The sequence below is a fragment of the Lepisma saccharinum genome, chromosome 9 (assembly GCF_977018435.1).
Source record: "Lepisma saccharinum chromosome 9, izLepSacc3.1, whole genome shotgun sequence".
NCBI lineage: Eukaryota > Metazoa > Arthropoda > Insecta > Zygentoma > Lepismatidae > Lepisma > Lepisma saccharinum.
Genome location: NC_139237.1, coordinates 62,919,767 through 63,063,945, shown reverse-complemented (window position 1 = coordinate 63,063,945; position 144,179 = coordinate 62,919,767). Strand labels below are relative to the sequence as shown.

General features: G+C 38.1%; 2 protein-coding genes across 4 annotated transcripts; both read left to right on the top strand.

The window, feature by feature from the left end:
* Positions 1-50,006: 50,006 nt before the first annotated feature.
* Positions 50,007-76,920, top strand: Polr3C (RNA polymerase III subunit C). The gene is made up of 9 exons (XM_083129078.1): positions 50,007-50,234; positions 57,788-57,912; positions 59,419-59,552; positions 62,876-63,149; positions 65,800-66,011; positions 67,663-67,816; positions 71,283-71,475; positions 73,559-73,726; positions 76,726-76,920. Exons 1-9 carry the CDS (start codon positions 50,088-50,090, stop codon positions 76,870-76,872), a joined length of 1,554 nt encoding a protein of 517 aa, XP_082985204.1. The 5' UTR covers positions 50,007-50,087; the 3' UTR covers positions 76,873-76,920.
* Positions 76,921-91,395: 14,475 nt separating this feature from the next.
* Positions 91,396-131,726, top strand: LOC145992079 (tRNA (uracil-5-)-methyltransferase homolog A-like). 3 transcript variants are annotated; one of them, XM_083128294.1, is made up of 10 exons: positions 91,396-91,551; positions 103,168-103,298; positions 105,416-105,589; positions 107,867-108,034; positions 111,703-111,895; positions 114,737-114,861; positions 120,071-120,318; positions 122,627-122,864; positions 125,986-126,178; positions 129,241-131,726. In XM_083128294.1, the coding sequence occupies exons 2-10, from the start codon at positions 103,227-103,229 to the stop codon at positions 130,485-130,487; spliced, it is 2,658 nt and encodes an 885-aa protein (XP_082984420.1). In that variant the 5' UTR covers positions 91,396-91,551; positions 103,168-103,226; the 3' UTR covers positions 130,488-131,726. The 3 variants fall into 3 exon arrangements, with proteins under 3 accessions (XP_082984420.1, XP_082984422.1, XP_082984421.1); XM_083128296.1 differs by lacking the exon at positions 91,396-91,551 and adding an exon at positions 92,040-92,058; XM_083128295.1 differs by lacking the exon at positions 91,396-91,551 and adding an exon at positions 95,626-95,644.
* The last annotated feature ends 12,453 nt before the right edge of the window (positions 131,727-144,179 follow it).

The following is a 144,179-nucleotide window of genomic DNA, read 5'->3' as shown; positions in this document are numbered from 1 at the left end:
GGGTGTAAAAAGCCCTTTAGGAAACATAAAAGTGCAAGGTTTGTAAAGAGGCCTGCACAAGACAAACACAACACATTAAAAAGTCAGAATACACTAAAAGCTTCCTAACAGACAATGGAAGAGACCAGCTCCTCTCAAAACTCTAAAAATATTTGATAAAACAGCGATAATGAGAATGAATCATTGTTAGATTTACGAAAGGACACTCACAGAACTCGAACCCGGAACCTTCGGTAGCGAGATCATGAATACACTCGCTCACTTGGTCACAGACATGTTTTTTTTTTTATTGATTTGCTTTATTTTGCTTCGCTTTTTGTACTACTTTTGGCTAATTTGCTAAGATGGGGATGAGTGATGATACGATGAAATTGATGAATGGACACTCGCACACATCCATGCCCAGGCCAGGATTCGAACCCGAGACCCCTGGCGTCGTACCGCGATGTGCACAGAGATGGACTATGCATATTGTAAACATTGTTTTCCTATTCGGTGATAAATGCATGCATGCATTTCACACCAACATTAGATTATGCCTACAATACAGTTCCTTGGACACAATCAGTGATAAGCCGCTGTGGTCCATTCGAACGCCAACGTTAGTGGCAGAGTGGCATGGTGCTGCGATGCCAGAGGTTCAGTGTTCAAATCCTGGAGAGCTCACGGACGTGAGTGTTTGAAGTGATGTAATTAATTAAAGGAATGCAATGAAAAAATTGAAGACAGATATGAATAGAACTCATGGCTGCATATTATAGAGGGTCTAATGAGTCCAACCCCCACCTCCCGGCTTGGTTTAGTAAATATTTTTTTGCTGTAATTACGTAATCAAGCCAACAATTGAACATATCACTATATTACTTGGAAAGTTTTCAAAACAGATATTTATTATTTAGAGGTGGACTGCAGAGAAAATGTGTGCTCATATACTCGTATTCTTCCAATCATGCTATTTTCTTCACAAGCTCAGAATTTTAATTGTAATTGGCAACAATTAACCGTCTAGGATATAGTTTCAAAAAATAAATATGCACAAGAAACAGTATATTGATTTACTTCAAACTGCTCAATAATAATATTTAGTGACACGTATACAAATAATAAACAACAGACGAATTAATATGCACTATGAAGACCAAAATATGCATGTAAATATGCATTAAAATAGGCAATATAAATTTTAAAAACAAGCCCTTAAATTTGTGTATTTGGTCTACGTATGCTTCATGACCGCAACAATACCCTCCCACCACCCGGGGGCCACGCCACTGCCCACTGCACGTAATTTCATGAATTGAAGCAATTCTCGCCTACAGACCCATATTTACAGCGTAGTTCGGTAATATAGTAACTCAACATGCATAATGAAAAATATTGCATTTATGTAATTAGTACTTTTATGCATCAAGACTGTTTAACAGAATTATCTTGCGCTAGTTATTAACAGCTAAAAAAAAATAAAAAAGGAAATATACAGGGGAATCCCCTGAAGAAGCCCGCCTCCACCCGTATACATTCAGAGGTATGCACTTGGTTTCTTGAATATAAACCAAGGAGTCATTGTTCTCAGAATTAAGGTTCTTTTAGATATAATAGTTTAGAAGAAAAATAAAATATAAATACATTACATTGTGTGCCACCCACACGGTGGTTGGACATATGCTGGCATCCAGAATAGATATATGAAATTAGGTGTTTATTATGTTCTATTAAGTGTTTTGTTTTATTGTATTAATTATGTTGAACGTTGTTATATCTGTGCTGGTTGCTATTTTACGATTTAATGTTGTTATATTGTAGGAGAAAGTTATTTAAAGCAGAGTTTGAAATGAAGAATGTTAACTGGGGGATGTTCGGTCGAGTCCTGAGGTTAGCTGGGGGTTGTTGACAAGAATAACGTCTCACGGAGTTATATCTTTATGTACAACATTTATTTACACTTATCTACCCTTCGACGTATCTACATCTTTCCATAACAAATCCAATATGAACTGCTCCCGGTTGCCTTTTGCCCCATAACACAGAGAACCACTTCTCAGGACTTCACTCTACGAGCCCACTATTTACTATAGCGCTAACCCGCCTCCACAGTTTATCACGCAGAGGTCCCTACGCCGTGCTCGTATTAAGTGCAGTACATCTTATTAGAGCTACGAGCGCACTATTTGCCATGGCGCTAACACACCCACGCAGTTTATCACGCAGAAGTCCCTAAACTACGGAGCTCACTCTGTGTGTAATTTCTATACATCCATAAAAACGGCCTCAATCCATCGGGCCTTGCATGGAAGTATCTGCGAGCCTGGGATTCTGAGATATGACAGACCTTAACAAGTTGGAACCGGTATTTATACCTCCGACAAACGCCCCGCCCCCAAACCGCCGGAGCAAGGCCCTATTGTTACCTTTCAAACAGGGAAGCCGTTGAGAGATCCCAACCGTTGGCTTCCCCGACTACCGGGCAAAAAGCAACCTAGGCCAGAGCATTTACAAAGAAATAAATTCTTGCATATACACTTTCCAATTTCCAGCTGTGTTCGTAAAAACCACACAGCAGGGTGCTCCTATGGTTTAACATGGTGGCTATGAGACAGCCAGGGGATGCTTTGTGATTTTTTTTCTAGCTGGGGGATATCATCCCCCTTCACTTGAGCACTGACTTAAAGATAGATTTTTGCCCGACCCTGTGGCCGAGTGGTTAGCCCATCGCGCTGCGACGCCAAGGGTCCCGGGTTCGAATCCCGGTCGGGCTTGGTTGTTTGTGAATGTCCATTCATCAATTTCATCATTTCATCACTCACCCCCATCTTCGCAAATTAGCCAAGAGGCACAAAACGCGAAGTAAAATAAACTAAATCCATCAATCAATCAATTAAAGATAGATTTAAAGCTGTGTCGTTAGAAGTGTAAATGAGAACAGAATATAATTGAGAATACTATATATTTATCTAGCTCAGATTAATTTACAGGTGTTTCATTAGAAAGTAATATAATATAAATGACGATACATTATAAAATATATTATGAAGATGTAGATTAAATGTAAGTGTCTTTAGATGTAAAATGGATTTTTAAAGAAAGTTTGTGATAGGAGTCGATTGTCGATGTATGTTACGTATGGATACAGATTTGAAATAGGATGTATGAATAGATGTAAGTGTATGAATAGGTGTAAGATAGGTTAGGTACGTGCCAGAACTTTAGGGACTTATCAAGTTTTTTTCCAGTATTAATCCTGTATTGACTAAATAATTGCGTGTATTACCACAGATCTGTGGTATTCCGTAAAGAAAACTCTACAACGTCACAAGCTATGTTTGTCCCTGGATACGTCACTCACTAAAGCAGAATTATGATGGAACTAAGATGGACTCACCCGATGCATTTAGACAGTGTTTAAAATGACACGAAATCTACCAAAATTATGGATACCAATGGTCACTGGCGTATTTAAGATGGACGATTAGATTCGATCCACTTTTCCCCTTTCAACAATTATTAAACAATTATGATTAATTTTATTGAATACACATTGTTTCCTAAAACCTGGAAAAAAATATATTTACTTATAATTTGAACTGAGGGCACACTTGCCATATAAACATCTAACTCCTGATGCAATAGCGGCAAGAAATATTAGCACCATCGAAATGCAATCTTAAATACGCCACTGCCAACAATAAAATACAATTCCAGTACTTACCAAACGCCGTTCCGCAGAGTTCCGTCCTAAAATTAAAAAGAAAATAGACTTGTAATTCAAACATTGCAGAGACAGACATCACTAGCACGTAAACAAGTCTCGCATCTACTTCTAAAATCCACGTATAGGAAACAGAAGAAAATACACTACAGTCAACAACTAAATAAAATACCACTTCCGCATTGAACATTTAGATTAATTCTCTTTACTTGGGTAGAGCTGAGGTGTAGTTCTTCCCTTCCCCAAATCGGTTAGGAAGTGAGCACAAGTTAGGGCATTCAATCCCGTAACTTTGTTGAGTTGAGTCAAAGTCTTCTTTGATATACAATGGACTACCAACAAGTCATTAACACTAGATTTTAATTGCTGTTGTATTGATTTAGTTTATTTTACTTCACTTTACTGCCCCTTTCGGCAGTTAGTTTACTTACAAGGGTGGGAAAGAAAGTAGTGTCAACACAGTAGTCACGTTGCATATGATCAAGAAAGAAGGGGGTTGCTGTTTCCAGTACATCAAGAGGGAGGGCATAACTATTCGACGCAGTAATTGTCGCTACTGCAGTGCGTGCAAACGGACGAATACGGAGTTGTGAAGTGGACCGCTCTAAAACGATGATTTCGAACAGTGGGCAGCGTGCATGGATTAAGATTGAGATGGCGTGTGGCAGAAACGCGACGGAATGTCATGCGGGTCCATGGTGCGTTACTGCATGGATGGTCGGGCGTTTTTCTTTATTATTATTTAATTTTATTATCCACATGGAGGAAACGTGGGTTTGATCCTACGAGCCGGGACTGAAACTCCAGTCCAATGAATGGCGCCACACATTGTTCTCCAGACCAAAAAACTGCGCCAAGAACCTGGAAATGTGAGAGTGATTCTGATAGTGACGTATGATGTCGAGGGTGCAAATTCTATCATTCTACGGGCTAGACTGTAAATGCCGAGTACTCCACAGGTTGTTGGATCATCATCTTTCTGCTCTGCGGAGTAAAAGGCGGCATTTCCAAACACGTCCTCCCATTGTCCTTCATGATAATGCCCGCCGTCACAAAGCTGCTAGTGTGAGGGAATTACACGGTGGGGTTGGGGGTACTCCAATATCCTCCATATTCCCTCGACATGAGCACCTGCGACTTCGATCTGTTTCTATACAGTCAAAGAACCACAGAGAGGACAGCGTTTCCCAACCAGAGACCTGCACGCAATAGGGCGTTCCTTCGTGGAAGTGAATAAAACCGACACTACTGCTGGTGTGCAGCATCTTCCAGCACTGTCGCACAGAGTCATAAATATTACTGGAGATCACATTGAGAGAATGTGAATGTCTGCGAGTTCTGCAATAAATGGTTTCTCGCGTATGGATGTATTGCCAATACTTTGTTTCCAATCCTTAGACGCTTAGAAGGAGATTGCAATTCAATTATTTTAAATTTTAGTAACCTTACGTTAATGAAGATGAAAACAAATACCTATTCATTTCAAGGAAACAATTTGCGCAACGTAACACCCATTACAATAATTTTATATTTTTAAACAAAATTTCAATTATGAAAGAACATCATGAAGATTCTTGCTCCGTCAGTATTTAGAGGTCTTCATTTTCATGAACCATGTACAGGCTCGTGAGCCTCCCCGATGGTGAAGTGTCAATATCGTCGCCTTGAAATTAAGGAGCCTCGGATTCGATATGCGGTGGAGGCGTATAATGGATCGGATCCCACTTTAAAATGCCCCGATCAGCGTATCTGTGCATCAAGTAGACTTAAACAAACTTAAGCGCAAAGACTCGCATCTGTCGTCACTGTTTTACTTGATCAATTTAGTTAAGAAGATTAGGATTACCAAAAAATGTTGACTAATGTAAACAGATCTGTTTTCCTAGCTGTTGATTCTGATTTTTTTTAGATTACCGTGGATGTTTTACAGTTTTTAACTCGTACACGAAAATGCCCGCAGTCGAAGGAAATTCAACTGATCGCTGATTCGCGGTTTCCCAACCGCCAGTTGGAGTTGCGTTTAGTATAAATGCTAGCGGACAGACACAGTATGATGAACACTTATATCACACGTTTTAGCAGAAAGTTCTCGACTCTAAGGAAAAAACTGCTTTAGCACGCACTTCTGCCGAACCCAATTCCTTGAAGTAAGAATACACTATAAAAATAATACATCTGCCTTGTGAATATATTATTTTACCCTTGGTGCCTGTACTCTGGTATTAGGTTTCGCACTCACGGAACACACACCATTGCACAAGAATCGAACATAAGGACTCTGTTGAATCCTCTCACAACTGTTCTTTGTGGCGTAGTATTAAACGATAAGTGAATAATTTTACACCGCCCTTGCTACGAAAACGGTGAACTCAAACTGTTTCAGGCTAGCAATGTTCGAGAATGACTACGACAATGAAGTGTCATTGTGTATATTGAGACGTTAACATAATTTATTTATTTTTTACCAAGACGCAACTCAGCTGTGTCAACGCGATGGACAAAAAAAAAGGCGGAAAGAAAATGCCTAATGCTTTTCAAGAAACGATAACTCCGGCTGTAAGGTAAAGGTAAAGTTCCCCGTGCATATGGCACCGTGCCAGGAAGACACATTTAGGAGATGGGGGAGTACGGATGTTGCTCCCAGGTACCCATTGATATGAGGCAGGGTTAGCCCCAGAGCAGCTTTATGCGGGGACAAAGTCGGAAAATTTCCGGCCACAGATCACCCACCCCAGGTCGGAAATTTATGGGACTTAGACAGTCAGGTTCAAAATGTATTGCCCCATTTTATGATGAACCTTAAAGTGGCAAGTTTTATTAAAACTTCTTGGGCGCAAGAAAAAAACAGAACACGACTGTTAACTTGCGCGCCGCAGTTTCTTAACTGTACAACGTTGCACTCCTGCCGTTGGGTGGCTGTTCACCACCCAAGGAAAGGCTCTGCGTGGTCCCGCCCGTTAAATGTCCAGAAATTTTAAATAAATTCAATTCTGGTTGAACTGTTCACACGTTAAGGTCTAACGATTTTGGGACGTTTTTGTCAAGAAAGGCTAACGAATGCCATTTAGCGTAGTCTCCACTCTTTGTTAACGAGTGCGGTCACGGATGCGCTAACGTAAAACGACTTGAATCAACTCACAAGGCAGGCACCTACCGAGTTCGTTCACGGCTGTAGATTTTGAAGATGGACACTATCAGCTGTTGCGGAGGAAGGTTTTGAAGAAATAAGAATTGCAAGTCCACTTCGTTTCAGTCGTATTTCGAGTAAGTACGTCATGTTTAGTACGTTATTAATATTATTGCGTATGAACATTAAGGGCAATTGGAACAAATCTGGGGGAGAGTCAAATACGTATGTATTGTGAATTGTTGCTACGATGTACCTAAAGAATTGAATACTTCGTGCCATTTTCCTTTTAATTGTTGATTACATTGTAAGAATTAGAGCTGATATTTTTGCAACATTCCTTAAGCTAGGCAATCGCGAAATAAAATACTACTGCAAAATATGTTTTGGTACACGTGGGAAAAAATGTTACGCATGATTTATACAGTACGTGAACTGATGATAGAAAGCTTTTGAAGGAAATTCCGAAACTATGTTTTAAGTTGTATTAATTACAAGTCGAGTGTACTAAATTACGTACTCCCTCGAATTTCCAGGAAAAAATCCCCATTAACTGTTGTTAAGACGATTTCAGAATTTTTGGGGCACAGAAACGTATATTTACAGAGTTACGGACATTAGAATGTAAAACTATTTTTTTTCACGACGGGAATGTAATATTATCTTCTTTTTTATTGTAATCACAAAATATAACCTAGCCGCCTAAGCACCAGTAAAAGTGAAAGTACTCCATTTGGTTACCCAGACACTGGTGAGAGAAAAACTTTTTTGTGAGAAAGACGATATTCTTATTTTTAGTTCGACTGCTAGTGAATATTTCAAACATTTGGAGTATACATTGCAGGTTCTTCGAAAGGCAAATATGTCCATTAAGTTTGCAAAGTGCAAGTTTTTTCCAGGAAGAAATTCTGTTTCTTGGACATGTAATATCTGGTACAGAAATTAAAGTGGATCATTCTAAGGATGCAGCATTGTTACAATTTCCAGTCCAAAACAATAAGAAATCACTGAGAAAATTCATTGGGTTGGCAAACTGGAGAAGCCGATTTATTCCTAACTACTCGCATATAGTCACACCATTATACAGCCTGTTACGTAAGGGTACTATTTATGAATGGACTCCGATATATCAAGAAGCTTTCGTTAAGTTAAATAATGCATTAGTTGCTGCCCCAGCCCTGCGACAGTCGGATTTCTGTTTGGAATTTTCTATATCCGTCGATGCTAGTCAGAAAGAATTAGAGAGTGTACTGTGGCAGGAAGCAAGTAATGGAACACGCGTCATTCAATAAGCCAGTCGTACACTTCGTGGTACAGAGGCGACTTACAGTACTCGTGAACTAGATTGTTTAGCTATTCTTTTTGCAGTAGAAAAAATTTCGATATACCTTAAGGGAAGGCACTTCCACATATACTCTGATCATAAGTCACTTTCCTGGTTGGAAACTGTAATGTTTCCTCCTTCCCTTATTTCATTATTTTATTATCGGGGTGTAAGTAAGAAAAGGTACTAGCGAGAGGTTTAGTAACAAGGCTCAGACCATTCTATGTTCGGAGAGACGCCTCCGTCCTCCAGGTACATACCTGCGCTGTCTTCCTCGATGTACACACACCAAAACCAAATCCAATACTGATCTCGAAATTCCCTTCCGATCTTCTCAGATCGGTTCGGTTGCTTCGCTATACAAATTCCAATACCTGTCGATTCATATCCGTCTGTCAGGCTGGTACCTTTCCACGGACGAGGCAAGTAATGGAATTTGTAAGGTCTGCATTCCAAACCGACGAGAACATCCTGTCTCCGTAATGTTTCGTTTCAAGTACACCTTCTAATATTTTACCTACAAGTCAACAGTAAAGTCATTGAATCCTCGTTTAACGAGATGGGCATTGAAATTACAGTCCTACGATTTTTCCTTTCATCACGTGTCAGGTTCCTCTAATGTTATAGCAGACACTTTGAGCAGGTTCCCAGTGAGTGAATATAATAAAATATCTGGAGAATATCTGTATATAAATCAAGTGATGCTAGATTTAAAGCAGGAGGAAGTCTCAAATATGAGGTGCTCTGCAGAAAGGTCAGATGAGACCTGCAATCGTATTTTAAATTCACTTAAGGGTGACTCCTTGCATAGAATTTCAAGCAAAAATTTTCAGCATGAAGATATTCTGTTCTACAAAGCAAAGCCTGAGGAAATATGTAAAATTTTTGTTCCTGAGGAATTTATTCCCTTAGTGCTGCATAAAGTCCATGATTTGAAAGGTCACTTTGGTTATGATAAAGTTTTAGCACAGTGTCAGAAAGTTTACTATTGGCCACGCATGAGAAGAAGTATTCGTTGTTTTGTAAGAGATTGCTTGGAATGTGCAAAATCTAAATCAATATGCCAGCCAATATTTCGGGACGAATACCATATATTATCTACTCAGCCTCACAAATTTCTATCAGTAGATCTTATTGGAAAACTTCCCAAATCTAAATGTTACGAATATTTGTTAACTATTGTGGATATTATGTCGAAATACATTATGATTTATCCTCTGAGAAAGGCCACTACCAGAGAGATCGTTAATCGTTTTGAGGATGGTTATTTCAAGCATTATCCTTTGTGCAAAATCCTTGTCCGATTGTTGTAGCCAGTGTACTTCCAAAGAATGGAAGTTGTATCTGATTTCAAAAAGAATAATTCATTTAACAACAACGTCTTACAATCCCAAAGCTAATCCCATAGAGGTATAGTAAGGAAACTGTAAGATTACTAAGATTGTTTTGTCATCGTGTTGATATCACATGGTCACTTAAGATCGATAAGGTTATAAAATTAGTAAATAACTCCTGTTCGAGCATTACCGATTTTACACCTAATGAATTATTTTTGCACAAGGAAATCCGAGACTCCATAACATCTTAACTCAATTGGCGTGAGGAAATGCGAGAGTTGCCACGGAAGGAAAAATTATATTTGGCAGAGATAAATTCAAAGAGGAAGAAGAATAAATCAAAAATAAGGAATGCTCCCAATGCAGTTAAACTGAAACCAGGACAATTAGTGTTGGCAAGGAATCGACAAAAGAGTTCTAAACTGGATAAACAAATTCATAAGTTATTTCAATTATACAGGGTGGTGCAAAATTCCATTTACAACGCGGAGGAGGTGAATCGCCAAGTGAAATGAAGACGAAAATGTAAATGGAATTTTTTTGAATGACGCACCGTGTCAGAGCTAGAGGATGCCAAAATCGTGTGAAAATGGACTTCACACCTCCATATGCCGACAAATTGTACTCATAAAGAAGATGCGGCACGATATCCTCAAAGAAAACACACCTGGGCTAGCGAATGATGCACAAATCGCGTGTCGAAAATGAATGCGGCAGGGATTCCCCACAAGAAGTGAGGGATTCCCGGGAATATGTCCGACATGGAACGCAGGTATCGAATGGGGGTACAAAGGGAAATGACGGAGGTCACAGCACATGAAGAACATTTCGCCAGAAAGTGTCCGAAAAGCAGGCTGCAGAAGGGGATTCCCCAAAGAAGAGGGGACACAGACAACATGTGCAAGAGGTGTACTATGATGACACACACGTACACAAGTAGTATCCAAGGCTGTATGTATAAATGACATACGTACGTACATGTGAGAGAACGACCAGCACGTACTGATATCGGCTCCAAATACGTACTACGACGGAAGATGTAGTAGTACATAAAGCTCCGCTAGAGGCGCTCAGCGGGATGATACCTGTCACGGCCCGCTATCGCTGGTATACTACGTACGTACAAACAACGCGACTAGCGACCTGCCTGTCAGTTACGCGTGTTGTCGCAAGGTGTTCATCCTGAGGCCTCTGGTGAAATTGAGCACATTGCTAAAGTGACCGTTAGGAAGTACGTAGTGCGTACCATCTGTGTTGTCTGTACGGGGTGGACACCTGTGTGGAGTGTTCAGTGCTGTAGTCGTGAACGGTCACAAGTTAGTTTCGTACGTATTCATGTGCTCCTTTGTGAGCCTGACAATGGCGACATACACCACCAACGAGCTTGCCGATATGCATCTCGTTTACGGTGAGACACACCAAAACAGCCATCAGGCAAGGCGTGTGTATCGCGAACGATTTCCAAATCGGCGCCTACCATCACATGTCCTGTTTCAACAGGTTTACGTGAAACTGGATCTGTACGACCTAAGCCCCGCGACAGGTTAAGTTTGCAGCAACGTTTCACATATATAGACCCAAACGTAGGAGCAGAATATAGTTCCGCTGCAATACTGCCGATTTTCTCACTGTCTGTGATGTGAATAGCTCGGCGGTTGAGGCAAGACTGGCACGGGAGATGCTGAGCGCCGTTTTCGCGTGTATTAATACATAAAACCTGCTGCAAACTTAACACATTGGGGTCTCACGACGGGCATAGCCCGCAGTGCACTTAAAGTCAATGTGGACGAACGACGGGCATAGCCCGTCCTGGGGTATGCAATCGCTTTGCCGATTGAACGACGAGCTCTGCTCGTACTTCGTCTCATGCGCGTGTTCATTCAAGCCCCTCTGTTGAAATTCCGACCACTAGGTGACTCATGTGGTATTTTTATCTCGCACCTGCAACTGTTTGTTGTCGGGTTGATGTACTGTGCATTGTTTAGAATGGCGTTGTTAGATCCAGACTGCATAGAGGATTCCGCCTCAGAGTTTGAAGTTAGCAACGATTTTGATGATGCAGATGAATTTGAAGATTTGGAAGGTAGGTTATATTCGTAATAATTATTGTCGACAATATAAACAGTGTTGCAAACTCTAGTATTTTATGAATGAAGTGAGAAGAGGTAATTTTTTTGGTCTATTCATCTTGCCTCTTCCTTGATTCTCCTACATGCACTGATGTATTTTTAGTTTTTCCATTTATTATTTTGTATAGTGTATGTGAAATGACAATGTATTTTATTTATTTAGTTTATTTATTTATTTATTTAATTTTTACAGATGACGCAGAACCAACTGATACATCGTCTGGTCCTATCCTGCAGCCACTTTATCATACAAAAGATAATTACTTGTAATTTGTAATTATTTTTTGTTATGTGCACATAAGAAGTATTCTTATGCAAGATTCAAAAGATATATTGATAGTTTATGTAGTTAATTATTGAAATTTCCAGATTACAAACTTAAAATATCTCTATATTAACATTTGTTACAATGTTGTACTTTTTTCTTCTTCACAAAACATTGCTGAAAAAAATATTAAAAAACGTCTGAAAATGAAAATAAAATTTAAGAAATTTTTGTTCATTGAAAAAAGGAAGTTTTGTAGATTTAAGAAATATGTGGTTTAATAAAAACAAATGAAAAATATTTTTTCTATGATTTTTTGAAAAACAACCAAAAACCGCAGACCAGAGGTAACAATGCTGTATTATGAGGCCAGACCCGAATGTGTTAACTTGTCGCGGGGGTGTGGGATCGTGGCAGACCGCGCAGTGTGCGCAGTGTCCAATTTGAGAAGGAAGTGTTGGACAGGATACGAGAGACGCCGGGCACCAGCACCCGTGCCATTGCCCATGTGCGACACACGCACCATACCAATGTGTTACGTGTGCTGCACGATGAGGGTATGCAACCATACAAAGTGCAGAGGGTGCAACACCTGCAGCCGACGGACTTTCCCCTACGCCTTGATTTTTGTCAGTGGTATTTGCAACAAACCCTTGCAAACCCCAATTTTCCAAATGCAGTGTTGTGGACCGACGAGGCACTATTCACCAGAGAAGGCGTCTTCAATACCCATAATAGTCACGTGTGGGATGTGCAAAACCCGCATGCAATCATTGAGCGTCATTTTCAGCGACGGTTCGCAGTGAATGTGTGGTGTGGCATTGTCGAGGAGAAATTGATAGGTCCGTACGTGTTGCACAATATTTTGTCCGGTGGGAACTATTGTGATTTCCAAAGGGAAGTTCTACCTGAACTGTTGGAAAATGTACCCCTTGCAATTAGGCAAGATGTATGGTATCAACATACACGATTCATTGATTTCAAAAAAGCATATGATTCGGTCAAAAGAGATAAATTATATAATATATTGGTAGAGTTTGGAATACCTAAGAAGCTTGTTAGTATGATAAAAATATGCACCAGTGAAACAGAAAGTAAAATTCGTGTGGGTATTAATATGTCTGACAAATTTACAATTCATGATGGGTTAAAACAAGGAGATGCATTATCTCCATTGCTCTTTAATTTTGCCTTAGAATATGCTGTTAGGAAGGTAAAAGAAACTAAAGAAGGACTAAAATTAAATGGTGTGACTCAGTTGTTAGCATATGCAGATGATGTAGACTTACTGGGGGATGATGTGAATACAATTAAGAATAATGCTAAAATATTTTTCAAAACTGCTAAAGAGATAGGTTTGGAAGTTAACAAGGAGAAAACTAAATATATGCTTACAGGCCGAAACCAAGTGTTAGGTAATAATCAAAATCTAATAATTGATAACAACTCGTTTGAACCAGTTTCCAAATTCAAATACTTAGGAGTAATATTAACAAATGAAAATTATATTAAAGAGGAAATAAAAAGTAGGCTTAATTCAGGAAATGCATGTTACTTCTCTCTTCATAAACTTTTGTCTTCTCGTTTAATATCTAAGAAACTAAAAGTTAAAATATACAAAACAGTAATTTTGCCTGTAGTATTATATGCATGTGAAACTTGGTCCCTTACATTGAAAGAGGAACAGAAATTGAGAGTATTTGAAAATAAGATCCTTAGGAAAATCTTTGGACCTAAAAGGGATGAGGAAACAGGTGAGTGGAGAAAGTTACATAATTTAGAAGTACATAATTTGTATTCATGTCCAGATATTATTAGAATAATTAAATCAAGAAGACTTAGGTGGGCAGGCCATGTGGCACGAATGGGAGAGGAAAGAGGAGTTTACAGGATTCTTGTTGGGAAACCTGATGGTAAAAGACCTGTAGGAAGGCCAAGACGAAGATGGAGGGACAACGTTGAGATGGACATAAGGGAAATCGGTAAGGATGGAAAAGAGTATATAGAACTTGCTCAAGATAGGGAAAGATGGAAGGCCTGTGTTGCTGCAGCCATGAACCTTCGGGTTTAAGAAGGCTAGAGAGTTAGTTAGTTAGTATGTATGGTATCAACATGACGCTGCCCCTGCACACTTTGACCGCCGAGCCAAAGCTGTACTCAACAATACATACGGTGATAGATGGATTGGTAGGCGTGGACCTGTTCTGTGACCACCTCGGTCAACCGTCCTCACAATGCTAGATTTCTTCTTGTGGGGCGAAACCCCGGTGGAAAGTGTGGAGGACCTCGTTGCTCGAGTTACCGTCGCTGCTGGGATGATCACTGACATGCCCAACGTATTTGAGCATACCAGAGCGTTCCTGCTACACCGATGCCGTCTGTGTGTACATGTGGCTGACGGACATTTGCAACAACGTCTTTGATATGTATCGTATGTCATTTCCACAGCCAATAAAGAATACTACTTGTGTACGTGTGTGTCATCATAGTACACCTCTTGCACATGTTGTCTGTGTCCCCTATTCTCTGGGGAATTCCCTTCTGCAGCCTGCTTTTCGGACACTTTCTGGTGAAATGTTCTTCATGTGCTGTGACCTCCGTCATTTCCCTTTGTACCCCCATTCGATACCTGCGTTCCATGTCGGACATATTCCCGGGAATCCCTCACTTCTTGTGGGGAATCCCTGCCGCATTCATTTTCGACACGCGATTTGTGCATCATTCGCTAGCCCAGGTGTGTTTTCTTTGGGGATATCGTGCCGCATCTTCTTTATGAGTACAATTTGTCGGCATATGGAGGTGTGAAGTCCATTTTCACACGATTTTGGCATCCTCTTGCTCTGACATTGTGCGTCATTCAAAAAAATTCCATTTACATTTTCGTCTTCATTTCACTTGGCGATTCACCTTCTCCGCGTTGTAAATGGAATTTTGCACTACCCTGTATATTGGACCATTTATGGTAAAAGAAGTTAAAGGAAATTTCGCATCTTTGTACACTTTACACGGTGAAAATTATGGAAAGGTAAATTGCTCTAATTTGAAAATGTTCAACTGTTCCGAGAAGAAGAAAAATCAGTTATTGAGAAACAATTGTGACGAAGTTAATTGAAGTTAATAATTGCATTGTTCTTTTTAAGCAATAATTTATTTCATTGCGATTGTAGAATAATATGTGGAGGTCAGTCATTATAGTTGTGAAATATGCTACTTTGAGGAGAATGTTTATTAGTAAACTTGTCGCATATTGTTGTATGTCTAAATATTATGCAGGAATCAGACATGTTCAACCAAATGAATGTTAATGAAAATATATATAGGGATCGTAAATGATAATTGGAGGCAAGTTGTTTATTGAATGTGTAATGTTTCAATAATCAATGCACTGAAGAGTTTTGTAATGACTCAGCATTTTCTATATTATTTATATTAAGTAGTTTAGCCAACAAGGAGATTGGGTTCCGCAAGGCTACTACTAAGTATTGTTTCACTTATGTGTGAATTATATATGCCTCATAATTTGACCCATAATGTTATGTCTTGAGAAAACTCCTTGTGAACTGCACATTTTAGATAACATACAGGGTGATCATAAAATGTTTGATCCCTCGAGTAGTTTTCTATAGAGAGTGGGGGGACTATGTGACTGTCTTCTACATTCACAAATAACTAATATTTACTTTATTTCTATTGTGTTCAAGTTTATAAAATTAACAGGGTACAGTTCCACGATACAGGTTCCAGGTACACGATTTCCTTTGAAGAAAACCGCTACTAGTCGGGTTGGAATCGGCCTGGCAACTGGCCTGTCGACACATGCCGACATGACGTACCCACTTGCTCGGCCTTTGGGCGCGGCCTAGCAACTGGCATAGTAGGGACGCGCCTTAAGGAACAAGGCCGTGCATAACGGTAGAAATGAGCGAAACGCAAACGCCCCTTACATGTAGCCCCAATTCTCTCGCGCGCGTTCCTTCCCTTGGTTGTAGCAGTACTGCCCGTCCCTGTTGTGATAGTTGCTGGGAACACAGCAGACTCACGTTACCTCATCCATGGCTCCTATTGGCTGCGGTTCCTGGATCGGATGCCGGAGCAACACGTAACGGGTTTGTTTGAACTTAATGTGACGTCACACAAATATAATCCATTGTGTTATGTAACTCTTCGCAAGGGAGTTCCTGAACCTTGCGCACGAGTGAACTCCAGCGTTATTATTTATTCCCTGCGCTACGTTTTCTACAACCGCAGTGTGACATCCCAATGTAAAACGTACTCGCGGACATTTTAAGAAGGCAACTTTTAATCGGTCAAAGAATTGTAAATAAATTCAATCCTCGACTGGGAGAGAAAATCAGCAAACGTAAATGAGTTCTAGACAGTGTAGAACCTTTACATATTTAAAGCATTTCAATTCGGTCCAGGAACCCTTTTTCCGGATCAATTTAAATACTGTCCAGGAACGTTTTTTCCAGACGAATTTTAATTCGGTTCAGGAATCTCTTTTCCGGAAGAATGTAAATTCTGTCCAGAAACCTTTTTCTCCCATCAATTTAAGTACGGACCAGGAACCTTTTTTCAGGAACAATTAAAATACTGTCCAGGAAAATTTTTGCAAGGATACAATTATTAATACGCAACTTGGATCGAATTTAAATTGTGCGAGGGAAAAGGTTCCGGTCCAATAGAACCAGTGTTCGGAAAGTTACTTTTAGAAAGGTAACTAGTTACAGTTACTTGCTTAAGAAAAGTAACAGTTACAGTTACTCATTTTAAAAAGTAACTCACAACGGAAGTTATCTAAGTGCCCCTCCGATTTCCACAGGGGTCAGATCCTCACTTCAATTTTCCTCATCTTGACATTTGAGGGGGGTTGCCCCCTAGAACAGTTTTTTAGCCGAAACAAAAATTCACGTATTTCTTCCTTTGGGCCCTGCCAAGTTTCATGGAAATCGGAGTGGGACACTTAGATAACTTCCCTTGTCAGTACAATTATTATTCTTAACCTTTTCTTTCTTGTAGTCTTGATCTGAAATTTTCACTGCTGGAATTTTCCAAAATTAGTACTAATAATACGTTTGTAAAGATGCTCTTCAGGCACCAAGACATAATTGAAATATTCCTGAACATTAATAATCAGAAATGCAACCGCGAATCTTTAAATGTAATCTATAATTTTTAATAAGTTTTTTTTATTGTTTCCTCATTTCAACATTTGTAGGATGTAAATATCACAAACCACGGCATAAGAAAAAAACGCCGAAACACAATCCTGCCTTTCGCGTCAAATTATCTGTCTACGGTTACCTGTACTTCAAAAGTTGTAAGTTATTTTTACAGTTACTTTCTGCTGAAAATTTTCTTGCAACCAAATTACACAAATCGATCATTATTGATTGTAATAACATATTTTGTGAAGACTAACATGTCTTTTACTTACGTCACTGGTACATAATAAAAGTATTCGTATATTTATATTTATTACAAAATAAATTGGTCTGTGCTTTGCGCGACGCCATGAAGGCGTATAGAGGGTGTGGAGTTAGAGACGCACAATTTCTTGATCATGGCCGAAGGTGGGGGTGATGTGATGAGCACCACGTTCCTGACATCCTGGAGCCGCTTCAACAGGTGGAAAAAATCTCGATTCTCCCCCACCCAGGATCGAACCCGGGGTCTCTCGCATGGTAGCCAGGCACTGAAACGATTTTTTTCTTTTTTTAAGGAATAGCCCTATGCGGTAGTATCCCCCGTTATTAACATTTTATCAGTTTTCACGTATGTCAATATTCTGTTTTGTTTTCTGTATTCTCATTGGAACGAACACAAACATCCATGTCCAAAACAAACTAGAATCCGGGGACTCCTGACATATAGTGCGTTGGTTGTGGTAATCACTCCTCCACGGAGGTTGATCTGAGCTACTGCGACTTAAATATTTGTATTTATCATCATTAGAAAAATTAGAAAATTAGCACCGAGATTGATCGCACTGCCATCTATGTTTCTCATCCGTCTGGGGAACCAGTTTCTTGGGTCGTTTTCCACACTACGTTATTCAAGGCGCTGTACCGAAAGTCACCGCGTTGCGGATATTCATCAAAAATCGTAAGCCTAACGTGGCTACGTTTCATTCGGCATATCAGTGAAGTGCAGTGATATGTAGTTCAGTATCACAGGAACATTACAGTGCTGATATCATTCAGTGAAGAACTAGTGACGTGTTATTGTAACACCGGCTTCCAACTTCATATACACAGTTTACTGAGGCAGGAGTGTGTAATTACGTGTTATGTGTACATATTTATTATAATACAACGTTATAGTTTTTAATAAGTGCCTGCATTTTCTTTACACCTCAAGAAGATCGCGGTGAACCTAGCTCTATGGTGATACAATCCATTCCAGAGAGACAATCAGGGTCCTACCGGGCAGCAAACGCATTCACATTCATTAAGATAAAATAAAAACTGAAGACATATTGGACGCCCTCTCAATTCAGAGCATATCTCCATTCATGGGAACAAATGAACTCAAAACCAGTCTTACATGTAAATATAACAATATTTTCTTCGCAAAGAGTGGTAACGTCATCGCCTTATAATCAAGGGGTACAGAAATTCGATAACCTGTGGAGACACAAAGTGGTTCGGATATCACTTTCAACTTTTAAACTACAAGTCCAGTCCGTGCATAAAGTAGACTTAAAAAGAAATTCAATCAATCAATCTTTTCGCAAAATGTGGTAAGAACTCCAGGATCTTCTTCATCACTGATCAGCACTGCCGTACACAGGGGAAGGGGGGGGGGCTGATGGAGCTACAACCCCTTCCGAAATTTGAGAAAATCAAAATTTTCTAATGAAAGCAGTAAAGATCAAGTGTAAAACCAAATTGGTAAATCCACACCCGCCTTAAAATGTCCCCCCTTTACCATGTTTGTCTTTGGTTAAAAATTGGTAAATACAACAAAATGTTTTACACTGAGGTTAGCCAGTGGTGATGTGTCCAGTTATCTTTTTTTAAGATATAAACCTGTATGTGTATCTGAAGCCACGGTTTTATTATCTGTTATAAAACTTTCTCTCTTGACATTCCCTTATCCTTCTTTACTTCACTACTTCCTACTTCTTTGCTGCCTATCTCACCTGTTCGCATGCCACGTCTTTCTTATTTACTGACTACCCACTACAAATCAAGTGGGGCAACCCCTCCATCTAAAGGGGATGGGTACATGGGTGTCGGAGGGGGTCGAGCCTGTCTCTCGGCCCCCTTTGGAAAATGGCATCGAAGAAAGCTTTTTATTAGTTAACAGCAGAAAAAAAATCAAGTTAGTATTTGAGCAGAATAATCAAAGTAAAAACTGCATTAGATCGTAAACATTAAGCGTAAAATACAGGCACTAGATTATACTTTCATATTATACCAACTTAATTCCAAGAATAAATGGTTCTACAGCTTTCAAAATTTCAAAAATTAGAGTTTTATGCGAGATGTCAAACAGCCAACTATGTGACTAAAATTTCCCCTAACTTTTAAAGTTCTTTCTACCATCACTGAATGATAGCTCCCCGACTGAGCTATAGCAACATTTAATATATTCAAGAAAGGTTAACCTCAGAAGTAGAAAAATACAGGATGCCCGGTAACCATGGCGCCTGAAAATTTTTACCTGGCGCCTGAATTCTCATTTTTGTTTAATATTTCGAGTACGCTTATGTAAATTCCCATTAACTCTTTATAAAATAACGAGTATAGTGTGGTTTTTTCAGGTAGGTGTGTTTTCTGTATCACATCTATCATTAAATCGGAATAATGAACATGCCATGAGAAGATTTTTTTCACTATTTCTAGCCGAATTGTAAAATCTTCTTCGATATGGTAAAGTTGGCCACATATTAGAATGTATTGCATATTTTTATTCATGGTGTCACCAGTTGAGCGTTCCTTAGGAATGCAACTCTGGGAAAAGAATTAATTACTTTTAATCCAATCTTGTATTAATTGATAAATTAAATATTTTAAGGTCATATTTCAAATATGTAGCTTTATTTTAGTTGATTGATTTATTGATTGATTGATTGATTGAATTAAAAGTTTTGGGTGCGTCGGCACTTTAGGCCATTTTGCACCCTTCAATGCATACGGGGAAATTTCCCCTTACCTAAAATTCTGACTTGAGTAAAATCAAAAGGTGTAAAATGACCCTTGGGAGAAATTAAAAGTGCAAGGTTGTAAAGGGACCTGCACAAGACAAACACAACACATTAAAAAGTCAGAATACACTAAAAGCTTACACACAGATGGCAGAAGAGACCAGCTCTTCTCAAAAAGGTACATACACGTGATTCATGGCTTTCTTATATTTGCCGAAAGACACCAGTTGTCTGCTGAGAAAAGGGGCTGGCATCTGAACGAGTTTTCGGTTCTTCTACTCCTGATTAACCTGATTGCTCTCCAGCAAGGCGCATGAGTTTCCTGCATGTGACAGCAGCTGCTACGATTAGCCAATCAGACAAGATTATCATTTCAACGTTCCCGAAATGTTATACACTATCTGGCCATTCGTCACCGGACACCCCATCAGGTGGCATAATGGTGTGGTCGTGCTTCTCCTGGTATGGTCTTGGTCCTCTTGTGTTAGTGCGTGGAAACATGAATGCAGATGCATACCAAACGATCCTGGACGATTCTGCGCTACCGACATTGTGGGCACAATTCGGTAGTGGTCCTTATCTGTTTCAGCACGACAATGCCCCATGTCATACGGCAGGTGTGATCAACACGTGGTTCGAGGATATGGGTGTGCAAAAATTTGATTGGCCCGCCCAAAGTCCTGATATCAACCCGATTGAGCATCTTTGGGACGAGTTGGAGCGCCGGTTGAGAGCCAGGCCACACCGCCCAAAAAACACTAAAGAGTTGTTCGCCGCTTTGCAAGAGCAATGGAGCAGGATTCCCTTCGAAACCTATCGCAATTTGGTGGACAGTCTTCCTCAGAGGGTTGCGGCTGTACTTGCTGCGAAAGGTGGCCCCACACGATACTGACGGACGCCTGAAACCGGATTAAAGTACTCGTTCCAGGTGTCCGGTGACGAATGGCCAGATAGTGTATGATTCGTGGACAGAAATTAGAGTGGCACGTGCATAGCTATTGGCAAACTACACATACATATGAGGCGTTGTGGATATCAGGGCCGAACTCGCAAAATACAAATTACTGTTTTACTGATACAACAGTAAAACAACAACAAAAACAAGACCTTTGCGAGTATTTCAAGTTGTCCGTTATCCAGATTATTAAGTCAGCACTGCGGAATAACGCCACCTCCCCTCCCTTGGCCCAGTGTTCCTAAAAAATAAAAAAATAACGGCAAAGGCAGGAGAAGATGGCAGAATGAGGTCTGACTACCAAAAAAGCATGTGCAAACCCTCCCCCTCTCCGCCCTTTCGAAAATCCTTGTTACGCTACTGGTTCTTAGTGTTTTTATCCGTTAATAAAACTGTCCGTTGTTAAGATGCAATTTCTCTATATAGCCCATGTATTTCTGTAGGAAAATTTAAAATTGACAGTTATGTAGAGGTGTCCGTTAGGGGAGGTTTCACTGCATTATTACATATACTGCCATTACTAATTTGTTTCTTCAGATAAATTATTAATTCTACTGTTAATTTGTTAACTATTGTACAAACGCCACTGCAATAAAAGTCTATATATGATCGAAGTGTCACTTAAACCAACGTTAAATCAAGCTATCACCAGGCCGAATTAATTATTAGAATAGGGTTTGCGTAACAAGAGGAGTGAGGGAAAGATTTTATCTGTGGAAATAGGCCTCTTGCTATTATTTCTTTTGTTGTTAACGTTACTTGTGTTTTCTCGATCTTCACTTCGAAAAGGCCTCCCCGATTACCTATTCGTAACATTGTCATCTTGTAATCAAAGGGCCCCGGATTCGATACCCCAAAGAGGCACATAGTGGTTTGGATTCCAATTAAAACTGTACGTCCAGTCCCGATTAGCCTATAGTTGCATAAAAGTTGACCTCAAAAAATCAAAATTCAGTCTCGTCCAGAGCATGTGTGGCTATCGTGCGGAAGATCTAGGTTTGCATATAGTGCAGGTTGAAAGTTTTCACATTAATGTCCCTAAGCGGCTCTCGGTGTTCACTCAATCTCTGTTCAAATGGTATCTGGAGTCATCGAGTTTGAAGACAGCTTGCCACGTCACTGAAGCCGACCTGCGTGGTGGAGTGGTTAGTACAGCGTACTACGACACCATGCGCGTCCCGGCCTAGGTATGGTTGTTCTTCGCTTGAGTGTCCCTTCATGAATTTCATCATATTATTACTGATCATCAACGTCGCGATTAGCCAAAGTTGCAGAAGAGCGATGATAAATAACAAAAATCAACCAATCAAGTCACGTCACTATGAATGAGATATTGCATGGAACCCAACCCTAAAACCCTCAGTGGCTCATCAGGAAACCAGGCAGTGCACGGAGAAGAGTTTTCCTGTATCAGGACTTCTGCGTATGTTTGTAATTATTATCTACTTTGTCCCCGGAATCTGTGGAGCAATGCCACGCATAGCGACAGAGAAGGGGAGAAATCGAATGGGCACAGCCCAGCAATACATGCGGCTGCGAAGGCTGGTAATTGCAGTTGCTTTCCCCGTCCACGCGATCCCATTTACTCTCACGTGTTCATTGGTGTACCCGTCTCGCGTCACTACTTGCGCAGAGACTTGTTTTCGTTCTCTTGCTCCAGAGATACCCGGGACAAAGTATAACTTAATTCATCTTTATCTTTGTGATATAAAGGTAGAAAAGCAACGTAAAATAACAATAAATTTACAAGATGGATAATACACCGGAGACAGATTTCTTACACAGGACCATTTCTTACAAAATATATTATTCTTAGTGATTCTTTGAATCCTTAAATATTTGAATTCAGCCTTTTTTTTAGATGCGAGCCCGGAGGGCGGGGGGGGGGGTTATAATTACATGAGCACACTCACGAATTTTTAATATAAGCAGATGGAATTTACTGTTGAATCTTGTTATGAGTTGGACAATTAAAATAAATAATTCGTTTAATTTTTAATACCGTATATCGCGTTGCTTTCTGTTACTTTTGGCTATTCGCGAAGCTGAGGATGAGTGATGACATGGGGAAATTCATGAAGGAGCACTCAAGAACACCATGACCAGGCCGGAATTCTAATCCGGAACCCCTGGCGTCATATCACGCCACTTTAACCACTCCACCACTGAGATAAGCATTCGGTAAATAAATAATTATAATGACTTACCATTCTCTTAAAAATGTAGTCAAGGATGGGCTTCTAGCCCTTGTAAACTCGTCTCCCAATCGGTGTGGCCATGCGTGGTTATTCCACTATTGTATCAGATGTATTTTCGAAACGTTGGATAGCTACACGTAGAGATACGAACGTAAGTTCTGAAAGTAATACAGAAGAGTACCAGGAGCATCGGGAAGGATAGGTGATCGACCCGGTCGGTCGACTCCCCTGAGAATTTGTATTATTAATTTTTAATTACAAGAAAACAATAAACTTATTACGTTAGTAGGCAATGACAGAAATAAAGTATACTTGCTTAGCATTCTAACAGAACATTCAAAACAAGAAAAGATAGATAAAATAATTGAGTGCAAAATTCACGAACTAGGTCAAAACACCACGTTTTGGTATTCCGCTAAATCCAAAGAAATAATGGTTCTATGAGTTTCCAAAATTCAACAAATCAGATTCTTATGCGAGAGATCGCTGAACATAAAGTTTAGTATAACTAAAAGTCGGTTGGCCGCGGTGGCTCAGTCGGTAACGCGTCTGACTACCATGCTCAAGGTCCCGGGTTCGATCCCCGGCCGGTTCAAATCCGGGAACTTTTCTAACGATGGAAGCGGCCTCGGCGCCCACCCAGCGTCGAATAACATGGGTACCTGGGGGAAACCCTGGGGGGTAAAGGCGGTCAGGGGCGTGATGCTGATCACATCACCCCCACTCACGACCGGATCAAGAAAGTGTGGGGCGTTACCCCCACACCCCCTATACGCCTTCATGGCGTGGTGCTAAGCACAGGGGAGCACTTTACTTTACTTTTCTTTTATAACTAAAAGTCACCCTTAACTGTGAAAGTTTTTCTTGAGCAAAATGTGTAAAAGTAAATAATAGCATAACTATCTATTTCAATATTGTGTTTTATTAACTGTGTGAAGTGTAAAAACAATGAAGAAAAGCGCTTAACCCACTGAATACTCAGTAATCTGGTGCATGCAGAGAAGTGTTTCCCAAACATTAGTACTTGTTTGACACAAATTATTATTTAGAGTCATTGTAATAACTTTTGTAGCTACTATTAATTTTCAAAATAATATTCAATTATACCTCCCCTACAAAACTTTCTGGCGGCATAGCCTAAATGAGAAATTTTCAGAATCAGAAGTTGTGGAGAATAAGCACACAGGGAATGAGAAAGAAAAGGAGAAAGTGATAGAGAAACAGAGGTACAAAGAGAGTGGGAAATAAACAAGGAAAGAAAAAATAATTGAGAAAGAGAAAGGAAGGTACAAAGAAAGAAATTTGAGAATCGTAAGTAGAAAGAAGAAAAGAATAAGAAAAACCAAATCAGAGCACACCTGAAAATATTAAATTGCGTGCGTCCTTTAGTGGGGTGACCATAATATTTTGACCCCAAAACGGGACGTCTGAAGGAAACCACTTTACTCCCTCCTGAAATATCGGCAATCGTAAAACTAATTTCATTATTATTATTAGTTAAACTAGAAAATATATTAGCATTCACCAATTCATTGGAGATTGTCTTTTGATTTTCTGTCGAGACTCAGGAATTTAAATTCTTCTCGCAGGTCCGCATTGAAACTACATGTACGCTACTTCGTCATACTTTTTCATTGCTCTAGAAATAACGGAACTCGCACAAAACAATAAAAACCGAGACGCGAGCTAAATTAAACAGTAAACTGCTGCCTGCTCGAAACTTCTCGATGAAATTGTAGCATTTGGATTGTTATGCGCAATTCGCCAAAAGTGGCAGAAAAAGCGACGCTAAATATAAAAGATAACAAACTGTAATTAGCCAAAAGTGGCAGAAAAGAGACACTAAATATAAAAAATAACAAATTTGTATGAATAACTTGAAACAGTGTTTCCTTGACACTAGTTTAAAATATGCCATCGACTTCTTTTAGCATGAAATGTCTCAAATTTAGTTCTAATTTTCAAGCTAACTTCTAGATTTTTATAAAACGTGACATGTTAAGGATTTTTAAAATATGGACGGGACGACCGGGTCAAGTCCCCTAAACGGGACTCTCCCGGTCAAAACAGGACGTATGGTCACCCTATCCTTTAGTCCACCGGAACGAAGAAGGGTTGACCGAAATGATATCCCTGTGCTAGGTGAACGAGGCCAAATGAAGCAAATCTGGTTTCAATAAAATCACAACACCCTTCCGTCTTCCGCGCTCAATCATTTGCAGCTGTTCGCAACGTTACGACACCATGAAAGTAAACAACGACGCCAGAACGTCTAGAGGCGCTGAGGGGTGGGGAGGGGTTCGATGTTGAAATAAAGCTTGGTTCAAAAGTAATGTTTTGTCTTGCGTGATAAGGTAAAGTTGACAGACAAAACTGACACAAAACACTCAACTACAGTAGTCATGCTTTCTCAGTCTTTTCTTAAGTCGTCCTAGAAACACCATTGATGAAGCACTATTGATAAGTATATTTTCAATGTGTGCGGTAAGATTGAAAAAAAAAATATGCACATCACTCACGGTGGTCTTGATAGTGGATTATACAGTGCCTCTCACGGTCGAGTCTTCCGCGGAGCGGCAGCAATTACACCGGGCATCGGGAGCGCGTCCGCCGGCAAACTGGATGCTACATTCGCGTAAATGGAACGGCTAGCTATGTAATAAAATAAGCTCGAACAATTACACGGACAGTTACAATTAAAATGAGGGTAAAATTTTCGTATCCGCAAAACGTATTTCTTCAATTTTTACAGGAGAAAGTACTTACCGAACTGACTTTCCGTACACTTTTGAAAGGTCGTGGAAGTGTTTTTTTCCCATCGGTTAATTTATTTCGCCGGTAAATCATGTATTTTCGAAGATTAATGTCTCTCCAATGCACGAAAGCTGTTGCCTCCATGTCCTTCCACTGCGTGAATCAAATGTTGCGTGCGTTTGATGATGTAACCCCCGGTCAGCGTTTCCATATCACACAGTTGTTTTCCAAGAACATGACAATTTTGAAGATGACAACTTTAACTATGTTTGCCTAACCTAACTGAACCTAACCTAACCTTGCTGTGCATGGTTCGTGGGGTTTTTGAACCTGGAAAAAAATACAAAATGAGTAACAGGAAAGTAGGTATTTTTCTATGAAGAAGGTTGCAACACTGCATAACCACTGATCATGGTCAACGCTAGTCAAGATTTCTCCGCCATATCGCGTGTAACGCAAGCGAAAGCGAACAAACAAAAATTGCTCGATATGTCCAAAATTGAGATTATTTGCGTGGAAAAAACGAAATGGCACCTTCAACAATCCTTAGGAATGCAGAATACGTAAGTACCAATGTGAAAAAGAAGAAAATAAGGGAATTTGAGACGTTTGAAATTACTCTTCCGAAATTACTTCAAATTCTCTCCTGATGTTTTCTTTCAATTCTTCTAATGTATGGCTTCAGGTTTAAAAGTTTGATAGCTCGGAATGCAGACGTCATGCAAATGTCTGTTTCTTGTGCAAGGATTTTTGATCGTATTTCAACGTCGTGGCGTGGTGCTATGCACAGAGGAACACTTTTTCTTCTTTAGTCTCTCATCATTAAGCACACATAGTTTCACCCTTCACTTCCTATCAAGAACAGACCCTGATTACCTAAATTTGTTCACAAGTATCTGAACACTGTGAAACAAGAACATCTGGGAATTTTGCTCCAAAAAGTATTTTAACATCCCTACAAGAATTCGTAATGACGTAAGGGTCGTACATAAAAATTCGTTGTTTAAAATTGGACGTATAGCGCGGTATTATTAGACTGCAGAAAAGCACCAGTAATAGGTAAAATAAAACAAAACAATCTAAAACACTTGTTAACTTCTTAACACTTCACAAACACGTGCAAACTGGGCACCAGCTATCTGAATACTGAAGCACTTCCGCGTGCGGTGCCAAGGTCAGCGTAAAGCTGTGGGTCTAAATGCCGGCAGACGCTCTCCCACCGCCAGGCGTGTTAGCTGCAGCTTCACGGAAGACCCGACAGAGAAAGGTACTTAAGACGTGTAGGTCAAAATTTACTACTCCACAAACACATGTAACTTCTTCGTTTCGTCACTTTTAACATTCGTACTTACCTATCGGCTTCGCGGAACATTCTTGAAAGTGAATTCACGTTTTTTTGATGAAAGTAATTTCAATTTTTCACATTACGAATACTTCTTTATTTGCGTTGTTTCGTTTGCGTAGAAAACAGCATGGCGTGTACCCCTTTCGTAGATCATCGCGCGTCGTGCTTGTGTTTTGTCGATGCAGTGTTTCCAACCTTCGTAACCCAAAAAATACTCAAGTGGATTTTTTAAGCTTCTTCGCATTATTTTACGTACAAAATTTTACCTAGGGTTGCCTAACCTAACCTTGCCGGAGATGGTTTTGGGAGCTATCCGTCAATGGTTTGTGGGGCTTCCCATTTTTCAAGTACCCAATTACAAAATCCAGTGGATCTTCCACACCCAGTATGAATTTCACCACGCACCCACGACAAGTCATCTTTTCGGAAAACAATGGCGTGGTTGGAAACCCTGCAATCGACAAAACACAAGCACGACGCGCTATATTCTACGGAGGTGTGCGCGCCAAAGGCTATTGTGCGTCGGAGAATTACTTTTCAACAAAAATAATGAATTTCCGCTATGATACATTCCCACATGACAGAAAACACCTTCCAGATGTTAGACAATGCTACAGGAACTTATTACCGTAAGTACTTTCTTCTGTAAAAATGAAGAAATCTATTTGTGGAATAGTAAATTAGTACCGACGTGTAAATTCCCACAGTCTACAGCAGGAAACGAAAGATTGGTGTAATTATTTACGTGTGAATATGGGCATCTACTGCAAATTATTAACGCTAGTTACCACAGAAATTTAATAACAAGGAAGTGCCATTAAAAGGATATTACATCCCACCTAACATGAACTTCCACAACAGCAGCAGACGAGACATTGCCTACCGTTCCACAAATATATTATACAGGGTGTCATTTTAATGGCGCCCACGGACCACAGATTCGTGTAGAGGACATCAAAACAAACAACTTTTCTCAGTAACATTTTTCTCGTTGGTGCATCAATTCGACGCTACAGCCGTTCAAAAAAGACCGTTTTGCCGCCTGGATGCTGGCAACCCAACACAACATTTGATCGTATCTGTGACGTCATTTCCTGCGGCGAAACAGCGCACGGTAGGGTTGCAAGGAACACACAAATTTTGTGAAAAATGACAAACTACCAACCACATTATTAGCTGTAAAACGAAACGAGAAACGCGTCCAGTAAACCGAACATTATAGCCTACCAGCCAGAAGATCAGCAGTCATCTCAGGGGAAGGGGAAAGTGAACCAACGATATGAGAAATGGTAAAAACGTATTCAAAATGAAGAGTCAATATCGGATTTTGTCTCAGCCTACATGTCAAATATCAACAACAATAACTTTTATTGTACTTACAACTTACATGCGGCTGTTTACGCCCAGCTACATGTCAATTATATTTGCAAATCTCGTTGCAAGGTTGATATCTACAGGTTGTGTCCAGATGCCTTGTGGTACTTTGTGCTGATAACGGAAGTATCTGAGGTTCACGTTGTTACATTACGGCTAAAACGCTTACAACCACATAATGATGATCAGTAGCGAATATACTGCCCTGTTCAGAGTTGCAAACTATTACATGTGTATCCGCTGCGTAGATAAATACAGTCGTCGTAGAGTTTGTTTTACTGCTATTTACATCCCTGTATTTTCAACCATTTTTGTCACTTGCCTCATAATGCCCTGTATATACATTATATTATGTGTTGCTTACCTTTGGAATTTTGAGTTCTTTCATTTCTATTTTGTCATCTGTTCAGTGTGTCACAGACAACTAGTATCAGAAGGACGAAGTGGATAGACTAAATTGTAGATGCCAACTTGGTAACTAGATTTGCAAATATTTGACATACAAGCTGATACAAAATTCGATATGATCACTTCCACTTGAATTCTATTTTCTTTCTACCATTTCTTATCGTTTGTTTACTTCCTGTTAGGTTACAGAACGTGTTTTCTCGTTTTGTTTTACGATACATAATGTGGCTGATTGTAGTTATGTCATTTTTCACAGAATATGTGTGATCCTGGCAGCCCTGTAACGCATCGCTTCACGACGGGATATGACGTCACAAATGCAATCAAATGTTGTGTGTGGTTGCCAGCATTCAGGCGGCAAAACGGGCTTTTTTGAACGGCTGTAGCGCCGAAACGACGCTCCAACGAGAAAAATGTTACTGAAAAAAGTTGTTTGTTTTGATGTCCTCTATACGTTTCCGTGGTCCGTGGGCGCCATTAAAATGACACCCTGTATAATAAAGTAGGTCTAAATCAAACACGAACTGAAAACTTATGAAACCAAAATAGAAGTGAAATTATCGTTGGGAGTGTTAGATTTATTGGTGTTTATAAATTAGCGTCGTTAGGTTAGGACTGTTAGGTTTGATGCTGATAGCAATTTTCGACGTTATTGTTCAGTTAGGAGTGCTAAGTTTGATGGCGAGATCTTTTGCACGTGTTTTATTTTTTAGCTACTTGAGTGTGCATAAAACCGGTTTTTACTTATAAAAAGTGTCGAAAGTACTCGGAGATGGCAAGTTTTTACTTATGCGATTCATATTTTGGGATCAAATATCTAGTCTTTTGTGTCTTCCGCGCTTTGGAACCAATTTTGTATTACGTAAAACATCGAAATCTGTGAGTTAAAAAAATTAACTTATTAAATTATACATACGCGTAATTATAGACGGTGTACAGTGGTTCAACTGCCCAAAAATACTTTCTACATCAAAACTAATAATTGATTGATTGTTGATTCACGATAGATTTACTAGATATTTTAAATAAAGAAAAGCGATGTCTATCCTAATTATGGAGAACAATGGTCAGTTGCGTATTTAAGATGGACAATTAAAATTCGAATCCATACACCATTCCAGCTGAAATGTTTTCGTTTTTTTAAAAAAAAAATATATATATTATTCTTAATATTACTTGGCTGCATCGTTCCCAAGAACTTGGAATGACATAGTTTGATAAGCACGTAGTAGATTTTCTAACTGCATGTCAGTATTCCTAAGGCACAAACTGCGATTGTACGCAAGCATTATATAAAAAGGTAAAGTGTTCCCCTGTGAATAGCACCACGCCATGAAGGCGTATAGGGGGTGTGGGGGTAACGCCCCACACTTTCTTGATCCGGTCGTGAGTGGGGGTGATGTGATCAGCATCACGCCCCTGACCGCCTTTACCCCCCAGGGTTTCCCCCAGGTACCCATGTTATTCGACGCTGGGTAGGCGCCGGAGCCGCTTCCACCGTTATATAGACCAGTAAAACGAAAAAAAAAAACTATCAACCCTTAGATTAAAATACGCCACTTACAATGACAATATACAATTTCAGTACTTACCGAACGTCTCTACGTAGATTTTCATCCTGCAATGAGAAAGAGAATATGCTTTCATTCTCAACACTCATGTTTCAACATGATACAAATAAGTCCTGCGTCTATTTTTCACACGCACAATTCAATAAACTTCAGGATATTTCGGTGTGTCAGTACAGGAAAATGGAAAAGAGCCACTGTAGTCAACAAGACAATAAAACCCCAACTTTTGTACATACTATTTGACAGGTTAGGGACGTTGTTCCTACCCGAAACATAGCAGGTTCTCTCTCGCCAGCTTGTAGCCAGTGTATGGCAGACAGTGTTTACAAACCGAATCCTTATAAAAGAGCTACGATGAACCTTAAATCGAGCTAGAAACCACGTTCAAGGAGCTAGGTCTTCAAAAGCGGAATGAACTGCTTCTTCGCGTAATTTTTGATGTGTGTGGGGGGAGGGGTTTATTACCGCTAGCTATAAAGTAATGACGATGTATTCTTAGTTATCAACGTCTAGATCGGGCGGTACGTACCACCCCCTCAATATTCCACCGATGGTCTTATGAAATGGAAAATAAATAAAGGATTCTTATGCATCAATATTAAATCATCTTTACAATAGCCGCGCTGCTAGAAAAAGAGTGGCGGGGGTCAAGGGGCAATACAGCCAATATACCTCCATCACGTGTAAAATTCAAATTCAGTGCAAAAGCTCATTGAATTGTTACTTCCTCCTTGATCTGTAGGGACATGAGCCAGTGATGGTGCCATAGGGGGCAGAGGGTAAGCGCCCCCAATTCACAGCTTAATTGTGAACACTTCCATTTAAATCATCGATGTGTTTTAAAACAAATAACAAAAGTATGGTAATTTGTAAATTACATTAGGCGCCTCATCGCAAGTTACTCAAGAAGTAGAAAAGGGACGTAAAATAAGCAAAGCAGTTGTGTAGCTGCCGCCCCCGCAACCCCCGCAATGTGGAGGGGGGGCGAGATGTAAGGGCCCCGCAATGTGCTTCTGAAATTTTATATAACAGCAGAAATTCCATAGTTAGTGTCACAAAAAAAAGTCGATTTGCGAAACAGAAATCTGGTTCCTAGTAACATCATTTGATTTGATTTGCTTTATTTTACTTCCATTTTTGTGCCACTTTTGGCTAATTTGCAAAGATGGGAATGAGGGATGATATGATGAAACTGATGAATGGACACTTACAAACATCCATGCCCAGGCTGGGATTCGAACCCGGGGCCCCTGGCGTCGTAGCACTCTGTACTAACCACCCCCACCATAGAGGTCGGCGGGTATCTTTGGAAACGAGGCTTGTGCTTCTACCTCGTGAAAGAACGCATTGTTAACCACATTTTTTGGCTGGCTTCGGAATGGGGAACCAACCCCTTTTACTTGGAAATGCAGTCGAAGGTGGAGGACGATGGTTTCGTGTTATCGCTCGTCTTCAGCGATGAAGCCACATTTCATATTATTGGCAAGGTGAATAGTCACAATGTCCATACGTGGGGACGAGCAGCCACATGCAGTGATAAAGTACTACCGCGACACCCCGAAAGTTAACGTTTATTGAGCGCCGAAGCTACTGTGACTGGCAACATCTACCAGAACATGTTGGAAAACTGGTTCTTTCCACAGTTGGACGTTGGTTACTACGACTACATTCTGCAAATGGACGGACCGCCCCCCTCATCCTTATTTTCACTAGAATGTACGAGTTCGCCTCAATCGTGTTCTTGAACAGTGCTGCATTGACCGTGTTACACATAACCTCCCTGTTCACCGGATCTGACACATGGGATTTCTTCCTTTGATTACCATTAGGCACGTCCCTCCAGCGTCTTCGCAGTCGAATAGCACGTGCTCTGCAGGCTATAACACCAGACATGCTTCGTCGGTTATGGTAGGAATATGATCATCGTGTGGATGTTTGCCACGTGGCCACGAGTGCACGCATTAACGCAAATCAAACCAAGAAAGTCAAATTACTCGTGTAACGTATTAAATAGCTGTTTCATTCACATACAATGCCATTCTTTAATGAATACACTCACCCTCAAACATGGGCGTATATATAGCTCACGTAAGGGGGAGGGGGTTCAACTCTTGGTTCCATTAGGGTTCCTATATTGCATAAGTGAAAATCCGGGACACTACTGACCGGTAGCTTGTTAGGGAGTGGGGGGAATTGGACCCGATAAAGTTGTATATGTACAACATAATTGTCATTTACATCACGCGTTGTGTGGGAACTTTATTTGAAAACTGCGGACTGAACATATAGGCACCCAGTGGTGCAGGAACGATGGGGTACATTGTACCCCCAAATTTTTGAAGGGGGTACTGTACTCCCTAAGTCCGTAAATCCAATTTTACCCCCTGTACCACCCTTAGATAATTTGACAGACCCAAGGCGCTACTATTAAAACAACCTATTTTCAATTCGCTCAATAAAATAAAGTGTATATTGTTTATGACTTATAAACATTATCTTCCTTACAACAGAAATTCAAACCATTTAAAACTTATTCTACTACATTGTGTTTGTTACTAGTTAGTTCATTGACCTGCGTTCTTGGAAACCTCTTCAAGGAGATGAAAATTGTTTAAAATGTGTATGGAATAATAAAATTTACTCTAAGAAAATCACGCTGCAATGAATGCTCTTTGCGTAAGGGGGGTACACTTTTCTAAAGAAGTGGTCGCGTCGATTCGAATATAAGATACAAATCTTCATCAAAAGAGTATATGACTGGCCTCCTCTCTTTTGAATTTTTTAAATGGAATTTTCCGAAACGAACTACTTACACAAACGAGACGAGACACGACAGACCAACTTGGGGGTACAATGTACTGCTGTACCTCACCCATAATTTCCATAACTTTGTTAGAGGGTGTTCGGAAAACTATGCTTAAACCTATATATTAAGAGATTTTTTTAAAAATAAAGATGGTACTAACACAAGAAAAATCTGTGTTTCCTCTCATATTTTGAGACGAGACTGAAATAAATGTCTGCAAAATCAAAGCGAGACGATCTCATTCGAAACTCTGATATCATATTTGAAGGAATTGCTTAAAATAAATTTAAACTATTATGTGTCTTATCCAGACATACCAAGCGTATATCTTATTGATATTTCAAATAAGTCATATATTTTGTTCATTGTAATTGCAAAGTTAAACCATTAGTGACAATTGCGAGCCTGTCATTAATCTATTCAGGATAAAATTCCGTATTTCGACGGTTCGCAGCGTCGAAACAAGATGTAAAGCAGAAAAATGTTATTTAGAAAAGTTTCTGCTTTATGATACATATATGTTGTGAAACTTTGAGTGGTGAGACACAATGTACGTGTTGCTTATACTTAAGACTTCGTTGGTCAGGATGAGATATCTCGCCTCGTAATTAATGGGTCCCACATGCACAGTCCTTTGGATTCCAATTTAAACTGTAGATACAGCACCGCTTATCCTATCTGAGCATGAAGTGAATCTAGAATAAGTTTTAATAACTTCTGAGTGGAAACTGAAACAAAAATAAGCACAAACAAGAAAAGAGGGACCTCATCACACAGGAGACGAGATGATGCTGTGACAATTCTCGACTCGTCGCATCACGATATCATTCATAGGTGAAATGAAATGTTTCCTAGACATTAAAACGGTACAATTTGTGATTTTATCAGAGGGGACTTATTTTTACCTATGTATTAGGTATACTTAAAATTGGACATTAATTGCTTAAAATCGAATTTTGATATCGAATGCAACACAAACACAACTCCATTTTAAGTTAAACCCTAAAGTCAAACTGTAATAAAATTACATTAGTCAGATGAATTGGTTTGAGTTAGTGTTTTAAGTCCACTTTATGCACAGTAAGGCTAATCGGGACTGGACCTACAGTTTTAAAGTGGAATCCGAACCACTTGTGCCTCCACCGGGTATCGAACCCGGGACCCCTTGATTACAAGGCGACGACGCTACCACTGCGCCATCGGGGAGGCCCTTAGTCAGATGAATGCACGAGATAAATTAGACTCTCTGGTTTGCCAGATGGCTTGTCAAGGGCACTGTGATACTTAGACTTGATCCAATTTCTTGCAGATTTTTCTGCATGAAAGCAATGTGCTGGGGGTCTAAGGAAAGGAGAAGTAGGAAGTTCTAAATTATTTCTCTAATCAGTTAGGGTAAGGTTTATTTCGCATTGAGCTGTAGATATTGGTAGATTTTGGACTGGATTCACAATGTCTTTGAGTGAGGTGGGAATGTTGGATTGATTGATTTGGTTTATGTTACTTCGAATTTCTGTCACTTTTGGCTAATCGCGAAGGTGAGGATGAGTGATCATGTGATGAAATTGATGGACACTCACAAATAGCCCGTGAGGTGGGAATGTGTTTTGGACTTTCTTTGTATACGATAATCTTTAACTGTGACGCGCACAAGCTTTTGCTTACATTAAAGTTCACCTTTTCATATAAACGAGGAATTGACATGTCACCCTAAAACACACGCATGCATCTACATTTAATACTACTACATACGAAAAGAAACCTTGGCCGGCTCTTCATATTGTCCACCAAAGATTGAATAGAAGAAAAAACTTTCGAGCGTATGGTTTCCCTTGGTTGCTCTGAGATCTGAAGGATTTCGGTTTTGTATATGTGCTGAATGATATTACTTTCAGTGCTTGAAGAGCGTCATTAGGTATTAGAGTCATTAGAATGGACTGAACTGAAGTGGAACTCTGTATGATATATTCAATAATGTGGTTTCTATATCGAGTGGGTGAGATTATTCCTGGTTGGGATGGCTCAAGATTGAGGAGTGAGGAATCCTCCTCACCCCCTTTAATCTCGCCCTGCATTAAAATGAATAGATGTATCTTTATTCCAATTTTCACATTTCGAACTCCTGATTTTCAGTTCCGTTAAATTCAAAATGTGCCCAGAACAAGGTCCAGAGCTTTATACGTATCGGAATTGTTATCTGGTCTTAAAATCTGATTCTAAATTAACCATAAATTCTAAGAAAATCAAAGGAATTATTTATGCAAATTTTGCATTGAGAATAGGAAATTCGTGCTGTTCTAAAATGGAATATTTCCCATACCTTCACATTATAACTAGGTATACCTGTGAAGTAGTATGTATGTGTGTGGGGGGGGCTGAATTCTGTACCCCCCCAAATGAAAAACGTTCCTACGCTACTGTAGGCACCCAAGCAGTAAGCACTGACTCTTTATAGTAAGCAGGTTAGTATACAATGGAAGAGAATCGTAACTAAAATTCAGCACTGCTAGCAGACCGCGGTGCCATCGTGAAGTCAAAGATGTTTGCAATACCGTCTGTATCTCGTTAACTCTTGTACGTATTATGGAGAGGTAGTGGTTCAATGTAGAGTTAGATTGTTTTGTAAAATGAGCATTTTGAAATTACGTCCACACATTTAAATATAAAAAAGTTCAGGAAAGTATAGTCTTCTTTCCCACCCGATTCCAGAACATTTGTGCATCCCGAAGAAACTATTCGGAACACCGGGACAAATGACACCAGTGACACCAGTCACTGGCACTGCTACACTACAGCCACGTTACTCAAACCTGCAACAAAAAACTTGGTTAGTTTTCCAACAATTTGGCACCACTTTCACATCTCTACCTTGCATATAGCGGATATGAATAAAGTTTGTAATCAGGGAAAGACTTCTGGGACACCCGGTATAATTTTTAAAGAAAGCTATTTCTCAAGGTTGAAATAAATTTTGTCGTTTTTCGAGTAACATTTAGTAAAGACTGAGGCATGATTGATTTCTTCTCAATCTTGACGAAAAGCAATCACCCTCATGAACCCCTCATGGCGAGATTGCATCTTCTTCAAATTGTAGGAGTGTATGGAATAACATTGTTTTTGCATTTCTGAAGAAACTTCTGAAGTTTCCCCCCATCCCGGCCAATAGCTTGTGTTCCTTCACAGCCGGTAGTAAGTTACAACTTCGCATTTAATTTTCCTCAGACACACTAGAATTTCTGTTCCCGTTCGTGGCAATATGGGGAACCGTGTAAAATTCTCAATAATAATGTTCGCAAGATTGTTCTGATCTCATCTGAGTCGGTGATGCTTTACTTTCAATTTAAAAGACATCCTATGAGATAGCTATCTTTGAGTCTCCCCACTCCTATGTTATAGAACAATTCAAGAGTGGCGACCGTATTAGTTTCAATTATTACTTTTAGAAAAATTGTGCAAGAATATTTTGAATCTTATATTTGGACAGATTCATAGCATTTCAATTTTCCTCTCATTAATGGAATGGCATCTGATTAAGTAAGATAAAATAAAAGGAACGAAACCAACTAATTGAATTAACAACCAAATGCCTTTTCCAAAAGAATGATATTGCAAATAATGGAGGACAGTATTAAACAATATATATCTCGTGATATAAGGCACATTAACATAACTGTACAAATCTTATCACTGAATCAAATAGCGCACTCAAAATTTGTAATCACAAGGTCTTCTTTATGATTTTATCTGAGTCTACTTATAACAACATTTTAAACCATCTTGAAATGATAAAACTCATGTATTCAAGTTTTTCAACATTACATAAATCATATGAAACAAATGCTACTCGTATTGTCATGTATATATCAAATTAATGAGATATATTTATATATCGTACTTTAACTTCCAGGCATTAATGTTCCTTATTTTACATTGATTTGATGTCCATTATTTCAGTTTATATTTTATTCCTTAGGCAAAGTCCAAACAGTAAAAATATTATTGCTGAAGGTTAGCACTCGTCAATAAAATAACTTTAAATGTGCACCAGAATGTTTTCAAGTATTCGTATGGATGGCAATAGATTAATACTTAACCTGTTCTGTTCGAAGATGGTGCTTTGCTGGCCTAGTTTAGCAAATGTGAAAGTCCATTCTTTTCGGGTGGTAGAGCATCGTTCTTTATGATTGCACTTTAGTTTCTCTAACAATACTTTGGCGAATCTTTCAGTGCAACTGACACATCTTTACGCTGTTATTTTCTTGGATATTGGTCAAAAAGAAAAAGCGCATTTTCTCATGGTTCTTAATGTCATGTTCATTTCTATAAAGAGACTCCAGATCAATGTTGACAAATCTTATCATTGCTTATTCAATTTCCAAGTATGAGAAAAATAGTGGTGCACATACATATTTGAGCACTTACATATTGAAGACAGGAAGAACGTAACTGGCCATACAATTCAATTGAAATTGATTTGAATGCATATAAATGAAAATGAAAATATAAATGAAACAGACGTAAATAAGAATTGGGAGCACATACGTAATGCAATAGAATCAGCAGCTAAAGAAAGTATAGGATACCATAAACCGAGAAAAAGTAAGCCATGGTTTGATAATGAATGTCATAATCTAATAGAAATAAGAAATCAGGCTAGACTTAGGTGGTTAAATAACTCTGATGATACAAATCTAAACAATTATAATAGAATAAAGCGAGAAGTTAACCGCACGTTTAGAAGTAAAAAAAGAGATTACTTGAAAACCAAAATTAACGAAATTGAAACAAACAGCAAAAATAAAAATATCAGAGATTTATATAAAGGTGTAAATGAATTTAGAAAGGGGTGGCAACCTAAAGTAAACTTGATAAAAGATAAAGACGGTGATTTTCTAGCTGACCCAAGTGATATTCTAAATAGATGGAAGAACTACTTTAATGACCTTTTAAATGTCCATGTAGGAGATAAATCAGAAGTGAATGAAGTACACACAGCAGAACCTTTAGTTCCAGAACCCAACTTGACTGAAGTTAAAGATGCTATTAAAAGGCTAAAGAATAACAAAGCACGTGGCATTGATTTAATACCAGCTGAGTTAATTAAATATGGTGGAAATTCATTAATGTATCAAATTCATAAATTAATCTGTTTAATATGGAATAAAGAAGAAATCCCTCAACAGTGGAAAGAATCCATAATTGTTCCTGTGTTTAAAAAAGGTGATAAAATGAACTGCAATAATTACCGTGGAATTTCTCTACTCTCAACAACATATAAAATATTATCTAACATTCTTTTAACAAGACTAACCCCATATGCTAATGAAATTATAGGTGATTATCAATGTGGATTTAAACGTAACAGATCAACTACAGATCAAATTTTTCACATCAGACAGACACTTGAAAAAAAGTGGGAATATAATCAAAATGTCCATCAGCTATTCATTGATTTCAAAAAAGCATATGATTCAGTCAAAAGAGATAAACTATATAATATATTAGTTGAGTTTGGAATACCTAAGAAGCTTGTTAGTATGATAAAAGTATGCACCAGTGAAACAGAAAGTAAAATTCGTGTGGGTATTAATATGTCTGACAAATTTACAATTCATGATGGGTTAAAACAAGGAGATGCATTATCTCCATTGCTCTTTAATTTTGCCTTAGAATATGCTGTTAGGAAGGTAAAAGAAACTAAAGAAGGACTAAAATTAAATGGTGTGACTCAGTTGTTAGCATATGCAGATGATGTAGACTTACTGGGGGATGATGTGAATACAATTAAGAATAATGCTAAAATATTTTTCAAAACTGCTAAAGAGATAGGTTTGGAAGTTAACAAAGAGAAAACTAAATATATGCTTACAGGCCGAAACCAAGTGTTAGGTAATAATCAAAATCTAATTATTGATAACAACTCGTTTGAACCAGTTTCCAAATTCAAATACTTAGGAGTAATATTAACAAATGAAAATTATATTAAAGAGGAAATAAAAAGTAGGCTTAATTCAGGAAATGCATGTTACTTCTCTCTTCATAAACTTTTGTCTTCTCGTTTAATATCTAAGAAACTGAAAGTTAAAATATACAAAACAGTAATTTTGCCTGTAGTATTATATGCATGTGAAACTTGGTCCCTTACATTGAAAGAGGAACATAAATTGAGAGTATTTGAAAATAAGATCCTTAGGAAAATATTTGGACCTAAAAGGGATGAGGAGACAGGTGAGTGGAGAAGGTTACATAATTTAGAACTACATAATTTGTATTCATGTCCAGATATTATTAGAATAATTAAATCAAGAAGACTTAGGTGGGCAGGCCATGTGGCACGAATGGGAGAGGAACGAGGAGTTTACAGGATTCTTGTTGGGAAACCTGATGGTAAGAGACCTGTAGGAAGGCCAAGACGAAGATGGAGGGACAACGTTGAGATGGACCTAAGGGAAATCGGTAGGGATGGAAAAGAGTATATAGAACTTGCTCAAAATAGGGAAGCATGGAAGGCCTGTGTTGCTGCAGCCATGAACCTTCGGGTTTAAGAAGGCTAGAGAGTTAGTTAGTTAGTTAGTTGAATGCATATTTTAAAGCCAAATTTATACCATAAACAAATAACAGTTAATGAGATAGGACAATATTACAATTTTAGGAATTTTCGTAGGTTACGTGAAATTTCTCATACCACCAGTCTGTTTTATATTCTGTGATTAAATTGTGGTTGCACCTATACTATGAATACCTTCCTTATTTTGCTGAAATTAACATTTTTTTCTAATATAAAACATTTTGTACGTGTCAAAATTGTTACTTCGTCATCCAAAACAATATACACGATACTAAAACTGATTAAATTTTATATTTAAGGCAGGAACATAAGATAAGTTATTCAATGTTTTAATATCACGCACTTTTCGAAAAATCGACATACCTGCCATGTATACTAATAAGTTTTGTAATTAAAACTTTAAAAATAGAATTACTATTTAACTGTAACTTATATAGCATTGAAATTTTGGATAAGTGACTAAGATAAAAGTATTAATATTTTGAGTAATGAGCCCACTATGAAATATGATTTAGAAGTTAAAAAACAGCTAATATGGCAGCAAGATGTGTTAACTGTCACATCAATTTGGCGAGGTCTCTGCATGAACATCAGCGTTTAGCAAGCGCGGGAAGGGCACATGAATCCAAACACGGTTTTAAGAAATAAATGTTGTGTACAAAAGTAAAATAATAATTATAATATTTCTGTACGTACATAATTTTTGGAAAATAATAGAAACATGAGGTTCTGGGAATGCGTGGAAAGTTTAATTGAAGTAAATGACTAATTTATTCGCGAGTTCGAAATAAATTCTGAAGAATTTTAATGTTTGCAAACACTCCAGTTCTTCCTATTACAATTTTGGTTTGATTGGATGATATTTTATTCCACGACAAAAGTATCTACGGCAGCCACGGTTTTCTAACCGTGACACTGAAGAAATTGATTTACAATCATCGACTCCTTCTTGTAATTTAAGATACCTTGGTGGTAACATATCGAAAAGATAAAAATGTTGGATCTCTTTCTATGTATAAAATGTACGGTAAGATTTCAGCATTCAGCTGACAGAGGACTGAATAATTATTTGTATACTTAAAATGAGTAATACAAAGACATTAACTTACCTTGGCAATGAATATGGTTCCTACCATCACTGCATTCTTCATTACGAGCGAATGTGTGTAGACAGACCCAGATTTAGGACTAGCCCTATCAATAATGTCTTCATTAGGAAGAGTTTTGGTGAAAGTTATATTCCCGACTCCATTTTGCCTCAAATTGTATAAACCTAGAACGCTTGATACGAGAAAAGCAAAGCATTTTCAAGCTAAAATCTAATGTTATTTTCTCCCCTTCATTTTTGATCTCTGCATATTTTGAAAAAAGTTTCGACGCCCCTTTCGTTATGATAAAGTATGCGAAAAGCATTAAAAACATTAAAATTTGCCAGTGAACATATAGAGGTTAAAAAATGAAGTATGCTATGAAACTAAACATGTAGTATAATCTACCATTGGATACTCTTAGACATGTTAAGATGAAAAGAAAGTGGTTTAACACAAGGCGCTTTACTTTCACCAATAAACTTTATAATGTTATAGTATCGAGTAAGTAGAAAAATAAAAAATAAAAGGAACGTAAAATAGAATCAACAGAAACTAGACCCGAATTTAACAGATTATTTATGCTTATTAACCCAAGGTGGGTTTCATGTAACGTCAGGATGCGCAGAGCTGCCATGTTTGCGGCCAATTTTACCACAATGCAACACTCTTTTCTTAAAATTATTACTACATTTTATGCAGTCGATTTATTGAAATGCATAGTTATTTTATTTTGTTATTAACTTTAACACACCTCGCAAGAAACAAGCATTCAAACTTAGAAACAAACTTTAGCCATAGTGTTAATTTTGTGTCACCTCTCGCATAAAATTCTAATTTTTGGAATTTTGGAAACTGTGAAACAATTTGTTCTTGGTTTTAATGGTAGAATACAAAAACATGAACTGGTCCGTGTATTTTACTTATTTTCTTATGTAAGGCATTTTACATGTAGTTATTCTATTCTAATAATAACTGAATTTCATTTCCGTTATTAACAATAAAATTAACAAGCTTTATGATTTTTTGCAACTTGAAATGAACGATGCCAATTTCCAGGAAAGGGCGACGGACCTATTTAACCCCCTTCCTCTCTTTCGACGCCTATGCGTGGAAGCTCTTATATCATCTAGGAGTGAAAGGAACGTGTCAAGTAAGACTCTTATGGCGTGAGAAAAATCACCTTTGTAGAAGGGACCTTGTTATTCACAAGACATACTTATCTTTAAATGTATTATACAAATTATAAAAAATAAGCTTCCCCCGAAAGTTTGCTTCCTATAGACACTTGGCTATTAATCCATCTGGGCCTGAGTGTGTGTTTTTGAATATCGTATGTCGAAACCGCGAACGCGTAAACCGACTAGTATCACACTGGCATCTGAAGTATCAATTCCACACAACTTCATTTCACATAATCCACTTGCTAAATAAGCATCGATTTCACCAATATCTCATATGTCACTAAGCGACAAATTTCTACAATAGAAGAATTTTGAAATTTTTAAACAATCAAGTTAGTATTATTAAAAATTGTTTAAAATTCTGTCACAAATGTACTTACTCAGATTGTGAAGAACCAATGGCATACTGAGCATTTTATTTAGTTGGAGCCTAATATACCTCGCAAGAAAAATTGGTAGAATTTCCAATAACAAATTAATAATTGGAAGAGAGGCAGTATAGATAATGCCTTGGAAGTGATATATTTCAGCTGATGTGAACCGATGTTGCGGGGTTTTTCGAGGGCTCGTAACTTTGTCCATCACAAAGGGTATTAGGAAAATTTTGCAACCTGCACTGTAGCCGGCGGTATGACCTTTTGGTGTTAGTCCCCTACCCGCCTAAAAGGGAAAACGTTCCTGCTCCACTGCTAAAATGTATCTTGTTTTCACACGCTCGCACAGAATTGTAGATGAATGTTTGAAAAGGGAACACACTTTTATAAATTAGGTCCGTAAGAGTCTAACAACACGATGAGGTGTGTATATGTATATATATATGGACCGAGAGGAAAGTTTTGTTCTGATTGAATATAAAATATAAACAAGATCATGAGGGACCTTCGTGGCTCACCTCCTTAATAGCTGTTCACCCCGTACATTGCACAGTGCCATGAAAACACATTCTGATCTCTGACAGAGTGAAGATCACTACCACACTCCAACCGCATCCCTTCGGTACTGGTGTAAGACTTGGTGAGTACCAGAGTCGCTTATGCAGGAACATCGATGGAAAGTTTCGCGAGATGACCACGCAAGAAATTGAACCAGGGCCCCCTGCTTGCCTGAAGCCCTAACGGTTGGAACACCTCTGTCTTGGTCCTTAATGTATGGGAAATAAACCCGAAGAGGAAATAAACCCCTTGAAGATTGTTCTTACTTTTAAGTGATAGCAGAAAAATCAGGAACTTTGATTTTGCAAAATGGATGTGAACCTTTGATCTATCACCGCACAAACATATGTTGCTCATGCGCTTGAATGAAAAAGATTTCCTGCACAGATTAGTATAGTATATCCGTATAATACTATAGTTATTTTTGTTCTCTTGGCGGGAGTAAATGTTAGTGTCAACCGTTAATTTTTGTTATGTGGTTGCATACATATAGGTTAGAAAATGTCATTCTTCGAGGATTCGTAGCTTCGAAATTAGCAAAAGGTGATAAGAGTATATTAATATCATACATAAACATACAGAAGTCAACCAACGATTGTGTAGCATCAACATGGGCGTCCGGAAGGGGGAGGCAAGGGGGGCCGTGGCCCCCCCTGGAATATTAAAGTCAACCAAAAATTATGTATTTCACACATATAATTTCATTTTAGCCACAATAATGTGTGTTAATTATTGCATGAACACCATAAATTCAAATTTAAGCAATGTTTTTTTAGGGAACAACACTATATTTGGGGAAAATGTGACTTGTTTGCCCCCCCTGGAAAAAAATATCTTCCTTGCCCCTCCCTGGAAAAAATCCTGCGGACGTCCATGAGCATCAATATGTGTGAAACGAAATATGTCTCCAGTACTTTATCTACTTTCTACACACCCTACCCCATAAAATGTGTGTGTGTGTGTGTGTGTGTGTGTGTGTGTGTGATTGTGTGTGTGTGTGTTTACAGCATTACGGCACATGTTTACAAAAAATTCTAGATACACCTATGAATCTGGTTCCCCCTCAAAGAAATTCTGGGTACGGGCCTGGCTCAAGTAGTGACTCGAGAGACCTCGACCAATGACCGCGTGAGAGGAGAAGTGAGTGAGTGCAAGAAGAGAAAAATGCTGTTGCAGCTACCAGCCTTTTGCAGCAGCGCGCACTGTTTTGCTCCCCCTCTCCACGCTCGCCTTCTCCTTTTCTCTACCGTCATGCACCACCTTGCTTCACAGATTCTCAGCGGTTGCTGGTGGGTCCGAATTTGGAGAAAAGCTAGTAGGAAAGAAAGTGGAGTAATATAGAAAATTTGACCAATAGTTGCATACTTATTAGAAAATGAGGTTTATTTTAAATTGGTCTATTGCCCCACGCTTTTCAACTAACCCTTCACTTAAGTGGGTCATCCATTTACAAAGAAAACGAGAGGGAAATGCTCTCTTGCCGTTGGCGAGACGCTGCGATTTGCCAAAATCTGGAGTCAAACAGTTGCACACTTGCAGCTGGAAAATCAAGGTCACCCATTTCTCGTTGCGTTTTCTTGGCTTCGCCCATCCATTGCATTTGGTCAATTTCTCGCGGCAAGACCTGGCTCCTATCCTTACACAACACAGAGTCGCTTGTTTCATTGTTATTTTAGATAGCGCCGATTTTAAGAAGAAAAGAAATTATAGGCTCTGTCCGAAAGGTACGAAGTACGTACTTGAAGCATGGTTTTGGCGGAAGTGACGTCACCTAGTACAGTTCGAAAGCGCCAAGTACAGGAGTATGCAAGTGCATATCTAGCAGTGCAGATGGAAGCTGACTCGGTCACGTAATTTCCACACTCGTTGTTCGTTTGTTTAAAATCGCGGAGGTAGAAAGTCAGCAACACAGGTTAAATATACGTTATGGGTCAGCAAGTTGTTGGTTAAAGTGCTTCTAATGTGTGGAAGTGTATGTGTACGAACATTTGAAAATGCAACGTGATTTCTGTGGTAAAAACAAGTGTTTATAACGTGGGGAAAACAACGAGTACTCAGCTTTATCTACTGATCGTATTTGGCGCTGCAGTCGAAGTGCAATTCGAAAGACTTTCACTTCCAGTCCACGACTTCAAGACCGCACTCCAAGACCATACTCGGAGGATGCTCGCTTCAAGTACGGTCTTGCATCTTTGGGACACGGCCTTAGATTCTGTTTTCTTGCAATGAGAATTGTACATACAGCCATACGAACTTGCTGAATGAGTTTAAAACTGAACAACAGAGAAAATTACAGAAACTGTTCACACAACGACGAAGCTTGCAATGACGTATCTAGAAATATATTTCGAGGGGAATTAATTTATCTTTCATGCATTTCATGAAATCAACATAATTCCACCTCTATGTTCCATCACTAGTGTAACTTGGGCCTAACTTTGGGAAAGGGGGGGGGAGGACAGAACATGAACATTAGGTTCCAAAAGGGTTTTAAAAATTTCTTCTACCATTGTACATTTTAATAAACATGAAAATGTGGGGGAGGGGTGTCCTCCCTCGAGCCTTGCCCCGTGATCTACAGGGATTTATATATTTCCATTACCGTGATATGATAACCCTAATTAGTAATTACATAAATATGCGAATAGAAATGGGGAAATGAAGAAACAAGAACCTCTCCTATAGAATCATGTCGCCCCTGTTGATGTAAGAACGTAAAAATATGCATATAGCATTATTTACTTATTTTTATAATTTTGATTTAGAATGTATATTCTTAGCACACATCCTCAATACAAGCTTGGGAACAAATAATTATTAATAATAATAACTGAAATTCGGTATTACAGTATTTATAAAAATAACCATCTATAATGATTACACCAATTAAATACAGGAGGAGTGTAGCGCAGAAAACTCGAGCTTCAGCAGACACAGAAAATTTGTGGTGGTTTCCCATTCATCAGCTCTGTACGAAAGGTTCAAAAATAGGTTTGAAATACGGTCTTGTAGGAAGTGACGTCACGTAGTGCAGTTCGAAAACTCCAATTAAAAGAACATTCGAGTCTTTAGCGTGCAGGACCCGAGAATGCATAGGCTACTTCGTACTTCCCTTGTGTGCTTCTTATTCATTTGTTTGAAATCATGCAAGTCTAAAGTCGGCCAGTTGTAGTTCTAGGGTGACCAGACATACTCTTTTTAAGAGTATTATACTCTTTTAGAGGTTCATATACTCTATACTCTTTTCAATTTGCAAAAATCTCCAAATATACTCTTTTCCTTGCTATTTAATTTCATTCATTATTTTACGCGTAAAAATGCCTTAAAATCCACAGAACGGAAAACGTCAAGATGTCAACAAACTGAAGTATTTACTCGTTGACTCAAGAATTTCCTATGAACAATTTCAAAAATCATTTTCATATTCCATCAACAAGCAAAACATATTTCAAATTCATCGGAATTTAATGATAATTATTAGGGCTGAGCCGATACCACTTTGAACCGATACCGATGCCGATACTCTTACCGATTCCCACCGATACAGATACTGATACTTGAAAATTGCAATAATTAAATTTGTTCAAAATATTGATCAATATTGGTGTGTAAATATTCTCCTCCAATTATATGCATCAACATTCCAAGAAATTTGCTTTAGAATATTCAAGAATTGCATCATAATATTAAAATAGATATTATGTAGTCACAAAATATAGTTTTTTGTACAAAATTAGTGTAAAATAAAAAGGAAGTTTTAATTTTGCATAATTTCCAGGATAATTAGACTGTCAAGAAATCGCGTGGGATTTTTGCGGACCCCGTGAAAGACCAAAATGCATGCGCACCTTCAACCTATAGACTATACTCTTTTTGGTCAACAAATATCTGGTCACCCTATGTAGTTCCATTGTGTGAAAATGATGGAAATGTATACTAGTGTCCAAAATTAAAGCAACAAACAGAAATCCTTTCCTCGTGTGATTTTTTTTGTTCATAAATTTGCCTAGTTTAACCTGTTGCTATCGTGATTTTTTTTGTTGATAAATCCTGGCAGGGGTGCCCACAAGGAGGTTTTATGGAGCAGTTTGCGCCATCAAGATTTGGGGGGATTTTTTTCCCTTCAAATAATATAAAATTCAACATTTATACCTTTTCCAAAATATATGTAAAAATTTTACACCTTAAATGCACCATATTTAATCTATTAGATGAAGAAATGGAAGTGTTTAGGGCATTATCGAAGGGGGGGGCGGTATCGAACATCGAACTCCTATATATTATAACTTGACAAGTTTAAAAACAAGACGCTGCAATCCATTGTTTGCGCACCTCACATCACACTTCCCCACTCCATTGTCTGCGGCGACGTTCGTTCGCAGTGTTGCAACCTGGAGGGAGGGGAATCGTCTGAGAATTTTCAACGAAATTTGAATGTGAAAGGCATGAATTAGTATCCCCTCGCCTACGCTACCTATTGATTACGCTAAATTCTAAATACATTTTGATATTTTCCCTTTAAACCTTAAATGAATTAAGTTATATTAGGGATATTTCTTACCAGCATAAGAAATGTATGAAATAAAACGATAGAAAAATGAAAAATATATAAACGATAGAACTGAGCTCACCTTCTAAATGTTTTCCAGTTCTCCTTCCTCAGTTTCACTCTCCCACTCATCCGAGTCTGTGTCTACCGATGAATCTGTGTCCGTGCCTGAATCGGCTTCACCAAGTCTAATTATCAGTTCATCTACACGCTCGTCCTTAAGTCCATCTCTTTCAAAGTAAGAATCTTGCAGCCAAGAGTAAAGAGCATGAACATTTCAATGCTTTAGAAAAGAACACAGGCAAAGCGTTTTATCAGATTGCCTTCTCGTAGTGATTGTTGTACTACGATAAACAAACGAACCACCACCACCCCACTAGTTTTTTTTTTTTTCTAAAAAAAAAAACCTGGCCACTGCTCGATGTCGCATTCAGAAAATTCAGAAAGTAATTCGCCCTGTAGTTTCTCTTCGTTATGAACCTTAACGCACGTGCGTAATACTACAGTTTACGATCGGCGCACCGCACGCATTTTCAAAGGCCAGATTAAATAAAATGAACCACTGATATAATAGGAGCCTGCATGCACCGTCACGCTAAACAGTGAAAATTGTTTGTCATATTTGTTTTAGCTTAACTTTGCTGAGTTGGCACCACTGGTACTCTCAACGCCAGACCAGTGAGTAGAAGAGTGGTGGGGAGGATGACGTAATAGGAACTGCTCCGCAGCGATCTGCGCATATCGGGACTTAACTTGTCAGGCTATAGGCCTTAATTGACACGTGGGTTCTGATGGGGATTGTGAATAAAACTTTGGGGGGACAGTATCCAACTCTAGGTCTTAGATTATGACGACTACTTTAGTTAGAGGGGGATTGGGCATTAAATTGAAGGGGATATCCAATTCTTGTGTATTACTATTGTCTTAGACTGTTGCGGAAATTCCGGTGTGGAGACTGAGAATTTTTTGGAGGAGGCAATATCTACTCTTCAATATTAACAGTAAGTCTAAAATTGACATGGAAATTTTGGTTGTAGGATTGAGTATGAAATTTAAAGGGGGAGATAGAAAGCTCTTGATAAAGTGTTAAATCTTAGATTGTCAAGGGATTTCTGTAGTTGAGAGAGAGTTCGAACATTACATTTTGGAGACTGTATTTAGCGAAAGGCATCCACACGTTTTCGACACCGAATGTGCCAAAGAAAAAGCTGGAAAAGGAAAAGACTAAATATCTCGGGATCTTAAGAAAGTATTGACACCCCCATTAAATTAATATTCTTCAAAGCCTGCAAAGAAATGGATGTAAAAATTTTCTTGCTCGCGCTGCGATGTGTGTTTGGAGCTTTAATGAGATGAATATGAAATTTTTATACTAATGCTCCATTACAAGACAAGCGATATTCTCGATTGATTGATTGCTTTGGTGTTTTAAGCCCACTTTATGGACTCTAAGGCTAATCGGGATTGAACCTACAGTATAAAGTGGGATCCATGCGATATTCTCGATTATGATGAACGATTTTAGGGGTGGTCTTGAGTCATGGCACCCCTGTTTAGGGAGGAGGGGCAGATCAATTATAATGTTCAGTAAAGCTAAGGGAAAAGTTACTTTCGATAGACACGCTGTCGTAATTAAATATTTTGTGCGGATTACGATATGGTTTAAGGGCGCGAGTGATATGATTTGGGGGAAACACATGACATGATTTTGGGGGGATGCGCCATTGGCCTTCGAGGGGATGTGCACCCCTGAATCCTGGCACATTAAGGTTAGGTTAGTTTATTTTCTATCTTAAACCAGTTGTCTATGACATCAAAAATATTACTATTACCTGATCGTATTATGTGTTCAAATGGACAAACGTGAAAGAATTTCCGTTTGTTGCTTTAATTTTGGACATTAGTGAAGATATAAGAACCTTTTTAAAATGATATGTGATTTCCATCGTGATGGTTAGGTTGTGGAGGATCCCGAAAAGTCGGATCCCGGATCCCGATTGGCGTATTTGGTGCTACGGTCGAAGTACAATTCGAAATATATACGCTTCCAATTAAGTCTTCAAGACTGGACTGCGAAACCGCCTTCGAAACGTGTACGCTTCAAGTACGGTCTTCCGGTCTATTCGGCAAGCCGGAAGTTAATAATGACGTCAAGCACATCCATCGCTAAAAAGAAGAAGGAGAAGAACATCGTTCGTATGTGCATAGTCTGTGGTCACTGTGGTTGTGGTAGTGTAGCAAGCAGTATAGTAATCTGTGCTAGATCACCTGTTGCATTGCGTTGGAAATGGTTTAAATTTTGTTTATACATTCTAAGAATGTCGTCCCAGTTTGGGAAATTATGCTCACTAATACTTCAGGAGTACTTCGGGGAGATCGTACAAAAAGTGGGATACAATCTTTTTAAGTGGGGACCTAAACCATTGAACTTAATTGCATCGAATACAGGATTACCTTTGGGAAAAGTAAGGAATACTGCGTTCCTCAACCGATTTGTTCATTTTGCATAAAGCTTAGTGTCCGTAATTAAGTAGATTTTCCATAAAAATGAATGTCCGTAATTATTTTAAATGTTACCATATAATGTATGACGGAATTCAACAGTGACAGTGGCTTCCCCGGCTCAAGTTCCTATTGTTTAATTGTAAGTTTATCATTGTGTACAGGAATTTTTTACATGGTTCGATTTCTATCAGTTAACACATGCTTCAGAGTATTTGGCTCAAGTTCCTTTTGTTTTATTGCGATTTCATCATGCTACGGATGCAATTTTTACATGGTTGGATTTCGATTTGCGTCTATTAACACATACTGCGGAGTTTTAGCGATTACTTAAAATTTTCGGTAATAATTTGCTATCCTTCGGACACCTATAACTTCTTCGTTTTGTCAATTTTTGACATTCGTACTTACCTATCTGCTCCGCGGAACATTCCTTAAGGTGTATTGACTTTTTTTTCATCAAAGTAATTGCAATTTTTCACATTACGAGTACTTCTTTCTCATAGTTTTTTCACTTGCCTGAGAGACAATATGGCGCATACACCTTCTTGCTTGTGTTTTGTCGATTTTCATTCGTTATGCAGTGTTTCAACCTTCGGAACCCAAGAAATACCTGCGAAGAAATTATTTTCGTTTGAAATTTTTGAGTCCAAATTTCCTGCGGATTCCGGGCTCCCCTCCGAACCGCTAACATGGCCCCGCCTCCACTCCGGCTCCCCAGCTTTCTCTATAGAGTCCCTGTTAAAGGCATGTTAGAAATTGGCTGGAGTTACCTTTCCCCAAATGAGCCTCAAACTTTTAAATTTGAAGAAATCTGTTTCCAGGATACGTTATATTAGGCATATACCCACAGGCCATTCCTTCTAACAAGTAGCTTACATTCATTGCCACATTTTCGACATTCCTTTCCTTCCTTCACGATCCCGTTATCAATTAAATTAAAAAATCCCCTGGATCTTCCACACGCGGTACGAATTTCACCACGCATCCACAACACGTCATGTTTCTAACTTTCGTTGCAAACACAGACAATTCGAAACACTGGATACCCAATGAACATGAACAAAACACAATCACGACACGTGATGATGTACGAAGGTGTACGCGCCAAAGGCTATTGTCTGTCGGAGAATTAATTTCCACTATGAAACATTCCCACATCACACAAAACACCTTCCACGAACACGCACGCTTACCCCAAAAAACCATGCACGGCAAGGTTAGGTTCGGTTGCGTTAGGCAAACATAGTTAAAATTGTCATATTCTAGCAAAAAACAGTGTGGTTGGAAACACTGACAGGGAGTTACGTCATCAAACATTCGCAACATTTGGTTCACGTAATGCAAGGAAATGAATGGAACGACAATTGTGCGTCTGAGAGCTTTTCTGTTCAAAAATACATGATTTCCCGGTGAAATAGATTCCACAATGAATGAAAATACCTCCAGGAACTAAGAATGCTACAGAAACTCATTCCCGTAAGTAGTTTCTTGTGTAAAAATGAAGAAATCCGTTGGGACCGTATCGAAGTTTTACCATTCCCTCTAGTCTACGATACTTACTATCACTTGTCAACGGAGAATACCTTGTCCATGGGAAGTGTGCATGCTTGCGTAAGTTAATTTTAAGGTGTGTTTTGCTTCTTCAGAGGCAAAAGAAAGGGAGTTGGCATCTGTTAGGGCCAAACGGTACAACAAAAACAATAACAATAGTTTGGAAAAATATGCTTGGTCTGTATACTCTACTTACCGAAACCTGAGTAGCCACTACATAGAGCAGGAAGTGGTAAACCTCATAATCGGCCAATTACCTTATAGAGTGAAGCAATTGTGTATGGCCCACGCTCCCGTAACTGTTGATTTGCTTGCAGATTTTGTTAAGAGATACGATCAAGCTTAAGAGCAGGATGCTTGGCGAACTGCGTGGTGGAACGAGAATCCTACTCACAGAACAACCGAGATATTCCAGGCAACTCTGTAAACAGAAACCCAAGGGTTCGTATGGTCCAGAGGCAGAATAATTACCGTGAAAATCGCTCTGCAGGTCCATATAGAAATGGCAATCATTATCGTCAAAATAGACAGAGACGTGAGTATGCTGCTGCCAGATACGAACCTTGTGAGAGACCACGAACTGAGAACCGTTTATCTTCACCAGAGCACAGTGAACCTTTGAGGGAAGGTCGTAGCTCTCCACGATTGCAACGGGCGAGCAGTGGCTTACACACCGACGCTTCAGTGTCATACCCTAGTAACGAGCAGCAACAGAGCATCGAGCTGACCAGCAATTTTTGCTGGGAGAATGGAGCAAATCTCGACCAGGTGCGGGATTTTACCCCACGCCTGGCATAGAAACGTCCCCTTCTGATGTCTGACAGTTTCGGATAGAACCGGGGGCCTGCAGAAAATATTACCCAGTCTGTAAATAATGATCTGAAACTGGTGTTTGTTATCATCATGAAGAGAGTGAGTTTGTTTACAATTTGTGTCAGGCTAGTCAGTCTAAAAACTTAGGACCGCCTGAGTTCAAGGCACGTGTAGCAAATGTTGATATGACTTGTATAGTGGACACTGTAGCTGAAATATCTGTTCTGAGTCTAGATATTTGGAAGAAAATAAAGCAAAATTTGTCAGGGGCCATGTTACAAGCTACTACAGAGGTGCGACTTATTGATTTCGCTGGAAAAAGTCCAACTCGAGTCGTGGGAAAACACAGAATCGTGCTGGAAATTGCTGAGAGCACCATACCTTTAGAAACTTTTGTTGTGAAGGATTTGCCTTCAGACTTATTATTGGGTTATTCATTCCTGCAGAAATATGATGCAGAGATCAATCTCAAGCATAAAAAGTTGTATTTAATGGTGGATGGAGAGCCAATTGAGCAAAAGCTAGATGATGATGATTCCGTTGATAAGCAGATGAGCATCCGGAGGATTGAAGCTAGCTACGATAAATGGGCTACACCACTAGAGGATATAAGAGAGAAGATTGACTCCAGTGAATTATTGGCTAAGAACAAAGAGCCGAATTATTTGAGGTATTTATTGCACATAGTAAGGTGTTTTCAGAGAGGCCTGGCATGGAAAAGGGCTTAGTTTGTGACATTCATCTGTCAAGTGACGTTCCAGTGAGTCAAAGACTTTATCCAGTTGAGTTGCAGAAATTCTTACGTTTTCTTCACGTGTATTGCCAGTGTGTGTTGCAACACCCTTAGGGAAAGCGGTGTTGGGGTGCAAGTTTACCCATTGCGGCTAACTAATTTCCAGCGGCGTGCATTCAGGATAGGTGCGTACCCACAACACAGTAAGAAAAAATAAACATTTTTTCGTCTTCCCCAAACATGAAAATTCAACAATTATCGCTCCGAAAGCAGTTCCACTGCAAGAAATTCCGATTTCCGCACGAACACGCTGCTGCCTTCCTGAATGATCCCGATTGTGACTTCGGCACCCACCCGATTTGCGTTCCTGCCGATTTCCGCAGAAAGATGCTGTTTCTTCTGCTTGGTACACTAGAAATTCGGAAGGTAACCCCATTGGCTCATATCAGCCCCGACCACGTGTTTGGGTCTGCCAAAGTGTCTCGGCCAAAGGCCAGCATCAAGCCCAGGAAGGTTATGGGGAGAGGAGAGTCTCTCAGGTTCTCCTCTGGTCGCTGTCAACTCATCAACTAACTACCTCGGCTTGAGCTTGCTGCTTATATACACTCGGATCAGCACTATTGCGGCGCCGCGACGAACTACCAGCTCTCCACACAACCATATGATACTAGTCAACAAGGGTCAGATTACCATATCATGTGCACCAAGGATTGACCTTACATACAAACTCAATACGGATATCAAGTCATTAAGGTTCATTATATCCAGCAAAACATATTACAATGGAACCTTAAGATAAAGGCAAAAATCTTTAAGCACATTCACTTAACCTACCAATTAAATAATTTACAAAGAAACACCACAAGGTTCAGTTTGCATTATTACTTAATGAGCATATAACCCTAACAGCCAAATAGTAACCTAGCATCACACCGGGCACGTTTCAGTGTACCTGATATTGTTCAAAATGCTCTTCAACATTGCCTCATTGGTTAATAACAATTACAAATTGTTTTTGTACGTGCAGTTCTATCCAACGTTGTACTAAATTTCCAGCCTGAATCCGAAGATGGTGAGAAACACTGACAGAGTAAGGTTGTACAAGTGCAGTTTTAAGGGAAAGATATGCTGTGCAGAGGCAAAACTGAAGCAAAAGTGCCATGCCTTGCAGTTGAAGGAGGATGACCTGGTGCTGCTAAGAAGTCATCCTCCAAGTTAGCTGTTAACCGAACCATTTCCAAGTTGTTTTATTTGTGGACAGGACCGTTCATAGATACCCAAGTGAAATTCAACACGGCAGTGTTATTGGATACAAAAACTCCCAAGGAAGTGTGCAAGGTGAATCTCCTAGACTGTGAGTGCTTCCACGAGTCGTCGTCGATTTTGTTTCTCATTGGAGAGGGCGATTGACATGTCCTTCCCGGACCTATGAACGGACTGTTGAAGTACACCATCCGGCCTGATAGATATTAATCTTGTAGCTGGAAGTTACGGGATTAATGGAAGTGCATGAGAGAAAAATTGTGCTGTTACTATGATTTTTTTGTGAGTTTCGTTATGATGAACAAATGCTTCGTTCTTATGACACTATCAGCACACTTGAAAAAAGTTTTCAATTGCAAATGCACGATGTTCATTCGACCAACGCTCCATACTGACTGCCAAGGTAATTTAATACGGTGGACAGAAAATGCTTTGAACTGCACTACACAATGATATAAACAGCATCTCGCTAGGAAGCTGTGCCCCACAATAGTGCAAGATTCAAAATGGGTCATTGTTTCTGCTGCACCCAGTACATTGTTGTTTTTTTTTGCCACTTTCAGGTAATTGCAGAGATGAGGATGAGTTATGATATGATGAAATTGAGGAAGGGACTCTCACAAAGAACACTCATGCCCAGAGAAGGATTTGAACATGGGACCCTAGCATCGTAACATGCTGTGCTAACTAACCACTCTGCCACAGAGGTCAGCATGGAGAAAGGTTGACATTTGAATGCCTTCCAGAATACTTACTCCCCACACCCGACATTAGAATACAGAAGAAACATGATGGACTGACCAAAAAAGCTGCAAAGGCTGTGATTACCTAAAAATCTCTAGAAAATGCTAGACTAATGCCCTCTGTGGACCACTAGTTGAATGAGTATGACTGCTTGTACAAGAGTACGCAAGATTTGTGAACAAAGTATGCTTCTCCATGAACAATAATAATGAATGTGCATAAATTTTCATCTTCCCTAAATATTCCCTGTACCCCTCCTTCCCTAGTCATTTGGTATGCAGGACAAATGCCTTCTCTTTCGTCATAGCTAATTTCAATCTCCCATCTCCAACTTTAGAGTAGAGACTAAAGAAATAACCAGTGCATTGTCATATTTGGCACCATTTTCAAAATTCATTTGGGAGATGAAGGTTCTTAGGTTTGCTAATGGGGGTCATTTAAATGTATACAAATGCTACACTACGGTCATATCAGTGCAAACCTTCAGGATGTTTGTTGGTGTCTTCAAGGCAAGACTACCCCAAAGTAGTGTAGGGGACTGTTGTTGCTTCTGATTCATTAATAAGTACAGATTTACATCAAATTCAGGTTTTTATTCACCATTTTAACACTGAAATGCCATTTTATATACAGCTTTTGATCCTGAAATATGCCCAGTTTTTGTACCAAAATCTTCATCTTTCATTCACCTTAAATATGGGGCTCTACTTATAGGATACGGCCTTGACCAGCCTGTCTGTTATAAAGTAGTTTAAAAAAATCTAACTCAAAAAAAGATACAAACCACAATGTGTGTCTACTACCTATCGGAATAGAAACCCATTCATTACAAGGCCATCAAGCAGGTGGGCTTAAGCTCAACTAAATTGTAGAGAATAGAGAATGTCAATAGGTAGTGCTGACAGCAGTTCTGGTTTTTGTTTTGTTTTGTTACAAAGCGTGGATTCCCTGGATGAATGAAACTTCTCAGTGCCAGAAGTAAATATTTTATTGGTTGTAATTCGTGTTCTAACCAAGAAACGAAATCCTGTTTGCAACAATCGTCATGTACAGCGTGTTCCCTATCATCTGAAGAGTAAATACATATGCTAACTTCAGTAACTTTTGTAACCTGTAGCTTAGGTAGCCATATTTTTTTTAAATGCATGTCATCTTGTACCTTAGAACACAAAACATCGTGTACCATGTTCAAATCAGCATGAATTTCTGTCACCTTCATTCCCTTTTACACGAAGTATTTTATCACTGCACAGTGCTCAGTATTCTTCATTTTGCACTACACTAACATGTGCTCTGCTTTTCCTGCCTCTCGACACAATATTGTGGCCATCTTTCTGTGATTCTTAAAATTTTTCAAACATCCCTCATATTCCAACCTACATTTCTGTGTTCCAAGGTACAAAAGGATATGTTCCATGATACATGACCATGTTGTGCCATGGAACAGTTTACATATCATTACATTTTATTCATTTTGTCCTTAGTAGGACTGTAAAACAGCAAAATTCAAACAGGGATTTGTAAGGAAATCGTCGATAGAATTTGCCAGTATTTTTTCATGTAAAAAGTGTTCCATGATACAACAGTCTCCCCTTTTTTTCCCTTCACATGAAGCACTCACTTTCTTGTATTGGTGATTTCAATCCTGCATATGATCATGAAAAGTTCCTAAGAACAGAAGCCATTTGAACACATATTGAGTTCTTCTGTACCTCTTGCTGAAATCTGTAATTTCCTAACTAACCTCCTGTACACCTTGAAGAAAGATACATCCTACATACAGATATTGGAGCTTTGTTTCTAAGAATTATATTTTATTCCATTAATTAGCTGGGAAATGAAATTTGCACAGCAGGGATGAACATAGTAATGGTTCCGAATGTTTAATGATTGTTTTTTTTTTAAGTTTCATAGAAAAATGGAGTACTACTGCTGCTGCTGCTGACATGAGGCTTGAAGGGGTGTTGTTGTTCTTGTGCATTTAGGGAAATTATTGTAATGCTAAGAATCCTAAACCTGACCTGCCTAACCTAGCCACTAAAGCATTTAGAGACATTGAGCCCTAAACCTTACTTACTTAACCTAACTACAAAACCCCTTTGCAATACACATGTGACCTAGATGGCAGCAGCAGTCCATAACAAAAATGACAGTAAACAAATTACTTGTTGCAATAGAAGAATCATATAGCAGTCTACGTAAGTGAAAGACCATGCAGTAAGTAATCGCTAAAACTCTGAAGTACGTGATAACAGACATAAACAGAAATCGAGCCACAAGAAAAATGCCTGTGTACCATGATAAAATGGGAATTAAACAACTGGAACGTGAGTCATGAACATTGCTAATATGTAAAGTGCAAATGTTATAATTATTTTATGGCTGATTTATCTTTATCTTCTTTTTCAGACAAAGCAGGCATTATGTGTTCTTATCCAGTATGGGTTAGTTTCCTTTGGCCCTGGAAAAGTTCCTGAAATTCCAGAATATGATTTGCTGTCACAAAAAGTCATTTTGTTCCTCCGATATCCAAGGTGAGAAAATGTGGGTGACATTCAATGCACAAATTAGATATACAATTTTGCAGCTTTAGGTCTTACTCTGTGTATGCACCACAGTTTAGAATTATAATAAAAAATAACCCATGGCTCGACAGCCCTTGAAAGGGCCTATCTCCCAGCTGCCAATCTCCCTCTCACAATCCTACCGAGAGAGCTTGAGTTCTTCAATTGGTAATGGGGTCACGTGGTATCAGCACCTTGAACCCTCAGTTGTTATAGGAGATTTCCCAGACCTGGTTACGCTACTCACTCGTAGCTCCCCGATTTCCTCATGATGGTGGGTTGCCACAGGCCAATAATCCAGGCGAACTTGAACCCATGCTGTCCCGCAGTCGGCGCCCAAAACACAGAACCTTAGACCGCACAGCCACACTGGAGGACAGAGTTTAGAATTAGTGGTCAACTTTTGATTTGCTACCAAAGTTTTTACACCAACATTAGCAGTCGAAATAGGCAATCATGGCCACTTCAGAATTATGTATAATTATTGTAATACCCTGTGACCTATTTCTGCCAGCATGTGAATCTGGTCACTGGAACAAATGAGTCATTTAGGGAAATATTCAGGCTCTAGTGGTGATGCACTCTGAGCTCATGTACATAGTAGTGGGTAGTGCTCCTGCCTTCGATGTAAAAGGTCCTAGATTGGATTGCAATTGAGTGCTTCAGGACTTTTACTTAGATTCAGTAGTAGTAACTTCAGTCATGAAAGCCAAAATATGGTGATGATGGTGTGTGATATGTTGACCAGGAGTCACCCAATTAGATGCCACTGGACAGGCCTTTAGCTCTCAAATGGCTGTTGCTCCAATAAATGTAGTTTAGTATTTGATAATTGAAGGGCTCATGTGTAAAACATGGTAAGTGACATTTTGGTCATTTCTGAGTTCATTAAGAGGTATTTAGAAGCTGTACTGTAGATAAATTGTTTTCTTGTTGTTTTTACCAATTTCAAAAGGTTTAACTTCACTGAGTCCAATACAAATTGTATGACATGGCAATTTCACTCCAAAATTGAAGGATGCCATATTTTTCTTTGTAACTCAAAAATGACCAAAATGTCACTTACCATGTTTTCCACCCGAGCCATTCAATTATAATTTTAAATAAATAGTAATTGAATTTTGAGGATTTGAAACTTTAACTGGAAAAATATTGTAGGAAAGGGCCTTTTTTATTATTATTATTTTCTTTTTAGTGTTGGTCTCCTATAATATGTTAGTTTGCTTAGTAGTTTGTGTAAGTTTAGTTGGCAGTTTTGCAAATAAGCAAAGAGTTGGAACATAGTAATTAAATTAACCTTCACATGCATAGTTATGACTTTTCTCCACACTGTCACCTAATTATAAATTTCAAGGAATATTTTTGTTGCTATTTTTCTGTAAAAACATTGTACAAGACAATTCATTCACTAGCTAGCCTCTTTATTCACTTCGTCTCCCCCCATCATTCAATTATACATTTATTTTTAAATTTTAGGTATTTATATCTAATCAAGCAGCTATACGGAGATGAAGCTGAAATGCTTGTGGAAGAATTACTTCGACATGGACAGGATACTCTTTCTCGAGTGATGGTAAGAGCAGCAAAAAGACTCAACGAAGCCATGGAAGGTATGTAATAAGATATTGTACACAGAGTATACCTTCCTTATTCAATTTGTATTCACACCTTAAGATTACAGTGTGCTGTGAAACAAATTCGAATCAAGTACATTTGTGTATACAGGCACTAGATAGCACAACAAATGTAAATGTGATATTCTTTAAAGTCTGTGCGTACGTAACAGATCCCTTGTGGTATCCTATTGGACAAGTAACAAATAGATTTTGTCAGAGCTGGGTCATTCCACGTCAAATCATCCAGGCCATGTCACCCACCATCTCCGATTTTGATTAAATTCGGTATACTTATAGAACTTTTGATGCTAATTACAAAAATGACAACTTTTTTGAGATTGGTCAAGGAGTTCAGAAATTACGCGATTTTAAAAATCTCCCTGTACACCACATGCGGCTCCATTTTGAATGACACGCATTAGGCTATAACTTATAGTATCTTCTCTCAGGTTTGCCGTAGAAACTTCAAGTTTGATTTCTTTTGCTCAGGATAGTGTAAGCTTTCACTTAAATAAGGTTTCTGATCAGTGTATCAATAATCATGTATTTTATGTATAGTTTCATGTATTGTTTTAGAAAATAAATTACTAACTTCAAGAGCGAATTTCGTGCAATGCCCCCCTTCAATTTCACCCAAATTTTATATACAGGTAGCAGAGAGTGGGTACTAATGCTTCATGGAAAAATTGGGATGGGCGGTTCAGAGACAGGGTGATAAAAAAATCATTTGCATTAAAAGTTAATCTTATTAAAAATACTTATGTATTTAGCACAAAGTCTGAAGTACAATATGTTTTGAGGTATAATATTCAAAATTTCTGTTCACTATGTGTGAAGGTAAGCATAGGCGTAACCTGGTGGGGGCAAAGGGAATCATTTTCCCTATCCAAAATTTATAGATTAATTAAAACCTACAAATAATAATTGTAGTGGAACTCCGATTTCAAGTTCCTCGATTTTACATTTCCCTGCATTTTACATTCAATATTGGTGGTCCCAACATAGCAAATTTTCCTCGGTTTTACATTTTCTCACTTTGCATGGATTCCAAAATCAAGTTCTCTATCTTTAGTTTAGTTCTGCACTTTGGAAGGAAAGGATCGTGTACTTGTCATCATGCCGAAATTTAGTGTGCTATTAAGTGGTAAGTTACATGGTTACGTGCATGAATTTGGTGAAAGCACATTTTTGACAGATGGTACTATTCTTCTCTGCAAGATATGTGAAAAAACATTCAACCATGAGAAAAAATACTTTATATCTCAGCATGTGTCAACAGCAAAACATAAATCTGCAGCTGCTAAAATGATCGGACAGAAGAAGACGATATCCCTAATTTCAACAGTGGGCACTTCATCCAACAGGCAATCTCAGTTTTCTCTTGAACTGTGCAAAGCTTTCATGGAAGCAGGAATACCTTTCTGGAAAGTGGAAAACAAGTCACTGAGGAAATTCCTGGAGAAATACACTAAAGAAACAGTGCCGTCGGAATCTACGCTGCGGAAAACATATTTAAGCGTCTGCTACGAAGAAACTCTGCAAAGAATTTGTGCTGAAGTTGGTGGAAAGAAGATCTGGATTTAAACAGATGAAAATACTGACGCTGCATAGCCAACGTCGTCATAGGAACTATGGAACCAACATGCGGAGAATCCTCGTCATTTCTTCTCACTACAGAACAACTAGAGAGAGCCAGTGGTTCGTCAATAGCTCAGTTATTCTCAAATTCCCTACTTCTGCTCTGGCCAGATGGTGTACATCATGATGACGTGTTACTTTTTATCAGTGATGCAGCTCCCTATATGAAGATGGCTGCCATAGTATTGAAAATTCTCTTCCCGAACATGCTTCATATCACATGTATAGCCCACGCAATGCACAGAATCGCCGATGAAGTTAGAGTGTTGCACCCAGAAGTGGACAGGTTGATTTCGAACACAAAGAAGATATTTCTGAAATCTCCCTCTCGAACCCGAACTTTTCAGGAAGTTGCACCTGAGCTTAGTGTACCTCCGCAACCAGTCTTGACGAGATGGGGAACCTGGATATCAGCAGCTATATATTATGCTAACAACCTTGGAAAAATCAGTGAGGTGATCAATGCTCTTCCAGAAAATGAAGCGGCTTCAATTCGTGAAGTGAAGAAAACTCCTGTGCTATTCAGAACTGAAGAATGAACTGTCTTTTATTTTTGCACATTATGGTGCATTGCCAGAGACAATTACAAAGCTAGAAAAAAGAGGTGAAACTCTTGTAGCATCCATGAAAATCTTCGAGGGATCTATGCAGGAGATGATGGAAGTGTCAGGAGAAAAGGGGTCAGCTGTTGTGGAAAAGTGCAAATGGGTAGTGAGTGCAAATGATGACTTGAAACAATTGAAAACAATTTGTGATACTCTAAAAGGTGAAAATGCTGTTATCGAAATGAGTCCAGCTACATTTGCTTGTTTTATGTATGCTTCATTAACATTTTGCCAGAAATTATAGATAAAAGTAAGTGACTTTCAAATGTGCCTTTTTCAGTTTATTTTGCCTTTTTTTCCATTTTTAGTGCCTATTTTCCACATTATAAATGCCTTTTTGCCTGCCCATTTTAACTAAAATAAATGCCTGAACTTCCGGGCTCTATTCATTACATAGCTAGCAGCTCCAGTTACGCAGATATTGATTGAATCCTGTTTCCCGGCAGACGTGATCTTACTTTCCACCGTGCTAACCACCATTCCGTGGGCAACTTGACTGAAAAAGGCACTGTATAAAGTTCAAATTTCAAGAACATTTATTACATGTTAGGTTGTGAAAAGGGGTACATTGGATAAACAAAATGCAGTTAAACATGTTGTGGAACATTTTAGATGCATAAGTAATATAAAAAAAAATCTGGTTTTGTAACACATGTTGTAGAAACTAACCATGAAGCCTCATTGCCACCAAGAGTAAAATTGGAAGAGTTTTCAAAGAAGGAATATACATTAGTACATTAAAAATAACTTTAACAATAATATGTTTTGAAATCTGTTATTATCCATGGATTTCCCACAATTTCAAAGATGCAAAACATCACAAAATAACTTTCTATCTACAAGGTGCAACGTACTGAAATAGATCAGGTAGCAACAATATGGTTTCCTTAGATTTCCACTAGTGTATTTCAATTGTACATTCCCAAGGAATGATTTTGAACACGGTCTCTTGTGATTCTTTCAGTTCCTAATGATGCAAACAATTTTGTGTTGTGTACATATCAAAATTACAGTGGATATGTAAATGATCAACAGATGTCATAATTGTACAACAGTGTTTTTCATTCCTTATAGGCCAGAACAAGTCTGTTTCGGTAACAGTGTTGCGTGACAAATTCAATAATTTGGTCACGAATCAGTTCATCCAGCGATGCCCCTCTCCAACTGAACAAGGGACGCCAACAATTCCTGTTCTGAAGGTAAAAGAGGGGGAACTGTACTTGCCACCTGACCTCGAGATAAAGGACTTGGCAGTGAAGGTGCAATCAAGGACCGAAGATCTTGGAACACAACCAGATGATGGCATTTACTGGCGAATTAATTTTGATAGGTTCCACCAGGAATTTAGGTAAGTAACTAGTTTGAATTAGGGATAGAAACTATTGCCAACTCCATTGAAGTGTTGTCATAAAATTTACTGATTAGATATATAAATTGTAAATGTTGCCTGAAAAACATGAATGATTTAATGAATGTGTGCAGCCAGAAGGCTGCAATTGTTTTTGCTTTGAAAAAGTAGCTGTGTATTCAGACATTTACATTAGATGGTGTAGTGTATTTGGATGGTGCAAAACATCCCAGTGGAATATCCAGAATAGCAATGGTAGCAATTTTAGTGCGGACCTGAAGATTGTCATGAAGCAGGCAGATGCCACATATCAATACAGAAGGTTGATCCGTCTATGTGTGTCTGATTTTGACGTCTCACCTACTTTAGGAAAAAGCACGGGACCACCAGCGGTTGCCCTCGATGTGAGCACCATGGGTCCTGGATATAGCCCTGCACCGTAACTTCCATTGGGAGGCTCCGTTGAAGTACAGGAACGGGAATCTTGAGCTACTCCTCCTGGCAGGCTTTCCAGAGGCAGTGGTGACACGACGAGATGCAAGTGCTCTTTTCAATAGGCCAAACCCGCAAAAATCCATGTGACTGGCATCAGGTGACTTCACTGGTATGTCCTGGATGCTGGTGTCTGTTGTCATTTGTTGCAGAAATCTCTGTGTAGAATGAGATGTATGTGATGAGGCTTTATCCATATGCACAAGGACCTGATTTATTGCATTTCCATACAAACGGGGGCAGATTGTCTGTATAAATTGGTGTGAGGATATGTTGCTGATAAAATGCAGAGTTGATTTTGCAGTTTTTAGGCACCTGCCGAATCGTTAACTTGCCTTCATAGCAGTATCCCGCGACAACTAGAAATCCCTTCGCGAAAGTTGCTTTGCACTGACAGATGACGTCAGGATGGGTTTTTGCATCTTGTGGGGTGTACGTTACGGCTCGAATTTTTCCACAATCTGATAGATAAATCCATGCTTCATCGAGTGTGGCAACAAACTTCCACTTTTCCCCCGGGTAAAGATGGCGTTCGTAGAGGTGCCTGCAGTGAGTCTTTCTCTCCCTCCGATGGGCCTCAGTGAGGAAGTGTCCACAACTTTTAATTACCATCCGGAGCTTTAATTTGTCATGTAGGTTGCGGTTCACAGTTGACTGTGCCACGTGCACTCGTCTTGCCATCACACGTTGCGAAGGAGGGTTTTCCTGTAGGGACATTCGGCACAACTTCCAAGCTACAGGTGGAGTCACCACAGTACACTGTCGCTTTCTACTCCCCTTTGTGGGAACGTTGTGATGTTTATGTCAATTAATTATGTTCTTGATGGTTGTAAACCCCAATGCACATCCATTTTCCTCGCACTGTTTTTGAATCTGTGTCATGGAAAAATAGGCATGGAAAAGTGCTACGACGTAGCCTTCCCAAAACTGGTTCACCTTGGGAGTCATGATGCACACACCACACACACGCAAACTTGGCACGATACTAGAGGTCTTTGGCTTTCTCCTGCTGTTTGAATCATTCAGATCGGTCGATTCTGTGAGCAGGGGTGAAGATTTAAAATCGGACACATATAGACGGATCAACCTTCTGTATACCCCTTGTTATTTGAATGTCCCATTGAAATTTTCTGATTAGATATAAAATTGCAAATGTTGCCTGAAAAACGTGAATGGTTTAATTGTTAATACAGTGGAACCTTGATTTTATGTTTTTCAGGGGATCAAGTTGAAAAAACTTAAAATGGGGAAAATGTAAAATCAAGGAAAATTTTATAACATTTTGCTATGTTGGGACCATGAAGATCATATAATGTGGGAGAATGTAATATACAATAATGTAAAATCAGGCTTCCTCTGTACATGGTTATATGACAGGAGACATGGAATCAACTAGAGGAATGTCTGTCCCAGAAAACCATGACATTTTTTTATTTATTTATTTTTTATGGTAAGTTCTGAATTTTGTGGCATTATTTTCCTTGTATAAGGTTTTGAATTGAATTGATGTTTTAGGTCCACTGTATGGACAGATAGGCTAATTGGGACTGGGCCTACAGTTTAAAGTGGGATCTGAACCACTATGCAATGTGCCTCCACCAGGTATGGAATCTTGGACCCCTTGATTACACTGCCATCGAGGAGGCCTCTGATATAAGTTTTTAACATTCCCAACTGTTCATCATCCATGTTGGGAAATGTTGATAGTGTTTTAAATGTTTTTAGCTTTTTGCTCTTACACTGTTTCTGATGAAATTTAGTGTATCCTTTTTTAATATGCCCTTTGTATTCTGTACAGGTCCCTTTTCTGAAGGGACCTTTTACAACCTATTTTTAACTTAAAAGTAACGCCAGGCCTTCAGGTGATGTAAAAACCATTTTTTAATTTATTTTTTTATTATTTTTCAGAATATCAATGTTCTTCTTGAAGGTTCGAATAAACACTTTTTGTACATGCAAAATAATCTAACACACTTATTTTTAGTTGCTTTTATTTGATTTTATCTGTGACGTTTTGTTCTGGTTTCCCAGAACTTTTTCAAGCCACACATACAACAACACAACCTCACATGGCTGCTGCTGTTATTATTATTATTATTATTACAAATATGCATTTATAACAACTGTCGGAACTCTTCCATTATAAAATTTATTTCAGAGATCAGATCATGGTGTCTGCCATAACGAGAAGGATAGATGAAAATGGAGGCGAGCTAATGAAGCATCTGCTGAAGTTAATGTACCACCGCACGGAAGCTTGGGCAGGATCCTCCAATCCTATACCTTTCACTGAAATAAAGGAGTCTATTAGGAAGCAAGGGACACACCCAAATCTAATGCAGTATTTAGACCAATATTTGAAAATTCTAGGTGAGTGTTAAAAGGTGCAAGATTTATAAATGCAGGGACTTTCGGGACATGAGGTGGATATTTATTTCCATTCTACCGAAATTGACTTGAAGATTTAAAAATGCATCTAATGTATTCTAGAGCGTGTGTTTCTTTTCATGTGGTAGGTGAAAGGGATGCTCCGTGTTGATTGTTAAGCTAGACAACAGCTATTGAAAATAATACAGTGGAACCCTGATTTTACTTTCCCACATACATTCAGTTTTTATGTTCCTAACATAGCAAAATGTTACAAAAGTTTCCTCAACTACATTTTCTCGTATTTTTAAGTTTTTTCAGCTTGGACCCCTGAAAACTGTAAACTCGAGATTCCACTATATATACAAAGAGGTGACTTACGCAAAAGACAAACAAATGTCAACCTCACTTCCACATAGTAACTTAAATGATGCAGGCCAATGAGGCTCTGTTGTTTGAACTCGCAGGCAGTATAATCCTCTGTAGGACTGTGTGTTGTTCCATGTTTTGTCCTCATGTGAGCATAAGATTACAGCCTCAGCTTTTTTACCTAGGTAAGGAATTTTTACTCCTCAGAGACACGTGTTGATTTTAGTTATGGTAAGGGATGTGACCCCATGTAAGTTGATGGGGGCAAATAGCCTAAGAGCTGATTTAGCCAAACTTTTCATTTCAATTTCAATCAATAACGTAAACAAATATGTTTAAGACTCCCCTGTATTTCTTATGTAGAAAGTGCTTCCCCTTTAACTTAACATTTTTACTATTCAGAGGCATTTTGCCATTTCTAGTCTGATGGTATTCAACCTTTCTCCTTTCCTCCAATTTGATTTAGTTTATTTAATGTTGCATGTTACAGTTTTTAAGTCCACTTTTGCACAGATAGGCTAATTGGGACTGGACCTACAGTTTAAAGTGGGATCCAAATGTAAGTAATGTGTTATGTGCCTTAACTGGGTATCAAACCAGTCTCTCCTTGATTACAAGATGACAATGTTACCACTACATCATCAGTAAGGCCCATTATATAACATAACACTTATGCCACTTCTGGATAATGATGACAATCCCTTCCTATAATGTTCTTTGTGCAGTTATATTAAACAAACATTCACACAAACAGCCATAATACCACTTTTAGCGAATGCTTCAAGGTGGCGGTCATCCATCCTGCTCCAACCCACCACATCTCCGTACGAATATGCTAGGACAGAGCTTATAGTTGAACCATGAGGTTCTTGCAGCACACATTCTGCCCTAGTATACTCTATGATAGTTGTCCACCTATTACATACCCAAGCACACATACAATAACTGAAATTTGTTCTGGCCTGCCCATAAAACTGGCAGTATAATGTAGTGCCATAGTTACTTAGCACAATATAGAATTTTAAGTCATTTTTTAACTTTTTTCCCATGCTTCCATTGATATTCCAAAATTGAATCAAGAAGCAAAAAGAGCACCTGTGTATAAAGATTAAAATGTCAGATTATTTATGTTCAGTTTCAACAGAACATAATAATTAAGTTTAATTATATATTACTAGACTACTCCAGATATTTTGTTCTTTTTATGTACATTTTACATGTTATGGAAAAAGGTAGTAAATGTTTTTGTTTTTTTAATGTGTTTTAATATTTGGTGTTGTTTCAGAGGATGACTCAACGAAGTTTGTGAATAAAGTCGGTGATAGTGGCGGAGGACAATTTAGTGTTAACGTCAAGAATGCATTTCTACAATTGACTTGGGCCACAGTTGAAAATGTTGTGTTGGAACGATTTGGTTCTAAAGCAGCAAGAATATTTAGGTTGGTTCCAGTTACGAAAATTTTTGTATTCAACATCCCTAAAGATTTGAATGATTTGCAAAAGTGAAACATTTAACAGTGTCTTAGTAAACTTAACATTTTAATCTTGCTGCAAAAGCCATTCAATTGTCTTTCGATGAATTTCTATTGGGGTTCTAGACAACATGGTTACCTCTCATAATTACACAGGAAACTTTACCCCTCACCCACATCGAGTTCTGCATCATTGGATTTGTTTGTATCAGTCCATCTATCTTTTAGGGGGTGGTTCCAAACTATTTGCTCACAACACAAAATGACCAATTACGTGAGGATGATTGACGATAAAACTGAGCTCACCATCCTGTTTCTCGTCAAATTGTAGCCAATTTTGATGTGTTACATGACCACCTTTACATTTAGGAAAATGCCATTGGCTCCAAGATGGCAGCGATCTTGGTAACATGACCTGGATAGTTTTATACCTCACCCACATAATGTTTTTCAACATTGTATTTGTTTGTATCGGCTCGTCTATCTTTTAAAGATGTGGTTCCAAACTATTGGCCCACCCACCATGTATGTAAATCTTCAAAATATATGTTGTAGTATGAAAATCCATGCAGTTAGTTTTCTGTAATAGTCATGACTATAATCATTGCCACACACTGTTGGCAGTTATAATAAATTAAGAAAGGTTTTGGTAATGTGCAATATCAGAGTTTTAATTCAAGTCTCCATTAGCATGTTTCATACATTACCATAAATTTTATACATAAGCCATAGAAAGCCCACACAACTTTTTTTTCATAATATGTTAGAACATATTACAAGGTGCATGTCAAAAAAAAAAAGGCCAATAATTTTTTATTCGGGGTTGGCAACACTGATGAAGTTGAGCATGCCCTAGTATTGTGTGCTTGCAACAGAGATAGAATCGTCAGAGTGGGGTTGCGTTCGTGCGATTAGCAGTAAGGTGAAATGGCTCCCGTAATACAAAATCCCGCCAAATGTGAAGTGAGATCTGTCATACGATTTCTGAACACCAAAGGACAGAATGCAGCTGACATCCATTGGGAATTGTGTGCCATTTATGGACCGACAGTGATGAGTGATGGGAAGGTCAGGCAATGGTGCAGAGAGTTTCGGGAAGGGTGTTCAAATGTCCATGACGATGGGTGTAGCGGAAGACCTAGTGTTCAGACAGACGTTCTGGTGGAATGCGTTAATGAGAAAGTGCATTCCAATCAAGTGGTTAACAATATCTGAACTCGCCAAAGAGATTCCAGAAGTGTCTGCAAAAACAGTGATAGAATTGTGACTGACAACCTATGGTATCACAAACTGTGTGGGAGGTGGGTACCAAAAATGCTGACAGACGCTCACAAAGAGCAAAGAAGGACAGCTGCACATGATTTTTTGGCCTGCTGGGGGAGAGTGTGGGATGACCTCTTTTCGCACATAGTGACGGGGATTGAAACGTGGATATCCTACGCCACTGGGGAGTCGAAGCAGCAGTCAATGCAATGGCGGCACTCTGGTTCTCCTAAAATGAAGAAAATCAAACCAACACCATCAGTTCACAAAGTCATGGCAACAGTGTTTTGGAACCAAAAGGGTGTGATTTTTGTGGAATTCTTGGAACCAGGACGAAGAATTACAGCAGATGTGTATTGCAAAACACTGAATAATCTGCGACGTGCGATCCAAAATCGGCGGAGAGGAATGCTACGTCCTGGAATTTTTCTGATCATGACAACGCCCACCCAAACACAGCTGCTCGTACTGTTGAGACAATTCAAAGATTTCGATGGGAACTATTCAATCATCCCCCTTACAGCCGTGACCTTGCCCTCAGCGATTTTTTCTTTTTCGTCACCTGAAGTGACGTTTCAACAACAGTGACGGGCTCAAGACATCAGTTCTGGACTGGCTACACTCTTAGGTGGCAAATTTTTATGCAGAGGATATACGGAAGCTTGTGCCACGCTATCAGAAATGTCTGGAGGTTAATGGTGACTAAGTTGAAAAATAGCCAAGGTATGTACTTGTTTATCCATCACAATAAATTTTTTCTATCATTTTCTTGTTTTTAAAAAAAATATCGGCCTTCGTTTTTTTACATGCACCTCGTACTTAGAGGATTAGTGAAACACAAATGCAGATAAGCTCAAAGGACCACCTTTGGCTAAAATATTAATTTATGCAATTTAATTCTTTTTGCAACAATGTGAAAAACACGTAAGTCGTTTTTTATTTGAATCTGCACACTTTGATTGGCTTACAGAAAAAAAAATTCATGGAGCTACAAAGGTTGCATGCTGAAAAATAATTATTTCATTAATGTATTACATTCCTACAACAAGGAGTCCTGAAAACTATGTGGTAGGTGTCTGCACTTGGCTGTTTCGTTTGTGCTTGGGGAGCTTGACACATTTCTTACATACTTCAACGCTTGAAATCAAGGTGCGTGGTCACGTGTTCGATTCTCTTTCGCTTTTCGTGAAAATATGTCTCACCTCAAAGTGATTGTGGACATTTTATAAGTAATTGAGTTGTACTCCTCACATGAAAATTTTTTGTGATTTGACTTCAATATTATATTCTGATACTAATTACTTGTCAAATTTGTGGTTAGTGCCACTAACCACCGTGCACATGAGACTGTGTAATCTTGTCAACATGTCTTCGAGGACTCTGTCCAAAGATCGTCTAAAAGGGGACTATGGGTGTGACCGCAAGAGCAAAATGTGGTGTCATAGGCTGTTCTTCCACTTCCTAGATCTCTTGTATGGTGAATGCTTTTATAATTGACAAGGAGATGGACATGAACACCTGACAAGCAAGGACTTTTGTAAAAGAGTGTACAAGGGACTATTGTCAAATGTTATTGTAAATAATGTCATTGAAGACAGTTTGAGAGAAGAGAAAGTGTGTTGCAATTAGTAATAACAAACCAAAAGTAGATAAACAAATAAGATTGGAGGGAAATGCGCACCAACCACTGCAGGGAACTCCAAGATGATATGTAATATGCAGTACACGTGTCAGCAACACCGATCAGAACAATTTGGACATTCAGAGCCTACAATGTTCCATTCTGTCTTAGGAAGAGCAAAAATTGCTTTCAGATGTTTAACTCAAAATAATGTTTCACAAAACAAACAATAAAGCAAATATAAAGAGTATAATTTAAGATGAAATATTTTTTTATAAATTATATTCCATTCTTCACAAAAAAAAAAAAATGTGTGTATTAAGTGGGTGGTGGTTAGCATAGGTAACATCATTGTAATTGTTAATAACTATGAAAATAATAAAAATTAAGAAAAAGTCCAAAAGCAACATTTAATTATCTCCGCAGTATCTTTCATGTAATCGATGTTGCAAATTAATATCTCGAAAAAAATGTTTCTGCCCCTTAAAGAGTTAATACCTAAATGATTCATAATTTGCATTTCAGCTTGCTTTCTCTTTCTGTTGATAGGTGTGTGAAAATTAAGAAGCACCTGGAACAGGACCAGATTCAAGAGTTGGGCATGATACCAGCAAAGGAAGCCAAGCTTTTAACTTACAATCTACTGCAAGAGAACTTCTTACAACTTCAGGAACTGAGGAAATCTCTTTCTAACACAGGACCAAATAAATCATTTTTCCTTTTTCACATAGAGCTGAATCAGGTAAGATTATTATTTCATCTAGAGATGGACCAATATGAAATTTTTGCCAATTCTGATAACAAATATTCTACCAATATTATAAAATTGCAAATGTTCCTTGAAGAATATGAATGGTTAATTTGCTTCCTTAATTAATACACGTAACCAGGTTACTGACAGGACTTTTTGCCTTTGAAGAAGAAGTGACATATGTAGATACAATGAATTTATTTTACACAACTAGCATATGAATATATGTTGATAAACAAAAAAATGGCATAATTTTGCAACAACTTGCAGACTATTTATAGATATGTCAGATCATTAAAAATGTCAGTAATTTTACCAGTATATCTATATTGGCTGATGCATATTAATTGTAATAACACTCAGAAAATTGTATTTTGTTTTGCTAAGGAGAATTAACGACTCAAAATATTTTTAAAAAATTGCCTCTTAACCTTTTGAGGACTGTGCTTTCCAGGTGCATGCTTTTCAAACATTCCAAATCTACAAAAAAATCATAGCAGGAGAACTAATTGTTGTAGAGAACAGCTCAAGTGTGTTTTATCCATATTCCGTCCCAATAATGAGAGTTAAAAAAAAAAGAAATGAAATTTTACAAAATCAATATTCAACAGATTACTATACCTATCAAAGTGAATTCAAAATATAGTATGTAGTTCTATTATATATTTTTTTTCCCAAAAAGTATTTGACTACTTTTAACGCAACGTTGAATGGTTGTTGAAACTAATGTTACATTAAAAGTAGTAAAATACTTTTTGGGGGAAAAATAAAAAGAATGTAGAATGCAGTGGAGAAATTCTGTTGTAGCATCAGCTCTGTGGAATCAAATTGCTTGAAATAAAACCACAAGAGACCACTTTTCGACAACATGTTGCTCCTGTCCCAACATATTGAAGAAATAGCTTGTAAACAAGCTTTGGGGGGGGGGGGGGGAAGAGAATGCAAAATTTCGGAAAATGGGTGTGGGTTCGTAATTGCCACTAATCAAAAATAATGGTCTCATTTTATAAAATGAACATTGACAACAGTCCACTATAATTTCACCAACTACCCTTTTACACTGGCAGTGTAAAAAACATCTTTTTGTAATTGGAAAAAATGAGTCTCCACATGCTGACATTGTTGTGAAAATTCAGTTATAGAATCAACCGTATTGAAATTTGCAGGTAACCAGCATGTAAAACCACTCTTCAACAACATCCCCTGCATTTTGGAAAAACAAGTTCATAAAAATGTGAAAATTTCTGGTCTTTTATTCTAATTTCAATACTTTTGTTTTTACTGCTGACACCCTTATTATTGAAGGAGTTGGGTGCAATTTTGGTGGCTTGTTGTTACATGTTTGTACTATGAGACAAGATGATTATTTTTGAATACTTGGAATTAGGAGGCTGTGTTAAAGGCTACCATGTGGATTGCACCTGGACCAGCAAATTCTCTGTGGAGTATTCACCAGGTCACCAATGTTGTAACCATGATAGCTGCAACAAATTTTTAAGCTGAAATTCGTGCTGTAACTAAATACAAGACTGATCTGGTATTACTTGAATTGGTGTTTTAAGTCCACTTTATGCACAGTAAGGCTAATCAGGATTGGACCTACAGTTTAAAGTGGGATCCGAACCACTATGTACCCCCACCAGGCATCGAACCCGGGACTCCTTGATTACAAGGTGACGACGCTACCATTGTGCTATCGGGGAGGCCCTGATCTGGTATTACTTTTGAGCAAATCTGTGCTAATGTGGATTTATTAGGATTATGAACAATTGTGTAACTCTTGTCAAATAAATTGTAGTCATGGCTTCAATAAGAAAATATTGATTTTTATATTGAATACTTAGAATGTTCAATGTACAGGCATTTGTATCATAAAAATTACATAGGACCAAAGGAGGCTGCAGAAGGGCTGGCGGGGGTCAGAAGTTGACATGCTTGCATTAGAGTAACTAACCACTTACACTCTGCCTGTAACCCATAACAATTTTTCAGTTGGAGGTTTCAATTCCTCTGTGTGGTATGTTTCTAATTGAATTGGGATGTTGTGAAAAGTGAATGGTGCTTTGAATTGTAGGTTGTTCGAATGGTCCTGGAAATGTGTTATAAGGCACTTTACAATATCATGACACGGATGGATCACGAAAGAACCGAGAATCGTCGCATGATAGAAAAGCAGCAGAGGATAGATTCCATTATGCACAACATGAAGGAGCAAGGGGCATCAGAGGAGCAGTTAACAGAGGTAAATTTGTTATATTTGAAGTGTAAATCATTGTCAAATGTACCTGTTAAAATAAACATGGCAGACATAAACAACAATAACTTTCCCAAATACTGTGGTGAGCAAAATGTATAACCGGTAGACTTTTAATTGACAAAGTACTTTCAACAAATGTAAAGAGTTCAAGTTTGTACACCAAATATCAAACACTTGTATCTGAAAGAATCCACAAACTACTTTCTCTCCTAATAATAACATTATAATAGTTATTCATAAACAGCTTCCTTAGAAACATACCAAACTGGGTAACAGTTATGTGATTCATCAGTACTGGTGCTAAATAACATAATGTTACAATAAAATATTAGTTTTATTCTCATCTACAAAAAAGTCCTGGTACAGCATACCCCCAGAAAAAAAGCACTGCTTACGATAAAATATTATGCATTTTAGAATTTAAAATATGATCGTGGAAATGCATATACATATTTACAGTAACAAAGAAGGGTAAAAATTCATTGATCTCCATATGGACGTTGCATTGGTCAGAACTAAATAGAAGCTGTTGTTATTCTATCAGGAGTCTTTAACAGTTACACCTCTCTGAGCATGTCTTATGTAGAATGAGAAGACACCAACATACAAATCTGAATGTATCTATCAGAAAGAGAGTTGAAGAGCATTATACAAAAGTAGGTAAATAAAAGCATCAAATGAAATTAGTTAAATGCACATAGTATCAAAGCTGATCGCGTTATATATTATCCTTTTTATTTTGTATTCAAACCATACTGGAGGAGTGTGTTGAGTGTTCTTTCCTTTTTTGCTAGTGGAGAAGGCGAAGCATGAGTTCTCCTCTGCCAGTTACACCTAGTAATTTTTCTCTTTTCAGTGTATTGAAACAGCCTAGGAACCTTTTTGAATGGTTAATTCACCCTTTTTGGCATTTTATGGTATCAGTAATCTCGAGTGAAATATTAAAGTGATTTATAAAAGCTGAATTTTAAACCATGTACCTTAGTGGTGCGTTTTATCATCACTCAACATTTCAACCAATAAACATGTCTTCTTCAGAATGTAGTAGAAAAGTTGTAGGTAAAATCACATTGTGTTAAAAGTCTAAAATGTTCTAGTTAAAGAGGACAAAACTAGAGCATGATGTGTCACCATTATTTGGAGTGATATAAAATTTATTTTTTACAAATTAGTGATTGAATGTGGTATTGTGAATGATTTGGATGAACTTTTGTTGTCTGTTTGTGACCTTATCCCTTTATTATAGCACTTTGATGCTCAGAATCACATGGAAGTAAAACAATAATTTGTTCTAATAAGTAACGAAACCACATGGACAATTTTTTACTTTTTTACTTCAAGTGTCTAGAATAGTAGTAAAATGATATAATTGTGTAATCCAGTAGTTTCCAAACTTTTTCGTATCACGAGCACCCTTAGTGTTTCAAGATTTTTCCATGGTTCCCAAGCCAGAATGTAGGCCTATCTAACACTTTCAACACTCAGTTAGTGTGGTTAGATTCCTTGTCTTAAGTTACAAAATAAACACACATTTCATATTCAGAAACATTTTATGTGTAAAAAGTACTAAATAAGCACATATTTGGAACAATCATATCATTGATTGAATTTCACCCAGCGTCGAATAACATGGGTACCTGGGGGAAACCCTGGGGGGTAAAGGCGGTCAGGGCCGTGATGCTGATCACATCACCCCCAGTCACGACCGCATCAAGAAAGTGTGGGGCGTTACCCCCACACCCCATATACGCCTTCATGGCATGGTGCTAAGCACAGGGAAGCACTTTACCCTTTCTCTTTTTTTTTTATTTTTTTTTATTAGTGGGACAGGTGAATCTGATGTTCACTGCATACCTTCTCAAATCTTGGTATCAAAGAGGACACAGCCACCCTCATTTCCTGTTCCATATTGATTTTTGCACTGTACTTGCTTTTTATCACAGCAACCGCCGAAAATCCAGCTTCGCGTTATGTGTGAATGCTTGATATGAACACATAACTGATGGTTTAAGTGTCCGGAACATCGGTATGGAGACCATCTTTTTCGTAGCACAGCCAAACTCTGTGCCACATTGTGGCACACTTCGCAATCAAGTGTGAATTTTCCAGGCAGTGACGTTCCCCTCAATAACATTCTGAAGGGCCTCCAAGAAGTCCCAGAGGTGGTTAATCAATAACACAGGTATGTGTTCATATCAAAGAATCCAATCATTAGCATCGAAGTGTCGAAAATAAAGGGTGGTATGCCCACTTTGTGACCACCCTGTAATATGACGCCGCAAATGAAATTCAGATTCACAGATATTCATGTTTTACTGATATCCAAAACTGAGTTAGTTCAATGCTGCCAAACTTGATCTTGAGCATATTATCACAAGACAGCACAATAAGATTTTCTCCTTCTGCAGAAGTAAATTCAGATGGAGTTCTTTCCGTGAATGGGTCCATGCAAACTTCTTCAACGTATTTCTCAAATCAATTGATTAGCTGTGAAAGATGCTCTTCAGAAAGAGATTTTATGTTGCTAGAAAAATCATTTGATTTCTGTGAAAATATTGGAACATTTCACGATGCCCCTGCAAGAGAGCCAGTTGCACACTTTGGAAACTACTGGTGTAATCTCTACATGTAGCAGCAAGTTTTTGTAGAAAAGAAGAAAATCTATAAAATATCAACAACAGTGAGCCTCTCCATTACCTTGCAATCAAAGGGTCCTGGGTTTGGTTTCCAGTAGAGGCACATTGCCGATTGGTTCTGATTGCACTTTAAACTGTAGACCCAGTTCCAATAAAGTAGCCTTCAAACAAACTTTGACTGAAATTTACAAGTAAATTGGTTAGTTTATTTATATATCCCACCTAAATGCAGTAGTGTTAAAATTATTTTATACCAGTTCTTATTCCACATGTAAGTTTATGAAAAATTTTGTAAGAATGGTGTACAGAATAATATAAAAATGAATTACTGTAATTTTATGATTGCAGATTGAAGAAATGTTAACACCTCCTGAGCGAGCACTTTTGGAAAAGGTTCGCGAGATGAGTGATAAACTGAACCATTCAGAAATTCAATTGGATGAGACAATATTTCTTCTCCAGTTATTTTTATATTATCAGCAGGATAAATTGTGAAATGAACTTTTTGTGTGTGTGTGTTATAATAAAATAAGTGAAACTGTACGGAAATGTTAGTTTTAATAATGTATTCATAATTGTATGTTTCTTCAGGAATCCTCGGTCAAAAAATTCTCTCACAATAGTCATAATTTTGTGTTATGTAATATTGATATATGGTGATTTAGATTTGGTAACATACTAAGAAAATCAACGGAGAAAAACATGCTGCACAAAAAATGCATTGCCCTCTATTATACGACTTGAATAACAGACACATGAACATTTGAAGGGAACACAAACAAACATAATCTCCACATTATGATTTAGACATTATTATTACTAAATGGTTGGTTAATGTAAGCCTAATAACTGCAGGTACCTGGGTTAATCACACTGACAGCCTTGATATTTACTCCTGCCACCCTTTCAAAAGCAATGTCTCCTCATACTTAGTTGGTTGTGTACATAGAAATTGAAGCCAAAAATGTAGTCTTGACAATTTCTCCAGCCAGCCCTGATAATAGGGTGATGTTTCCAGAGTAGAAAACAATTTTCTCATAATACATGTTACAAAGGTACTATGACTTTTTTGTTCACATGATCCAATGTGACTTGAGACTACAAAGGAAAGTGCTCCATATTACAATGGAAAGTGGTAGAAAAAGCTGTTCATGATCAGTGTAACTTTTCATATTGTGGGCTAGAAATAATTATATAATTTTGAAGTGCCAAAGTAAACAATTTTTTATTAGGAGTTCAAATCAAGCTGATAGCTGTGTATATCAGTAGAGCAAATCTAAAAATTCTCTGTTTCTACCAAGCTTCCCTGCTAGCATGTCCTCGCACTGGTCCCTGGATAGCTTTGGACTTGTTCACAAGTTGTAGCATGGAGAGATGACAAAAGAAAGACACAGATCAATATTGCAAGAACAGGGAAGAGGGCCTCAAAGGTTTGCCTGGTAGGTGAGTTGTAAGTATGGACACGTAATCCCAACATAAACCAGGTTAGTTTCCTGTCGATCTTGGCCATTTTGGAGGTGATGGGATCAGCACCATGCTCTGGCTGCCTTTACCCTCAGGCTTGGTCGAGCAGGAATTCCATTACTTGGATCTGTGTGTACTCTATATCTTTTACATCTATCTTTCCCAGGGTGCATGCTAGAGTTCAAAACTGAACTTCAACTTTTACGGGTCATTTGGTAACTATTGCATAATATTTAGGCACCAAACCAAAAACATATTTCAATATCAAGAAATGCAGTGACATTGCTCAACATAACTTTTCAAAAATCTACACATTCACACATCAAGTTTTGGCATTATTGATGTGGATTGGTACACAGGAATTCGAAAGAAACGCCCTCCCTGACGGTTATGCAACCCGGAATTTTATATCTAGTTTCGCCTCGTAGAGTAGTTCCCGAGAGGAGCAGTGTTTCCAAACCTATAACTGCAGTGTTTCCAACCCTGTATTGGTTGGTTGGTTGTTGATTTGGTGTTTTAAGTCCACAATCCACGGTATGACTAATCGGGACTGGACCTACAGTTTAAAGTGGGATCCGAACCCCTTTGTGCCTCCACCGGAACCCCTTGATTACAAGGCGACGACGCTACCACTGCGCCATCCAAGCCTGTATTGCTTCGTAGAAGATGAAACCTTCACGTGAACTTCTTCATTCGTGAGTTACATTTGGTTTACAAATTCACATTACAGGACACTCTTTTCCTGTATTGCATGTTTTCTGGAGTAATTATTTTTCCTTCTGCGGAGAAAATTCTGTTATTATTTTACATCTTATTTTTTGCAGCTTCTCTAAGATTTATCGGCTAATCGCAACAATGAGGATGAATGATGACTCGATGAAATTGATAAAAGGACAGTCATAAAGAAACCATGGGGGGCTAGATCCATATTATTATTACTATTATTATTATCTTTCTTTTTTTACTTTACTTTTGACTAATCGCAACGATGAGGATTAGTGTATGATAAAATTCATGAAGGAACACTCATAAACAATCATACCCAGGCCGGGACTCGAACCCGGGAATTTTGGCAGCGAGATCAAAAGCCGACAGCTTACCACGCTCGGGCACAGTGGCGGCCAATTATTATTAGTGATATTGTCTCAAGTAGTGTATTTTCCCACCATATTCTTTCATACAAACATGAAACGGATGAAAATTAAAATGTTAAAATACCCAAATTGTGGGAATACGAAACAGAACCAAGTTAACATATTGGATTGATTTGGTGTTTTAAGTCCACTTTATGCACAATAAGGCTAATCGGGACTGGGCCTACAGTTTAAAGTGGGATCCGAACCACTATGTCCCTCCACCGGGTATCGAACCCGGGACCCCTTGATCACAAGGCATCGACGCTACCACTGCGTCATTGGGGAGGCCCAAGTTAACATATCTTGACCATGGAAAGTGTTAATACAAAATCTAGAAAAGAGCCATTTAACAGTTGCCTGATTGCTTTTCCATTTGTTGTATGGGAAGAATTGTCTGAAATGTGTGTGTAGTGGCAGGCAAAAGAGAATACAAAGATCAAATAGAGAGTCCACACTGTCACTGTTCTACACTTCACTGACAACGCGCCTCGTCAAGTGGGCGGGGCACCGTGGGTGCGAGCGAGCTGCTGTTGCTTCTGCAAAAAGATAACTCACAGACAACTGAATGACGACGCTCCGCTTAAAATCTAGTCAATCGAGAAAGGATTTGTTGAGGAAGTGAATTGAAATATAAACGCCAGAATTTGGTCTAAACCTATAATGGTTACTCGCAATAAGAGCTGATCAATTTTTACATGTGGAATTCCGTAATGAAAGAGGCAAGAGGCTGCACTCCCCACCTTTAGCCTGGTAACACTAATAAATCATCTGATTATGTGTGTTCGGTTATGCTGATAGTCATGTTTAATATATTACCTTCAAACATAAACAATATCATGGACTCACAGGCAGAATTCAATTTTACGCTTTATTTTCCTGAAGATATTGTATCAATATAATACAGGACAGTTTAAAGTGAAATCCGAACCACTATGTGCCTCCACCAGGAATCGAACCCGGACCCCCTTGATTACAAGGCGACGACGCTACCACTGCGCCATCGGGGAGGCACTTAAAGAGTCAACAATCAAAGCTAATACCCATCTATTGATCAGAAATTACTAGAGTGTTAAAGTTGTTTTTGTATCTTTTGTTGTTATAAGTCGCTCTTCTGCCACTTTCGGCTAATGAGGATGAGTGACGATTAGATTAAATTGATACCAATACTGAAGCCGTGGCTCGAATGCGGAAATTTCTTGGGATCGGAAACTGACCACTTAACGCGCTTGGCCACCAAAGAGAACCGGCTCTGTGGCCAAGCGCTGTTAGTGGTGGACTAACGATCCAGACACCGAGTCCCGCCCGGATCTTTGTCAATTTCTTAATCGTCAGAAATCCCTTCACAATCTAAGACATAACACTTTATCAAAACTTCATTCCCCTCCCCTCCACCTCAAATTTAATACTCAAACTTCCCAACAAAATTTCCATGCCAATTTTAAACTTCCTGTTGATATTGCTCTCTCCAAATAAGCAATCTAAGACGTAATAGTAATACACAAGACTTGGGGTTCCCTGCCCCCCAAAATAATTATCAATCCCGCTACCTGAAAATCCCACTAACTTCATTAATCGCCCACCATAATTTCCCTATCAATCTAAGGCCCCCCCACTCCAAAATTATTTATTACTCATAACAATTCCCCTTACAATCTACAAATTACTATTTGTATAACAGCAATGACTAATTGATGACGTAATTCAACTTGGGGCCCTGTTTACTCAGTCAAATTTCCATCACAGTCTGCGCCATAATGCCCCACCCCTGATTTAGAACTGTGACAAGGTGACAGGTGTAATGTAACTAACAGTTAAATGTTAGGAATGGATGCATGTGTGCTGTGCATTTGAATTTCATGTGAATCAAATCTGTTCACTAATGTGAATATTAATATTATAGAATATAATATAATGGTTCAGGTGTGCGAAAAAGTAACCATGAGCACCCCAAGGTATCAATAAGAAAGAATTGGAAAGTTAAGTTGCATACGGAGATATGTGTAATTAGTTCTGTTCTGGAATGTAGAAAAGGACCAGTTAAACCGTGCTGGGTTTCAATACTGTGTCCACCTGCCGTTGGATTCAAGCACTGCATCTAGTCGACGAGGCAAGGATTCCACGAGCAGATGTTTGGTCTTCTTAAACTCTTCCAGACATCAAACACGTGAGCCAGTAGAGCTTTCTTTGTTCTCAGCTGTCTAGGTCCCCACTCTCTCACCATCAACGCAAAAAATGTTTTTGATTGAAAGACTTCGCTGGCCAATCTACTCTTGAAATTCCTGGCTGCTGATTAAACCAGGTGGTGGTCGCTATCGATGTATGGACGCTGCTGTTGTCTTGATCGAAAGTCACGTGAGGAATCTCATCTTCAGGGTGTCTCTCTCGCACGCTGGGGAGCATGTGGTTTTCCAGCACTGCGACGTATTACTGTGAATTTATTCTCGAACACACTTCCACCAATCCATCCCCACACCGCCACGGATATCCTGCCGCTCCTAGGATGGGTAGAAATGTTCTCGTAGCCGTAGCGAACGTTCTTGCGCCTACAAACATAAACCTGACCATTTTCGTCAGACGAAAGTACTTTCTCGTCGCTCAAAATTACGTTCTGCCAAATTTCTTCAGAAGCTGGTAAATATTGTAAAGCAAAACTGATCTGTGCTTCGTGATGGAAATGCATCATTGCTTCATTCTTTGCCGCTCGACGGTGTCGACCTGTTGCAGCATGGCACTCCAGTTTCAACTCTTGGCGAATCTTCGTTGCAGCCATGAAGGGATTGCCCTCGCTCATCTCAATGATGCCTGCATCTTCTTTCCTGGTTGTCTTCCTCGGCCAGCCTTCGTTGGGTCTTGACTTCATTCCTTGGTCACCTTCTTCCTCGTAACACCGAATCCAACGCCTGACGCATGAATCGTCCACACCTTATCATTGGTGCATGTAGAGTTTCACGCCCATTCCGATGCAGAAAGTTTCATTTTATAGGTTCCGTTGCAAGTGACATGCTCATTCATAGATACGAGTAAAACTGCTGCAGGATCTCGAACGAAGCACCCACCGGGGCTCGAATTAAAGCCAAAGCGTGGTGCCAAAGGCAACTGTGACGTTACTGCATGGGAGATTTACATCAAGCAGGGCCTGCGTGGTGTGTGCAAAGAAACTCGCGCTTGCTTTAGAAAATAAGGATACTATTGAATCAATGCACTATAATAGAGTATAAACCGTAAAATATACATTATTATTGACTCATACATCCCCTGAAAAAAATGCATCGTTTTCTCTCACATTTCTGCCTGCAATGAATATAAATGTATAATCTATTAAATTAAGCAGGTGCATGCAGATTTAAAAATATTGATAAGATGATTCAATTGAATTGAATTGAATTGTTGTTTTTTAAGTTCACTTTGTGCACAGAAAGGCTAATTGGGACTGGACCTACAGTTTATAGTGGGTTCCGAACCACTATGTTCCTCCACCGGGTATCGAACCCGGGACCCCTTGATTAAAAGGTGACGAGACTACGACTGCGCCATCGGGGAGCCTCTAGTCCTCTTACTGAGATAATTCGTTCGGAGCAATAGAAATGCCCTATCAAAACAATTGGGGAATATTATTTTCAATGTGGATATTCTTCGGAAAATATGTTTCTAACAACAGTTTACCTAAATAGTAGGGACGTGGGGTGAGAGATAGGGACGGAGTTGGAAGAGAGAGAGGGAAACCACATAATTTTCTGTTCAGTGAGAACCTTTGGGATTGCTTTTTCCTAGTGCACCAAAAACACAATACGTATAACCCAAATACAACCCAAACCTTCAATGGCAAAATTGTGAGTCAATCACTCAACTGGAATAAAAAGTTCGGATTTAAATCTAGGAGGCCAGAAGATAGTTATTGCGCTACCACGTGCTAATACAAGAGAGAATTGTCATGCCTGAGTGACATGTAGTTTACGTTAGTTGTGACAGTTGCTTCAATTCCATTGCCTGCCAAGAATAATGATAGCGCTGAAAGCATAAAATACGGAAATGTGCATGTTTGGCGAGCTATGAGAAAAGCAGATCCTTGTGTTTTCTTTTCGACTTTTACTCATTTTATGTCAACCTTTACATATAGCCAATGGCGACAGAGGATGAATGATGCTCCAGGGAAATTGATGAAGATTGAAGAAACAACGAAAAAGAAAAACTCATAATTATCAGAGGCTAGGATCCAAGAACCCTGGCTACGCAGCATTTTATGATATTTAAGTATATCACGGATTGCTGCTAAATCCTTTCCTAGATATTTGAAATGAATGACCCCCGCCCCCGCTATGAGAAAAAGAAAGACTATAGGATGTGAAACATTCACAATGTAATTGCATTGCTTTACATTGCTCTTGGCTGTATTCCAAATGTAGTAAGAGATCAGCAATGAGTGGGATTTTTTTTTTCAAGGTATAAGTGTATTTGAGCGCAAGGGCTACATATTTAATCATTTATAAAGAGTTAACTTCGTCGTTACACTAGCACCAGTCACGAATGCATGAATTTCTATTTCGGTTATTTTACATCACTCTTCTTCCTCTTGAGTTAATCGCGATAATATTTATAAAATTGTGACGGGACAAACTCAGTGATACATTCATGCCTGACCAGAGTTCGAATCTGGAACATATGACCTTGCTTCGCTAAAAAGGCTGGCAGAAATGTATCGGAAAAATATAGGAGCACCAAGAACCGGTTTCACCCAGCACAGACGATGAAATCATTTACAGCGACTCGCTGTGGCAGTGTTGCTCGCCACACCCTCCCCCTCGCTTGCAGGTAGCCTTCTCAGCACCCCGCCTGCTGATGGAAGAGTACGGTCAAATGGTGCACCTACTTTTCGTTTTAAGCATATTCCGTCTGGAAGGTTTCTGGCACCCCTTCGCCCCCCTCCTTCCCCCATGAATGAGACCCTTGCACTTTCAAAACCCTTATCGCAAGAAAAAGCTGGCATCAATTATACACCGCCATACAATAAGATCTACACGGAAAACATTTCCTAACATATTTTCTTGATTCGGACTAAGGGCAAATTAAAAATAATCAAAGGAATTATACACAGGAGAATTAAATTACTGAAAATATGGAATAGCGCGACACCGAATCTGTAATGAGTGCGAAGGGAAAAGAAAAGGAAAAAAGATAAAAAGTATTTGAATAACCAGATTAAGAGAGATAGTTATCACGGCTCGAACAATGCAAATGAAAAAAAAACTGAAAAAAGAACTAATACGAATTGAAATATACAACAATCGAAAGTAGGCTAAAGGAAGCAAATTTTAATAAACGTGGAAAGAAAACATAATCAAAGGAGCGCTGGTTCGATTCGCGACGGAAGCTCATATTTGTTGTTCGAATCCCACTCCACACTGTATGTTCAGATGCATTTACACTTAAAACAAACTTCGTGCAACTTTTTCCAAAACAGATATCGCCAAGCATTTAAAAGCAAAAAGAATAACTCTGAAGAAAAATTGCCGAAAGCGTTATTGCAAAACAAAAAAACAAAAAATGTGTAGGTAGTTATGGGGGTCAGAATCTTCTCTTTGGACTTACCTATGGTGGCAGGACCAATGAGAAAAAGATCTCGAAAAGAATAACTGCAACAATGGAGTTCGGGGTAACCATTAGTGAGTGATGTAAAAACCAATCACAACTTCCACGTCATTTTACTTTTGCCTTTCAAGGGTTGTTCCGAGCACAGTGGGCCACCAGAGGGAATTGTATCTAGGACCGCTTCATTACAAGGCGACTTGAGGCTATCGGAAGGGGCTTTTTTTTTTAATAGATAACAGAATTAGTCATAATGCTATCTTTTCATCTGCAGGACTCTGTCATGGGAGGTGTCAAGTATCCGAGCGATAACGAAATCCGTGATACCTTCTTTCTTCACATATTCGTTCGGAAGTGGTAAAAGAATAATAAAAAACTCAAGCATAAATGTTAATAACACTTGTTATTATTACCAGAGACATTCTTAAAATAAACTTGTTGTCGATTGAAATCAAATCAAGAGGAAAGCAAGATCTCCACCCGGTCGCGTGAATCTGTGGCTAGATTCAAGAGTTGGAAACACTACGCTTCTCGCGAGCTGCTCTTCCTGGCGAAACTAGATGATATAAAATTCAGGGTTGCATAACCGTAAGGGGGGGCGTTTCCTTAGATTCCCAGTGTACCATGAAGAAAGATGTCCCGAATTCAAATCCAGAATAATGCATTATTTCTGCTGCTTTTACCATTCTGACTAATTTTCAGTTGTATCATCACAATTAAGTTGAAGAGGCAACACAAAATACAATGTGAACTACTAATTCCTTGACCACAGAAATGCATTGATTTAAGAAGATTCTCGCACCACGGGCAGAAAGCATACTTATTACCATGCAGATTGTCTAAACGTCGACAGATAGAAACTAACACTTCACAAACACATTGCACACTAAGATGATGTTTTGCATGACATCCCATGCAAAATAACATTTTAGTGTGTGATGTATTTGCACAGTGTTCGTTTTTGACTTGTCAAGTTTTAGATAATTTGTATGGTAAGAAACACTGAAATATAGGTAAAAGTAATTGCTAATTATCCAATTGTGTGACATTAATAAATATTACAGGATCCTGCATCAGAAACATTAGAAGAAATTTGCAAAATTAATAAGAGTTTAGTCACCAAGCTGAAATGTGACTGCTAATTTCAAACACGGGTGCATGCCAACTGGTAGGTCATTTATTAAGTATGATTTGGGAAGGTGGAATTTTCCAACTCCACATGCATGCTTACTATTAAGCACAACCTATACATGTGTGTGTATGTGTTTGTTAAAGTACATTTCAATTCCATTTGCTTTCTTTTGGGTGAGGTTCAGAAACCAGATATGTAATCTTAAGCAATCTGTTTGGTCTCTATACTGGAGTGTAGATGTTTGGGTATCTAGGCCAGGAGCAACCAAACAACGGCCTGCCAATATATAGAGGACATCGAAACAAACAACTTTTCTCAGTAACATTTTTGCTGTCGGTGCATCATTTCGGCACTACAGACATTAAAAATAAAAACCATTTTACCGCCTGTTTGCTGGCAACCCAACACAACATTTTATCACATCTGTGACATTACTTGTCGTGAATCTGTACATGTCAGGGTTGCAAGGAACACACACATTCTGTAAAAAAATTATAGTCGCATGATGTGCTGAAAAACCGTGAGGAAAGCCTTCAGTAACCCAGTAGGAAGTTAACCAATGATAGAACAGTATGAAAACAACATATTAAAATTGAGTTGGTTATATCAGATTTTGTCTCTGAGCCTACGTGTCATTTATTTGCAAAACTTGCTGCCTGGTTGACATCTACAGGTTAGTCTATCCACTTGTCCTTTTGATATTGGTTATCTGTGATACATTAAACAGTTGACAAAATTCAAAATGAACAATTTCAAAATGATGCCCTCTAAACATTTCTATGGTCCCCGTGTGCCATTTTAATGACACCCTGCAAAACACACTGCACTATGTTGCCAAGGGGTCCTAAGTTCGAGTCCCATCCTGGGCATGGGCATTCTTTGTGAGTATCCTCTCATCAATTTTATCACTTATCTGCATTGTCATGATTAGCCAAAAGTGGCAGAAAAACAACAAATAAAAATCTTGCATTTATTAAAAACTACTACTACGAGGGTTGCTATTTATATTTTGAGCCTAACAATGAAAAAACAGGAATTTGGCATTGAAAACTGCTTTATTGTTTTTCGAAGTATTCTCCTTTATGGTCAATACACTTTTGCATTCGTTCGAACCATTTGTCAAAGCAGTTTTTCCAATCTTCTTGAGACACCTCCATAATATGGTTTTTGAACGCATCAACGGCGTCTTCCGGCGACGAAAATCGTTGTCCACGCAATTTATTCTTGACATTCGGGAACAAGAAGAAGTCATTGTGTGCCAAATCAGGACTGTACGGCGGATGACCCATCAATTCGATTTTTTGACTGTTCATAAAGTCAGTTGTTAGACGAGATGTGTGACAGCTGGCATTGTCTTGATGAAGAATGATCCGATGGCGTTTGTTTGTTTTCGGTATTTGACCGAAGACCTCTGGCAAACAAATTGTTGTGTACCATTCAGAGTTGACCGTTCTACGTTCCTCTAAAGGCACAGTTGCCACATGACCAGTTTTCCCGAAAAAACAGGCGACCATTTGTTTCGATGTGCTTCGAGCACGAAAAACTTTTGTTGGATTGGGTTCATCTTGAAACACCCATACAGTCGACTGCTGTTTACGTTCCGGCTCATATGCATATATCCATGATTCGTCACCTGTTACAATCTTATATACGTCTTTTGAAGCACCACGATTGTATTTATTGAGCATTTGTTTGCACCAATTGACGCGAGCATCTTTTTGAGTTTTTGTCAAATTGTGTGGGATCCAACGAGAACATACCTTTCTCACAGCTAAATGATCATGTAGAGGCTATAGTGTGGAGGCAAAAAATGGGGAGCAACTATCCCCTAAATCGTCGCCACTGTTTAAGGTTGCCATTTTAATCAGAACGTGAAATTGGCACATTTTTACCACTCGACTCCTCTGTTTCCATGCATTAACATTGTGTGCCGGAACCATCTGAGTATGTGTGTTTGTCCATTTCTTCTCATTAGGCATCAAAACATCTTTGGTGTCTTTGAGTGTTTTTACAAAGCTGTCACACACCCACGGGATGGACAATCCACTCGACAATGCGAGATTCAAAGTGTGGGCTGCGAACTGAACGCAGACAGTTCTCGAATATTTCTCTACGATTTGAGCCTGAACACCACGTAGTGTCTCTTGTCCTCCCATGTTTGCAGAGTGCAATTCTTTAAAAAGCCGAAACCCACGAAATTGTTCATATTCAGGCCTAAGCACTCGCAAGTGTTCAAAATTGTGTAACATAACAGCAGTCTTGCCATGTATCGGTACGAAACAAAGAAAGTCTTTTCAAATACAGCTGGATCGCAAAACAATTAATGTACAGTGAAAACCCTTCCATTCGAAGGGTGTCAAATTCAGTAGGCTTAAACAAATGTATTTTTTTATGCCATGAAATTCTCGGACTGCATACACGAAATTTGGTCCGGGCACAACTTATAAATTATCACTCAAAACTTTGATTTTCAGTTGATCTGTGCAGCTTATTTCTTTTTTAATAAACAACTCCAATACCCGGTACTGCTGAAATATTCACATTAGAGAGAGAGAGAGAGAGAGACCTTCGATCTCTTCAGCCCTCAACCCGAACTAGCACTACACTTTGACTACACTGAGGCTTCAGAAGTTCCGCTGTTGTCAATGTCTTCAGCTTTTGATCCGAACTGGTACTAGTAGTAGACTTCGTTACTTTACAGTATTTAGTCCTTTTCATTTTAGAATCACTAGATACTATAAAGCAACCAATGGACACTGGATGATCACCAGACGCGGCTTGTGCATAATTTTCCTGGTGGTTCACCAAAATTATGCAAAGTGGACTTATCTAAACCTTTTGAGACACTACACGCTTTGGTTCGTAGAGATAGTACTGGGAAAATTATCAAATTTTGGCCGGTAGATTACTGACAAAGTTAATTTGCTTTATGTTCAGATAACAGTGACAGCACCAAGGAGTGTGTGTGTAGGGGGCGATCATTTTAATTTAAGATTTTCGTATGGTATTGTATTTAGGGGTTTCTCAGAATTCAGAAAATATTCTCGCCTCAATTTTGCCTCTTCCACTCTTGCCAACTCTTTTCTGGTCCCACCACTGTCAAATAGACTATATTATTGGAACTGGATCCTGAACCTACAGTTAAAAATACAAATCTCTGCCTGCTAAAATGAGTATGTATCAGTAACCGAACCCAAGACCCCTTAATTACAAGATAATTCTTATATAACTATTCGAAAGTATATCGCTAAATCAAAGCGATTCGATTCTATTCTATGCAATATGTTAACTTCGCACACAGCAACAACTACACTCCTTCCAGTACACAATCCACCTCCCTCCACTCAACGTATCATCACGCCAAATATATTTAAATCACCAGCCACGCACTTCAAAACAAACTAACAAGTATGGAGGCAATGCTAAAAAGCCTAACATGTCAACGAAAGCATTTAGTCTGACGTAAGAAGACCAAAAGGTTGTTAAGTCTTGTCCGATAAGCGACCACTGACCCTCGCGCTATTTTTGACTTTTCGGCTCCTTCCACCTGAAGTGTTTCCATCTTAAGGAAGAAAACTCTGAATGTGTAGGCAAGTTGTTTTCTATCATATTTATCTTATTTGTCCCATCATCTTTACATCTAGCTTTCGTTTGGGGTCACATCTACATTTATATTACACCCTCTTCATTAATCTAGTAAGTCTTGTAAAATATAAATAATACAAAGAGAATGCCAAATAAATTCAAATTGAAACACACAGTGCAACACTGGAAAAGAGAAGAGCGTGGTTCACTCCAGCACGCTGGTGATCCTACGAACTGCGCATGTCCGTTTTGACGAGACGACCTTCCTGAAGTATCAGACTGCATGTATTTTAGCCATATGTACGCATCGAGCTTCTGCTTGCCATCCTATGCTTTTAGCATGGTAGGGATTGCCTTGCGGAGGTTCAGCGGAGACTTTGCACGAAACGGAACTAGAGGGGAGCTGAGTGGCTCTGGCCCGCGGTTTCTCCTTCTCACTAAGAGAATTTGGCACTCTACGCTTATGAACATCTCAGTTATTGTTTATTTTGTATATTACGGGGGATTCACTGCACATTTGCGCTATACAGCCAACCGCACCTGATGATCACCAATCGACTTCTCTTATTCAAGAATGTTCCCCCTCGTGCTTTCCAGAGATTAAAAATTACAACAAATCGTCCTACTTGTGGCGCTACCTTTGTTGTGTCGCCTCCAAATACTCACAAGTCTTTCGTAGTGCTCAAGTTCGCTGTGACAACACCAAAAGTGCAATATTATGAACAACAGGGTTTTCTCCGCCTTGCCTTGGTAATTATTTCTCTCCTTAAAGTCGCATTATTCAAGAAGACAAAAACGTAATTTTATATAGTATAAACTGAAAACAATTCCGGGGGGCTCCAGCCCGCTGATCCCCACATTGGATACTTGCTATTAACAATAACAAGGTTATGGAACATTCTCTGTCTTGCCTCAATAATTATTTATCTGCTTCAATTATCGTCACTTTATTCAAGAAGCCAAAAACCTAATTTTATCCAGTGTAAAGTGAAAAATTCCCTGGGGGGTGCTCGAGGCCCTGATCCCAACCTTGGATATGTGTTATTAACAATTATCAATAACAGGGTTATAAATATTATGAACAACAGGGTTAGAGAACATTCTCCGTCTTGCCTCGATAATTATTTCTCTCCTTCAATTATTATCACATTATTCAAGAAGCCAAAAATCTAAGTCGAGCCCCCTGTACAGCTGGCAGCCGACGAGAAGAGCGCTGGCAGAAGAGGTGTGACGTACTGCCAGGCGACTCCACTCTTTTTCGTGGGGGAGGTGTTCTTTCGCCAGAACTCTTCTCGTCAGCTTGACAATGACCCGCCAAGAAGAAAACAATACTTCCATCTCCCCGACCACCCCCAACCACCCCTAAATTCTGCAAATGAACCTGGCCCTCCCTTTCCCTCTGTGCCCCGTCTCCCTTCATTCAGCGATCTTCTCGTCGGCTGCCAGCTGTACCTCACCTTGGATACGTGCTACTATCAATAACAGGGTTACAGAACATTCTCCGTCTTGCCTCGATAATTATTTCTCTCCTTAAATTATCGTCACATTATTTTATTTCACACCACAAGAAACAAATAAAATAATTTTATCAGGTGTAAACCGAAAACTTTCGGGAGGGCTCGAGCCTCCTAAGTCCCCCTTGGATCCGTGCCTGTGTGGAAATGATAACGTCTAACAACCATAATGGTCTTTTGGCAGATAACATTGTTTAAAAACTCACGCCACGCGACTGTAATAACAAAGATGATCGATCATACGTGTTTTAGATTATTTGAAGGGAATAAAATCCCCTCCAAAAAATCTCGATGGCGCAGCTTGCGCCATAAATCCCACTGTGGGCATCCCTAACGGTCATTAGGGGACATCACTGTTTTATTTATTTCGTCCTGTTTTACATTGCAAAGTTAAGGCTGTGGAGCCTTTTCTTCCACTTGACCATGTTTATAAAATTTTTGAATATGGATGTTAGTAGTCTACGCCGGAGAATCCTCCCGTTCCCAATTTCTACATGGAACAATACAACCATGATTAAGTCAACTAACGTTCTGTGTTGATTGATATCCTTGAAGTATATCTATGAGTATTAGTATTAGTTCTTTGTTGTCCGTTCAGAAGGTTTATTCCACCACCAAAAGTAAATTCTTATATATATGGACTTTTGTCTTGTATATGAAGATTTCTGATATTTTTCTACTTTTTGTGGGACAATTTGTAACATAATCATCATTGCCGGTTCTGTGATGCGATTCTATCACAGATTTTGTGTCTTATGAGGTAAGTTACGTCAAGGTGTCACTTTTATACTATATTAAGTAATATAGAAAACAACTTTAAAAGATATATAAATATGGGTAAGAATTTACATAGTATATATTGCGTGATAGAACACGGATATGTGAAGTGAATCATGAGCGTTTTTCAATCTTGTCGAGTGATATTGTGCCTTGATTGATTTCGATTTATTTTTACTTCGTTTTTCTGCCACTTTTGTCATTAAAATTTCGGTAACTACCAAACGTCTCTAATTCCCTTATTTTCGTATTTTTCACATTGATACTTACATATTCTGCATTCCTAAGGATTCTTCTATTTCGCGTTTCGTTTTTTGCAGGCAAATAATATCAATTTTCGAAATATGAAGTATTTTTATTTTCTTCGCTTTTGCTTGCGTTACACGCGATATGGCAGAGAAATCTTGACTAGCGTAGTCCATGATCAGTGGTTATGCAGTGTTGCAACCTTCTTCATAGCAAAATATCTAGGTACTAGTATGGAGAATACGTAAGTATGAATGTGGAAAATACGAAAATAAGGGAATTAGAGATGTTTGGTGGTTACTGAAATTTTAATGATATGGATAACAACATAGGCCTTTAGCCTAAAAATAAACTTCAGTCTGCTGACGTCAGAACGCAAAGTAGCAAGAGTGTTGTGCGATAAGTGATTGAAATAAAACAGCAACTGAAACCATTGGCGCGTGGATAGGTTAGTAGGGCCACGCAAAGGTTTCAATAGTGAAAAAGATAGCCCCACGAACCATTGGCACGTGGATAGGTTAGTAGGGCCACGCAAAGGTTTCAATAGTTAAAAATATAGCCCCACGAACCATTGGCGCTAGCCCCACGAACCATTGGCGCTAGCCCCACAAACCACTGGCGTGTGGATAGGTTAGTAGGGTCACGCAAAGGTTTCAATAGTGAAAAAGATAGCCCCACGAACCATTGGCGCTAGCCCCACAAACCATTGGCACGTGGATAGGTTAGTAGGGCCACGCAAAGGTTTCAATAGTTAAAAATTGGTTTTGAAAAAAATATTCGTAGCCCCACACCATTCTCGGATAGCCCCACGAACCATTGGCGCTAGCCCCACGAACGATTCACGGATAGCCCCATGAACCATTCACGGATAGCCCCACGAACCATTCACGGATAGCCCCACGAACCATTCACGGATAGCCCCACAAACCATTCATAAATAGCCCCACAAACCATTCACGGATAGCCCCACAAACCATTCACGGATAGCCCCATGAACCATTCACAGATAGCCCCACGAACCATTCACGGATAGCCCCACGAACCATACATAAATAGCCCACGAACCATTCACGGATAGCCCCACGAACCATTCATAAATAGCCCCACAAACCATTCACGGATAGCCCCACGAACCATTCATGGATAGCCCCATGAACCATTCACAGATAGCCCCACGAACCATTCACGGATAGCCCCACGAACCATACATAAATAGCCCACGAACCATTCATAAATAGCCTTAGAGATACTGGGCGAAAGGGGGGGTTATAGCCCCCATCAACCTCACATTGAGCACGCCACTGATCCTGTGCACGTCATGTTGTCGCAAGTTCGTAATCAGAAATGATGAACAGTAACTCACGTTTATTTACGTTCTAGAACTGTTACACAGTTACAAAACCGCGTATTTGGAAACACTGACCGGTTGTTACGTCATGAAACGCTCGCAAATATTTGGTTCACGTAGTAGACTGACATCAAGGGAACAGCTTTCGTGCATTGGAGTGACATTAATGTCGAAAATTACATGATTTACCGGCAAAAAAATTTCAACGAGGTGAAAACAAACTTCCAAGACCTTCCTAAAGTATAATAATAATAATAATTTTTATTGTAGAAACATGTGAGAACATCACATGTATTACAATCGTCAGAAATGTACAAATAAAGTATCTATAGATCTTACAAAAAAAAAAAAAACATCCAAAAAGCATTTTAGAAACGTAACACCACTTACATAAATTTAGTTGTTAACATTATTGTTTTACAATCATAACTATTTTACCTAATACAATTAATTTCAAAATTCTTCTACCCTATATATACACAGTTATCGGTTAATATTTTTTGTACTTTTCTTTTGAATTCTAAATAAATAAACCCATTTCGGTAAGTACTTTCTCCTGTAAAATTGAAGAAATACGTTTTGGGGATACAAAAATTTTACCCTTTTGTCTAATTGCGAAGATGAGGATGAATGAAAATAACATTGATGACGAGACTGACACAAAGAACACCTATGCCCAGTCCGGGATTAAAACCCAAAATCACTTGACGTCATGGCGTGTTGTGCTAACCACTCCGCCACGGAGGTCGGCTATAGTAATATGTTGTTACCCTGATAATATATATTTGCATTTTTGTTTAAGGTTCTGCATTGCTTATTAGGCTAATCACGACTACGTAAATGGTGATCAGATGAAACTGATGAAATAATGCACTCAAAGAGACACTGGTAAGAATTTACGATAACACTTCGACCTAGTGAAAACGGATTTCTTCATTTTTACACAAGAAACTACTTACCGAAATCAGTTTCTATAGCATTATCGAAGTTCGTCAATGTATTCTTTCATCGTGTAATCGCTTTTAGCGCGAATTCATATTTGTTTGTAGAAAAATGAATTTTAACCATGTTTGCCTAACCTAACATAACCTTGCCGTGAATGGTTTTTGGTGCTATGCGTGAATGGTGTTTGGGGCTATGCGTGAATGGTGTTTGTATGCGTGAATGGTTTGTGGGGCTATCCATGAATGGGTTTTGGGGCTATCCGCTATTATTTTCGTGAAAAAAACATAATTCCACCCTAAAGAATGTTCCGCAATGCAGAATACGTAAGCAGGAATGTTAAAAAGGACGAAATAAATGAGTTATATGTGTCTTCACGAGATCGAAGTGGTACCAAATTTACAATATAGAGATATTGTGTGATTAGTTTACTAGTTGTTATACTCACTAAATATACAGTCGTACTTACATATTTGGGTAAATATCCGATATCGCCCAAACGGATTTCTTCAAATTTACAGGAGAAACTACTTCCCGAAATCAGTTTCTGTAGCATTGACGAAGTTCTTGGAGGTATTTTCTTTGAAACTGAAAACTTCACCATAGAATGCTGCAAAACAAGAAATAATCACTTGTTATGTAAGGAACTTGCATTTTCCGTAACATTATGCCATTGTTTCCATTATGTGCATGCAGATGGCGCGAGCGTCAAAAGTCACCTAACCTTGCCAGAAATGGTCCATGGGGCTATCCATCAATGGGTTGTGATGGCATAATGAACACGAAAGTAGGTATTTTTTGGTTAAGAAGGTTGAAACACTGCATACCCACTCCAAATCTACAAAACACAAGCACGACGTGCGATGATCGATGACGAGTGCACGCCATATTGGCTGTTACCCAAGCAGAACAAAGAAGACAAATAATGACTCGTAATATGAAAAGTTGACACTATTTTATGGAAAAAGGCATAACTTCACCTTAAAGAATCTTCCGCAATGCAGAATAGATAAGTATCAATGCTAAAATTAACTAAATAAATGAGAGAGGTGTTCGGGCCTTATCGGATAATTACCCGTATATGCACATAATATTTGGAGGTAACATGTTTAAATTGCACATTGAGTTGTTAACATTGTTAATTATCGCGATGATTCCCCATAAAGAAACATAGGAACCAAGTTTGATGATGTGAAGAAATGACGATCAACGTCTGTTCCGCTGTCTAGAGCATTGCGACGCTGTTCAGAGCGATTCTCTTTGGTTCACAGCATTGGTCGTGGAATAATGGCAGAGAGGAATGAAAAGGTAGTTAATGTGCTACAGGTATAGAAGTGGAGTGTAGAAGAGGATGGTCGTAGTTTGGTTAACAAATAGATGGAATTTGGTGTTCTGCCGAAGGAGGGTGGTTACATGTGTCCACGCGGGCACACTTTGAAATTGTACAGAAACCGTGCGTGTATTTATAACTACGCATGGAAGTATTGAACGTGAGAACCCGGAAGGACAAGAGCATGTGGAATGTGGATATTAATTAGAGGTAAGTTTGAAAACTGTGATTCAGTTCCTTTGATTAAAAATGTCTCTTCACCAGTTACGTGCTACAAAAGTGTAGAACTATGGACGTATAGGTCACGCACCATTCACAGGAAGGTTAGGTTAGGCAGACATAGTTAAAATTTGGGGCTGTAGAACCATGCATGTATAGGTCACGCACCATTCACAGGAAGGTTAGGTTAGGCAAACATAGTTAAAACTTGGGGTTGTAGAACCATGCACACATAGGTCACACACCATTTGCGCACCATTCACAGGAAGGTTAGGTTAGGCAGACATAGTTAAAATTTGGGGTCGTAGTACCATGCATGCATAGGTTACGCATCATTGGCGAATAGCCCCACGTACCATTCACAGGAAGGTTAGGTTAGGTAAACATAGTTAAAATTTGGGGTTGTAAGCCATACACGCATCATTGGCAAATAGCCCCACGCACCATTCACAGTAAGGTTAGCTTAGTTGCAGTTGGGTTAGGCAAACATAGTTAAAATTTGTGGTTGTAGTATATCAGGAATATGTATATTTCGTTGTGAAATGATAGATCTTGCCATAAATAATGAGCAATTGTACATTGTTGGTTGAGATCATGGACCCCTTATTTTCCGATTTCTAGACGTGGACCCCAAATTTTAAGTTCAGATTCATGGTTCTGAGGCCTAAATTAGTGAGTATGTGAAATATTAACAAAATTGGAGAATATCTCTATATTGTAAATTCGCTCCGAAACACTATTGTCATTAAAATTCCAATCTCCGAGAAACATCTTTAACTCGTTTATTCCCTAATTGTTAATATTCGTACTTACTTATTCTGCATTGCGAAACATTGTTGAAGATGGGATTTTGCTTTTTAAATGAAAATATTATCTATTTTCGACATATCGAGTAATTATTGTTCGTTGTATTTACGCTTCCGTAAGACGCAATATGGCGGCCACAGGTTGACTAGTGTTGTCGATCTGTGGTGTGCAGTGTTTCCAACCTTCTTCACCGAAATATACCTAGTACCATGAACCATGCACGGAAAGCCCAAAAAAACATTCAATAACCCCACCAACCATACACCGATAGCCCCAAAAACCATTCAATAACCCCACGAACCATGCACGGATAGCCCCAAAATCCATTCCATAACCTCACGAACCATTAGGTTAGGTTAGCTTAGCTTAGGTAAGGCAAACATAGTTAAAATTGTTATTCAACATCAGGAAAATTCTAGATATTTAGTTACAAAACCGCATGGTTGGAAACACTAACCAGGGGTTACGTCATGAAACGCATGGAACATCTGATTCACGTAGTCGAAAGTAATGGAGGCAAGAGCTTTTGTGCATCGTAGAGACATTAACGTCGAAAAATATTTGATTTACCGGCCGGATAAATTGAACGAAGGGAGAAAACACTTCCACGACCTTCCTAAAGTCTACAGAAACTCAGTTCCGTAAGGACTTTCTCCTGTAAAATTGAAGAAATACGTTTTGCAGAGATAAGAATTTTACCATAAAGTAAATTGTCAAGTGTCAGGCGAGAAAATAATGGGATCTGGTCACTGAGTGACTACGAAGTAGATGAAAGACAGAACGCCCATGTGCCAAGCTCCATTTGTTTAATTGCTATTTCATCATGCTACGCACGCATGTTTTACGTAGTTCGATTTCTATCTATGTATGTTAACACATACTTGGGAATTTTAACGATTACTTACTGTGTGTTTGGGCCTCCCCGATACCGCAGTGGTAGTGTTGTTGCCTTATAATGAAGGGCTCCCAGGATCGATACCCGGTGGAGGCACATAGTGGTTCGGATCGCTGTTTGGCTATAAAATCGTGTCTCTTGAGGTTGATGAACTGATGTGAAAAATCTTTAACAAATTACTCTGTAGATTTAGTAATTGTCTCAAAAGAACAGCGATCCACTGATATCCACTGCTTCTAGATTATATTTTCGATCATCTCTTCCTCAAGGCTTGTTAGCAAGACTTCCTTGAAATCAATTATGCTGGGACAGGAATCTCACTGATCTAGAAAACACTTGTCTTGTGGTACCCTACACATTATTTTTGAAAGACAATCTTGGTATGTTTTTAATGGATTTTCATGTCCTGGGAGAGTTATTTTATTTAAGTGCGCTCCAGCTATCATTAGTTTAACATTTTGATGAGTGATACAAACACATACAGTCTGGGTACCACTGGTTCCTGCTATTATGCAACTCTTTGGTCTTAATTCTACAAATTTTGAAAACCCAATCTTAAGTAGCGGGTATGTAGTTGTAAAAAGTGTAAATATTTCTCTCAGATTTCCCATGATCAATCTTTTTTTAATGTTGATACGTTTTCCATCTGTGTCCTTCACAGAAACATGGTCTTTCTTACCAGGCGTTTGCCTGCTAACTTCATCACTGCAGTAAAAACCCTTAACTAATGAGGCTGTTTCTTTTGGTAAAGATTTTCCAGGTCTGGGGTTAGGAGAGGACAAAATTTCCTTCTCTTCGATGAGTTTTTTTTGCTTCCCTTGCTATGTAATTAATAACACCAAACTTCTTTTCAATTTTTCCACATGAGCAACATTTGGGCAAAATCGACAAAATCATGAAGCATTAAAAAGGGATTGGGTACCGTATAAGTATTTCTTATCTTTTCTCTGCAATACCTTTTCGAACTCTTCAGTTTCTTCTTAGTCACTGGAGACTCACCAAGAGAGATCAAAAAGGCATTCAAGTAGCTGAACCCTGTATCAACATCCATATACTATTCTGAATCGTGGTTACTGCAACTAAGACCAGCGTTATCATCTGGCCCTGAAGGATTTTCTTTTTCTGGAATGAGCCTACATTTGGGAGCTGAGAAGACTGCCAGTGCGGGGTGAGGTTCGGGGGTGAACGGGGAGGTAGTGTGGGGAGGGAAGCTTCGACTTGGTGTTCAATTTTTCAGTGTTGCCAGACATGCAGAAGTCCCTGTAGGAAAGGGTGAGAATCTGATAATGGAATCGGGACTTACAGTGTGAGGTGCTGTCTGGCGTTGGGAAAAGTTCGGAACCATTCGTGAACCTCCACGGATGATGTCAGCCACGGGACATCTCAAAGACCAGCAACGGCATAGGAATTCACACTTCTCCCTTGTTTTCGGAAATAAATTTGTTTTAAAAATCGAATGAATGTTCTGGCGTGTGTGTATAAGTAAATGTATATGTATAGAGCAGACTATATCCAGTAAACTGGGTCGCTGAAGGTTAACTATCAATAGAATTAACATGCAACGAAAAGAGGGAAAGCCGACTCGGGGGTTGAGCAAAGGTTTATTCAGATTATTTTTTTTATTGAGGGGTGTAAGTTTGTGTTTATGTGTGTGAAAAGGTATACTTAGAGCCAATATGACCATAAATTTGTCCTTTTATAAAAATTGTGTGGGGTGTTAGCATGGACGTCCGCAGGATTCTTTCCAGGGAGGGGCAAGCAAGGTATTTTTTTCCAGTGAAGGGCAAAGAACACATATTTTCATCTAAAATAGTGATGCCCCCTCAAAAAACACTGTTTCAGTCTAAAATTATCATGTTTCTTCAACGAATTTATAATAATTAACATAAATTACTGTGATTGAAATGAAATTATGTGTGAATTATATAATTTTTATGTACACATTAATTTTGCAGGGGGGGGCGTGGCCCCCCCCTTGCGGACGCCCATGGGTGTTAGGGCGTAGTTGGTGGATAAATCAATGGGGCCGAGACATTACAACTTCATGTTCCATAATCCGAAAGTTGCAGAAAAGCGATGCTACATATCAAAATGTAAATACAAACGAGGGAGAAAATGTACTACCCTGCATAAGTTAAAATTAATTGATCCATGTCCAGGCAAGAAGCATTAACAAGACGCTAGGAAATACACAAAAAGCACGCACACACCCTTACTTTCTTATTCACGTTGGAAGCAGATTGCTTTGATTTGTGAAGTTTTATTCCATTATTAGTATTGCTTTCACTTGTTACTATGTAATATGTTCCATTCATTTGCAATGCGTTTTCGTACCATGCCTTTTTTATTTATGCCGCTGCCACCCTGAAGGGAAGACGAGCTGGCTGCACACGGCGACAACAGGCAGGTCAGTTTCGCATTCCTCAGCCTTGCAGTCTTCTCAGCTCCCAACTGTACTTTTCCTTCCCCAACTGCAGTCTTCAGGAAGTGCAAATTTTCATGTTTTCTTCAATTCCGTAATTTAAAGAAATCAGCCAACTTGCCACATTCCTCAGATCTTTACTACACTAGTGTCCCTTTTTCTTCAAAGGATTACAACAGTAAATGGACCACTTCTTGCCACCCGTATCAAGATTTTTTTTTTAACAAATGAAGACACTAATAAAGCAAGTTTCAAACAATCCACAGCACAGAAGTTAACTGAGATGTACACACACTGAGAGCTACACCACAACTGATCCAGTTGGACAAAGAAGCATGGGAGAGCAGGAATAAACAAGTCACTGCTGGAAAGGGATGGCTCACACTTGAGCTTTAACTTTCTCTCACTCATGATACCAAAAAGTACCACCTTGAAATTTTGACTGAACCTTCAGTAGATGTGTACCAATATAAGATTTTCAGATGAAAGCCCTCTTCATAAGTTTTAAAATGAGACCATGCCCAGCCCTGTAGTTGAAACAGGTCTCTTGCAAATTGTATTTAAAGTTTCAGCAGTGAGCAGTTTTTGGGCAATTTTGTCAATTTTCAAAATTCACTAACTCATAAACCGGCAACATGAAAAGTAATAAAAAAAATTCAGTATTTCAGATGATAAGAAACATGTATACCAAAAATTAGTCAAATCCATAACATCAAAGGTTTATGCACTGGTTGGTTTGACATGAAATTACCTGGATATGAGTTTTTACACAGCTTGATAAGCACAATGACGAATATTTACATGCATTGAACGTGAAAATTACTAGCTAAAAAGTTACACAGAAAAAGGTCCCTCTCCAACAAAACTAATCAATATGTGAAATAGGGCATCAAAATAATTATTTCACAGGAAAGGTGATATCTGTGTTACCAGAAGCTCTACCAATATACTAAGTAGAAACTTCAAACTTACCAGAAATCTTCTTCAGGCATGTTTGTAACTGAAATCCATCCTTCTGTCCTTCAAGCTAGCAAACGTGTTGATAACACGGTTGTTAAAATCTGGAATATCCTGGATGAACTTTCGTTTAATAGAAAGCATGGCCAGAGCTGTGAATCTGTCCTCCACCATTGTGTTTCGCAAAAATGTTTTTACATGCTTCATAGTGGAGAAACACCTTTCAGCTTCTGATATGGTCATGGGGATTGTTATTAGCACTTTAGAAGCTTCATGCATTCGCCAAACGTATCTTGAAGATTATATTTGTTCATGTACGAGAAAACAAAGAAAGCATTTTTCTTGCCACAACCGCACAACCAATCGCACTTTTCGTAAGTTTAAACGCAAAATTTGTGAGTGAACTCGCAACCTCTCTTCTTGGACACTTGTTCTAGATTCAAATTCAGCCTAGGTTTTTTATGTTTATTTTTTCAGAAAACTTCACACCAAGCTCTCCACACTGTTTATCGCGACAAACACACAACTACTGTACAGCACACAACTACCGAAAAAGCTTCACTTCTCCATGAAAAACTAAGAAATAACAAGTGTCAATACTATCGTCTTCCCATCTGGTGGTTTTATTGCCTTGGGGTTGCCAGACAATTTTGTCAAATTTTCAAAAAATTGTAGTTCAGAAGTTCCTGTAGCGGCTCCTGGTGAGTTTAGATAATGAGTTTCTAATTTATTTAACAGCTGGCTTGAAAAGAAAGTGTGACAACTTTGTCACATTATCAGGATTTTTTTGGAACATGCTAATCAAAACATGTAATTAAATCTAAATGATGTACTCTACATCATTGTAATCAAAATGTACTTTCCACTAAACTCTGAGAAAATATTGTATGCAAGTAACAAAAATCCGTAGCCGACTTCCATGGCTAGCATACTGCATTATAAAGCCAGGAGTCCTGGGTTCGTACCAGCATGGGTATTCTTTGTGTGTCCCTCCATGAATTCCATTATATCATCACTCATCCTCATGGTCGTGATTACCGAAAGGTAGCAGAAAGTGCCAGTAAATAACAAAAATCAAGCAAGAGTCTGTACTTTTTCAGTTACTGATATTTTCTTTCCTCATTGGAAATTGTGTTATTTATTGCTGTACTCTTATGTCATAAGTGAATAAGATTATGGAATACAGAATTTTTTTTTTCAATGGTTGGTATTTGTCTTTCTTATGTTAACTTCATTGCTTCTGACAACTCTTCATTGTTTACCATTCTCTGGAGAGAGGGTCAGTTTCACCTAGGGGTGGGTTTCGGACAACAAAACCCTCCGTCCTCCCATGCACAGGTCCTGTGTGTGTTATTCCCCCAGTTTCCTTGCCTCTCCCCCCTCTCGTGCCCGTGCCTCAGAATGCTTGCTGAGATGTAACGTGGGAGGACTGCGCCCCACCACATTTCTCTCGAAGTTTCGATTCCCCTGCACGGTGGCATGCAAACTTCACAATTTTTGTGCAAGAATGAATAAGCAACGGAATACTTGCAATTCAGACCATGTAAAAGCTAATACATAAATGTTATTGTAATGTTTGTTCACTTGTGATTACACACGGCAGTGCGGCATCCATATCATCCTTATAAGCAGCCGCTCCTGCTCTGAAGATTATGTTGTTTATGAATGTTTTCCGTTGTTGTTAGCTCGCAGAGATGTGTTATTGTGAAATAAAGTACATCTGTTACCTTAATGTGCCACCTTAGCATGAAGCAGAACAACCCGATGGTTTCGCGCAAGTGAATATAGCACTCAATGCAGCATTCCACAAGAACAACAGCTATAATTTTACATTGTTAGGTTTGGAGTTGATATCAATTTCCAACATGATCTGTCACTATCTTAGTGTGCTTACAAACAGTTTTTACTCTTAAAAAGTGGCGAAAGTACTCTGAGATGGCAGGTTTCATATGGCTTACATGGGCCATACTTTGGGATCAATATCTCCGTTACTTGTGTTTTCCATGCACTGGAACAAATGTTATATTACGTAAAACAATGAAATCGTCGATTAAAAAAATTCAACAGAATTCTTGACGGATACAGTGGCTTATTTGCCTACAATGGTTTTCTGAATCAGTTCATTTATCCTACGATGATCTATTGTGTAGTTTCCAATTGCCAAATGCTAATCCCTAAATGCTTTGATAGTTAGGTTAGGAGCCCTCAAGTTCGACACTCCTTCGAGCCTCATGTCGAGAGCCATTTCACATGATTTTAATATGATACATCCACGAAGAGTTGAGCTTTATGAATGGTTGTCTCGAACAATTACAATGTGATTCTTTCCTGGGAATGAAAAGTCCTTCACAGTGATGAAGCTAATGTTTATGTTCATTTTGTCTTTTGGAATTGAAATAGAGTGTTAAATGTTTCATTCCTCTTTTATCCTAGCTTGAGACACCTGATCTTGCTATTTGGAGAAAGCGCCAAAGCACCTGTTATCTAGGACAATGGTTGGAAGTAAGAAAGCAGCATGGGACCATGTAATTGAAATGTATGGTGTTCCAAAACTCCATACCAGTGTAAGTAAATTTTGTACTTTATTTTTATTTGTTGCGTTGTTTGTAGGGTTGAGCCGATACCGATGTTGATGTATGCTGTAGGTATCCGCTGATACCCGTGATATCAGTAGCAGAGACCATTGGATGTAATTTCTTACTTATACTTTTCTGGTATTTTGATCTTTCATAGGGTCCACAAGAATACTGTGACAATTTCACGGGGTTCGCAAGAATACTGACACTTTCACGAGGTCTAATTATCCTGAAAAGTATGGAAAATTCAAAGTTGTACATGAACAACTACATTTTGTGATTACAAAACATTTATTTTAATATTCTGATGTCATTCTTGAATATTTTAAAGAAAAACTCGGGTAAATTGATGCATATAACTGGAGTGGCAAATATTAATTAGTATTTTTGAATAATTCATAATTATTACAAATTTCAAGTATTCTGTGGGAATTAGAGTTTTGGCATTGTTATGGATATTAGTTTAAAGTGGTATCGGCTAAGCCCTAGTTTTTTTTCCTTATGTTCATATGTATTGAGGATTTTGATAATTAACAATTCTTGAAAATATTACAATACCAGCACTTCCATGGCATATACAAGATCACATAAATGCTAGCTCAACTACATCATCAGAGCCATCCATGTGTTGCAAAACAGATTACATGAACCTCTGAATGATGCTTAGAAGGAAATACCGAAGTCTGGCCTTATACACCACCACATGCCCTACTATCTCCACAACCACAGGATGTTGTAATACTCCAAAGGCTTCCTCAGTAGCAACATAATCAGATTGAAAACTCACACCCTCAGCCTGCATGAGGTAAAGCAGACCCACCCTAACCCAATGGACACGAATGACATTGCACCAAGCAGCATGGCACAGCAAACTACACAAACCATCATTCCATTTCTCTCAATTGCTGTCAGATTGTAGAAATTAAAACTCCCACCCATCAAGTACCATAAGTGATACTATCTCCATCCCAAATTCCTGTAACAATAATAATGGAAGCGTTGGACCTTCTACATTTATTACCTCCAAAAATAAGAGCTACATTGAAAACTGTTTTTCTTGCCACTGAGTGCTACAAAGAAAGCAAACAAAGCTCTGGCAGGAAGGAAAGTCGTATGATCTGCAACTGTTTCAGGAAGACATGAATTTTACCTCCTACACAGTGATTAGTATTTCAACAGCAAAACCCAGCATTTCTCAACCGCAAGGTCACAGCCTGGGACTGGGCTTTGACATCAATTATACTTTACCGCGAGAGGCTCTCCTGAAGTTTGCGACTTGCAGCCTGAGCTGTCAACCACCTGGAAAGATGGCCTTTTGTTCAGGGTTCACCACAGATAAGAGGAAATCCTTTCTCACCAGTGCTGGTGAGAAATCAAAGCTGCTGAGGGGACTGTCACCCTTCATGCCCCTTGGAATCGGGGCATCAAATTTAAAAAAAAAAAAAAAAATTACCGGTTCGCAGGCACATGAAGGTTGAGAACCACTGGTGTAAGTAGAAGAGAAATAAGTTAGCTCAAAACTCGAAGATTTCAAGTGCATGACACCACTTACACAATAATTGCAACAAAGTTATGTAAGAACTGGTAAAAAAGATAAGCTGATGATGGGAAGGAAAGTTGATAGTGTGGATGGAAGTACTGAGAGGAAGAATGACAGGCTGACACAGTTAAATAAAATCAGATTACCAGTTCCTTGCACAATCCTTGCCCAACTCGGAACGAATTAATTAGGCAAGACGAGCATTTTCCTGGCCACTATGACCATCGAGACTCCAAAAGTAGCGCCTTGTATCATTTATGACCTCTTGCTGCTCAGGTGTTAACTGCAGGTCTTCAGTATTGGTCTCTGCGTTAACCATTTGTCTGCGGTGCGGTGAATCAAATCTTGACCGGTTTCCATAGTTCCGGCGGTAATAGTTAGCCAGAAGTGACAAAAAAGCAACACAAAAAGATGAAAAATACAAGGCTTTTCATTCTCGCAGCATTCTCATGTCCACCATTTAATAAACAATTTGTGTATCATAGAGATTCATTTCACTTACCTCAAGAATCAGTAATTAAATCCTGTGTGTGTAGCTAAAATTTTTGTATTGCTTATTTTTCAGGTTCTCAAATTATTCCTGACTGAAAAGTTGCAGCATTCACGCCACCGTATACAACCTGTGAAGAAAAATAGTAGCAATTGTATACCTGTAACTTTTAAAGATGCTAGGGATGCAGAGTATGCTGCAGCCATTCTCAATGGGCTAGAACTGGAAGGTAGCACACTGACAGTATTGGTATGTCACTTTTTTCCTTGTCTTTTTTTAGGAATGTAGGGGATACCTCTGCAGTTTAGCTGCAGGTATAAATAAAGGTTGAGCCATACATTTCAGTGCAGGAGCTATGGCCTTTTCTGGTAACTTCTGATTTGATGTAAAGTGCCATCTTCAGGCAAGGAATTGAAAATTACGATGCATGTCCAGACAATAGTACCCATTTGGTGATAAAAGAAAATAGAATGAACAATACCTTTTCTCTCTGAATGTTAATTCCTTAATCTATTTTTTCTACATAGGCATCCATGGCATTGAGGCACTTATTGAACCATGCGACAAGCTTTTGTACCCTTGCCATACGCTTCTGCCCTCAATCCATTGAGAAATGCAGTCAATGTTTGCTGGAGCTCTTCGTTCTCATCACCGTTAACCTCCATGACTTGATAATGAATTTCAGAAGGTCAAGTTTTTCTATTGTGGAAAAACGAAATGACAACTCTCACTTCACACTTTGCAGGGGCAGCATTCTCGATTTTCTGATTCATCTTGACTGTCCACAGAAACATGTCACAACCGCTACGACAATGTAACTTCCATGAAAGCTCATGCACAACTGACTCGTACCAGGTGACCTTGTATGCTACCTGTATATCCTTCCACCAAACTGGTACTACTTACTGGATGTGCTTCGTATATTCACATCTAGTCAGTTCAGTAACTGGAAACTCCTCCAATATAAGAATGTACAAATAAATACATACCCTGCACTGTGGAATAGTTGTTTAAGGCACCAAATTTTTGTAACTCACTGGTCTGTTATAGGTTTAACCCCACCAATGATTAAAAAGAGTTAACCTGAAGACGACAGAAGAAGTGCACTCTGGGAATGTAGTGTTGGAATAACTAAAGAGAAAGGTACTCTCTTGAAGTGAAGTGTTTGAATAATTAACATAAAAGGCATCAGACAATTAATAATGTATAGACCAGTCTTGCTAAAATTCAGTTAAGCTAATTACCAGATTGAGTTTCAAGAATAAGCTTCCATAAGTGGATACCTGATTGATTTTCGGACTGTGCCTAAAACGGAAGTGAAAGTACCACTTTTCTGGGCCACATGAATGATCCCTATAGTTCTACATGTATATGCCCAAACATTGCTCAAATTGGAAATGATGCTAATATTTAACATCAATGTTGATGGGTGAGCTCAGTGAGTGCAGGACTCATAATCTCTCCACTGATGGTCCCATATTCAAGTCCTGGCATAATTTTAAAGGTCCCTAAACTATGTCCGATATTCACTCTAGAATATATTCCAGGTGAGGTCCATTTCCAGACAAAACTGCTTGCAACATTTCTGACGATGCCTTCTGGACCAGTTCCTGACCCATGTTGGAGACATCTGAAACATAGAGATTCATTTCTCTTGTACTAACCATGGGCCAGACAATTTATGTAGCTCAAACAACTTCTATTCATGAATTCTGTGGCTCCACCTTTAATCTCATACTTCACTTTTTTTTCTATAATTACTGTACTACTTTTTCAAGATTGATTTGTTGTTATTAAAAAATGAAAAGCTTCACATTTTTAAAATCCAATTTTGTTGTGTAATTTTGCTGTGCAGTTTAGTGGCTTATTCTCCTTGGTAAACCAACTTTTTCACATATAAAGAAATTGCTGGAAAATTTGAAGGTTTGGACTTCTGCTTTTGTTTCATTTACATATCTGCATTGGTGTTTCATTTCTATTATATCTAATTAAGTGTTGACCTACACAAAATTTTTATTTCAATCAATTCAATATTTTGTATTTCCTTTCTATCAGAATTTAATTGAATCAGTCGCAAGAAATGGAAAATGTAAAGTGTAATTTCTATTGTGCGTGTTAAAAAAATATGTATTTGAAATATACAAAAGAGCATAACAACATAATATCTAGTTATTTTATTTCATTTTTATAGGGATGCGAGAAGTTAATCTGTTTACTGACATCATAATTCTATAACACACTTTCACAATTCGGTCGTTTAGTGAATGTTTTCATCAAAAAAACAAAAAGATTCAGTGTGTTTTAACTTTTTTAAATACAATATCCTAAATGTTATATTTTGTTTAGTTTTATGTCAGTAAAAACTCTTGTCCAGAAAATATTCAAATACTCTCAAAATTAAGTTGAGAATGGTGTATAACTACATTCAATGATGTGGATCTCTAATATTATTGCAAAAAAGAAAAAGAAAGACTTTGGTAGTTGATACGAAGTTCAATTTTCAAATGATTCCATTTATTCTCTTAGTTGGCAGGTGGACCAATGAATGCAGAGCTTCTGGAGAGGAAGAGGAAACTAGAGAGTGCTTCAGAGGTGCCAAGTAAAACACCAAAATTAGAGCAGACAAAACTAACAAAGGAGGAAAAATTAAAAAATGCTGTTATCCCGTTAGCTGATTTACCTTATCCAGATCAGGTTGGTAACAATTCCAAAATCCTGAATCACCAGATGGTCACCCAACGTGAAAAATTTCAACTTTTATGAATCCAAATCTCATTGAATTTATTACACAGTTTATGAATTTATTACATATTTATTAATGCCCTGAGGCTAGTTTTTCACATTTTAGCTTTCATTTTTATCAAGGAAGGAAAAGGAAAGAAAGCTATATGCAAAATAAAACAGAATTCTCTCAGTCCGTTTGCTTTGTTAGTGCTTTGCAGAACAATCTATCTTACATACGGAAGATTATTGAAAGATAAGATATCTTGAAGTTGTATTATTTTCCTGTAGTTTACGGTTATTACGAGCATAAGAATAAGAAAACAGTTTTTCTTTGTGACGTTTCAGGAGAACACACGCTCCTTTCATCAGACATTTATTTTCATTTTGATTAAAGATACAGTTATAACAATGGTTAGTAATTTTTTAAACAAAAAGAATCTGTTATATAATGGATGTTGTCAATGTTACATTGTTGTAATATAGCAACTTAACTGTGAAAAAAGCAGTCTGTTTTATTTTTATTTCAGATTTTTTTTAAAAAAAAAATTATGAATCCAAAATATCATCAGGTAATTCAAATTCATCATTGTTTTCACAAAGTCTCTTGATGTTTTCTGTTACATTAAATTTTAAAGATGGTGGCTTACTCCATTTGTGAAAAAGAAAACTCCATACTGGATCTATGTCACCATTTTCATTATTTAATTTATTCCAGTGTTCTTCTGCAATGAACGAAGCTTCCCAGACATTCAACTCTGTGTTTCCCGTTAATCTTTTTAAAACCCTTCTCTTTTTAATCAAATGCTTCTCTTCGATGATATGACTTGACAAACCTGTTCTTGGGTTTAGATTTATAATGTCCAAATCGTGTTCGTGCCTGTTTTCTTATTCTTATGCTTGTAATAACCGTAAACTACAGGAAAATAATATAATGCAAGCAATGCGTACATACAAGAAAAACTATGTTGAAGTTGATTAGGTGAATTTAAAATTGTTATGCAATTAACAATTTTTCGTAGATTACTATATCCCGTAACATTTGTGACTTGTGTTTGTAGATGTATTCCTAGTATGAGTATACGAAATGGATAATATAAACTCCGCACCTTACATTTAATATACATATACAGTTCAGTTGAATTGAATTTTTGGATACATTGGAATCTCACAGATCGTTTATATTGTTAATGTATTTGGGGGAGGGGGCTGATAGGAGGTAATATGTACAGTTTAAATAGAGAAAAATGTTCTTCTATCCTTGAATTTTTGGAAAGTTTGCCTTGAAAACCGAGAATTATACTTGAATTTTATCATGGTCCTAGACTCGCCACCCTGTAAAGTTATGTCAGTGTTTTTATTTTTTGTTTGTTTTTATGTACAGTGGAACCTGGGTTTTACATTTTCACACATTTTACATTCAATCTTGATGGTCACAGTAAAATTTTCCTCAGTTTCACATTTTCCTGCATTTCACTTTTTTGGCCTTGGTTCACTGAAAAACTTAACATTGAGGTTTCACTGTAGTAGTTACAGTAATTACAAAAATACCATCATTCACAAGAAAACAAGAATCAATTATTTACAGTCACTTGCATGTGTTATGTCAGAATGCACATCCTCGGAGGGCTGGTGGTCCCACCGCGTGAATTTAGCCTATGTACGTTACCTTTATTATTTTATAAACAAAAGGGAACATCCAAGGGAATGATGTAATGTATATTCAATTGTTTAAATTTAAAAAAGCGGTGGTGTTCCTGGCAACCCCCTTTCCTTCAGTGAGCTAGAGTTAATATTATGATTCATGAGTAGATGCATGTGAACTTTAATTTGTATATAAAAAGCACTCTTCCTTGTATAGTATAGCTTGCCTCTATACTTGACGTTTCAATGCTACAAATGTGCATCTATCCAAGAGATACAACCTTTGTCAAAAAAGTTCCAGGACTGATTTTTTAAATTTTTTACTTGTGATATTCAAACACAAGAAATGGGTGTTATTCAGTCACCTGATGTGTGTTCTGGATAGACATGGCCTTGGAAGTGTTTCCATGTTAACTCGCTAGGTGGTAGGGCTGTGCTTAGCAACCCACTGTTCAGCTTGTTGGCACATTTAGCTGGAAGTTACACGAGTGACGTGATGGATGTGGATTCCAAGCAGAGGGTTAACATTAAGTTCTGCATTATGCTAGGAAAAATCCTTAGTGAAACATGGAATATGATACAGCAAGCATATGGAGATGAGGTATTATCGAGAAGCCGTGCCTTTGAATGGCACAAAAGGTTTCGGGAGGGCATAGATTCAGTGCAAGATAATCCCAGAGTGACAAAGACAATGTTGATCACAAAACTTTCATATTGACATCCTGAAACATTTGTATCAAGCAATTTGGTGGTGCCGTCCTGATTTGTGGGCATCTGGGCAGTGGTTCTTATTGCACGACAATGCAAGGCCCCATACTGCTTTATCCAGGAATATCTGACTAAGCATCGTATCCCTGCTCTACCACGTCCCCCATATTCATCCAACCTGTCGCTGTGTGATTTTTTTTTTATTATTATTGTTTCCCCATGTCCGCGAAAGGGAAGCATCATGAAGGTATCGCAGCAATCCAAACGGCTGTGACAGATGTACTGAGAAGCATCCCAGATGAAGATTCCCCTGCTTGCTTCCATTCTATAACCTCCAGAAACTGTGGCAGCTGTGCATAGATAGCTGAGGGGACTATTTTGGCAAGATCTAGGACCATTAGTTCCTAAGTTGAATAAATTATTTTTTACTTGCTCAGTCCTGGAACTTTTCTGACAAAGATTTATATTGCTAATACATTTAAACAAAATATACTGGCTTAAATCATTATCACAGAGATAAGAGTAGATATTTTTTGTTGTTGCTTAAGAAACAGAAGTCATTAAGAAACCAGTAACATGTGCACTCTGTCTTTTTATTTCCCTTTTTCATTTGTAATAATACTCTTATGCGTGATTTAATGTATTATGTACTGTATGTTTCAATTTATCCTTCATTTGTAGCATGACTTGATATGATATTAGTAGAGACATGCGTATTTTGTTTTTGATGGAAACCCAAAATGTGAAACGGCATGCTGTAATGTTAATTTTTAATTTGTTTGAAAGGTGTGAGGAACATTTTTCTACCATATTTTGTCACAATATGATGTGAAGTGAACTGCAAAATATGAAATAAATTCGTAATCAAAAACTTTAGAGTTTATTTACCGATACAACACTTTCTGAAGTCTGAATTATCCTGTGAGTTATGCAAACTACAAGACAATTGATTATTTCTGCTGTAAAAATTTGAAAGGCAAATATGGAGTCTTTACACAGGACTGAACCTAATACTCTGATAACTACATAAATGTGCTATTAGAAAGGACATTTATTTTATGTAATAAGTATACTTTTTAATTCAAATTTAGGACTATACTCACCATTTTAAGTCCAAAATGCCATTTTATATACTGCTTTTGATCCTAAAATGTGACCAGTTTTTGTACAGAAATCTTGATCTTTTATTTACCAGAAATATGGTGCCCTACTTATTGCATATAAAGTTAATCAAATACAAATTGCCAAATTTAAACAAATATATATATGTGCACTATTTTAAATTTCAGCTGAAGTTCAAAAAAGATGCTGTTAAAGCTGCACTGAAGAGAATTGCGGAGAAGTTGGTGCAAAATAACCCAGACTTAAGTGGATATGTCGAACATCTCCGCCAAAATATGGACGGAATGGCTTGTGAACTAAGTGAAGTTAAATATGCGCAAGTGTTCGAAAATTGTAGGAACAAGTGTGAATTTAGCATTGGTAAGTATTGTGAAAATTCTTCACCTATTTGTGGGACAGATTAATTGGTATTCTTTTGGTATTAGCTGATAATTTTACTGATTATTTGCTACTTTGTTACTTTAGAGCATTATTTTTTATGATGTATTATCACCCAACTGCAAAGATGCTGATGAGACAAAATAAAGTGTTGACTTTTTATATGTTAAATGGAGAACTTCATGAATAATATGTTTCATTGTGTTCCTTAGGTAAACATGTCTATAACTTCATTGCACATTTTTACTACTTTTCTAGAGAGAACATGAGGTTGTTTTTTTCTACAATACTAAAACAGTTGAATGTATATTTTGAGCATTTTCTTACCATTTCATGATGATTGCAATTGTTCTGAAAAATTCAGACTTAACAAAATTATTCCTTGTAAAGTAGTACAGTGCCTGTTTTGTTATGTCTGGGTTCTTTTGCAATCATTTATCAAGAAAAGGAGTGTGTTTCATAATCAGAGTGCCTCAATCTGCAACTGATTGGGCATTTTGAAGCTGTTATCATCATGATAACTCATTTGGTTTATTAATTCATGTTTTACAGTCAAATAAAGGCAGAGAAGGTCATAGGACGTTCTTTGTGAGTGTCCCTTCGTCATATCATCACTCATCCTAATTGTTGTGATTACCCAAAAGCACTAAATGACAAAAATACAATTACCTGTTGATAAAACATTGGCCATGTGTCTTGGAGTTTGGAGATAAATATTTCATTATGCATTTTTGCTGTTTCTGTGATAGAACATCTGTTGTGAGCACTTAACCAAGTTATCTGTGCATATTGATTGGCAACTTCTGGCACAAACAAATCTCATGAATATAAAGTGGATTTCAGCAAATCTTATACATCGTAGCCTAGTCGTCGATACACATACAAGTCAAGCCAGCCCCCGTGGCAGAGTGGTTAGCACATCGTGCTATGACACCAGGTATCCCAGGTTCGAATCCCAGTCTGGACATGGATGTTGTAAGTGTCCATTCATTATATCATCACTCATCTTCATCTTCACAAATTAACCAAATGTGGCACAAAAAGTGAAGTAAAATAAAGCAATCAATCAATCAAACATACAAGTCAATATTCAACTGCTGTTATTTCATTATTCAATTAAATAGCGAAGCAGAAACCATACTTTCTGCCCATTACTCTTTTCGGCTGAGCTGATACTCTTTTGAACCAATACCAATGGCAATACTCTTTAACAGTTTAAAATGGGTCAGTAAGATTTGCATTTCAATCTGTCGGAATTTTGCTTTAAAACATTCAAATATTAAAATAGCCATCTTTAATTATTACATATCCTTTTTACCACAATGTGCTGATGTTCAGTTAATAAAAAATATACAGTTTGCATAATTTTCAGGATAATTAGACTGCAAATGTGCCATGGGATATTTTGTGTACCCGACAAGATACCCAGCACTCGTACATCTGCTTTGACTCAGTTCTGATCTCATCTGTTCAGTTGGTTTAGAGGTCTGTGCAGATTATGCATATAGGTTTATTCCTAGTGGAATTAACAATTCAGAATGCATTGAAAACATCAATATTTTAAATGAAATTTATGTCTATCAATGGTTTCTTTCTCAAAGATGTCTGTTGGAAGATATTAGATGTGTATATTTTATGCTCCCACTATGCTTTTCCACCCTGATTTGACTGCAAACATGGATTTCTGATCCAAGTGAGATTTCATTATGAATGACATCCAGTTCATATTACAAAACTAACACTCCTATTGATACCAATTCTGAATTACTGGAACTGCATGATCAGTTGGTGAAGGAAAGTAGGACACAAACTATGTGGATATATTACAAAAAGAAGCAGACCACCAGAATTGTTTGCAAGAAATTCATGATCAATTTTTAGACATGACTTGTGTTTCTTTTAACAGATGTAAATAAAGCTGTGGTGTTTGCAGTAAAACAATCCTGCTTGGTCTCACACATTATATCAACAATAATTATGGCATGTGTACTGCAATGTCTCCTCTTTGTTGGGGACGATAGTAGCTAACCACAGCGACAAGTCACTGAATCTGATAATCTGTAACGGAAAAGGCAATGACTTTTTGATTCACTTTGATTAACACAGAAGAGAATAATAATGACATAGCATATTTGATAGATAGTATCTTACGCCAAAGCTGATGTAATTGTGTTAAATAGAAACTAGCTGACAGACACACGTTATAATAAATAATACTCAGTCTCCAAGTCAGAAATTCACTAAAAAATTTTAGGAAAGCATTGGCTCAGCATGTTTTCTGTATTTCATAAACATTTAGTGAATTTATTGACCTAAGTGCTGGCAGCATTGTTCGTAATATGTCAACGTCCACATATAGGTGTCTCCTACGGCCATGCAGTACTGTACAGAAACATGCATGACTGAAGAAGACATTTATGTGTGGTGTTGAAACATCTTAGAAGAAGTTAATATGCCATAATTGTTTACAGTATCACATTGTAATTACATGGATTTGCATAAAAAGCATCCAACGTATGGTGTCTTGCTTTCCATTTAGTTACCTAACAGCACCTGAACATGTAAGTCCGAGAGTAATAGTTGGAGTTTTCAAGAACATGCATTCTCCAATTGTTATATATATTTGTTCCATTTATTTTGTGGAGTTTTCTTTGTTAATATAAGCATACACATGAGACTAATCATGCTCTAATGTGTGTGCATCACATGTGTCCATGCATATAGAATTTGTACTTGATTCCAACATTAGGGGAATCTAGCAACAATGTATATGTTCATTAATAATTCCACGATAAACTCTCCATGGTCTCGCTTTTATATTAGGTTTTAATGAAGAGACCAAGGAGCGTACCGTGGGATTTCGCCATTTTCAAAAAGTTGGACCTGGAGTAGTTCAAGCAACAGATAGCTTAAAGCATCTGCCTAAAATATTCATTGAAGCTGCGAAGGTAGGCCTATGTATAGTTTTCATAACAATTAGTTATTTAAACTTGTTTGATATTGATATCTGAGGGAAGTTGAACAAAGTTTTATATGTACTAATACAGTGTTTCCCAAAGTGTGCACCATGGCATCCTCGGGTGCCATGGCTGACTTACAGTTGCACCATGAAATGTTCCAATATTTTCCCTGAAATGATGACTGTTCCAAATATGTTCTTACTTGGTGCTTTTCACATATAAAATGTTTCTGAATTTGAAATGTGTGTTTATTTTTTAACTTCAGGCAAGCAACCTTACCTCACTAACTGAGTGTTTGCAAGTGTTAGATAGGCCCACATTCTGACTTGGGTGCCACAGAAAACTCTTGAAACACTAAGGGTGACATGAAACAAAAAAGTTTGGGAACCCCTGTACTAATGTATTAATGTGAAAAACTGAACATGTTGACTTGCAGTAATATACCAGCTTCATTAAATTTCACTTTATTTCAAATGTGCCATGTGCTGGAAATAACATTATACATATATAAGTAATCTAAAGTTACACAGCACAGAAAATGAAGTACGCTTTCGGCCAAGCATGGGAAGTGGTCAACTTTTGATCTCACCACCGAAGTTCTGAGTTTGAGTCCTGCCCAGGTGTTCTTTGTGAGTGTACCTCCGTCAGTCTCATCTAATCACTCATCCTCGTCATCACAATAAGCCAAAAGTGGCAGAAAAGCGATGCTAAATAACAAAAAATACAAATAATAAAAATTCAAACTGTTTCTGGTGTTCACAACATTTTTGTTTGCATCATGAGACACTAAAGGATTCACATCAGATTGTGGCCATTTCTTGGAAACAAAACAGTCCTAAATACACGCAAAGTGGAAATTTGAATGGATGATATTTTTGCCAGATCATACATTTTGGAATAATGAAAAGATCCTTTTGTGATTTGTAATTTTTGAACTGTGAGCGTACATGAATAATATTTTCAAGTATGTTATCTTTAACATTATTTATAGTTTGTAATAAGTGTATTTCTTAAGCTGCATGGCCCATTTGGTATGGTGTCTGAATACCATGCAGGAGACCCAGGTTCAATTCCCATGTTGGATGATCTACGGTGTGTATTTCTCTGCATAAATCAACTCTGATGCCCTTTTGCACCAAAATTGCACCAACTCGCGAGTAAAAGGATCCATGAGTCAGGGTAATCCTCGAGTAACGATGATCATCTGTTCCGCCACCATGGAAAGTGCGAAGAACATAGAGAGTCACGAAACTCTGGATTAATCCTAGGAGTGTAGCTAGCCTCTAAGCAAGTGCCTAAACGTCATACAGATGGAAGTGCGTGATTGGTTACCTCTTTCGAGAAGGCATGGTAAGTATGGTTTTACACGTGGTGTGGTAGGAAACAAGGATAGGATGAAAGTAACTGGGCCAGGACATTGGTATCCTAAACAGTGACAAGCAAAGGGCACGAAAATTTCAAGCATGGAATAAAGAAGAGCAAAAACATATTTACATGAATAAATTTTGATATATTAATGCAGCTGGCAATCGTAGTAAGTAGTGTTACAGTGATGTTTTTAGTAGATTTCCATGTGTACATCTAGTTATTTTCCTTCACGTAGCATTCACATTCGTTTTATGGGTATGTTTATACGTCGGTAAATATTTTTAATTTTTCATGCTTATTTTCCTTCGCTTGTTCTACTGAAGAATCTGACATACTAATCTACGTGTAATAATTTTTTTCGTTTTTTGTGTTATCAAATGCAGCTTGTAATTTAAAAAATCACACTCGTTCATGATACTAGTGTAATGTTTGATGCCGGGTTTTGTGGTGTATGTTTATGTTTGTATTACACGTGCAATTTTACAAACTCTGTTCTACAAAATGTGCTCAGTAAACATCTACCAAAGTATGTATATTTAGTAGCCTGCTTCACACTTCTCGCTTTTTACATACATAGTATTACTTGCCATTTAAAATTTATTTAGTTTTGAAATTCTGAAGTGATACATTACCGGATGCAGCTGGCAGCCATTACTGCACTGCACGTGTGTTAACTGCATTTAATCGCCGATCTCGAAGGGTTGAGATGACCCTTTTTTACTCCAAACTTATCCGTTTCCATTGGTGGAACAGATATTCCACCAATTCATGGGTTAACTCTTGAGTTTATTCTTACTCGCAAGCAAATTGAAGTTGATGCAAACACTCATGAGGCTTACGCAGCCTCTAATCATTGAGTAGATGGGTGCAAATGTTGGAAGTAAAGACAGGCAAAGCATGGTCCTGATCACATTGCCTCCATTATACCTGAGATCACATGCTCCCAATGTGCCTTTATGGCATAGTGTATACTTAAAGGCATATATTTTTGGTAAATAAAAAAGCAAAATTTCGGTATAAAAACTGAGTCAATTTCGGGTTCAAAAGCGGTAAATAAAATAAAATATCGGTGTTATAGCGATGAATAATCACATCAAAAGTGGTATATAAAAAGACATTTTGGTTTTAAAATTGTGAATATAATCCTAAATTTGATATAAAAACTACACTTATTCCACAGAATTAACATTTCACTTCTAATAGCCCATTTATGCAGTTATCCGAGTATTAAGTTTATTTTTGTGTAAAGCTGTCAATTTTTGTTTCTCCAATATTAACAGCAGAATTAATCAATTTTCCGGGAATTGCATAACTCTCAGGATAATTCAGACTTCAGAAGGTGCCGCGTCGGTGAATAAACCCTAAATTTCGTGTTTAAGAGTTAATTTCGCTTTTTGCAGTTCATTTCGCATTATTTTGTGACATAACCTTGTCACAAAATGCATCTTACACCTTTCAAAAACATGAAAAATTAACACTACTATGTGTTTTTTCAAATTTCGTTCTTTCGTCAAAAACGAAATATGCATGCCCCTATGTATACTTTTACTTTTGATGTATGTATTTCTTTGAAATCCAATTCAGTTTTAATTTTCACTGATAGTACGTTGATATTTTCAATAAGGATTTATGGTTAGTTTCTGAAGTATGTTGCAAATTTGTGTAAAATGTCAGTCTTTTATCTAGATTTTTGTTTTTGTTGTGTACTCATTGTGATTTTGATCACTCTCCATGTGAATCCTGATGAAAACAAGATGTTTGTAAAACACTGGATACATTCGTTTCAATTTCTGTGCTGTGTATAACAAGATTACATGTAAAATAAATGTTATGTTTATTTCTCCTAAGGTAGAAATATACATCCAGGTTCCCACTGGCCTGGATTTTGTGGAAAACCATAAAAGGTCAGAGAAATGAACTTGGAAGTGAAAAAGGTCATTGGTTTCTTTCTAGGGAATATTTTGTATAAAAAGAAGTTCTTTTTTTTTTCATTTATTTTCAGTATTGTTGAATTCACTTTATTTGTTTGGATGACATGCAAAATCAAACACATAACACTTGTTTATTACTATGTTAAATCATTATAGAGTGCCTTGGAAAGTTATCTAAAAGTACGTATCTGAAAAACTTGGAAAGTCAAGGAAATTGATTTTGCAAAATGAGAGGTAACCATGGAAAATAAAGTATTTGTGTATTTGCAATGAGTTGAGCCACATATTTTTGTTATTTCTCTTGCAGTCTACGTTTATTACAAGCATAAAAATAAAAATAAAACAGACTGCTTGTTTTTTCACAGTTATGTTGCTATATTACAACAATGTAACATTGACAACATCCATTGTATAACGGATTCTCTTTTTTATTTAAAAAATTCTTAACCATTGTTATAACTGTATCTTTAGTCAAACTAAAAATAAATTATAACACCATTAAGTCTTGTTTCCATGATTATGAAAAACTAAATATGCTGACCAAGGCAGTAATTTATTATTACTGCCTTGGTCATCATATTTAGTTTTTCATAAAAATAAATGTCTGAAGAAAAGAGCGTGTGTTCTCCTGAAACATCACAACGAAAAACTGTATTTTTATGCTTGTAATAACCGTAGACTACAAGAGAAATAATTCTAGAATGTAAGCCATACGTACATACAAGAAAAACACATATTTTTGATGAATAGAAGCTGGGCATATTTCGGGATCAAAAGTGGTATATAAAATAGCGGTATTTTGGAGTTACAATGGTGAATAAAAACCTAAATTTGATGTAAAAACTATACTTATTACACAAAATTAATATTTCATTTTTATAGTACATTTATATTGTTATCAAAGTATTAGCCAGCCTCCGTGTCGGAGTGGTTACCACAGCATGCTACAATGTCATGTCCTGGGTGCAAATTCCGTTCTGGGCATGGATGTTCTTTGTTAGTGTTCTCTCATCAATTTCATCGCATCACTCATCCTCATCTTCGTAATTAGCCAAATGTGGCAGAAAAGCGAAATAAAACAAATCAAACCAAATTATGTGAGTAATAAGTTTATTCCTGTGTAAAGATGTCCATTTTTGCTTCTCAAATACTGACAGCAGAATTAATCACTTTTCTGTGATTTGCATAACACTGGATAATTCAGACCTCAGAAGGTGTCGCATTGATAAATAGACCCTAAATTCCATGTTTAATAAGAGTTTATTTCTCATTTTGCAGTTCATTTCGTGAGAAAATGTGGTAGCAAAATGCCGCTCACACCTCCAGGATAATGAAACTTCCCAGTAGTGTCGAGTGTGGCGTGACGAACTCGGCCATGAATTTACGAGAGATTTCCTATTTTCAGGATTGAATTTACAGCAAATTTAGTTGTGTCAAGTTTTGCACATTTTTAGCAGCATGGCGAGAAATCTAATGCCAATATGGGTGCTCGGAGGAACCAAAAAAATTAGCTCTAATACACGAGATCTCGGAGGAAATACGGGAGAGTTTGTCACCCTAGCCGAGTGACATTTTTGCAAACCTTGTGAAAGATTAAAATGCATGGAAATGTATCAGCTGGTATCGGTAAATAAAATCCAGTGCCTTCCGATGTCACTGGTATCTGCCAGTAACTGGAACGTTTGCATTAGCTCAGTCCTATATTCTGCCCTTTAATAATTTTCATTTTGTCACATTCATTTACAAAATGTGCAATATTTAGAATACAATAAGCAAAATTATAGTCATTGGTTTTGTATGCACATTATGTATACTTAATATAGCAGTAAAATAAACTTTTTGCATGTTATTACGTCATGTGTACAGTGTACAAAGTGGAGTTGTCTCTCTTTTCACAGGTTTTTCAGGGGTTTATTCAAAAGTCTGATAAGGAGCCGTTTGATGGGAGATCACGTGCAGGATTCTGGCAACAGCTTGTCCTTCGAACATCCAACTTAGATGAGTTGATGGTGATGGTGTCTGTCTGTTCAGATAATATTACTGAAGAAGAACTGAATAAAATAAAGTTGGATTTGAAAGCTTTTTTCTTGTCAGAAGGTCAACAGCTGAGGGTGACGTCGCTGTTTTTCCACAACACTCAAAAAGGGTTAGTTGAACACTTTGCTCATTGCAATTAGCATAAATAATAGAGTGTAGGTATAGATATTAGAGATCCATAGCTATGTGATGAAATACTGATATCAGTTGTCATGGATTCACTATTACGGGAAGAAGAATCGGTAATTTTCTGCTCATTTAAGAAATATTTTTGGATGAGAATGCAAATACACTTCATGAGAATTTGAAAATTAAATTCATTTGGGTTTTAGTCCAAATCTGATGAATTCTTATTCAAACTAGGGATGGGAATTCACATCTAAATTATTCAAGTCTAAAATTGCGCTTGTCCCCTGCCCCCATTTTCAGGTTGATTGGTGTTTTAAGTACAATTTATGCACAGTAAGACTAATTGGGATCCGAACCACTATGTGCTTCCACCAGGTATTGAACCCGGGCTGCCTTGATTACAAGGCGACGATGCTACCACTTTGCCATCGGGGAGGCCTAGGTTGATTAAAATTTTAATGTGAATGGTACTTTTGAATGCAAAGATGATGATGGTATGATGAAATTGATGAAGGGACACTCACAAAGAAGACCCATGCACAGGTGGCGATTCAAATCCTGGATCCATGGTGTCATAGCACACTGTCCTATCCACTCTATCATGGAGGTTGGTTTAAGGGTACTTTTGTAAACCTCTTTGGACCTGAGGGTCTATGTAATAAAACTATTTTTTATTATTTCATAAATGTAACAGTTAATTATCAAAATAGTTCTGGATGCTGTTTATGTTGGATGGAAAACTTTTTGATTCTGCTTCCCCTTCCCCAAAAGTTAGGCTCCAGGTTACACCCATGCCCGAAGGGACTTACGAAACACTGTGTGCTGTAGTACAAAGTTGAAGACTTGACAACAGAACAGTTATTTAGTACTATGTTAAAGCCAAGGTCCATTGACTTGTTTGCTGCCTGCTTTGGAAGGTCCGTTCATAATGCCCCTTTTGAGCAAGCCGAGGTGGTTGTAAAACTGTGATGTCATAGGGATGAAAGATCGCTGGGGAAAGTTTGGTATCCACTAGTTTTAGCAAGGGAAATGTGTTTCTCAGTTTTTTTCCTTGCTCTTGTATTCGTGTATTTCCAGTTATTTTTTTATGCAATTTATATTGTAGTGTCTGAGTGACAATAGGATGTGTGAAGTTGGAATTGCCAAATGCGTATTTTTTTTACGTAGTACGGATATGATCGACTACCATTCGAGAGACTCTGGTTCGATCCCCGGGAGGGAAGAACCGGGATTTTTTTCACCTGTTCAAGTGGCTCGGGTACCCAGTCAGCGTCGTATAAAGTGGGTACTTGGAGGAAACTCTGGGGGAGGGGGTGTTAAAGGCAGCCAGGGGTGTGGTGTTGATCACATAACCCCCACCTTCGCCCATGATCAAGATAGTGTGGAGCCCTAACCTCCACACCCCCTATACGCCTTCGTGGTGTTATGTAAAGCACAGGGGAGCACTTTACTTTTACTTACAGAGTACATGATCATGAAATGAGGAAGACGATATTTAAGTACTGCACACTGTGAACTTTGTTAATAAATTTTAAATTTTTCAAAATCTGGATATTTTTTGACTATCCTTAGTGTGATGACAAGATTGCTAGGAAAAATGTTCTAAGTAAGTGTGTCACCTCAAAAACAAAAATCATGATCAATCTTATCATTCGTTTGTTCAATACAAAACGAAAAAATCGTAGAAACAAAAAAACAGAAAGTAGTTCGTGTTTTGTCAAACAAGAATGTTTTTTTTCCGAATTTGATATTTGAATGCAGGATCCAAAAAATTAAAGGACAAATACCATGAAGCAAAAACAATGGATCCAGAACTGCTCTTTTTCCAGTTCTTTCCAGCAACTAACCGTGGATAAATTTGTGTTTTTGCTTACTTATATTTTTTTATATGCACCATCACATTCATGTATTCTATGTAAGTTGTGATGCTCTTCAATGTGTGTTTCTTCTCTTAAAAACAAAAGCATTCTAAGCTTTACAGTGTTGTAAATAGCAGACACTCGGAGAAGTTTCACCCTGATGACGTCACAGAAACTCTGCCAGGGTTGTAAACATGGGGGCTGAAGAAAGGAGAGTTATGACCAGACCTTGAAGAGCGGGGGAAACTAGCATTAAAGCATTATAGAGCAGTCTGGGATGGTACTTTGAAAGTAACTGGAAAAGTCAAGAGATTTGATTTGGCATGATGAATGGGAATCCTCTTTTAGAATGGAGGCTTTTGATGTCACTCAATAGAACATGCAACTAGATGCCCTTTTGGATTTATGCTTTTTCTTTTAATCTTTCAGTAAGCCAGCACAGGATGTGCAAGCTGTTATGCCAGAACACTTGGCAGGGGAAACATGCATTCTGGAGAGTGTAGGTGGGAAAAAGTTCCACATTTCCCCTCAGTCATTCTTTCACCCAAGTACTTTCGCAGCAGAAGTCTTGTACAATGTTGTTGAGGATCTTGTCAAACCCAAAAAGTGCATGACATTATTGGATATTTGCTGTGGTGTGGGTACTGTTGGAATTCTTCTGGCAGGTGTAAGTATTATTGAAGAGCATGATGTCTCATTTTTTATATATGTATTAGGGATGAGGCAGGTTAATTAACACCAGCAAAGACTTAGTTTATTGATAGTTTTTCTCGTCCGAAATTTCTATCAATAGTCTGTAGTTGAGTACACCATTCTGTCTTTTTATTTTATATACGGTGGACTCTTTTTAATTCGAACTTCAAGGGGCTACGAAAAAAAATTGAATTATCCAAAATTCAAATTAACCAGAATATTATAATAATAAAAATAAAAAAAAACTATGAAATAACACACTGTATTAAACATAAAAACTGCAAGTACACCTTACCTTACAACTGCTATGTTTTATCAATATCTCCATCCAGGAACAGTACACTTATTTGAATATTCGCATCACGTGATTGTTTGAACCACTTTAAAACATATGCTTTCTCTTTCGCACGCACTTCAACTTTCTTATCTAATGTTACGCTACTGTACGCACCACATTTCTATATTGTGATGACTCCACTAAAACACACAGACAAATTACCCCTTCTCTCCGGCTATCCGCTCCCCTCTCCACTTGTTTCTGAGAGCGTGAAGGTCATATTCCTACAAACAAAAGCTCTGGGGATTCCTGCTGCCCTCTCTTATCTGCCGTTGGCACATCTGTTAACCATAGAAACAACCTTTTCAAGAGTCATCTGTTGGAATTTTTTATGTAGCAACCACTTTGGTCGTGGGAAGATTTATGTTAAATTATTGGAAACCTGACTGAATTATCCAAATTTAACCTTCAAAATTCGAATTAAGTAGTCATTTTTAACATTGTTTTAGATAGTGGTTTCAAGGGGAATGTGCTTTTGTTCGAATTATCCAAGTTCAGATTAAAGAGAGCGCACTGTATTAAAATATAAAAGTTTACAATTTATCCATGAATGTGCTGTAGATATACGGAGTGCTTCAAAAGTCAATACTTGGGCACATGTGTTGTTTTTTTTTCAAACAAACTTCTGACCTGATAGCCAATCCAGATTATATGCCACCAAAATGTGACTTCTTCACTTCACCCATACAATCGTTATTCCCAAACCCATCAAGTGCTGCACTTGGTTGCAAACCACAGAAAAACATTTCATTAGTCACAGAATTATCACCCTTCATTAATTTCTTATATTGTTTTCTCACCTGACATTAGCATTCTGAAAGAAAGAAAGAAAGCACTGACTGTGCAATTTCTAGAATTTTCAGTATGGAATAAACTATCAGAAGTAAAATGTCTCCATGGATGAAACTTCATAATGCAAATAACCTGATACAATATGCAGTTTTCATGTTATGTGCCCAAAGTTAGAGTGACTTTCAAAACACACTATAATTCTCAATACAGACTAGGAATTATTTTAATTTTTGGGAATTTTCGGCACTGGTGTCAGTCAGTATAAACCCTATTGACTTAAGCAGTTTAAAAAATAACCAGTGGAATTTTGTGATAGGGAACATTTGCTGAATAACTCAAACAAAGGTATTTGCGTGAAGTCAGATATATTTGTTGCATTTGGTCAGGGAAATAGATCTTCATAATTCTGTGGACACCCTGAAGGGACTATCACACCCAATGGTGTGTAAAATCACAGAATTGCAGAAAAAACCATGCAATCATTGTTGACAACGTGTGATGTGTTGTGTGTCTGTCTGTCTGTCTGTGTGTACACCTGCGCATGTGCATGCATTCGCACTTCTATGATGAAAGGAAGGATGGCCAGAAGGGCTCATACTAAAAAATGAGAAGGAAATATGAAACTCTCACCAGATGCTGGAATTTTCGCTGCCCCCATTTTCGGATGTAAAGATAGTGGAACTGGAAATAAGTGTTGGACATGGCTGGCAGGTTAGAGTGAAGATACAGTTGGCATGTTAAAATGTGTTTCTCTCATCAGGCTTGACAATTTATATATATATATATATATATATATAGATATCAATATAATGAATATTTGTGGTTGTAAATTATTTAATTGCCTAGATTGATCACTATGTCAAGCATAGGAATGTAATATCCATGCATTGTCCATAAAGAAAAATATCTTTCCAGTGATGGGGGGAGGGAGGGGAAGAAATGGTATTTGGAGACTGTGTACTTTGAACATAAAGACCAACAAAAGCTGCCAAAGGTGGGGGAGATATTTCAACCTTGAATGGATATTTCTTTATCATTATTATGGCTCAGAAGTTGATGACCTAAAAAAATTTCAAAAATTACCCATAGAATGACCTTAAAATTATTGAAAATGACACCTAAAAATAAAAACTGCCCTTAAAATGATATTATTATCCAACAAGGAAAACTCAAAGTAGGCTTCATCCGAAGTATTTTAAGTTTGCTGGAAGAAAACTAAATTTACCACAATTAATTCCACAAAATAATTTGCCAAAGATTTCAGTTAAAAATAATATTGTGCTTTTGCATCGACCATATTTACGATTAATGGCGTACTTGCTAAAAAGACCATGTTAGGGAATTTAAATATGTAAGTTGTGTTACCAGATGCATTTAAAATTATGAAACAACTGGGAAGGAGAGAAAAAAGAAACTTAAAAAAATGATGAAAAATGCAATACAATTGCAAAAAATACTAAAGAAATGACCTAAAAACAAAAGAAGGCATGAGAAAGTAAGAAAAATTAAAACAATTTTTTCTGGTTCTAACTGAAGTGAAATGAACTACCTAGGTATTATCAGGTTTTGGCATTTCTTCAAAGCCCAGAAATAAAGTTTATTGGTCAACAACTTCCTAGCCCTGTTCATTGTATAATGAAGTTCAAATTTCAATTTGGCATTTGATGATATGTATATGAGCTGCGGTAGCTCAGTCGTTAGGACGTCTGACTACCATGCGAGCATTGTATAAATTGGGTAGCTGGAGGAAACTCTAGGGGGTTAAGGCAGCCAGGGGCATGGTGCTGATCACATGAACACCATCTTCGGCCATGATCTAGAAAGTGTGGGGCCGTAACTCCACACCCCCTATATGCCTTCATGGCATGGTGCAAAGCTCGGGAGAACACTTTATTTTTTTTTACTTTTTTTTACACTTGACGATGTATGTGTATTTTCAAGTTTTAATTTTTATTTCCCAAATCAGAAATGTGGACAAGTGCTGGGACTTGAATGCCAACCACATGCAGTGAACGATGCCAAAGAAAATATACGTTTGAATGGTGTCACCAATTATGAGATTTTCCATGGGAAAGTGGAGCATGCTTTGTCGGCTGCAAAGGAGAAAATTACTTGTGATGAAGTTGTTGCCGTCATTGATCCACCAAGGGTTGGTATATGTAAGTACAGGCTATTTCTTAACTATCCTCTGTTCTTAATATACACGAAACAGGCAATTATTTCATCCGCAAATCTGATTTGTTTGTTGTTGTTTTTTAATTTATTCACTGTTGGCTGACCTCCAGTTTGTGCCATTTTGTCGAAATCTGTTTAGTTATTTTAGTGATGATATCCAAATTTGGTGCACTTGTCAATTATTGAAACCTACAAGTGAAGTGGTTAGCACAACATGTTGGAACACTTCAGGTCCCAAGTTTGAATTCTAACCTGAGCATGAGTGTTCTTTGTGAGTGTCTTAAATTTCATCATATCATCACTCATCCTCATCATTACAATTAGCTAAAAGTAGGGAGGGGACAGATTGATCGGTACTCTATCGGTATTGGCCAATATAGGCATATCGGTTTAGTTGTTGATTCGATATATATATAAATAAAAATGTAGGTGCATAGTAACAGTTATCCAGAAAAAAATAAGTAACAATAAATTGTAGCACAATTTAGAAGCATTTAGCATAATTTCAGAGTTTAAGCAGCAATTTTTATCATCCTCAAACTACAGGAAGGGGGACAAAATCAAAATTCTTGCAAAATCTGAAATATTGTTCGTCATTTTCGTGGTTTTTTGTAAGTTCAAATTTAAATATTTTATAGTTCAAGGGGGACAGGGACCCCTTGCTCTACCTTGTGCATGGACCTGCAGCTAACATTCTAAATGCGATGGATAGAACAAGCAATACTGTGACTGTAATTGAACACATTTTTCAAACCCTCCTCAGTTTACCATAACTTCTTCCTACACTCCGAAAAAGCCACAAGTCGCCACTGTTTCATTTAACAACTGAAAGAAGAATACAAAAGTTGTTTTTTTCCTTTGTATTTTTCTTTCTTTTTTGAACTACATTTGAAGTTTGTCGGGACCCCACGTAAGCAACGCCGGAATGTGAGGGTTCAAAACAGTACCTGCATATTGCCTGATGTGTGTTGCATTCTCGTGACGAGAATTGCATACTTGTTGCTGATACTTGGTAAAGTAAAAAAAAAAAGGTAAAGTGTTCCCCTGTGCATAGCACCACGCCATGAAGGCGTATAGGGGGTGTGGGGGTAACGCCCCACACTTTCTTGATCCGGTCGTGAGTGGGGGTGATGTGATCAGCATCACGCCCCTGACCGCCTTTACCCCCCAGGGTTTCCCCCAGGTACCCATGTTATTCGACGCTGGGTAGGCGCCGGGGCCACTTCCACCGTTAGAAAAGTTCCCGGATTTGAACCGGCCGGGGATCGAACCCGGGACCTTGAGCATGGTAGTCAGACGCGTTACCGACTGAGCCACCGCGGCCACTACTGATACTTGGAGGGAAGAAAAATAATTCTAATGTTTTATTCAGCGGGAAATCCCCCCTTCCCCGTACAAATATAGTCAGAATCACTTTAAACTTTATTACAGTAGAGCATCGATTATCCGACCAACATCGGTTAACCGAAAGCGTTCCAGTCTGCAAATTCAAATGTAGTTTCGCTAGCGGCCGCTAGTCCTGTGCTGCTGCAGCACTTCCTCCCTCCCTGCCAACTGGCGTACGTGACTAACCTTGCGTCGTGAGTGGCGTCTGGGCCTTCATTTGTGACAGCTCGTGCTGTAGTTGTTATACCGTTCGTAATGGCGACTAAAGAGGAAGAGTAGCGATGACGACCATGATGAAAAAGGACCATCCAGTGAAGATGCATTTTTCAGTGCCTTCAGACGGCTATGAAGTGGTTAGAACAACAAGAAGAATGTGATGCTGTCCAACTGCTGTCTTTAGTGGCAAGAAAACGAGTCTCGGCTCTGAAACAAAATTTTGGACTTCTTTTCCTAAACTGTAGGCCTACTTTACTGTTTTCGTAAATGATCGGTTATCCGAACACCCCCAGTCCCGAATTGTTTCGGATAATCGATGCTCTACTGTAATTACTAATAGGATTCCTCAAGGATCATGTAGCACTCAATACATGTATCTCCGAACATTACCTGTGTCACAGTATGTTCCAAAAGTAGGAGGAAAAAAAAAGTGGCGTATCATGTACTGCCGTTTTTAGGGTTGAGGATCATTTGCTCTCGTCCAGCACTCGTCTACTTTTAAGCTTTCAGACCACAGCAACACCTACATGCAACAGGCAACGTAGGAGTTTCACACTGAAGTAACAAGCATTCCAACCCCATTTAGTGTGTAGACCAATTGCATATTATTATTCTGATTTAATGATACACGTATTAATCTACAGACTAAATGGGGCCTGGAATGTTTGTCGCACACACATCCAGTGTGTTTGTACTACCAGCAGACCGAGGCTGCATGATAATGAGAAAATAGTATTTCAATATTTCAAGTTACCTTTTTTTAAAAAAAAATTATACTGTTGCTAGCCGAATTTTAAAATCTGCAGTTATAATGGTAGAGTTGGCCATATATTAGAATTTGTTGCATAGTTATTCATGCTGTTACTAGTTGAGCCTTCTTTAGGAAGTCCACTCCTGTGCAAGGATTAATTTCTTTTAATCCAATCTTGTATTAATGAATAAATTAAATGTTTTTAGATCTCATTGCATATCTCATCTTAGTTAGATTCATGGCTTTCTTAGCCTAATTTTTTTTTTAAAATAAGGCTGTTTCCTCAGAAAAAGGGGCTGGTGCCTTAATTATTTTTAGTATTTTCTGCACCCGACTATAATTTCAAATGTGTTGCATCTTTGTGTTGCTAATAATTTTCAGTGAGCATTGTGTGAAACATGTACTTATTAGGATATTTTATCAGCTTCATATCGTACTATATGCTGGTGACTGCAAAATGTCATATAAAATTATTTGTATGTATGTATGTATGTAATACACATGTCTTTCAGTTCTTTATGTGGCACAGTAATAGTTACTTCAAACGTTAACATTGAGCTTTGCAGTTTTTGTATCATATCATGCAATTATACACCTGCATAGATATAGAAAGCTTCGCGTATCTAATATGTAAATGAAAAGAATATTTGTATGTGTTTGCATCATTTACACATTTTTAAAATTTACTTCCAGATGCAGCAACTGTAAGTGAACTTCGGAGTATACAGAAGCTGAACAGAATTGTGTACATTGCAATTGACCCTAATGAAGCAAAGAAGAATTTGGGTCAGTTTTGTCGCCCACCTGCTGTTGCCTCAGAGGGTTACCCTTTTGTACCCATCCAGGCAGTACCTGTTGATATGTACCCTCTTGCATCTCACTGTCAGCTGGTTATTTATCTGGAGCGCAGAAACCCTTCCACGTTACAGAAAGCTACTCCGCCTACTCCTATTGCAAAGCCTAAAGCAGCAGCTCCCATGACGGTGACACCTACAGTGGCCACGCCGACCCCGACATCAGCAGCACTGGTGAAGGAAGAGGATCTGATTGTAGAGGCAGCAGCACAATTGTTTGACTATGAAGTCAAGAAATCCAAGGCTGTCGTAACGAACAAATTGCACCAGCTTTATTACAAGATAGCAGACGTGGATTGGAGCAAGGCTTTAGAAGATGAATTCGTTAAAGCTGCCCATGCACTCTTTACTCAGCTAATTACAAAGTTTCCGATTTTGAAGAAAGGAAAAATCCAAGCAGTGAAGAAACAGGCCATGGCAGGTCAGAACCAGGCGAAAACGGGAGTTCTTCGGAAACCAGTCAAAAGGTTGGGAACTCAAGGTGGGCCTGCCCAAAAGTCACCACGTAAATTTCCGAATGCCTTTGGAATGAGCATGGAGCAACCAGGGCAACTTGGTGCGAAAAGACCCTCGATTATGGGAAGGGGACAAATGGGCAGGCGATTTATGAACGAATCGTTTCCATCGGCATCGGGGTTGAATAGGAGTCCTCCGGCTCCACAGCGTGATTTGTCCGACATTAGGGATTTGGTCGCCTCTGAAGTGAGGAAAGTTCTCGGTGGTGGAAGGCCAATGGAACCTGAAATGGATGACATGTTCCATGATGCACGGCAGTTGAATTCTGATTTCAAAGATGGATACGACAGGCCCAGAGCACAAGGCAGTAATGCGTCTTCGAATTTTCTGAGAGATACTTACAATGCTCGTGCTGAAGAATTTTCATCTGAAAAGTATGGTGCGGATGCTAAATTTAATTTCCCTGTGCCAGCCAAACAGGCACTCTTGTCCCTGCGTAATGGCAAACCCATGCCACCAAGTATGTTGGGAAGGCCATTGGGTGGTCCTCGGAGGGATGTGCCACCTCTGGATATTTTCACAAGACGAAATGAGCCAAACATGCACCTTGGTGGACCTAGGTGGCAATAGTAGCTTATGTAAGGTAATAAATGTTTTAAACATAGAGTTGTGTTGTGCAAAGCATGGTTGATTTTGTCAAGTTTCAATCAGTTCTGTAGAGGACAACCAACTTGTATCTGACATAGTACAACATGTCATAGTAAGAAACTTCCATCAGACTTTTTCTTTTCTTCTGAAAGTTTAGAACATTACATCTTTTATTTTTCACCACTGAAGGAAATACTGTCTGCAATAAGAAGTTAAGTGAAAGAAGGCAGTAAGCCAAAACTGTACTTTGCAGACCATTGAGAATTTTTGTTTTCACACTATAAACTTTGCAATAGTTTACACATTTATTTTGTCAAATATCTCTTTTCATCCTATATCCTATTAATTTAGTTACCTCTTCTATGCATTAATATCTTGTCAAATAGATTTAGTTTTTCAAATACTCGACCAATTTTCCTTTAAAAAGTATAGAGACTTGAACTTGGTCATATTTACAATCTCATATGCACTCTCTTTCCTTTCTCATATTTGGCATGGTTTTCTTTTCTCTCTTGAATTCACCACCAGTCCGACATCTTTGTAATGTGTTCATGTGGCAACTTTGGTACACTTTAGTTTTTTTTTAAAAAAATCCTCTTATATTGATTTTATTTTCTCCTCTTTAGTAATTGACATCTGTGTATTGCCCTTCAGTTCAGTAGAACATTGTGAGCTTTCTTAATATCTTGAGCACACATTATTTTGATATTTATGTTATTGATATTGGTTTTTCAATATTGTAGTTCTATCTTGAGTGTTAGAAAATATATACCGTAATGTGTAATATTTATTTGAGTGAATGTAAACACACAGTTACATTGACACTGTAACATGAAGTGAATTGAGTTTAACAGTTGATGAGCTTGCTTTGAAAACAGCAGGTAATGTTTTGGATCTATCTTGCAGTGTGCAGTGAATATATCATGCAAAGAATTTACTGTTGTATCAGGATGTAATATTTCAGAAAAGAAATGCTCAGTTTCTGTATGAGCATAATGTGAATATATGAATGTAGGTTTATTGTAATTTGCTAGTAAGTAATGACTTTCTTTGTATACAGCTCCCAGCTGCCTGTGATGTGACTACATTTTTGGTGAATGAACAGTGTTAATTTTTTATTTGAAATTGCAGTGTATTTTTAAAAATTATGTTATTTAAAGAGTGTATTATTTTTGGATGTAGTAAAAGTCACTTATATACTCGAAAGTGAACGTTGCATTTTTCATGTAGTTGAAACCTTAGGAATTTGTGTGGCATGTGTTAGTGGTAAGCCTGTACCAGCACAACAATATTACACGTCTACCATTATTTAGTCCAGGTATCTTGTGTGGTATGCAATATGCCAGGATGTAGATTTCATGAATAGCAAGACCATGTATAAAGAAATACACCCAACACCCAAACAACTACTGGGTTACAGTGAAATTTGGATTTAATGTCCTGTTTAAAGTGCTGTAAGAATAATTCCAAGGGAAAATACAATTTTATGTAACATTTGCTGATGTTTTGGAAGGTATAGTAACCCCTCGTTCTGCACCAAGGCCCATGTCTGGTGGCATATGTTGAAGCCCCAAATATAACAGTCAGTATTGCTGGCATGGATAAGAGTTGGCCGTATCTGGCATAGAATGCTCAACTCAAATATCCTGGGTTTGATTCCTAGTCTACGGTAACATTATTAAGCCCTGTTTCCATGTTAAATAAAACACTCAAAATGCTGAACAAGGCAGAACTTATTGTAAAAATAACGCACTAAAAATCTGTGTTATGTGTACACAGTGGAACCCCGATTTTACATTTTCCCACATTATACATTCAACCTTGATGGTCCCAACAGAGCAAAATGTTATAAAATTTTCCTGTTCTATATTTTCCTGCATTTTAAGTTTTTCACCTTGATCCCCTGAAAAACGTAAAATCAAGTTTCCACTGTAGTGTGTTATTCTACAATAAATTCTACTTTGTCAGCATTTTGAGTGTTTTAATTACATTCTGTGTACTTCCGTAAATTTCAGTTATATTTCTCCCCCCCCCCACTCCCCCTTGCAAACAACTTCTGTCTCCTAACAATTGTCTTTCACTATTGTTGAGAATGTATGAGACTTAAGAAACAAAATTGTGAAGAATGTATGACCAGCAGGTTCTTGTGCCATAGTTATGAAGCTATGTTAATTGGACTGAATCCTACCCTATTTTTTTTATTTTTTATTTTGGAAGAGAGATAAATCATTTAATCATATTTGAATTCTGCATTCTTGTTAATGCCTAGCAAATGAAGGATTGTTTCATTTAAGGAAAGGAATATTGTTAGTTTTTCCCTTATTATTTGCTGTTTCCAAGGAAATTCTCTCTCTGGATTTATTCAGAGCTTATGAAAAGTTAACAACTCAGAAGGTACTTTATTTCTGTACATGTTTTCTCTTAAATGCAATGTTTGAATTTAATGCTAGAATTGGGACAGATTAATCGGTGCTCTATCAGTATCTGCCATTATAGGCACATAGATTTCCTGCTAAATTTTCCCAATCTGATAAATAGGTTGTAAATTAATGCAAAAAATTTCCTTTTTGTTATTTGTTTTTAAGCAAATGTCCAAATACATGATGAGTAACTAATCCTAGCTTAACCCCTTAAAAAATTGTAATATTATAGATCCTGCAAATGAAATAACCAGAATTATAAAATGATTATAATTATATAAAATATTATAATCCCCTTCCATTTCTAAGGCAAAACCTATTGCAGTCATTTTGTTACATGCAGTAGTTAAGGAGGTTAATGAAGTAGTCATATTTTTCTAAGAACTTTCATAATTATTTGCTGCATCAGTAGAATATCAGTTATATCAATACCACAAAAAAATTTCATATCAATCCCTTATGAATCAATATTATTCCCAAACCAAATATTGGTGATACTTTAAGTGAAAAGAAAATAGTCCTGCATTGGAACCTTGATTTCATGTTTTCGAGGGTATCAAGGTGCAAAAACTTAAATTAGAGGAATATGTAAAATCTGGGAAAATTTTACAGCAGCTTGCATGAAGATTCAATGTATAATGCTGGAAAATGTAAATTCTAGGAACACAAAATGGTGGCCGTGGTGGCTCAGTCGGTAACGTGTCTGACTACCATGCTCAAGGTCCCGGGTTCGATCCCTGGCCGGTTCAAATCCGGGAACTTTTCTAACGTTGGAAGCGGCTCCGGCACCTACCCAGCATCAAATGACATGGGTACCTGGGGGGTAAAGGCAGTCAAGGGCATGATGCTGATCACTTCACCCCCACTCACGACCGGATCAAGAAAGTGTGGGGTGTTACCCCCACACCCCCTATATGCCTTCATGGTGTGGTGCTAAGCACAGGGGAGCACTTTTTACTTTTTTTTTAGGAACACAAAATAGGGTTTCAACTTTTTATTTTATTGCGCCATTCTGATAGAACATTTAATTTTGTCATTTATATTTAGTATACATTGGAATAACCAATGACAAGCCACACTTAAATCTTTCCATTTACATGCCAATTACAGTTGCAACGTGCCACCACTCGTAACTCCAGGGTATGGAGATCCGAATTGGCAACACACCGCTCCTTGCTCCGGCTGGTCAGTTGGGAGCACCAGTTCTCACCCAGGGATCGGGATTAAGACGTTCCACCCTTCCTCCAGGAAAGAAACCACCGAATTGTGACACCTGACAGTAATTAAATTTCCAAATACTTTATAATTAAAATGTCCAAAATCTTTAATCACGAATCGCGTGCGTACCTACTGATTCACACAAGTTAAAAATTGTATTTTATTAGGTCATGCACGCTCGTAGGCAGTGATAAACAACTTATTTAACACGAGAGTCCGCGCACCGCTTCACAGTTAATAGCAAGACCTCAACTGCTAACCTCAAGCGCGAGGCCCAGCATAACAGATTGTTCAAACTCATAACATAAAAGAACACAAGAAAAACTGATAATTTATATAACATATCAATGTTAATTAGCGATAGTAAGCTAAAGTTCAGGTTGGCAACAATTGCCAACATGGAAGTTTTTACATCGCCAAGAACACGAAGCCAATAGGAAAACTATATTTTATTGAAAATGAGGGAGAAATACTGTGCTATAATATTACAATATTGAACTATATAGAAATATCTAAACTGATTTTATCAAATAAATCATATTTGCCCTTGCACACAAAAATGATTAAATAAAGGTTTAGTTTATAACTAAGACAAATTACTTCAATCTTGTATATTGTTGAACAAAAATCGATATTAAGAAGAGATGTATTTAACTTGTGCTTAAACAACAAACTTTTGCTTGAAAGATAGTAATAATCCTAGCCATTTTGGATTTGAAAAACAATGAAAATGTTGCATATATTATTTGGGATAATATTAGCCTATAAATTCTGAATGTATGTTGCAAAAATAGGCAAATAATATTATAACATAAGATAAAACATAAATATATACATGAATTATGAAAACAATTAAGTATAAATAATTTAATCCAAGTTCTTAACTTGAAAGTATATGAATAAAATAAATGCCAATATACAACTGAAATCTGCCTAACATGGCGGTCGTTACACAGTGTCGATAATATTCAATCTTCTTGAGTTAATAGTGTATCACGACTTGTCTTCAAGTGTATATTGAATCCATGAAAGATTGACAAGTGATGAAATAAAGTTGTTGTTTTTTTTACACTTCTGTCCATACTTCAATATTCCCATGCATTTTATTTACTATTTTAATCCGTAGAATAATATTCTGAAGTTGTAATGTATTAGTGGCCAAACTACTGAACAGATTGAGCAAGATACAAAACACGGGGAGGGAGGGGAGTCATCACCATCTGCTTCACTGCAATCTTGTTCCTGTATTTTCCCCTTCTAGTCCATATGCATAATTGAGTGTTAAGAAAACACTTTCTGTCATTTGCATTGCCACCAGATGATAATGAGTGTAGATAGATACTCAGTTCATATCATTACATGTTTGAATTCTTTACAGCAATATTGTATTAGTTAATGAAGATTCATGCTTATTATGTGCATTTATAGAATGAAGAAATATTTTAGGGTGCATCCTGCCACAATTGGAAGGTACAATCACAAGGCGTGTGAAATAATCCCACATCGCTAAATGGCACCAAAAAGGTTTTGGTAACGTTGCATATTCCACCACTGCTGGTAGAGGCCTCTTGCACAGAAAATCATATGTTCCACTTGGAAAAGAAGACTAACCATTCATCTTCCAAGCAGGAAGAGTATAGCTACGAAATTGATGATGGCATTCCCACACATCGGGTTACACAGTGGGCAGTAAGGAAAACTACTCCTGTACAAGGGATTGTATTGCAGAGAGCTCCAATGGATCCAGCAGAAGAAGAGCAGAGCGATGGCAAAATTGTTGTTAGAGCTTTGGTACATCATTTTGCCAATGGAAAAGGTGTAGATACAAGTGTTTCCTTCTAGATGAATAAAATAGATTTCGAAGCAAGTATTTCATGGATGTTTAAATGATACAAACAGTGAGTCTCTATTACTAAGCTACGTATAGAATTGATCACTATCCAATTTTTCCACTTCTAATACTATCTTTCAGGGAAATGTCTTTTCCCATGACTTGATGTGAACCATTTGTGTTTATATCTGAAATTTATAATATACTGCAATGAAACACTTTTAGAATCTTATGTTTCACAAATATTAGATTTGTATCTTTGCAAACTAGAAGGATCTACATGCAAGAAAACTATGTTCATATCCAATAATTACTTTTTGTTCCAAGTAAAATCACCTGCATGCAGAATGTATACTAGTAGAGAAAATGAGTTGTCCGGTTCAAACCATTTGACTGGCCATCTTTTCCCCCATGATTTTCCTTCAGTTAGTGTAGGTGAATTCTGTTATGGCAACTCGAGTTGCTTTGTTCCACCTCCTGGTTTCTTGATTCATGTTCTCTCACCTCCCTGTCCTAAAAAGATAATAATAATAAAGGTTTCCCCTGTGCTTAGCACCATACCATGAAGGCGTATAGGTGGGGTGTGGGTAATGCCCCACACTTTCTTGATCCGGTCGTGAGGGGGTTGATGTGATCAGCATCACGCCCCTGACTGCCTTTACCCCCTAGGGTTTCCCCCAGGTAGCCATGTCATATGACACTGGGTGGGTGCCGGAACCGCTTCCAACATTAGAAGAGTTCCTGGATTTTAACTGGCTGGGGATCGAACCCGGGACCTTTAGCATGGTAGTCAGCCACGTTACCGACTGGGCCACCGCAGCCATCTCCCTGTCCTGGATAACCTATTTACACAAATTTGTAACGTTACATAAACCAAGCAACCAGAAGTGAAAATAGGACGTGATCTGATTGACAAAGATAGAGAGATTTAACGGCATTCTTGAAAGTAAGTGCAGCGAGTGATTTCTGATCTAATACTGTCCTAGTTTAGTGGCCAATGTGACATTTAAGTAGGAAATCATATTACATGAACAATCTGCATAAGTAACCAGTATATCTATCATCTAATTGCAAGCATTTGTGCAATAGAGATGTCTATATTTTTCTCTATTTTACTTTCCGCAGAGAAAGTTTTAATCTTCCCATTTATTTATCATCCATGTCGGAAGATGATGACTGTGGTCGATTCTTACCTTTTAAATGTGTTGTGTGCGGCCTATGCAGGTCTACTTATACTCCTCCTTTTTTAACTTTGAGGTAAGGGTTTTAGATAACAGGATTTTTCCTCATGCTCTTTGATACAAAATGGCTATAAGTGCCAAAGCACCCAAAAAATTTTAATTCATTCTTTCAAGACAATTTGGCTATTTTTCTCTGATAATCAGGCAGACATTTTTTGTGGACGGACATCAGTTCTCGAATATAACATTGAATATTTATTTACTTATGTACACATGTCAAAATATGACTTTTGCCTCCCTAATAATGTCTGCCTATTCAGTCCTGTTCTTTCGCCTTCCTTTTTTTACACCTGGCTTCTGTAGGTCCATTCCCACATTATGAAGACTTTAGTTTTCCAGGTTTTCCATTGAAAAGCTTTTTTTGAGCATCTGATCCTTATCTATTTTTATGACATGTCCTAGCCAGTGGCAGCAGGAATTATCAATTAGGGGGGTTGCCACTTTTACCCCCACACTATGCTAAACCTTATCTACCAAGGGTAGGGTTACCAGACGTCTGGATTTTCCCAGACATGTCCTACATTTTAGCCTTATGTCCGGCATCCGGGAGGAATTTGAAAAATATCATAAATGTCCTACATTTTGAGCGTTACATAATATTAATTAGGAACATAGGTAACAGAAAAAATCATGCAAGTTGCAAGTCTATGGACTGCGCTTCCAAACTCAATGGTGAAATTTATTTTGATTCAGTCATTGCACAAAAAGAAAAAAAGTTTCTCCTGTAATTAAGCAAACGGGAAAACGGAAGCACTTAATGAACAAAGTTTTGGGACTACTTTCTGATAACATCACTGTTCAATGCCTAAGCAGAATTTCTTGCCTTAGGGTTTATACTGATGGAACAAGGTGTTGCCCATTCTTATTCAATATTCAATATAATTTGATTGTAAATTAGAGGTATAGAGAAGAAAGATATTCAGGGTGTCTGTCAGTCAAGAAAGTCATGGTAGTCAAGAAATATTAAAGAAATCAAGAAGTCAACAATAAGGCAATAAATTATTCTTGTGGCCAAGAATTTTTGCTATCATAATGACTGATTGGTTGATTTAGTTTATTGTACTTCACTTTTTCCTGTCCTTTTGGCTAATCGTGAAGATGGATGAAGGGACAGTCACAAACATAGAGGTACAACTGACACAAGCCCTACATAAGATTATACTGGCTGTGAGTCCAGATGCCAAAGCCTCACTTGTCTGCCAAACACAGTTCAGGATGCATTAATACGAGAAATCAGATGTAATTCTCTTCTTAAATTCAGTTTCAGTTTTTATCTTAACTGTCCCTCTGGTAGGGGTTTTCATTAAATAAATATTTATTTTCTTAATTACTAATTTCCAGCTGTACCTAAGTAGGGGTCGAAAAAATAAACGTTAAGAAAAACTGAAAAAAGGTGTAGAAGAGTCCAGAAAAAATCACGAATTCTGGTGTGTTATTTTGGTAGACACCCTGTTATTGAACTTAAAACTATCCAAAATGAAACTTCACAAACCATTTTAAATTACGGCAATTGCTGAATATTTGTTTGCCATTACAGGTCATAATTCAAATGTTGAGAGAGTACTTTCATTATCAACACAACAGACTCAAGAGAGAAATTATTTTTTCATAAAGTCTGTGAAATGTTCGTTTGGTACTGGTCCCTATAATTTCAAATTGACTGTCCTCTCTAATATAAATATAGTTTGACTAAACCTGAGATTTTGAGAGAAATTGTCTCCTCTGAGAAGTACCACTTAAATTATGTAGTAAGAGGTGCATTTATTACTATGATTGCAAGTTTTGAAATTTTGCATTTAAAAATTCATTAAGAATTCATTTCTTAAAACTGGAAAGTGTCATTTTTCAACTACTTTGAAACGTGTTCTGTACAAATATGTATAATTTATTGAGAATGTTTGGTGTCCAACATTTTGGGACAGCATGTCCTACCTTACAGCGATCTGGTAACCCTAACCAGGGAAACTAAACTGTCCTTGCCCCCCCCCCCCCACCCCCAGTTTTGGAACCCAATCGCCACCACTGGACTCCTAGCTGTGCTAGTCATGATAACTGTATTCATATAAAGATCTCTAATTGACTCTTTGTTCTCATTTGTCATTATTGATTCACTTGCTTAGGTCCAAAGATTCTTTTTTGAATTTTTCTTTCCCATGTTACAATGACTCGATTATTTGTTTCCCTGATACATCATGAATAGATTCTCTTGGGTTATCGACCAGGTGAGTTGCGGAAAATATCGATAACCCGAGAGAATCTATTCATCATTCGTCGCCAGGAAAGCTTCAAGTCTTACTTCTGATACATCATGTTTCATGTGCATGCATGACAATATAAGATAAATTTTGCAACAGCCTCCCTGTATCATTTTAGCTTCTGTGATCTGCAAACCACCTGACTCCATATATTAAAGTCGTTTTCACGTTCAGAAGACACAATGGGCTCTTATGGACAGTGCTTTTCTTATGGGAAAATACGAGTGCGCTGTTGTGAAATTTCTCGATTTACAAATTTAGCTTATGTAAAATCGGTACCTGCAGTTTTGCAGGAAATTTTGTAGAGAATACGATGGTGAACACAAAAAACTGGTAACTTGCTTACATATTTTACAAATTTTCTGTGAAAACAAAATTTTTACATTGTTTTCATTCCTAATGTTGAAACATACCGTAAAATTGAAGCATTCATTATGAAAAAAATTGACATTGTTTTTTAATTGTCATAGGTGATGGTGGTGCTCAGAATTTATCAATAGTTTCAAGCCTATTCGCATTAAAAAATATTCAAATAAAGTATGTGGAAATTTTTTATATTCGTGCAGTAGAAAATGTCGTAGCTGGCCATTTTTTGTTCTGTAATTCCAAGTAAAAACTTCCAGCGACAAAGTTGTGAAGAAAATAATGAAATTATTTTTAATAACCACTCCAGGATGCACCATGTACTGGATGTCCACAAATCGTAAGCCACTCAAAGTGGCTATTGAGACTGATAATGACAAATCATATGAGGCATTTGGAGAAGAATTCAATTGCAGTGCAGAAACCACTAACCAACACCTACATCAGCTTGGAAGTGTTGGCGAATGTGTGTGGGTTCTTGTGCTTGAAGACAATGCCAGTCCTCATGTCCCTACGGTCACCTGTAACACTATTATCCTACTTGGTTAGGAAACACTAATGCAGCTGCCCCATTCCCCAGACATTGCACCTTCATATTTCCATTTGTTCCATTCATTAGATGGACGACGATTCTGAACCCTCGATGAGGTGAACCACACTGGACGACTTATTTGGTTCATGTTCTGTTGAGTTCTACCACCATGTGATCTGCCTGGACACCGGAGACAGATGTTCTGGCCTTCTTCATGCAGGGGTTAAGATCCGACAGAATTTTATTGGGTACCTAATAGGAAATCCTATCACCAATGTAGAGAATGTTATCCTGTTATTTATGCCATTCACCCCATCCTTAAGGTTCCATTGGATCTGCATGGCCTGGAGATCAGAGGGGCATTGTCATTGGGGGCAATGCTAATTCGGAAGTCTGTTGTTAGAATAATTTCTCCCTGATGCAAAGAAGGCAATAGAAGGGGCTGTTTTGTCTCTCATAGAAAGAGTTCCATCTGCCATTTCAATTAATATCTTTATGTAAGTGTGTCTCCATTGCATTCATTTTTTTTGGTGCTGCAGGTGGTGGTGTAAGTATTGCAAAAAGAAAAGGCAGGTTTGTACAAAAATTTCAAGAAAAGCTAGCAGAAAGATATTGGAAAGCATTATCAAGCAATATCTCACCTTTATATAATCATCAGTAAAACAAATCATATGTGGTAACTGGTTTTAAGTAATAAGCATGTACTTGATGTAGCTTCTATAGAAATGTTTGAGCACCAATACTTTCACTTTGCACCCCATGCCAACTGCATATCTGGAATAAAACTATGCATGACAGGGTGAAGAGAAAAAAAATTGTAGCAGTAAGATGAAACTTTTTTCTTAAAGCATACCCCTCATTGTAAAACTCTACAATGTACAACTCATTTGTGTTAGGTTTTACTTTATTCCTTTTTACAACTCCCTGTACAGTCATGGACACTTCTGGGTTGCAACAATCCAATTAACTTTCAATAGAATCATTACAATTCAGAAGTGTCCCTGACCCTAAGGGAGCTTTCAGGCTGAAATGATAAGTGACGTGCATCTCTTGACATGTCCCCATGGAAACTGACCCTCAGTAATCAAATATAAAAAATTCTATAGTGGAACCACAAGCAAAGAAACCTGCACAGACCCATGACTCCTGTGCACCACACTCCCGCAAGGAGGGGAGGGGGAGAGTGGACCGGAAGAAGGGAAAGCTGCATGGGGACTTTTCGTCCAAGGTTTTTTCCCATGTCGCTCTATAAATAGAACACTTATAAACAAAAAATACTAGCATATTCCGATTTAAAAATCAAAGCAAACCCACCATTTCAAGCTGAAGAGACACTACAAGCTGCGCATGTCTCTTGGACTGGGTCATTTTCTCAATAGCGGACATCGTGTCACATCACATAACCTGTGAATGCTTTCTTGTAAGCACTTGTCACTTCAGTGTAAACCCCTGCTGTCGCTTGTAGCATGTTGCCAGAACCGGCCCTAGGGTCCTATGTCAGATAAAAGTTATTTGTTTGTCTATGGTTTTTTACAAGTTTATAGGGTGCCTGTGCTAATTGAGCACCCAGTGTGATCTCTGCTGACTTCGTATATTTTCTTAGCATACTTTAAAATATCCAAAATTACTGAAGTGGTATTCTAAACAAAGTACTACATAAAAATCGTGTTCAAATATTTCATTGTCAATCTAAAAAAAATAATATACACTATTCGTTCATTTTTATAATCAAATCACGAAGTAAAAATCTTATGTAAACTCACTACATTGTGAAAATTCAATCGCTAGTAAACAAAAGAAAACTATTGTAGAAAGTATTATTGGGTATGATTCAAAATTCTCACTTTGATATGTAAAATAATAGTTTCATATTGAACACACCTAGTGTTCTAATTAAATGTAATGATATCGAACCAGTGCCAAAGTTAAAGTTCCACATTGCAACAAGTTGTGGATGTACATTTGGGGGAGGGGGTATATGTGGAAGTAGGGCTGCACACATTCGAATTATGGCCTTTGTAGAGGTGGTGTGACGTTCAGCACTACTCTGTAGTGACTGTTATCCATCAGAGTTGCCCCTGTGTCCGCAGGTCAGAGGCTAGGTGAACCCCAGAAATGGTCAATGCAAGGACATTATTGCAAATATTCCAACCGGGAATCGAACTATATAGGGTCTCCTGCATTACAGTCAGACGCTCTACCGGCTATACCACCACAATTATCTAGAAACTTTTATTAGTCTTCCATAATTCTTGATTTAAAGGGCTTTTTAGTAATTTCAAGACGTTCTACTTATTGCTTATTGTTGGAGATTTATCTATAAAACTAACCATGTTTATTCTTTCTTTATATATTTTTATATTTGCATACAACTTCAATCGTTTATTTGTGTACATCAAATATTCTAAGAAACGCACTCATTGATTCATTCTGAGTGTGGTGTCTTGTTACTGCCATATCTTTGCACTCAGTTTCAGTGTTCATGGAGAAGCCACTCGGGCAACAGCCAGAAACCGTCGCAAACAATTATGGGTATCGTAAGCCTAACGTGGCTATGTTTCATTATTGGCGTGTTATTGTGACACCAGCTGCAAACTTTGTGTAAACAGTTTTCCCTTGACAGGAGTGCAGGGAAGTGTGATTATGTGTTATGTGTATAAATTATAATACATAGTTATAGTTATCAGTGTGCACCTGTATTTTCTTTACAACTCCCAAGACGATTGAGATGAACTTAGCCCTATAGTGATATAATCCATTACAGAGGGATGTAAGTAGTAACCTACAAATAAGCTTACATTTAAGTCCTGCTGACCAGGATCCACGTTCATTTTGGTCGTTTACGGACCAGATTTCGCGTTCATTTATAGGTAATAATATGAAATATATATATATATATATATATATATATATATATTGTTCCTTTTGGGTAAGATTTTGGTTATATATCCCTCGTGCTTCTTGTATGTCCCAGACTCTACACTCACCTACCCATACAGCACACATCTCCAAGGGACGTCCATAGGATGTCCACAATGCCCAATTCAGATCCATGGATATTGTGGATGTCCTATGGATGTCCCGTTCTGGATATCCAGAATGGAATATCCATGGGACGTCTATGGAATATCCCTTCCTATATATCCAGAGAATCTCCCATCCTGAGTGTCTCGTCTCAAACACAGCAGCAATTTGCATGAGGAAGTTGCCTTGCGTGGTAGTGAAGAATAAGCGTTGCTTACTATGCTTATGTGTGTAAATACAAAGTACTTGTTGGATATGTAGATACGTGTCTGTGAAAGAGAAGGAGAGAGAGAGAGAGTGAGTGCTTGTTATAACATATGTGTACTCGAGGTCTTCGATTTGTGTAAATAGTCCAGAAATGTTCTATTCGTATCCATTATATATTCTATTATCGTGAGAAAAATATCAGCATAATGTCCAGATTAGGTACAATTTTAGTCCAGAATATATCCTTATCCACAATGAAATAAAAACATCCAGAAAATCACGTGAACTCATGTCCAAAAGTCATCCATATAATGTCCAAAACACGTCCAAAAATTATCCACAGGATGTCCAAAACACATCCAAAAATGATCCATAGGATGTCCAAAACATATTCAAAAATGATCCACAGAATGTCCAAAACACATCCAAAAATAATCCACAGAATGTCCAAACCCGTCCTTCCTGGATATCTTATGAACGTCCCCTGGATATCCAGGGATCATCCTATGTATGTCTACTGGACATACTATGGATATCCAGAGGACGTCCATTAGACGTCTCCTGGATATATGTGCGCTGAATG

What these genes read in the sequence shown, in the direction of transcription:
- Polr3C (XM_083129078.1), top strand. Translation starts at nt 50,088, where the DNA reads ATGTCGTCCCAGTTTGGGAAATTATGCTCACTAATACTTCAGGAGTAC. An exon ending in TTGTTCCTCCGATATCCAAG is followed by an intron (nt 57,913 to 59,418) that starts GTGAGAAAATGT and finishes TTTAAATTTTAG; the next exon opens with GTATTTATATCTAATCAAGC. An exon ending in CAGAGGAGCAGTTAACAGAG is followed by an intron (nt 73,727 to 76,725) that starts GTAAATTTGTTA and finishes TTATGATTGCAG; the next exon opens with ATTGAAGAAATGTTAACACC.
- LOC145992079 (XM_083128294.1), top strand. Translation starts at nt 103,227, where the DNA reads ATGGTTGGAAGTAAGAAAGCAGCATGGGACCATGTAATTGAAATGTAT. An exon ending in ATTTACCTTATCCAGATCAG is followed by an intron (nt 108,035 to 111,702) that starts GTTGGTAACAAT and finishes TTTAAATTTCAG; the next exon opens with CTGAAGTTCAAAAAAGATGC. An exon ending in TTCCACAACACTCAAAAAGG is followed by an intron (nt 120,319 to 122,626) that starts GTTAGTTGAACA and finishes TTAATCTTTCAG; the next exon opens with TAAGCCAGCACAGGATGTGC.